This window comes from Schistocerca gregaria, chromosome 2, assembly GCF_023897955.1.
Source record: "Schistocerca gregaria isolate iqSchGreg1 chromosome 2, iqSchGreg1.2, whole genome shotgun sequence".
NCBI lineage: Eukaryota > Metazoa > Arthropoda > Insecta > Orthoptera > Acrididae > Schistocerca > Schistocerca gregaria.
Genome location: NC_064921.1, coordinates 271,265,483 through 271,409,661, shown reverse-complemented (window position 1 = coordinate 271,409,661; position 144,179 = coordinate 271,265,483). Strand labels below are relative to the sequence as shown.

At 40.6% G+C, this 144,179-nt stretch overlaps 1 protein-coding gene across 4 annotated transcripts; it reads right to left on the bottom strand.

Moving 5' to 3' along the window:
• Window positions 1-30,973: 30,973 nt before the first annotated feature.
• LOC126336122 (NADP-dependent malic enzyme-like) lies at window positions 30,974-141,588 on the bottom strand. Of its 4 annotated transcripts, none has more exons than XM_049999607.1 (11): window positions 141,012-141,588; window positions 112,913-113,071; window positions 106,590-106,771; window positions 106,332-106,512; window positions 96,586-96,714; window positions 92,847-93,029; window positions 76,769-76,994; window positions 74,297-74,439; window positions 54,834-55,004; window positions 33,256-33,379; window positions 30,974-33,113 (listed from the first exon to the last, which is right to left on the bottom strand). In XM_049999607.1, the coding sequence occupies exons 1-11, from the start codon at window positions 141,513-141,515 to the stop codon at window positions 32,980-32,982; spliced, it is 2,136 nt and encodes a 711-aa protein (XP_049855564.1). In that variant the 5' UTR covers window positions 141,516-141,588; the 3' UTR covers window positions 30,974-32,979. The 4 variants fall into 4 exon arrangements, with proteins under 4 accessions (XP_049855564.1, XP_049855565.1, XP_049855566.1 ...); XM_049999608.1 differs by lacking the exon at window positions 141,012-141,588 and adding an exon at window positions 124,323-124,545; XM_049999609.1 differs by lacking the exon at window positions 141,012-141,588 and adding an exon at window positions 124,294-124,313.
• Between the last annotated feature and the right edge of the window lie 2,591 nt (window positions 141,589-144,179).

The following is a 144,179-nucleotide window of genomic DNA, read 5'->3' as shown; positions in this document are numbered from 1 at the left end:
AGGAATCGCACACCATTTGGCTCCTTTCACTTGTTACATGTTTGCCAAGGACTGAAGTCAGAGAACGTTTCATGAGTTCTTTAGTAATTTTTCGACTTTTTATTGCCTCCACATGAATGTTTCGTGAGCAAGTCGTTTCAAGTTTCTTTGAAATATTTATTCCGAAAGTGCCTTTTACCTCTTGAAAACAGATGTACAAATTGTTCGCTGGCCTGCCTGTCATTGATAAAGCCACGTCATTTGTGTAGCTGTGGGTAGAACTATGAGAAGACTGTAACACACTAACTGTAGTCTTCTTTCCTCTCAGAGACATAGTTAAGGATGAAGACATTTCACACTGGAATTGACTCTGGTCACTGTTCCAAACTTTTCCTTTCTCCATGCCCTAAACACGTTCAGTTGCTTCACAAACTGTTGTACCTTTTGACGTGTACTATCGTCTTCTACGTCCTTACGCGTGACAAATGTAGTGATATGCCTAAATGAAATGTCGTGTTCAGCCTTAACATCGTCGATAAAAGAAAGCGACGCTTTGAAATTGTCCAACCTAGCCATTTTGCACACTTCTAGAGCCTACATTTGCAAATGCCAATTGTGGACTCTAGATCCATACCACCTCGCTCTACCAAATTGTGATACTGTATGTTATGTTATAGTTTGTAATTGCAACAGTCCATTTCCTCTGAAACAATCACCTGCTCGCCTTTGGCTAGATACATAATTTAAAATTAATCTGCAATTTTACTGACTTTCAATGCGCTTGTTGCGCCTCATCAGTTTGCTATAGGAATTGAAATCATGATTGTAATAGTCTTCATAAATATTCTCTAGTACGCTATCATCAGTATCTCCCAATACACTGAGCCTCGACTGTTTCGGTGGAGATAGTTCGTACTCACTTTGTCTGGATTGTTCCTTTTGCTCTGGAGGATTAATTATCTTCGTGATATCACTGTACACAGTTTACACAGCATCCCGCATGGGAACACTCCAAAATGCGAGTAGTACTGCAGCTATACCATTCTCCCATGTTAGTGCACCTCCAACATGCCACCGTCTGATGGCGCTGGCACCCAAGTGTGGAGTTTTGCATGGAACAGAGACAGACCATTGTTGTTTTAATGTTAGAGTGTTAGTGTAAGCATTGTTTCACACGGTTCCGAGCGTTCGAAAGGAAGGAAGGAAGAAACACTGGGTTTAACGTCCCTTCGACATCGAAGTTGTAACCTCCCCACTATATGTTTCTGTATGAAATTCAGCTCAAATTTACCTCCCACTCTCCAGAGACTCTCCGTATTACCAAAACTATGTCCACATAAATTGTTCTCAAACTTAAACTCGTATGCTAACCTTTGACTAAGCAGAACCTAATTCGAATTGAACTGTAACTGGTCGGAATACAACTTGTCTTTATATTAAATGCGCAACTCAAGTAATACAGGCAATAATGAAAATTTCCACTTACCTCCCGTCTTGACAACATTGTTGCAGATTTCTCGAAAGCACAACAGCGAGCAGGCAGAGACTAAGCTATGGTTCAAATAGTTCAAATGGCTCTGAGCACTGTGGGACTCAACTGCTGTGGTCATTAGTCCCCTAGAACTTAGAACTATTTAAACCTAACTAACCTAAGGACATCACACACATCCATGCCCAAGGCAGTATTCGAACCTGCGACCGTAGCAGTCGCACGGTTCCGGACTGCGCGCCTAGAACCAGACTAAGCTATATTTCTCTTTCTAAATAAGTAAACTGTTGCATACCACATGCTGCAATGTGGTAATGCGTAATGATGAACCTCCTTTAAACAGCGTAATGGGAAAAGTAACTATTCTCATGAAATGATATCCCATACAATGATTTTAAGCTGATGTATGTATTCAAAAACACAGAGTAATACTTCACAAGGTCTTCACACATAATATTGGTCTGAACAATATTTTTTTGATTAACAAAGAGAACAATGATTTGTAAAGCGTACAATGTTAACAGAGTTTCTGTCATAACCGGATAGATTAATCAGTTGATATCTTAATATATAACTCAGGGAAGTGGTGTGATCTTTCCCGCAGCTCTGAGCATATTAACTAGCTGGCAATAATTACTCTAAAACAATTAGCTGCGCAGAGCTGCAGTCTTATCTCAGACTTATCGTCAGAAATAAAAACATTATTCATAATTTATATTCTTTTCGCTTTCCAGTTGTTGTTGTTGTTGTTGTGGTCTCCAGTCTCGAGACTGGTTTGATGCAGCTCTACATGCTACTCTATCCTGTACAAGCCTCTTCATCTCCCAGTAAATACCGCAACCTACGTCCTTCTGAATCTGCTTAGTGTATTCATCTCTTGGTCTCCCTCTACGATTTTTACCCTCCACGCTGCCCTTCAATACTAAATTGGTGATCCCTTGATGCCTCAGAACATGTCCTACCAACCGATCCCTTCTTCTGGTCAAGTTGTGTCACAAACTTCTCTTCTCCCCAATCCTATTCGATACTTCCTCATTAGTTATGTGATCTACCCATCTAATCTTCAGCATTCTTCTGTAGCACCACATTTCGAAAGCTTCTATTCTCTTCTTGTTCAAACTATTTATCGTCCATGTTACACTTGCACACATGGCTAAACTCCATACAAATACTTTCAGAAACGCCTTCCTGACAATTAAATCTATACTCGATGTTAACAAATTTCTCTCCTTCAGAAACGCTTTCCTTGCCATTGCCATTCTACATTTTATATCCTCTCTACTTCGACTATCATCATTTATTTTGCTCCACAAATAGCAAAACTCCTTAACTACTTTAAATGTCTGATTTCTTAATCTAATTCCTTCAGCGTCACCCGACTTAATTCGAATACATTCCATTATCCTCGTTTCGCTTTTGTTGATGTTCATCTTATATCCTCCTTTCAAGACACTATACATTCCGTTCAACTGCTCTTCCAAGTCCTTTGCTATCTCTGACAGAATTACAATGTCATCGGCGAACCTCAAAGTTTTTATTTCTTCTCCATGGATTTCAATACCTACTCCGAATTTTTCTTTTGTTTCCTTCACTGCTTGCTCAATATACAGATTGAATAACATCTGGGATAGGCTGCAGCATTGCCTCACTCCCTTCCCAACCACTGCTTCCGTTTCATGCCCCTCGATTCTTATCACTGCCATCTGTTTTCTGTACAAATTGTAAATAGCCTTTCGCTCCCTGTATTTTACGCCTGCCACCTTCAGAATTTGAAAGAGATTATTCCAGGCAACATTGTCAAAAGCTTTCTCTAAGTCTACAAATGCTACAAACGTAGGTTTGCCCTTCCTTAATCTAGCTTCTAAGATGAGTCGTAGGGTCAGTGTTGCCTCACGTGTTCCAATATTTCTACGGAATCCATTAAACTAATAGTTCGGTAATTTTCACATCTGTCAACACCTGCTTTCTTTGGGATTGGAATTATTATATTCTTCTTGAAGTCTGAGAGTATTTCGCCTGTTTCATACATCTTGCTCACCAGATGGTAGAGTTTTGTCAGAACTGGCTCTCCCAAGGCCGTCAATAGTTCCAAGGGAATGTTGTCTACTCCGGAGGCCTTGTTTCGATTCAGGTCTTTCAGTGCTCTGTCAAACTCTTCACGCAGTATCGTATCTCTCATTTCATGTTCATCTACATTCTCTTCCATTTCCATAATATTTTCCTCACGTTCATCGCCCTTGTATAGACCTTCTATATACTCCTTCCACCTTTCTGCTTTCCCTTCTTTGCTTAGAACTGGGTTTCCATCTGAGCTCTTGATGTTCATGAAAGTGGTTCTCTTATCTCCAAAGGACTCTTTAATTTTCCTGTAGGCAGTATCTATCTTACCCCTAGTGAGATAAGCCTCTACATCCTTACATTTGTCCTCTAGTCATCCCTGCTTAGCCATTTTGCATTTCCTGTCGATCTCATTTTTGAGACGTTTGTATTCCTTTTTGCCTGCTTCATTTACTGCGTTTTTATATTTTCTCCTTTCATCAGTTAATTTCAGTATCTCTTCTGCTACCCAAGGATTTCTACTGGCCCTCGTCTTTTTACCTACTTGATCCTCTGCTGCCTTCACTACTTCATCCCTCAAAGTTACCCATCCTTCTTCTACCGTATTTCTTTCCCCCATTCCTGTCAATTGTTCCCTTATGCTCTCCCTGAAACTCTGTACAACACCTAGTTCTTTCAGTCTGTCCATGTCCCATCTCCTTAAATTCCCACCTTTTTGCAGTTTCTTCAGTTTTAATCTACAGGTCATAACCAATAGATTGTGGTCAGTCCACATCTGCCCCTGGAAATGTCTTACAATTTAAAACCTTGTTCCTAAATCTCTGTCTTACCAGTATATAATATATCTGAAACCTGTCAGTATCTCCAGGCTTCTTCCATGTATACAGCCTTCTTTTATGATTCTTGAACCAAGTGTTAGCTATGATTAAGTTGTACTATGTGCAAAATTCTACCAGGCGGCTTCCTCTTTTATTACTTAGCCCCAATTCATATTTATCTTCTACGTTTCCTTCTCTCCCTTTTCCTACTACCGAATTCCAGTCACGCATGACTATCAAATTTTCCTCACCCTTCACTATCTGAATAATTTCTTTTATTTCATCATATATTTCTTCAATTTCTTGGTCATCTGCAGTGTTAGTTGGCATATAAACTTGTACTACTGTAGTAGTCATGGGCTTTGTATCTATCTTGGCCATAATAATGCGTTCACTGTGCTGTTTGTAGTAGCTTACCCGCATTCCTATTTTCCTATTTATTATTAAACCTACTCCTGCCTTAGCCCTATCTGATTTTGTGTTTATAAACCTGTAGTCACCTGACCAGAAATCTTATTCCTCCTGCCACCGAACTTCACTGATTCCCACTATATCTAAATTTAACCTATCCAATTCCCTTTTTAAATTTTCTAACCTACCTGCCAAATTAAGGGATCTGACATTCCATGCTCCGATCCGTAGAACGCCAGTTTTCTTTCTCTTGATAACGACATCCTCTTGAATAGTCCCCGCCCGGAGGTCCCAATTGGGGACTATTTTACCGCCGGAATATTTTACCCGAGAGGACGCCATCATCATTTAACCTTACGGTAAAGCTGCATGCCCTCGGGAAAAATTACGGCTGTAGTTTCCCCTTGCTTTAAGCCGTTCGCAGTACCAGCACAGCAAGGCCGTTTTGGTTAGTGTTACAAGGCCAGATCAGTCAATCATCCAGACTGTTGCCCCCTGCATCTACTGAATAGGCTGCTGCCCCTCTTCAGGAACCACACGTTTGTCTGGCCTCTCAACAGATACCCCTCCGTTGTGGTGGCACCTACGGTACGGCTATCCGTGTCGCTGAGGCACGCAAGCCTCCCTACCAACGGCAAGGTCCATGGTTCATGGGGGGAAGCGCTTTCCAGTATGTACGTCATGTTCATCCTTACCGTCCTTTGCTACAGATACAATCACAAGCCAACACAGCACTACTGAATACATCGATCATCAACCTCACTTCAACTAAGAACGTACTACATTTAAACTAAGTATGTTTCACACAGCTCATTGGCAAAGATTGTGCCACAACAATACCAGAGAGTGTTTAACAGCAACATAACTTGCTCTCTTTCTGCCGTGCACATCGATAGCTTACAAAAATCAAGATGACATGTGTACCTTATAAGGTCATCAGAGACGAACAACAAGTTTAGACTGTGTCAAGAATGGCTAAGGAAATCGGCCGTTGTCTATCAAAGAGCCATCCCGGCAGTTACCTGGAGATTTTTAGGGAAATCAAGGAAAATCTACTTCAGGATGGCAGGACGCGAGTTTAAAGCGTCGCCCTGCCGAATACAAGTTAGTGTGCTAATCACTGCGTCATCTCGTTCGTTTCGAGCATTTGAGGTCAAAGGCGTCCATTGTGAGTACTGTGCAGTCCACTGCTGTACAAACGGTACCACCATTCGCGAAATGGAAGCAATCAAGGCGGCTGGGGATATTGGTGCTATTCGGACAGTCCATCAGTATGCTCTCCTGCTGATTCGTAGCAACGTGCAGCCCAGCCCCAACATGTGTTTGTGTGCCTTCCTCCGCCCATTACGGCCAGAAGGGGGCGCTAATGTTCACACGACCTGCGTAATCTGCAGTATGCCGGAATGGCAATCATGCATCCAACAATCCTACACTGCAGACTCCTCTAGCACTTCTAGCCACCAGAATTGCTGCCTCACTTGTCCGCGAGTCGTATTGCAGTATGTAGTGGTTGTATCTGCGGAGTGTTCCACAATTTCTTTGACACAATTTTGGTGGTTGTACATAGGGCCGGATCTAAATATTATTGGCCCCTACGGGTAACCAACGTACCTTGTTATGTAGCAGATCTAGGCGCGGATTTTATCTACAGTTGTGCTCTTTCACCCGGGGGTCACGAAATGTCAGTAGCACTCCACGTGCGGGCCACGGTATTTTTTGAAAGAGCCACACTCAAGTGAGCAAGGAGCCTTGTGGCTAAGTATTTGACAAAGTATTTGTCGTCGTTGTCATTCCAAACACGCTGTTCAGTCATAAACCACCTCCCAAAACCACCTCCACATAATAATGTCATATTTTAGATGGATAGTGCAATGGCTGTAGAAAGTCAGATGCTGGATTAGGAATAATCTGCGAGATTTAATTATAAAAAAATAACAGAATAAGCAGAACAACATCAAATAAATGAAACGTAACAGTCGATAAAGGTGCGTACACTCTTTTGCAATTCTTATCTAAAAAAAATTGTTTTCAAACTCTTCACGGCTTTTCTCCCCAATGTACCACTTATTTATTAAAATGGTTTTACACATATCTGATAAAATACATTGTAATAATTCTTCTTATTTAAAATTTCTTCGTAATACTTCCTTTATTTCAAAATACTTAGAAATACCGAAACATCTTATTACTTACATTAAAAAGATTAAAAGGCAATTGAACTTTAAAATGAATTTCTAATATGTTAGTAAGATGAGATCGATGTTCAGTTGTCTTCAATAGTAGAAGCAGTAATATTGGATCTTACAACAATTGTTTTGGTGCTTTTCTGTTGTATGCTAGCGCCCACTTGAACTCTATAGTTTTTTTGCTTGTCCTCATATATATGACGATTAATTGCAAATTCTTAAGGGGTGCCCGAATCTGCCCGCAAAAATATCTCAGAGAAATGAGGTAATGTACACACCCTGCTACATCTTGAAGATTTCAAAAAACTGTCAGATTTAAGTTACGAGATGTAGGATTATAAGTAACATAACAGCACTATTTTCACCATAACAACTTTTGCTTTCGTAGCACGAAGAAATTATATCACTTCTGAACTGTAAATATTGCGTACAGATTGTAAGTGAAAAGAAAGTTGCAGAAAAACCAGTGGCTAGACTACAAACATTTCGTGATTCTCACCAAAAGAAGTATATACTTTTGTATACAACTCGTGGCAACGCTACTGTGTTGCCGCAACTCTACAGACTGCTTCAGCATCTCCAGCACCATTCTGCTCTTTTTACTTGAACACTGGCGACAGCAGCTACCAGGGCTCTTATTTAATCTTATGAAATGTATGGAGGTACTGCATGAAGGTAGGAGTACAGGATGCGGTTGCAGAACACTTTCTCTTCACACATTTACGCTGTCCGTCCAAAAAGCACTAAGATGGATTTTGTTTCTGGCGTATAAGCGACGTCAGCACTGTAACTGCGAAGGCAGCTAGAACAAACAACTGTAAACAAGAGATGTACGAGGGGCATTGAGTAAGCTATGCAACACGTATTTTTCTCGGGCAATTTCCGTTAGAGAATGTGGAGTTTGTAGTGGGACATCGTGGAGTATTCCTGCTTTAGCCCCTACAGTTTCATAAAGTTCTGATAGGTGGCATCGCAGATACTCATAGGCGCTTTCAGAATGTCTACGAAGACCTAACAGCGAACAAAATTACGGTGAGATGTTGGGCAAGATGTCTGTCATCATCGCAACAAGGAACAACGTCGCGCAAACTTGTCCGATATCGCGCGTGCCGACTGGCTGCACACAGCTGTGACTCCTGCAGTGCTGAAACGTATGGCACTCTCATTCGAGGTGATCGACGGATCACAAGCAAAGACTTTGTTGCACAACAGAACGTCTCTGTTGGTAGTGCTGACACACTCGTCCACCAGCTGGGGTACACAAAGGCATGTGCTCACCGCATTCCTCTCAGCCATAAAGACAACGAAGGACCATCTGTGAGGAATTGGTTGCGCGTTACGAAGCTGATCGCTGACAATATTTTGTCGAACTTCGTTACAGTCGATGAAACGTGGTTTCGCCACTTCGATCCGGAAGCAAAAGAGCAATCCTTGGAGTGGCGCCACACCACTTCTCCTCGAAGAAAAAGTTCAAAGCCACACCCTCATCTCGTAAATTCATGTTAATGGTCTTCTGGGACTCTGAAGAGGTTATTCTGCTTGATGACCTCCCTCACGGTGCAACCACGAACTCTGAAATGTTCTGCGCTACCCTGAGAAAACTGAACTTCTACTTTTCCATGACAACGCAGTGCTTCACATAAGTCTGCGCACCCGAGAGAAGCCACAAAACTTCATTGTTCATCCTCGTCCACCATACAGCCTGGGTCGCGCACCTTCCGACCTCCATCTCCTTGGCCCAATGGAGGATGCACCCCACGGGAAGTAGTTTGTGGCTGATGGGGAGGTTGTTGGTGCAACTAGACATCGGCTCTGAAGTCGATCAGTTGAGTGGTATCACCGGGCAAATATGCCCTCCCAGTAAGGTAGGGTAAGGTCGTTGCATTGAACCGAGATTGTGCTGAAATATAGGTTTTCGTAGTCAAAAGTGATGTGCCGTCCGAACACGACACAGCCAGGGAAAAAGCACCACAGGCACACAGATGTGAGCTGGTGCCAGCGCCACAGAGACTCACCACTTGAGCGACTTCCACGAGTGTCACGGGCGGCGTTGAGGATGAAGATATCGACTTCGGCCCGGCCGAGTACAATCCGCCAATGACCGGACGACAACGGATAGAACCTTCTCGGAAGATAGAAGAGCAGCTCTCTCCCACTTGGTTATAGATCATCGTCCAGGGCCGACCTAGACAGGGAGCGTCGTTCAGTGGACAGACAATTGTTGTAATTTGCGTCTGCTATGTACTGTGAAGTTTACCAACGGTTATTTGCACTTAGCCATTGAAAGTCTTTTTTGTGTCATATTACATGCAGTGTTGCAGACTTAGTCAACAAGTCACAAAGGTAAGTAAACCCTTTTAACTCATTTGTGTGGCTTTGTTACTAATTTGTAGGAGTGTTGTAGAATTTCGTCCTCCTATCCTGTTACCTGGACCTGGGACATAGGTGTGCGAGGGTAGCAGGGGGAAATTGTCTTGGCGGTGTTCTGCACAAAGCACAAACTCGTCTCCACAGCATTAGCGACGAGGCCTTTAAAAAACTGGCGACGAGGGTTTACAAAAAAAAAGAAAAAAGAGAGACAGAGTGGGGAGTAATATAGTGTATTTGAATCTTGAATAAAACCAACCTGCTTTCAGAAAAGGATTTTGTTGCATTACCTATTGAACGCCCCTCGTATAAAGAGCGATCAAAAAGTTTCCGTTTGAGAGCATTGCTACGGTGTAAATGCAGCGTAGCACGACTCCGATGTGATACATAAGCACGGTGATGTAGGCAAGGGATTTATATGGTATTCGTAACTTCCCGACGTGCGTGTGTTAAATGCGGAAACGTGAACTATTGCGACTTTGTTACCAGATGCCTCCAAACACGACCAACATGCTGTTTTTTCTTCTCTTGCCTGCCGAGGGACAAACACCACTAGGCATCTATCAGAGAACGAAGAACATGTTTGAGCAGCATGTCTGTCGAAAACCACCGTTGTGGAATATTGTCAAGTTCCGTGCTGGTTGCGATTAAACACAAGACGCGTATCGATCTGGGAGGCCAGCCTCATCCATTATGGAAAAAACCGGGTGGGTAGTTGGTGATGCAATTACGGGGGACCAGTGCGTAACCATTGGTGCGTTAGCAAAGAATCCCGACATCAACTTCGGTAGCGTGCAGCAGATTATCCGGCAGGAGTTAGGCTACCGTGAGGTCTGCAGCCAGTGCAGAACAACATGGAAACCGGATGGTTGTTTACCTGAATCGCCTGATGTGATTCAATGTTCAAGGTAACACGTTCCTTGAGTGCATTGTTGCAGGCGACGAAAACTAGCGCCTTCACTGAGAACCAGAGTCGGCAGCGTCAAGTACCCCGAGGAAATGTGATAAGACCGTTGCTGTTTACAATGTATAGAATGCGTGGAAACTCTTTAAGGCTGTTCGCAGATGTTGTCCATCGTCCCCTCGTCCCAAGAAGTTTAAGAGCCCACCATTGGCTGGAAAGGTGACGCTCTCCTTGTTCTTTGATTATCGTGGCTGCTAATTTAAAGGGACCTGGTGTCTCCATCACTGGGGAACGATACTGCGCACCACTGGAGAAATTACGGGGTGCAACTAAGGCGAAATGTCCGGGGAAACTGAGACAGTTGGTACTGCTGCTTCATGATAACGCACGTCCCCATATCGCAGTTGTCGTAACGCAGAAGTTACGCCAACCCAGTGGGAGACACTCGTGCACGCACCCTATAGTTCTAACTTCTCCAATGCGATTACCATGCATTTGGTCCCTAAAGAAAAAAAAAGTCTTGAAGGGTCGACGATTCCTATCGCATGAGGACGAGCAGTAGGCAGTTATGGACTTCCTCATGCAGCAAGACAAGGTGTTATACCAAACGGGTATCTTCAAATTGGTGCGTCGGTGGGATGATTGTCTCAGTACCCGCGGCGATTTTGCCTAATTGGATACCGATTCTGAACTGTATGGAATCTTTTTGATCGCCCATTATACATTCGGCAATTCATTTGTTTGAAGGTAGTTTAAGCAGTACACGTGGACCCGTAATATGCCACAAATTGCAATGGTGCAACATCTCTAAATAAATTGTTCACAACATTCTCCAGGATGGTTTTGAGAAGAGAAGAGTGTGTGCAAGGTCTGTCCCTCATCAACTCAGGAACAAAAAACAACAACGCGTGGACTCCTGCCGCGACTTGATTGAAATGGTGGATAAAATCAACGTAGGTGATGAGACTTGGTGCTGCCAACACGATTCTACCATAAAGCAACAAACTACAGAAATTCACATCAATATTCAATGCTTTGACGTCATAATCGACATTGAAGCCATTGTGATGCACGAGCTGAATAACACACCACCCAAAAGAAGACTTTTCTGACGGTGTCACGTGGTTGTCTGACAGTTCTGTGCGGTGTACTCAAGATGGGCGAGAGCATATAGAAAACCAGGGCTGGATGAGATACCTGTAACATTCTACAATGATTATGCGAAAGAACTTGCTCCCCTTCTAGCAGCAGTTCATCGTAGGTCGCTGGAGCAACGAAGGGTACCTAGTGAATGGAAAACAGTTCAGGTCATTCCCTTCTTCAAGAATGGTAGTAGGGTAGAAGTACTTAATTATAGGCGTGTCTCATTGACTTCATCTGATGCTAATGTATTATGATGTTTTTAGAACGAAAATCTCCTCTATAAAAATCAACATGGATTCCACAGACAGAGGTCTTACGAAATGCAGCTTGCTCTTTTCCTCCATGTGATTCACAGCTGTAGACATCGGCGCTCATGTTGATTCCGTGTCCCTCGACTGCAAGAAGGCATTTGACAGTCTCTTGCACTGTCGCTTAGTGAAGAATAATACGAAGTTACCGAGTATCAGACCCAATTTGCGACTGGGTTCAAAACTTTCTTGCAGATAGGATTCAACATGTCACTCTCAACGGAACAAAATCGATAGATATATAGGTAATTTCGGGAGTACCCCGAGGAAATGTGATAAGACCGTTGCTGTTTACAATGTATAGAATGCGTGGAAACTCTTTAAGGCTGTTCGCAGATGCTGCGGTGGTCTACAATTAGGTAGCTAGGCCAGAAGACAGAATGACCTACAGAGAGGAATGGCAGCTGGACCTGAAAGTGAATAAATATAACATATTGCGCATATATAGGAAAAGAAATTCACTACTGTACAACTACTGTACATTATTCATGATAAATTGTTGGAAATAGTAACTACCGTAAAATGTGTAGGAGTATCTATCTGGAATTACATTAAGTGGAATGACCACAAAAAAACAAATACTAGGAAAAGCAAATGCCAGACTGAGATTCATAGGAAGAATCTTGTGGAAATGAAAGAGTAATTCATCCACTAAAGGAGTGGCTTACAAGGCGTTTGCTCGTCCGATTCTTGAGTATTGTTCAGCAGCCTCCTACGCGCATCAGGTAGGGCTGATAAGGAGATAGAGAATATCCAACGAAGAGCGGCGTGTTTCGTCGCGAGCTCGTTTAATCCGTGCGAGAGTGTTACGGAGATGCTCGACAAGTTCCAATGGCAGACGCTACAAGAGACGCGTTGTGCATCACTGAGAGGTTTACTACTGAAATTTCAAGAGAGTACTTTCCGGGAAGAGTCGGACAGCATACTGCCATACATTCGTCTCACGAAATGGCCAAAAGGAGAAAATGCGATAAACTAGAGCTAATACAGAGGTTTACCCACAATTATTTTTCGCCGGCGCCACTCACGAATGGAACAGGGAAAAGGGGATCGGTTAGTGGTGTCAAGAGTACCCTCTGCCATACACCCTCAGTGGCTTGTGGACTATTGACGTATATATCTTTTAATTTGTCTCTATTTTTTATTCATACAGTCTCAAAAATTTTCCACTTCACATATGTTATGATATTTTATTTTACGTATGTGTTGCAATCACCTCCGTCCACGGCAGATGGAACTTTATCCTTTGTCATAGCGGTGGGTCAGTACAGGTGATCCAACCAGGGTACTATTGACGGCAGAATGTACTGTAAAGTAATGTTTTCGTTAAGCGTCTCTGTAGAGTGCTCTACAACTTATTGTTTTTTATTCCTGGTCTTACGAGAATGCTTTCTTAATGTATAAATTAGAAGTCAAAACCGCTAACAACTTAAACTGAAAGAAAGTTAGTTCTGTTATCACTTGTCAGTGTTGAGCTAAAGCTCCTCCCCCCTCCTCCTTCTCCCCCTTCTCACTCCCTCTCCCAAATTTCAGGGCCCAACACGGCTACGGCAGAACTGGTCCTCGTTGAACACATTATTCGCGCTGATACCTGTTTCTATGTAGTTCACTAAAGGAATGACGACCAGCATGTACGTTCCGTGAAACCTGTCCGAACAAGGTTACAGTTAGGGGTGTGTGATGGTAATCGATATTTACAAAATATCCAAGTTGGGAATTTATACATGTTTATTTCAATGTCGATAACTACGGTGACAACATCGATTTTAGGAACAAAACATTTACATTCGATGTCCCGAACACGGAGTACCATACTTGTTACCACAGACCAGGGTTTGGAAACTTATATTCTGTTGTCCACTGGAGTTCCTCGGGAAGTGAGGAAGTGCTCCCCGAAAACATATTAATGTCATTGCGTTTCTTTTCTATTCTCGACATTTTGATGATACTAATTTAATGGATGTAAATGTCTAAAACCACCGCTTTTGGCGCCACAAAAGTCGTGTGCGCGTGATTACCAGTAACATTAGGCGCTTCTTCCAGATTATAGTCTTAATGAAAGTACACTGCTCAGAAGAGTTAGGAGAACATGACTGCCATACTCCAGTGAGCAATAATTGAAAACTGGCAATGTTACCAAATAATACATTGAGCTTTTACAAGTTAAGTACACAACTAAAAATCATTACATCCTTGTTCATTCACATAACAAGAAATGAAATGTCCAACATTTGTTGAAAACAAGATGGAAACAATGACTCATCCCTTCATGCTGGGTGCTTTTCATTGGGTGTTTAGAGCTTCGATTACATATATGCGAGCCTTGAGCCTTTATCACCGCGTGACACCTACATGGCATGCTCCGTATGAGAGTGTAGGGGTTACCCTGTGGCTACCATTCCCATTTTTCAGTGACAGCCCTTGAGAGTCCTTGGAGAGTCTTGGAGGAATAGGGTGACCACGACACTTCTGCGAAACATGTTCCACACGTCCTCGATGTGGTTTGGGTCGGTAGTGATGGCTGGACAATCCATTATTTCAATGTCCTGACTTCGCAAGACATCGCTTGTGACGCCCTCCACATGAGTCTTGGCATTATCGTGCATGAGAAGGAATTCCGTGCCGCCACCGTATGCATCAGCACCACAATGTCCAACGAAACCTATTCAGTGTACTGCCTGGTGGTAAGGCGACCATGTACAACGAAAAGATCCGTATGGCTATCAACATGGATTCCTCCTCCACAAACATACGTCGGCCGAATCTATCTATTTCCTGTGCAATATTTAGCAGGTATCGCTCACCACGGCATCTCCACACATGAACCGAACCATCACTTTGCGCAGAGGAAATCTGGACTCGTCTGTGAATAACACGGTTCGACAGTGGCCAGCTGACTTAGGAACGGCAGAATTGAAGGTGGGGCGCGAGATGTTGTCGTGACAAGTGGGGTACTCGGACGGGACGTCTGGGTCATAAATTCCTTTCTCGTAACTTGTTGCCTTAAAGTCTGATCAGAGACAGAGGCACCAGCGGACCTTCGAAGATCGTCTTGCAGCGTTCTGGCGGTACCTGTAGGACACCGCAACGCAGAGATGGCCAGGTATCGGTATTAATGTGAGGCTGTAATGAGTTTGCGACCTTGTCCAACTCGTCTGAGTGACACCCTGTTGCTTGTCCACAATCTATGGATGACAGATGGAGAGACATAGGCATCTGCAGCAACACGAAGGCAAGTCCATCCTTCTTGGATCAAACGAAGTGCCCTTGCAATCTGCAATACGTTAAGATGCCCCGTTTCATGTGCTTGGTTGAATACAACGTCAAAACAATGACAACTGCCAACTGTGTATCTCACTAGAGAACACTGGAACACCAGTACTCACTTCGATCTGTGGGGTCATCTGACACTGTAATGCATATCACAGCCGATATGCGACTAATGACTTTAATTATTGCATGCACAGAAAGGGGAGGTTTGAGGCTGTGCAACAAGATCAGCGGCATTGCCTGTATCTACACAGATACAGCAAACCAGATGTTGATTCACGTCATCCCCTAATTCTCTTGAGAAGTGTAGCTTATACTGTGCTGCCGCCATTAACTTGGTCCCTTCTTTTTATTAATAACGGTCAATAGGTGTTGGAAGTCATCACTGTTGCAACCCTTGCGTTCTAACAGTGTGGTTCCCCGCAGCGTGCCTCTTTAATAGGTGTTCAAAATGCTATCCGTCTTCTACTGGTTGAGTAATTGAGTTACAGCAGGCAACAGCCTCCATATAATTCATTTCAGAATCATTACTACAAAAACGTACATTTCAACAAGAACGTCTTTGTAATGCACTTTGACGAAATCCACCTGACCTGTACGACGCGACTGTGCTATTGGCACGGAATTAAAATGACGGCAAGTCGTTTCATGGTTTCACTACACCTCCAACCTATTCAACAATTGCGATCGTTTGGTCCTGTTTCCTCTGTTGCTAGAATTCTACATAGTAAAATGTTAGTTATCATGGAAGCACAATACTGTTGCCAGTACTGCTGATACAGTCTTCACAAATCTGATTAAAATAAATCAGTAACAGACTTGCTAACTGTTCAGCATACGGACGTCTAAATTCTGAAGTAAACTAATCTGTAGGAATAATACGTAATTCACAAGTAAGAACGTGTTTTTTTTATCGATTAAAATTAATAAATCGCTGTATTTGCCTCGCTAAACTGAGCTTCGATGCGCTTTGTAATCGGTACATGGGAAAGGAGTGGGCTGTTGTACTCATCTGAAATGAAATAAACTAACGTTAAGGTGACAGTAATGATTTTTCTTCCATGTTTTATTTCTCTTTCATACATGGAGTATAATGGGTGACAGACATGTATGTTCGCTACGCACATGTCGTAACGAATCGGTGGTACACATTGCACTGTCGAATGTTTCCGACTGCTGGACTGTTGCCAACTTCAGCGGTCTAACAGATGTGGCACTATCGTGATAAAGCTGTGCTTTCTGTGTCAACCGAGAAACAGATAACGTGACGTGTGTGTTTGAACATTAACGTTAAAGCGATGGCCTTTCACGAAATTTGTTAGTTCCACTTGTAATTTATACCGCACTTGGTGAGGCGGATGCGCGCCAGAATGGCCACCGCTGAAAGACAAATATAGCAAAATTCCCCTCTCACGTCCGTACACCACACAGCAGCAGTGTTCTACCTCTGCCTCCCTTGGGACCGAACCTCAACTTAACATTGACAAGTTATAGGCTGATACACTTTCGGAAATATATTTAAAGAGTAAAAAAACTTCTCATCTAAAAAGTAACCATGGATTCATTGTTAAAGAGAGGAATTTTGAGAGAAGGAAGTTCTGATAATTCGACCGGTACATGTACTACTGAAGAAGAAAAGACTACCAAACCGGAATTTCTTCGAAAGGTAATATTAAAGAACACGTGTCCCGCAGAAATAGACCTACAGGGAAGTAGGATGACAGCTATTTAAAATTTGGATTCATGTGTACTGGCAAGTCAGATGCTCCTGTTGCGGTGTGTGTTTTATGTCCTCCAAAACTCTAAGTTCTTTGCTCCAACCAAATTTCATAGGCGCTTAGAAAGAATGCATGTTGATCAAAAAGACAAAAGATATTCACTTTTCTTAAAAACAGAGCAGGACTCATTAGAACAGTCTAAACAAAAAATAATTACTTTTGCAAAAGCTGAAAATTAAAATATTCCGAAGCATCTTACCGTATTGTACTTCATGCTGACTTATGGAGCCATGTGTAAAAGACTTAACGTCAGGCGTTATTAATGAGCCAACTGTCAAAAAAAGGAGATGTGATACAATTATTTAATAATAGTGTTCCATGACACATCAAAGATCTCTCTGCTCCCATTGAGGAGTTATCTTATTGACTTCGGTTTTGTCTTGCGTACGCACTGCAAATGGATGAATCTACAGGTGTGACAGGTCCAGCTGTACTACTAGTATTTGTTCACTATACATTTGAGAAAAGTATTAAAGGAGATGTGCACATGTGTGCATATTTACATGAAAAAACGACAGTAGAAGACATATTAGACATATTCAGTTGTATTAATGACTTCATTATAAAATTTTAGACCGGGTGGGAGAAGTGTACTGATATTAGCACAAATGATGCTGCAGCCAATGTAGGAAAGTCGAGGGAGCTGTGTCACTTACACCGTAGCTACAAGAGCCACCAGCAGTCATTGTACAGGATGTACATAAAGTTCGAGAACACTTTCAATTACACTACTAGTCACTAAAATCACTACACCAAGAAAAAATGCAGATGATAAACGGGTATTCATTGGACAAAGATATTATACTAGAACTGACATTTGATTACATTTTCACGCAATTTGGGTGCATAGATCTTGAGAAATCAGTACCCAGAACAACCACCTCTGGCCGTAATAACGGCCTTGATACGCCTCGGCATTGAGTCAGAGCTTGGATGGAGTGTACAGGTACAGCTGCCCATGCAGCTTTAACACGATACCACAGTTCATAAAGAGTAGTGACTGGCGTATTGTGACGAGCCAGTTGCTCGGCCACCATTGACCAGACGTTTTCAATTGGTGAGAGGTCGGAGAATGTGCTGGCCAGTGCAGCAGTCGAACATTTTCTGTATCCAGAAAGGCCCGTACAGGACCTGCATCATGCGGTCGTGCATTATCCTACTGAAATGTAGGGTTTTGCAAGGATCGAATGAAGGGTAGAGCCACGGGTCGTAACACATCTGAAATGTAACGTCCACTGTTCAAAGTGCCGTCAATGCGAACAAGAGGTGACAGAGGCATGTAACCAATGGCACCCCATACCATCACGTCGGGTGATACGGTAGTATGGCGATAACGAATATACGCTTCCAATGTGCGTTCCCCGTGATGTCTCCAAACACGGATGCAATCATCATGATGCTGTAAACAGAACCTACATTCATCCGAAAAAATGAAATTTTGCCATTCGTGCACCCAGCTTCGTCGTTGAGCACAACATTGCAGGCGCTCCTGTCTGTGATGCAGCGTCAAGGGTAACCGCAGCCATGGTCTCCGAGCTGATAGTCCATGCCGCTGCAATCGTCGTCGAACTGTTCGTGCAGATGGTTGTTGTCTTGCAAACGTCCCCGTCTGTTGACTCAGAGATCGAGACGTGGCTGCACGATCCGTTATAGCTATGCGGATAAGATGCCTGTCATCTCGACTGCTGGTGATACGAGGCCGTTGGGATCCCCCCAAGTTACTGAACGGGCGCTGAAGACCTTGCTGTCGTGTGATCAAAACCCCTCTACTACTACTACTACTACTACTACCCCAGCACGGCGTTCCGTATTACTCTCATGAACCCACTGATTCCATATTCTGCTAACAATCATTGGATCTCTACCAACGGGAGCAGCAATGTCGCGATACGATAAACCGCAATCATGATAGGCTACAATCCGACCTTTATCAAAGTCGGAAGCGTGATGATATGCATTTCTCCTCCTTACACGAGGCATCACAACAAAGTTTCACCAGGTAACTCCTGTCAACTGCTGTTTGTGTACGAGAAATCGGTTGGAAACTTTCCTCATGTCAGCACGTTGTGTAGGTGTCGCCACCGGTGCCAGTCTTGTGTGAATACTCTGAAAAGCTAATCATTTGCATAACACAGCATCTTCTGCCTGTCGGTTAAATTTCGCAACTGTAGCACGTCATCTTCGTGGTGTAGCAATTTTAATGGCAAGTGTATTTATTGCACTAGAACCAAACATTGTACAGATATCATACATATGTCATTTTGAAGAAAAACCTAGAAAGTTGTTGTTTTTTTTTTTTTTTTTCATGTATACCGCCACAGCGTAGTTTGGTAATTTGCCGATAGTCAGCGCCAGTCGCAAACATGGCGAGTTCAGGTACGGAGCGAGCTTTCTGTGTATTGGAGTCTGCTGTCCGCTGTTTCATGTAATGGCCTCCCCGATCACCATATCACACTCACTCCGTGTGACTTTTTTTCTGTGGGGACACATTAAAGATCTGGTGTATGTACCGCCTCTACCACTTGATGTAGCAGAGGTCCGGGAGACAATACGAGAAGCGACCGCTTCAGTCGACGATGCCATGCTGGGACGGGTGTGGCAAGAATTCCATTACCGTACTGATGTCTGCCGGGTCACTCATGGTTCGTATATCGAATGATTGTAAAAATAATAATAATAACTGAAAGTGTTCAAGTGTTCCCAGACTTTATGTACATTCTGTAGTTATGGAGGTAAGTTCTAGCAAGAAAAAATGCCTGCTGATTTTAAATATGTTATGCAATAAGCTGTCAAAATGATGAACTATATAAAATCTCGACCACTGCAGTCCAGATTCTTCAAAATTTTGTCTGATGCAATGGGTAGTGAAGACAACACACTTGCACTACATACAGAGGTGAGATCCAGAGGAAAAGCAGTATTGCAATTTTATGAACTTCGTAATAAATTATTGGCTTTATATAATGCGAAAAAACAATTCAGCTGCAAAATGTTATTGAATTTTTAAGAAACCCTTTATGATTGATGAAATCCGCGTATCTTGCAGACTTTTTTACAAAGTTAAATAAAATTAACTTGTTGTTGCAAGGAAAGAGTGCTACAGTTTTTAATGTGAGAAACAAAATTTCACCTCTTGAGAGAAAATTGAAATTTCTGACTGCTTCCGTTCAAGAAAACGATTTCAGTTGCTTTCCCTTTTTACATGAATGTTTTTACAAAAAACAATTTTAAAGTAGCTGAAGAAGTTTCTAAGCAATTTATTGAACACTTGTATGACTTCATAAAATATTTTCCAAAGATTTTTTTATATAGACGATACTCTTGTTGTTTGGCTTCATGGCAGTGAAAGTTTTGTGCAAATTTTAAGATCATCTGAATTCAGTCCGCCTGAATATTTGTTTCACAGTGGAGGTGGGAAAGGATGCCTACCTTCCCTTCCTTCCAGAAGGAAGACTGATGGTACATTGGGACATGACGTTTATAGGAACTGACTTGTTTCTGCAGGCTGATAGCTGTCACCGTCCCGCTCAGCGTGAAGGGTTACTTCGTACCTTGGTTCACAGAGCCCATGTCGTCTCAGAGCCTGAGAATTTGACAACTGACGTAGCCCATCTTGAGGTCACCTTACGTCAGAACGGTTCATCGAAGTCTACGGTCTTTACTGTCTGTTTGCCACAGGCAGGGAGCATTTCGAACAAGACTGATCGTATTTTACAGAAATACGATGTGAAATGTGTTTTCCGACCACAATCTATTTGGCAGATCAGGTTCCTTTTCCGTTCCGTAAAGGATGATCTTGGATTGAGTAAGGTGGGTTCTACCGTATTTCTTGGGGTTTTGGCATGTTATGTATTGATCAGGCTCTCAGAACTGTTGAGGACAGGTGTACTGAACGTAAGTGGTACTCAAGCTTAAAATAGACGAGAAAATCCGCCCTTGCAGAACATTGTCTTGGCACAAGTCATCCTACGGAATATAACAACCCGGAGATCCTGGAATGTACTTCCAGCTTTTGGGATAGCGTTATTAAGGCATCAGTTGAAATTAAATTATCAAGTAACCTTTTATCAGATATGGTGGTTTTTGTTTAAATTCTGCATGGAATCCTGCTCTTTCACTTGTCAAAAAACAGAGGGACAAAGTTAATGCTACCTCATCCTCTGATTTTTAGCATCACTATCGATAATTTCTGATAATCATCATCTTTGGTTCGTGATGGCGCTAGTGTTTACAGTGTGTGTGTGTGTGTGTGTGTGTGTGTGTGTGTGTGTGTGTGTTTTATCTTCCAGGAGTTTCTCTGGAAAATGGGTTTTTAAATTCCCTTGCACAGCACTTTCTTTCTGCAGTTTCCCTTGAAAATGGAAGGGTGTGGTCCTGTCGAAGTATCGGCGGTTGTCGGTTTGTGATCGCGCTAGTGTTTTCAGTGTGTGTGTGTGTGTGTGTGTGTGTGTGTGTGTGTGTGTGTGTGTGTGTGTGTGTGTCTGTGTGTGTGTGTGTGTGTTTTATCTTTCAGGAGTTTCTCTGGAAACTGGGTTTTTAAATTCCCTTGGACAGTACTTATTCCTGCGTTTTTCCCTTGAAAATGGCAGGGTGTGCTCCTGTCGAAGTGTCGGCGGTTGTCGACGACGTCACTCGGCTGCATTCCCGTAAGTTATTTGAACAACTTATGAGAACTCCTTCAGTTCTCCACGTTCATCGACCTTGGGACATTCGCGTACTTCGCAGCTGAAGATTCGTTGTGGCTGCATGTTACTGGGAGGACGATTCCGTTTATGGGGATGCATCGTTCGTCCAGCTGCTGCAGCTTTCTTCCCACTTTGTGACATAGTGTGCTGCTGCGTCTTGATGTTGATAGGAGACCATCGGTTTGGTGTTGTTCTTAAACAGTTAGCTAGCGTGGTCGTGGACATCCACCGCAGTTTTTTAAAGGTGATCTGACGGAACAATTTTACTTAATATGGCTCATGGTGTGTTATAAAATATGATTTGATGGATTTGTGAATATGTAATGATGCCCATATGGAAAGGGAGATGGAATCAACGCCACGTGAAACCATAATATTATTTGATGTTGAGTATTTAACTATTGTTCTGAACACGAAATGTAAATGGTCTGAGGTTTTCCAAAGATAATTTAAATAACTGTTTCGCAATGCGTAGCATTGAAACTGTGGCAACCATCAGGCCTGAGGACAGCCGCAAGGCAGCAGGCCCTCTGGCCTCTTCAAATACTTATTAAGGGCTTATCTTGAATTTCTGAAATCGAAAGTTGAATATACGCAAATTAATGTCATTTCGCTACCGCATTACACTGTCATTCGTGGAAGCTAATCAGATGCTATGTACCGGCAAATACATGGTTGGGAATAGGAAGTATATAGATTGTAGTTCTATTCGTTTCACGTACGAGACGAGCGGAAACTTTTGGGTACTAAAGAGGCCAACCGTTCCAATAGCGACGAACGGTCAGAAGGCAGGGGGAAAACGGTCACTGGGAATGGCGTACAGAGCCTCGACCCTAGCTGGCGGCTTTCTCTTTTGATATTGGGTATCAGGGGTCAGAGTGACAGACACTCGCTATTTTTACATTGGCTGGGAGCAGTTTTCTCCCGAAAGCCTCATGTTTTGGGCGGAAGCGCGCCAGTTCTGTGCTACAGCTGTGTTATTATTTGTGATGTTTCGGGGAAATGGCCGCCGAGGTCACCGGGATAGCCAACAGGTCTATGGCACAAGTAGCAACCTAACTATCTCATTCCGTTGGCCTGTCACCAGAAAGCTTCCCGTGCAGTCTCCTGACGGAGGCTCTGATAGGCTGCTCGATTGTTAAGTCAGCACACATTTGCAGTCGCCATCGGGAATTGATGGGAAGGATTAGCGCCTAGGTTGACGAAATATGGTAGTGGAAGTCTAGACGAATTTGTTGTATGGCCATAATTGCGAGATCCTTGTTTATTGGCGACGACTGGCCGAATTCAGTCACATCGGAGTAATTGCTCTCTGGGGGCAGGGTGGAAGCTAATTTGGGGTTGTTGATTCCCGGGCGCCGCAGGAGTCAGTAGAGTAGTTTGCCACCCTTTGCTGCAGAGTAATTTCATTTGCAGAATCGCTTGTCCAGCCATCCGGACAAACATTTATTTGTTTATTTATTTATTTATTCGCGCTTCGTTCGGTCTACAAGATGGAGCCCGTTGCATGCAGCGACCAGTGCAATAGCCATACTTTCGGTAATATACGCAGGATTTCAGTCGATTTTTCAGCCACCAATAATTCGAATGGACGTTTTTCGGCCGTGACAGCAGTAGAATCACTTTAACCCCTTAGGTGACATCATGGTACTGCATCAGATTACCCATTTATTTATCAATATAATACATTTCAGCTGTTCTCTTTGCTCCCCCTTTTCATAGTAGAGAAGCACACTAAATTCCATTTGTACTAGGTTCTTGCCAACAATTCTGTGGAGTGGGGAATTCTTACATGTTTGGGTTACTTTAACATACAAGGTTGTTCCTCCTACAAATTCATAATTAGTTTTGTGTTCCATTTAAAGAAAATATATGTAAGTGTAAATTTTTAGGACGGAGTTTATCTGTTAAATAGTCACAATCACCAGGAACCTCCCCATCATCATTTTTGGAGGGAAACATTGAATTTAATTTAAGGAATAGATTACATTAGAGGCTAGACACCCCACATTAGATTTATATCAGGGCCATTATTATATCGCTTTACGCACCCAGAATCAACATAGAATCAACATAAACCCACTTGGGTGTGATTTGCAAGATATTGTGATTCTGTCTCCGAACTTGCATATCAGTTAAGGGTACCACGATTGGAAATAACAGATAGTTTCCATATTACAGAACCTTGCATTAGGATTCTTACCCTACAGATCATACTGATACAATTTAGTTTCTTTTTCTCAACTCATAAGTTACCTGATACTCTTTTCAGATCCGCGGGAGTTTTAAGCTGGCGGCACTTATGTGCTAATCCTTATCTTTTATTTAGCGAGTTACATTCCATGGTGACTCACAGTTTTGTCGTTTCTGATTGTCATAAGTCAGCAATGCGAACAGCGACATTAACTTCTATAATATTTCTTTTTGAGTCTGTGTTCTTTTTGGAGGGAAAATTTTCCTTGATTATTGTCTCGAGAAAGCATGGTAATTATTAGATCCGTTCTTGCTTGAAATAGTGTCGGTGTTATAATGTCATTTAGTTCTGAATGCTGAAAGGAGTAAAGTGGGGTTTTTAAGGAACGCAAATCGTACAAATTCTAATAACATGCTGGAGCAACTTGACGACAGGGATGGCGACCTCTCAGGGGACGAGATGGTGTTCGAGAATACGGAGCAGTCAGGTCCAGATGCCACTGTTTTTCATCGCTGTGAGACTGATCATCAACGGGAAAAACGCTCCACTCAGGATAATGTGAATTCCGTTGAGTCACACCTTAGGGAACCTGTTTAAGTCACTGTAACATCCTGGAACCCGTTCCAAACAGACAGCATTCAGGTCAGACAGTCTGTGCCAGCATGCCGTAATAGCGCGAGATGTATTCCCTGTTGCCAGTATGGCTTATGAGCTACCGTGGGATGCTGTTTTAGCTCTTCCTAGAGAGATGGGAAGAGAAAGATAGGAAACAGATAACAGAATGGAGGAAACAGAAAGAAGAGGAAAGAGAATGCTGAAGAATTTCGTAAGGAAATTCTCAATAGGAATGGGCAGAGAAGAGAAGGGAGGAGGCTGAAAAACGCGAAATGAAACTTTTAAAGACCTTTCGAAGTGAATTTCCACTGAAATGAGTGAACTCGGGGAGTAGATGTTGAAAACAGCAAATACGTGAGCAGAAGTAAACAAACTGCAATTGGCACTGAAACAGACACACTTTTAGCTAAATCATAAGAGGGAGGAACCAAGAAGGTATCTGTCACAACACCCGGGAGATCTCTGCATTCGAATCACACAACAAATCAGAACACGAAGACCTTAACCAGTCGACAAAGAGAAGGTGAGGTCGTGGTCAAGCAAATCTTGAATAAAGACATAAAAATAGATGATCGAGTAGCTCACTTTGAGCAAGTGTTCAAATTAGGCACTATAAGAAAAGATGTAGAGGAGGTTTTACGATTATGCGGGTCACCAATGGTTCAGCCCTTATGATGTGTTCATGTTTGAGTGAATGCCCACACAATTCGAACAGAGACACGATCAATGTGCACTCAAAGATCCATTCCGGACAGACACTAGAAGCAACACTGGACACCCTTAGTGGTAATTCGGATCTGTACGATGACCGCTGTAGACACCACGTAGGACCTGTTCAGATATCAGATCAGTGAGATATTCAAGCGTGGAAGGAACACCCATGTTTGATCACAAAACACTTCTTATCCATCCAGAAATTTCAGGACTTCAAAGATTTGACTGGGACAATTTAGCAAGTCACTCCTCTCTTCAAGTTCACTGAAAGCGAAGCTGGAATTTGTTTGTACTTAGAAGGAGGATGTCCCTGTGGAAAAAATAAGTCACTGCAGAACACTGCATGTTCTTCAACAAATTTATAGAAGCTTTTCCCGCCACATACTGTTCGCAAGAAATGCAAGGCCGCATTAAGCAAGACATAATGATGTGACCAGATCTAGAAGCATCCAGATACAAAACCCCTCTCAAAATGTTCGACACGCTGCTTCGAAAAAATCAGTTCTAAGACTTCCGATGTAGCACGTCTGAGATAATTTGGTTTTGTTACAGCAATCTCCCCACCCACTACCAGCAAGTTTTGGTTGGAAGATATGGTGACAACACTGAATCATTTAATTGTTTGCAGTCCGAATAGGAACTTGTGTTTCACAAACAAGATGGAAGAGAAAGAAGAAGGGCAAATTAAGGGGATACTGAGCAATCCCGCAAGAATAACAAAAGGAGCAATGAGTAAAATAAACCACAAGCTTTGTGATATTAAAGAGTAGCAGAGCTGGATCATAGGAATCAAGAGGACCAGGGCTATGGAGCTGAGAATGCCCATAGGTATGATAGAAACTGGCACCAACTATAGCCAGCAGGGAGACAACCAATGGGGCAGACAGAACTGTAATAATAACAGCGACAGAATAGAACTTAATGGTCTGAACCCATCAAAACGACTACACCAGCGAAGTCAGAATCACAACTGAAGCCAGATATCAAACCATTTCTAGAACAGGAACTTTCCCATTTGTTATTTTTATTTTTTTGCTAGTATCGGGTTTGATCTTCTAATTTTTGTGAATTTTTTTTATGGATTACTGTTTATAGCGTAGGGTCCATATTACTCCCTAGAATATTTGTTTTTTGTTGGTTTTTTTGTGTTTCTGTTGGCCTCATTTTGTTGTTTTGTGTAAATTACAGCTGTGTGTCAGACACCATCACTGGATATATTCGTGCATATGTTCTCAAAGTCATTGTTCTCTGTTGTGGGCAAATATGTCGACGTGTCACAATGACCCTGCACACTTGTCGCGAGGATGGGCACTCTGGCCACTTAAGCACACAACAAATATTCCCAGGATGGACTTAATGCACTCACAGCTCTCATTTACATAAAACAAAAAAATATGAGGTCAAGAAAACACACAAATCAACAAAAAAGAGAACAAAAAGTAAACAAATACGCTAATTTGTTTTCTCTCTACACACATCAAACTTGTTTACAGTTTCTGCCATGTGGATGGAAGTGGTAACCAATATTCATTCTGTCCTGGTTTTTTTTTTTTTTTTCCACAGTTTATTTGGGAGATTTGTTGCAACTATGTCCACAGGTCCTGCCCTCACAGAAAGGAAGTGAAGAATAAAACAGAAAGAGGTATGAGCCTGACAAACAAAAATTAAGAAAAAAAAAGAATGGGAATTGTTCATAGTCTACCATATATGATGCGACTCACCAAACAAGATCGCTGGCAGGTCGATAGACACACAAACATACACGCAAAATTCAAGCTTTCGCAACCAACAGTTGGACTCACAGTGAAGAAGAACTCCAGAATTTCCTCTCCAACCTCAACTCCTTTGGTTCCATCAGATTCACCTGGTTCTACTCCAAACCCCACGCCACTTTCTTTGACGTTGACCTCCATCTGTCCAATGGCCAGCTTCACAAGTCCGTCCACATCAAACCCACCAACAAGCAACAGTACCTCCATTATGACAGATGCCACCCATTCCACATCAAACGGTATTTCCCTACAGCCTAGGTCTTCGTGGCAAACGAATCTGCTCCAGTCCGGAATCCCTGAACCATTACACCAACAACCTGAAAACAGCTTTCGCATCTCGCAACTACCCTCCTGACCTGGTACAGAAGCAAATAACCAGAGCCACTTCCTCATCCCCTCAAACCCAGAACCTCACACAGAAGAACCACAAAAGTGCCCCCCTTGTGACAGGATACTTTCCGGGACTGGATCAGACTCTGAATGTGGCTCTCCAGCAGGGATACGACTTTCTCAAATCCTGCCCTGAAATGAGATCCATCCTTCATGAAATCCTCCCCACTCCAACAAGAGTGTCTTTCCGCCATCCACCTAACCTTCGTAACCTCTTAGTTCATCCCTATGAAATCCCCAAACAACCTTCCCTATCCTCTGGCTCCTACCCTTGTAACCGCCACCGGTGTAAAACCTGTGACACGCACCCTCCCACCACCACCTACTCCAGTCCTGTAACCTGGAAGGTGACCACAATCAAAGGCAGAGCCACGTGTGAAACCACCCACTTGATTTACCAACTCACCTGCCTACACTGTGAAGCTTTCTATGTGGGAATGAGCAGCAACAAACAGTCCATTTGCATGAATGGACACAGACAGACAGTGTTTGTTGGTAATGAGGATCACCCTGTGGCTAAACATGCCTTGGTGCATGGCCAGCACATCTTGGCACAGTGTTATACCATCTGGGTTATCTGGATACTTCCCACTAACACCAACCTGTCAGAACTCTGGAGATGGGAACTTACCCTTCAGTATATCCTCTCTTCTTGTTATCTGCCAGGCCTCAACCTCCGCTAATTTCAAGTTGCCGCTGCTCATACCTGACCTGTCTTTCAACAACATCTTTGCCTCTGTACTTCCGCTTCGACTGACATCTCTGCCCAAACTCTTTGCCGTTACAAATGTCTGCTTGTGTGTGTGTATATGCGGATGGGTGTGTGTGTGTGTGTGTGTGTGTGTGTGTGTGTGTGTGTGTGTGTGTGTGTGTGTGTGTGTGTGTGTGTGTGTGTACCTGCCCTTTTTTCCCCTTAAGGTAAATCTTTCCACTCCCGGGATTGGAATGACTCCTTACCCTCTCCCTTAAAACCCATATCCTTTTGTCTTTCCCTCTCCTTCCCTCTTTCCTGAAGAAGCAACCGTTGGTTGTGAAAGCTTGAATTTTGTGCGTATGTTTGTGTTTGTTTGTGTATCTATCGACCTGCCTTCACTGAGTGCCCAAGGTGAGATAGTCTCTGGCCACAACAACTTTCACTGTTGGCGAGAAGAACAAATAATTTTACAGATAATTTAAGTTACAATACTTATTTATCAGTTGTACTAGGATAATTACAAAAGCTTATTCAATGTAATTAAATGTGGTGTCAATTTTTTTATGTGTGGTAATTTGTCAGGTTAGTTTTAGAAGTAGGTGGTGATTGGTAACATTGGATTTCTGATTTCGTTGGGCCTAGTGATAAGCATTACAATAAGTTAGTTCTAATAGGGGTCCCCCGACCATTTACTTTTAAGTCTTTACTAGCACAAGTTGGGATTGCTACACTAGGTATGACACACCATACGATTAATCTGCATGTCATAGTGATTGTTAGATACTTGTGGTGCAGAAATTAGGCTATTCATGTCTCATCTCAATCAGTGTATTTCTTTTCGCATCTCACATGAGTAAGAAATACTAAGGTCCATAGTATGTGTGGTTCTTTGCTTTCACACACTTGTAAATTCAATATTTGTAACTATGTAACAACATTTTAACATATTTGTAAGGGCTGTCGACAAAGCTTCAAAAACATTGCATCACTGTTGGACCATGATCCACAGTGGAACTTCAGAAGTGCACAGCATGGTCTGGTACCCAACCAGTTTGCAGAGGTCTGGTCTGGATGGCAAGAACGGTGTGGAATGGTTGACTGATGTGCAGCCCAAGGGCAGAGACATTCACTGATTGGCCAAGGTGAGATAGTCTCTAGCCACAACAATTTTCACTGTTGGCGAGAAGCTGTGACACATGCATGTACTTTCAAAAGAATGTGCATGCAGCACTGCTATGTCATCTGCGGAGGGAACCTCAGACTTGTGTGTGTGTGTGTGTGTGTGTGTGAGAGAGAGAGAGAGAGAGAGAGAGAGAGAGAGAGAGAGAGAGAGAGAGAGAGAGAGAGAGAGAGAGAGAGAGAGAGAGAGAGAGAGAGACCACTATCAGAGGCTGTCATGGGCCCCAAGCTATTTAAGGTTAGCCAAGTTACTCTTAGTCTCTGTTCTCTATGTGTATTGCTACAGCTCTTTGTGCGTGTTATTGGTTCCTGCTGAATGTTACTTAAATACGGAGTTCAGGTTGTTAATGCTTCTATGGAATAAAGTTTTGTCGAGCCTACTGGTTGTGTTGTATGTACACCTAATTACAACGTCTTTTACAGAGAAGCAAGGTGGAGACCAGAAATATAATTTTATACACCTTACAGTTTAGTGTGAAAGAGGTATATAACATTTATTTAATACTTTTTCCTCAAAGCACGCTCTTTCTCAGCTTTTGTTCAGACCAGTGAGAAAATTGGGTAATGCATTGTTAGACAGTGGGAGACAGATCAACTAATTACAGTTCTTACAAGAATATCACATAAGGTTCAGTATGAAATATCTTCAGGATGCTTTACTTCTATGTAAAGAAATAAGAAATGAGAGAATGTGATCAGCATTTGGTCATTCACTGTCCAACATCTCGTCACCTATCTCTCTTATATAAGGTGTGAAACAAAAATCTAAAAGCTTAATGAATATTAGTTGATGAGGAAAATTCAGACAGGTGATGGAATTGAAATGACAGACACAGCTATGTATGAGATATTCGAATAATTATTCAAGCAATTTAGCATACAGAGTTTAACTTAGCTTATAGAGCCACAGGAATAAGAAGGGAAACAATTCTCAGACAGTAGATAACACATCTTCATTTCTTTCAATTAGAGGCATTCACAAGGCAGAGACAAAGATCAAACAGTAATCTTAGTCAGTAAAAATGAAACAAAATTCTTTTCTCTCCAGCAATGGAAAAAAGTTAACAAAAATCGATCATTGTAATTATGAATTGACATAAATCTCTGTTTATTCCAATGGCAATCTTTTGCAGTGTATCATGATTCACACCAGCAGAAGGTATGAGTCATATCTTTATCTGGTTGTTTCTTCATGACCAATTAATCTTCAGTGTGTCATGGCCCAAAGGCATCAAGATTGCTGTTGCTCATTGCAGTTCTTTCAATAGCTCAGGCAAAAGTGGGGTATAGATTCATTGTCTACATCTAAGATTTTATTTACTTATGGGTTTACAAGAAACTGTCATCTGAACTTTTCATCAGCTGCTTGTATAGACTAATGAAAATCATCATGCGTTTGTGAAAAGATGGTGTGAGAACACTTTCTCAATTGATGTATTGGAAGCAGGCTTTCTCAAAAACACTACAGATCTGTTTCATGCATGTCAGCACATACTAAAACAAATGGGTCAGTTTCAAAGAGTGTGTGATTGTTTACACTGAATGGCAGGAGAGTGCATTGCCACAGATGGACATCAGATGGAGCACCTTGTATGAATAAGTGTTCAGATCTCTAAAAGTTATGTTTCTAAACCCATGATTATCTGTCCTGTTTTCTCTTGTTGTGTTAAGCACTACCACTTATCAAAATATTCAACTTTTTTTTAACACTGTGTGAAAACATAGTACAGCATCTCACAAGTTGATTAGTCCCCATTTCAATAAGAGCACATGCCCATCTTCTGTCCTCCCAGGTGACACTTCACCTACACACTTCACCTACACACTTCACCTACACACACACACACACACACACACACACACACACACACACACACACACACACACACACATATACACACACATATACACACACACACACACACACACACACACACACACACACACACACACACACACACGAAAAAAAACTGTGAGAAATCTTGGTGTAGTTGGACAATTACGTCAGCCAGAGAGAAGTTGATCCATGCTGAATTTTATTTTTCTCTTGATATTAAAGTACAAGGCAAAAAAACTGAGTAGCATGCTTTTACTTCAACCTGGACTCTACAAAGTTCAACAAATTTTAATAGACTTTGCAACTTTTCATTACTAAATAAAAAACTGTTTTTGACACAGTAATACTGGTCTTGTTACAAAAACTTTTGTACCAATTGCTGAAATGAGAATAATTTGTTTGATAACAATAATTCCTTAATCATTTCAGAACTGGAATATCTTTTGAAAATACTGATGAAGTTGAACATAACACATACGATAATCATAGTGCTCAAATTTGTCTACCTGAAAGGTATTTAAAATTTTAATGTAACATTTAACTTGACTAGAAGAAGGGATCGGTTGGTAGGACATGTTTTGAGGCATCAGGGGATCACAAATTTAGCATTGGAGGGCAGCATGGAGGGTAAAAATCGTAGAGGGAGACCGAGAGATGAGTACACTAAGCAGATTCAGAAGGATGTAGGTTGCAGTAGGTACTGGGAGATGAAGCAGCTTGCACAGGATAGAGTAGCATGGAGAGCTGCATCAAACCAGTCTCAGGACTGAAGACAACAACAACATGTAACATTTGCAGCACTTGAAAACTTAAGGCCTGAAATCTGATTATTATTGTACAAAAAATTATCAGGCAGAATTGCTAGCTAGTACTTACCTTCAGGACCTGAAATATCAGCAATGCTGTTAGACACATATAAAAATACATGATCCAAACGTAGTGAAGTTCCAAAAGTTATGTTAGTATTGTGTATTAGTTAGCAGTGCTGATATTTCACTTCTTGAAGCTAGTAGTCGCTAGCAATTTTAATTTTGTATTATTACTTTATCATTTTCTGAAGCAAATTTCATTGTGATATGGTTAATATGGTGTGTATTTTACAACAAAGTTAAGTTTTTATGATACTTACAAATATATTTTATTTAGGTAGCTGTTCAGTTATGTGTAAAAACAGAATAAATAAAATTTGCATTGGAATTAAAAATAAAATCATAGAAGAGTTGTGTAATTTTTCATGCAAGTCGTTTTGTGTTATTTCCTGTCTTTGTACTGCAGAATAGTGTTGTTGCAGCTCTGAGAAAATAAAGAACGGTTCTGTTTCTTTTTCTTCTGTTCATTGCATTATTTCTAATTTGCATGAAATATGATACAATTTATTTATATATTCATTCACACTTTATAGAGAATTATTAATGAGTATAATAACATTGTGATAAGAAATAGATATAACTGTAAGACATAAAACTTACTCTTCATTCCATGACAGAACTACTTTTACTATTTTTCATTACTTTTTCTTAGTTGTTTGACAGTGGATATATTTGTTTATTTGAATTCAGAGTGTTCAGTAGTGATGATCAATATTTCAGTTATCCACAGCAATTTGGAGGAAGTGAAGCTGATGAAAATTCAAAGCATGGGAATTCTGTCCTCAAAACTACTAAAAGCTGATATTTAAAGACAGAAATCAAGTGGATAAAATTCCCATGCACCATGTTGGAAACTGGGTGGTGCAATTTTAGGCTGAAAACTTTCTATTATTACTATTACTGTTACTATTATTATTATTATTATTATTCCTTGCTCTGACTCTGATCAGGTACATAACACATTTAAATGATGGGGTTTCTGTATGAAAAGGAATGAAGGTAGTTTAGAGATTAACATCTTATCAATATCATCATCATTACAGACTGTTGTTTTTAACAGAGACAGTTTCACCAAGAACACTCTGTTTAATTACTTTGTTAATACTGAAAAATGTATACCAGTAATCTGTTTCTATTTCCTATAAAATACTGAAAATGGAGAAAAAGTGCTAAAATCATAAACAGAGGAATTATCTGCTCTCTTTATTTCAGCCCTTTTCTATCCATCACATGCTATCTGTCCATAATAGTGGATTCAATACAGTTTCATTACAGGTGTGTTTTAAAGATTTGAATATATTTGAAACACTCTAATTATGTTATTGACCATTCATTATTTCAGTTTTTGGCCATGCATATGTAGTTGGTATTGAAGATGTATAATTGAAATCATAGATCTGTGCTTTGATGAAGTTCTCCAAGTTTTCAGGCTGTGGAAAAGTTGATGCAACTCCTGAAATAAAAATAAAGGAACATAAAAATATGCATTCCTCATTTCATAAATATAAATCAAAGCAATATTTTGGTCATTGCCTCAACAATATTAAAAACTTTGAGCAAAATCTTTTTTAAAAAATGACATAATATGTTCTCACCTGTTTTGTATCCAAACTTTGCAACTTCCACAGCAATTCTAAATGAACACTCACGGATGCTATGCAAGGGTGGATAAAGGCTACCTCTCTCTAAATCAGAATCATTGACAAAGTTGGCCAGTGCCTGTAAATAACAATTTTTTGTTGGTAGATAAATCAGAAAATATAGATACACAGTCAGAAATGATTGAAAATAATATGTATTGCTCTTTGCATGAGGCATTATCAAAAGTAAAGGCCTCTGCTTATATTTACATGTTGGCAATTCAAAACAGAATTGCATGAATGCAACACTACTGATTGTTTACAGAGCAACAGAAATCACTGTTTTATTTCAGAAATCATATGACTATAGGAGTAAGCAAACAACAAAATTGTTTCTACTGCTAACTGCAAAGTACAGGGCGATTATAATTAAAGTTAAACTTTCAAACAACTGTAGAAATGACACCACTGGTCAGAATGATGTCAAATTGCAACAGGATATTACCAGAGAAGAAGGAAAACGTATGGCAGGAGAAAAATAAATAGTCACAAAATGTACCAATAGATGGCACTCTAAGCACCATAATTTAATAGTGCTCCACGACAAATGAATCATACAACAAAGCCGATGGTATATGTTTGATGCTAAACAAACTGTACACTCAGTGTGCATGAGTGTACAGATGTGATACTGTTAGTTACATAAGCCCATCCACCAAGGCAAGGTCATATCACATCATATGGGAAAAATTGGTGTTAATTGTCTTGAGACCAAAATCTGCCTAAAAAGCATCAGGTGTGTCAGTTTTTGATTGTCCTGAGGCCAAAAACCACATAACAAAGGATCTATCACATCAATTTTTAATTGTCCTCAGGCCAAAAACCACTTAAAAAGTATCAATCACATCAGTTTTCAACTGTCCTGAGGCCAAAAACTGCAAAGAAAACATCAATGAAAATCAAATCAGATTATTAATTTCTATGTGACTGGCACAAACCATGTTCAATATGCTATCCACTAGTTTGTAAAACAAGTTGAAATCAAGAAACAGCATGTCCCACAATTGATCGAAGTGTTTTTGGGCTCATGTTCAGAATGTATTGCACAATGTGGGCCTTCAATGCAGCTAAGTTTGCAGTTGGAACACTGAATGCAACATCTTTCAGATAGCCCCACGGTCTGAAGTCACATGCATTAAGATCGGGTGATAAGGACAGCTAGGTTGTAGGGAAATGGCGGCTGATAATTCTAGCATTTCCAAATTCTTAACTGAATTTGCAATGTGCAGATGTTCGCCATCTTGCATAAAAATTATCCTATCCACAGATCCATGCTGTTGGAGAGCTGGAATGATGTGGTTGTGCAAAAGGCACTCATAGTGCTTACCAGTGATGATACAGGTAACAGGACCAGAAGCACCTATGTCTTCAAAAAATATAGCCCTAAGATAAATTATGCCATAAACCTGAACCTCACAGTGACCTTTTCAGGATGAAATGGTACTAGTTGATTTTCGTGTGTATTTTCCATTGCTTATATTCAACAATTCTGTGTATTGACATATCTTGTTGGATGGAAGTGGGCTTCATCTGCCCACAAAGTCTTCCATGACCAATCATTGTCCACTTTCATGTGAACAAGAAACTCTAAAGCAAAAGTCTCTTTTGCTGGCAAGTCAACAAGAAGCAACATGTGTACATGGGTAATTTTGAATGGATAGCAAAGAAGGATGTGTCATAGGATTTTATGCACTGTGCTCATGGGTATGTCCAATGTTCAGGCAATTCTCTATGCAATACATGCTCACACACCACCACTCGTCTCCTCCTGCATTGCTGTGGCCACTGCTTCCACTTACATCAAATCAATTTGTTTCCTCCCTCTACCAGGTTGCACACCAAAAGAACCTGTCTTTTCGAATTTCTGAATCATTTTCTCCAGACTCATGGCAGTCATCAGACCAACACCTATTTTTAAACCCTTCAGTGTTCGGAACTTCTGCAGAGCAATGTGTACACAGTCATCATACTTGTAATACAGCTTTACAAGCAGAGCATTGAGACAGTCATGGCAAATGTAGCAGACATGAATGGAGGAAAAGACATACACTCAGTGTGTTTAAACCAACTTCAATTGGTCGTGTGCATGACAGGTGTCTTCATTTAAGTATTTTGACACATACAGAACCGTCTATTGATCAATTTTCACACTATTTTTTTCTGCTGCCACACATTTTCCCACTTCTCCAATAACATTCCCCTGCAGTTTGATGTCATTCTCACCAGTGGTGTTATTCCTACAGCATTTTGAAAGTTTGGTTATAACCACCCTATATATGCTATCATTAATGCTTTTCCTTTTTTGTGCAAAAAGGTCTACAGCTATTCAGTTTCATCAAAAATTGTGACTAATTTATAGCTCTACAGTAATGAATAAAGGAAATGTTAGACAATGATGAGAGGACTTCAGAAGTAGCCATACAAGTGAGAGTAATACAGAATGCAGTTGCAGGTCAAGTATCCACAGTGACAAAATTATGAAATATGTGGACCAGAACCAATTTTCTGATTGGTGATGAACTTTCCACAGTTCATCATTGCACAAAATAAATGTTGATGGTATATCTTTACTTATGTTGAAATGGAATCTGGGTAAACATAAAACTCTCAAAAAATTGTGGCATGCCATAAAAATTTATGTGCAGCAAATTCTTGTCCAGGAAAACTATTCTCCATGACAATGTATGGGTGAGAGACAATACTTCTGTTGGGAAGTTTCACTATCCTGCCTACAGTCCCCACCTCGTACCCAGTGATTAATAGCAGTGTTCTTTCATTTGAAATGAAACAAAGGCTTGGTGGACAATGGTTTGAAAATGACAAAGAACTCAAGACTGCCACTGTCGACTGGTTGAGTTTCTAGGCAGAGGCCTTCTGCACAGAGGGCTTGTAGAAGCTAGTGTAAGTTAAAAAAAAAAGTGATTATGTAGAAAAGTGAAGTAGGTTTATAGGAAACCAAAACCAAAAATAAATAATTTCGCTGATAAACCTATATTCTTCATGACCAAAGCTGCTTTTTCAGTTACATCTCATACAACAATCAATACTTTGGTCATGAACTTTATGAAGTACAATGGAATTTCCATGTGCCAAAGTGACACATCATTGCCATTACTGTTCCACAGCACTGGCCTCTAAATCATAGGATCTCTATTACAAAAAGCAGCTCTTAGTCACAGACAAGAAAACAGCCATGCAGTTCTTGTGTCACATTATGCTTCATATCATACAAAATTTCTGTACTGCAACCAACAAACACTTGTCGCAAGGTGACTGTCAAAACACAACCACTTGATTTACTTATACAACTTCCACACATACAGAATAAACCACTAGTAAATCATTGGAAAATGAAGTCAGTGGTCTACTGAAAATTCAATACATTGATAACCTGAGAGGAACCCACAGTCACGTGACTGAGATGTGCTAGGTTTTCCATGAAATGACTGTCACGAATTTCTCACTGACATTCACTTAATACTAACTCATCAGTTGAATATACTTGCATGATACACATTATGTATTCCAAAAAGTACTGATGAATGGAAATTCATTATTGTCCCAATATGACTTTTACACTCCCAGTATGCCAACACCTCTGGCTCCAATGAGACCATGAACAGTACAATGACATTCTTTTGATTGCCAACTGATTATATTTTATTAATAATCAACCTTCAACTTGTATCTTCCTTTTAAAACCCATACTGGATAGAATCATTGTGAACAGTACCTATAAGCTTATGTTTTAATCTCAAGGTTGGTCTACCAGTGGGTACAGTTGTTTTGTCCATCTCCACCCACACATTTATGAACCTATAATATATTAATGTGCAGTGGTGATGAAGGTTGTCCTCTTCAAGTATCCTGTCTTAGTGTTGTGATCCAATGAGGTGAAACCTTGTCTCACAATATATAGGTAATGTATGTGTTTTCCTTGAATGTTTTAGACCATGCCTCATTGTTTTCGCATTCACCCAACATGAACCTAAGTGTATATTTATAGAACATGCATTCCAAGTTTCTCATTTTCCAGATGCCACAACCAGCCAATAACATAACAAAGTGGGAATATAAAGTGAAATACAGTTTCATAACACCTGCCCCAGGGAAAGAACCACAATGTTTTTTTCTGGTCAGTATTGTTTTGTGTACAAGTTTTTGATGCTGTGCAATGCAAATTAACTATTTTAATTCCTGACCACTAAATTATTATGCACTATTAAAAGTAAATTAAATATATTGGACACCAACAGTAATATTAATAATATATATTAATGTATCTTAAAATGGAGAACTGTTTATTGCAAAGATTCTTCATACACACCATTCACAGTAAGATAAATTATTTGAGTTGTAACTTTCTGTGACAGTAAAAAGGCCACCAGTGTTGTTTTCAAGCCTGGTAAAATATATGAGATGTGTGAGAAAAGTAATGAGACTGGTTTATTATTTATCAAAGTTTTTATTTTTGTCCCATTCAAAGTAGTTCCCTTTGGTAGCAATACACAGGCAGAGTCATTGTTCCCAGTCTTGGTAGCAATCTGAACTCTTCACATTAGCACACTTTTTGCCCTACTTTCCTATTCATAATGAATCCTTCTCCTGTATATACCATTTTCTGCTGCTGTTAATATTACCCTGCACTCATCTGACCACAAAAGGTTGTCTTCTTTCCATTTCACTTTATTGACTCCTACTATATCTAGACTGAGCCTCTGCATTTCCCTTACCACATTTTCTAGCTTCCTTATCATGTTCAAGATTCTGACATTCCACACTTCAAGTCATAGAACATTATCCTTTCATTGATTATTCAATCTTTTTCTCATGGTCATCTCCCCACTGGCAGTCCCTTTCTGGAGATAGCTACAAGACTCTTAATAACTGATGTTGGACTAGTGAGAAGTTTAGCCCTGTCTCATGGGTCAGTGCAAGTCTGGTGAACCTTATTTACAATGACTGGATAGTTTAGCAATACAGAGAATTAAATCAGATCCACCAATAAGCATTTCTCATTAATGCAGTATAGCAATACAGAGAATTTAATCAGATCCACCAATAAGCATTTCTCATTAATGCAGTAAATCACATAATTTCTCCTTTGTGGTGCACATCAACTGATTGTACCATGAGTCTGATTTTGCACCATGGTATCAGACCTTCAAGGAATGGACAAAATGAACATTTCAAGCTGTATTAGAAAGTTACTTCAAAATCAAAGAAAACTTCATCACATATTTAAGTTTAATCAAAGTTTTGTTGACAAATAAGACCAAAAGGAGCTAAAGTAGAACCATGGATGAAAAGTTCTATGAATTCAAAAGTAATTTCTACCTAAAGTACTGACAAAAAGATTCTAAGACATTTTGGTCTTATATTAAGTCAAAAAATAGCTCAAAATTAGCAGATTCACGTGCTGAAGTTGACACTGTGGCCTTGACTTCAGGAAGGCATTTGATGCAGTTCAATACTGCCACACAATGAAGAAAAGATGTGCATACAGGCATACAGAACATCATACCAGCTTTGTGACTGGATTGAAGAGCTCCAAGCAAATAGAACACTATACATCCTTCTTAAATGGGAGAAATCTTAAGTCATAATGTATCTTTTGCAGTATTCTACAGAAGTGTTACAGAACCACTTCTATTCTAAATTCACTGATGAGCCAAAATATTACGACCTCCTGCTCAACAGTGTATTGGTCCACCTTTGGTATCCCATACAATGGTGATTCTGCATCCGCTGGATCTGACAAGACTGAAAGGTTTCCAGAGGCATATGGAACCAGATCCCTGCACACAGTCCACAGTGGTTTATGAGTGCGGGGTCTGTATCTGATTGCATCCCAAATGTGTTACAACTGGTTTAGATCAAGTGAATTTTGCGGACAGGATATCATTGTGAGTTCCCTTTCATGCTTTTCAAACCACTGTAGTACAATTCAGGTATTGTGACATGGACTGTTACCCCACTGGAAGATGCCATCACAGTCACAGAAGTATGACGCATGGTCCACATTAACAGTATTATGAGAAGGATGGTTGCTACTCACCAAATAGCAGAGATACTGAGTTGCAGGTAGGCACAACAAAAAGACTGTCAGAAAGTGAGCTTTCAGTCAATAAGGCCTTCATCATAAATAGACAATAGGTGTATACACACACACACACACACACACACACACACACACACACACACACACACACACACACACACACACACACACACACACAAATGCAACTTACATACACATGAACACAGTCTCTGGCTGATGGGACCAGACTGTGGTCATGTGTGTGGGAGTTGCATTTGTGTGTGTGTGTGTGTGTGTGTGTGTGTGTGTTGTCTGTTTCTGAAGAAGCCCTTGTTAGCCTTAAGCTCAGTTTCTGAGAGCCTTTTCATTGAGCCTATCTGCGACTCAGCATCTCCACTATATGGTAAGTAGCAACTATCCTTTTCATAATATTGTTACATTCCATCCTTGATTTTCTATGGTCCACATTAATAATCACATAGCCCACAGATGTCACAGGGCATTTGATTACTACCATAGATTGTGCAGAAGACCATGTGAATGTTTGTCATAGCATAATACTGCCCACACCAGCCTGCATCCTTGGTGTGGTGCAGCTTTCAAGCAGCCATTCATCTATATGGCAGTGTACCCTGACATGACCATTGACCTGGTGTAACAAGAAACATGAGTAATGTGACCAGGTGTCACATTTCTTTGTCCAATCTTGATGACCGTGTACCCACTTCAATTGTAATTGATGATGTCATTGAGTCATTAAAGAGATACATAGGGGTCATCTGCTGCAGAGCGTATAGCCACAATGTATGCTGAACAGTGTGCTCCAAACATTTGTGCCTGCCCCAGCATTATACTCTGTCATCAGATCTGCCACAGACCATTACCTATCCAGGTTTAGACCTGACTTCCACATTGTGATGAGGCATAGAATTCCAATGCTTTGTTGCTTACTTGTGGTTTCAGCATCCTTCAACCAGTTTCCATAGATACTCATGACAACATTACAGTCTTACATGAACAGCTGACCAGCTTTACCATTTCCAAGATGTTTGTTCCCAGACACTGGGCTGTAATAATTTGTCATTGCCAAAGTCACTTATGTCACTGAATTTCCCCATTAGTGGCCTGTATCATAGGTGTAATCATTTCCCAGTCATCTCTGCTCCAGTTATGTATACTTTCCTTACTGTGTGACATGCCCATGATATCGCCAGGTGCCATTCAATCTCATGGTGGGTAGCTCAACAGTGTATTTCTTACAGTGACAGCTCTGGATTTTAGCTTTTTAGAATTACTCAGAATATTGATTGAAACCTGTCGACAGTATACCAATTAAGTCTCAATTATGTCTTTTATCACATGTTAAACCTCAGTGTTCCAATAAAATAAAAAAATCAATTTCAATTTTCGCACAAACTTGACATTTATCATCACAATAAGCAATGAATACAAAAAGAATGTGACAAAAAGTAACAATCAGTTATTTTAAGAAAGTAGTTTCCATTTTAAATATAATTTTAAAATTTTCCACAGCATTAAGCTTTACTACCATAGTAAGGAATGATTACAAGAAGAAATTGGCAAAAAGTGAACAATCAGTTGTTTTAGGTGGTGATGTCATTTTGGAACCACTGAGTTCCTGCTGTTTTCAACCACCCACCATTTCATTAGATATATTTCAAACAACTTCCATATTTTTCCTAGACACAATCCCAAATCACAAAACTTCCATGAACTCATACCTAAAAAAATTATAGTTCTAAATAATGACCAAAAATGGGCTTACAATTTAGTAAATCAAAAGAATATACTGCTCCAGTGGTTTTACTCAAAAACCACTCATAAAAGCAGCTGCGCAAATTCAAATTTATGTTACAATAACTTTAGATTTACTCAGTTTCACTGTCAATGATCTCCTCAGTATGATCACTACATAAGAAAACTCAGTGTTATAATCTTCCTACAATCACATAGCACAATCTCCACACTGACTGTTGCGCCGAATGCTATAATGCACTACATTCACAAAAGTATCTCACTGTACCACTAGATGTCTCTGTCTTGCAACAGCATCAATGGTTTCATGTGAAATGTGAAAGGCACTGGTGCTTAAAAAGAAAAATTAATAAAATGATGGTTCAGACAGAAACCACAGGTGTTCATAGGTTAATATATATCCCGACTCATTCCACATCCTTGAGCACTCTGCTCCTTAATAGGACATACGGAAAATGATAAGTGAATGAATTCATCTGCATCTATACAGGGAGTCACCTAACATAACCGCTGGATATATTTCGTAAACCACATCAAATACTGATGAACCGATTCCACAGACTGAATGAGAGGAGAGGGGCTAGTGTAATTGTTTAATACAAACCATACAAAAATGCATGGAAGTATGTTTTTTAACACAAATGTACATTTTTTAAATTGAACCATGTTATTTTTGTTAGCACATCTGAACATATAAACAAATACGTAATCAGTGCCGTTTGTTGCATTGTAAAATGTTAATTACATCTGGAGATATTGTAACCTAAAGTTGACGCTTGAAACCTCTGACGTTCAGTTGCGTGTTGTAACAAATGTGGGCCACGGTCGGCGAGCAGTGTCATGCGGATACTGCATCGTCACTGCTTTCACCCGTTTCATGTGTCGCTACATCATCAATTACATGGTGATGACTTTAATCATCGAGTACAATTCTGTCAATGGGCATTAACAGAGAATGCGTTGCAGTTCTACCTGTTTACCAATGATGCAGGATTCAGAAACCATGGGGCAGTGAGTCTACGGAACATGCATTACTGGTCCGTGGACAATCCTCACTGGCTCAGACAGGTAGAGCGACAGCGACCGTGGACTGTAAATGTATGGTGCGGAATCATTAGCAACCACCTCATTGGTCCTCACTTCATTGCAGGGGCCCAAACAGCTGCAACATACATCACATTTCTTCAGGATGATCTGCCAACATTGCTTGAAAATGTCGCACTTGAAATGCGTCGACGTATGCGGTATCAGCATGATGGTGCACCTGCACAATCCGCATTCCCTTGACAGGATGTTCAATGGGCGTTTCATAGGACATGGAGGACGCCAGCCTGTTCTCCTGGTCTTACACCTCTGGACTTCTTTCTGTGGGATACGTTAAAGGAGAATGTGCACCGTGATGTGCCTACAACCCCAGAGGATATGAAACAACGTATTGTGGCAGTCTGTGGCGACATTACACCAAATGTACTGTGGCGTGTACAACATTCATTACGCCAGAGATTGCAATTGTGTGCAGCAAATGATGGCCACCACATTAAATATCTATTGGCCTGACATGTCGGGACACACTCAATTCCACTCTGTAATGGAAAACGGAAACCATGTGTGTACATGTACCTCACCCCTCATGGTAATGTACATGTGCATCAGTGAAAAAGACCAATAAAAGGTGTTAGCATTTGGACGTAATGTGCTGTTCCAGTCTCTTGTGTACCTAAGGTCAATCACCGTTCCCTTTGGATCCCTACGTAATTCGGTGCTCTCTGATACACGCGATCAAACAGCGGAGGAGTGGTACTCAAGCGTCAACTTTAGGTTACAATATCTCTGGATGTAGTTAACATTTTACAGTGTAACAAATGGCACTGATTATGTATGTGTTTATATGTTCAGATGTGCTAACAAAACTAATGGGGTTCCATTTAAAAAAACGTAGGTTTGTGTTAAGAAACATACTTCCGTCCATTTTTTTATGGTTTGTATTAACCAATTACACTAGCCCCTCTCCTCAGGTTAGGACTGTGGAATCAATTCATCAGTATTTGATGTGGTTTATGAAATAGATCTAGCGGTAATGTTAGGTGACTCACCCTGTATACCTACTCTGGAAGTGACTGCATCATGCACACCACTGATCATGTTGTTATATCATGTTACTACACTGTCTTGTTTTTTACCATACTTTCATTATGCTAGGACTGTATTACAAAGGGTCCTGTGTGTGTAAGACTGCAATTAGCAGAGGGAAGTTATGGCAAGAGAAAATTATTTTTGATGTCATAGAGAGACCATGTGATATAAAACCTACATTTATTGTGTGATTCTTCAGTTTCTCCTGGGGTGTTTGTTGAATGAATAGCCAGTTCATAGCGTCCAACACGCCTGTTGGACACTATGCATTGGCAGTACACAATGGACTTCTCAATCAACATTTCTGGTAGTCACTTTAGGACATTCTGGGACTATCTACTCACAGTATACAGATCAGAATAACTGAATTAGGTAATAGACTTGGTCTCTTAATTTTTTGAATGTTAATTTGGTAGAAGAATCTGTATTTTTCTGCTTCAGTGTTACTTTTTGGGCCACTGTCAAAGTTGTTAACAAACATTGATACTGCATCGCATTCCATACGTTCTTTTATTCATGCTTTCCTGAATGAGAGCCTTCAGGAATGTGCATGGAGTCAAGGTGTACACTATCTGGTCAGAAGTATTTGGCAACCAATTAGCAGACATTCATATGAAGTGAGTGTATCCATTACCTTTATTACAGCTTGAACTATGCTAAGGAAGTTTTCAGTGAGATGCCTGAATGTGGAGAAATGGCAGCTCATTCTTCCTCAAAAGGCAAAAGGTAGTGATACTGGATGCTGCAGTCTGGAGTGAAATTGACATTCTAACTCATCCCAAAGGTAATTCAGTGGGTTCAGTTTGGCACTCTGGCCAGGTCAGTACATTTCAGAAATGTTAGGTTCACAAATCATTGTTTCACAGATGCTGCTTTATGGCATGGTGGAATGTCAAACAGACATCATCTCCAGACTGTTTCTCTGAAGTAGGTACTCAGTGTTGAAAAATGTGTTCCTATCCATCTGCATTTTCTTATGTGCAATAAGGATACCACACCCTAACCACAAAAATCACCCCCATATCCTAACACCACCTCCTTCATACTTCACCATTGACTCTACACATGATGGCAGGTGACACTCTCCAAGCCTTCACCAAACCCAAACCTTCTAACAGACAGCCACAGGGTATAGCACAATACATCACTTCAAATCACTCTTTTCTAGTCATCCACTGTAAGCACTGACTACAGAAAAAGATGGCTTATGAGGAGCTGCTTGACCATTGTATCCCATTTTTTTTAACTCCACATGCGCAGTTCATTGTGCTGGCTGGACCGCTGGTAACACTTCAGAATTATAGTTGTAACTTCGGAATTATAGTTGTAAACTGTTGTAGTTGCGCTGGAAAAGTCCCTGAGCTTCAAGCGCTAATAGAAAGCACAGAAGCGGATATCGTTATAGGTACAGAAAGCTGGCTAAAGCCTGAAATAAGTTCTGCAGAAATTTTTACGAAGTCTCAGACGGTGTTCAGGAAAGATAGATTAGGCAGAATTGGTGGTGGAGTGTTGGTGTCTGTCAGTAGTGGTTTATCTTGTAGTGAAGTCGAAGTAGATACTCTGTGCGAATTGGTGTGGGTGGAGGTTATACTTAACAGCCGAATTAAGTTAATAATTGGCTCCTTCTACCGACCCCCAGACTCCGATGATACAGTTGCGGAACAGTTCAGAGAAAGTTTGAGTCTCGTAACAAATAAATACCCCACTCATACGGTTATAGTTGGTGGGGACTTCAACCTACCCTCGGTATGTTGGCAAAAATACTTGTTCAAAACCGGTGGTAGGCACAAAACGTCTTTCGAGATTGTCCTAAATGCATTCTCCGAAAATTATTTAGAGCAGTTAGTCCACGAACCCACGCGAATTGTAAATGGTTGCGAAAACACACTTGACCTCTTGGCCACAAACAATCCAGAGCTGATAGAGAGCATCATGACTGATACAGGGATTAGTGATCACAAGGTCATTGTAGCTAGGCTCAATACCATATCTTCCAAATCCATCAGAAACAAACGCAAAATAATTTTATTTAAAAAAGCGGATAAAGTACCACTAGAAGCCTTCCTAAAAGACAATTTCCATTCCTTCCGAACTGACTATGCGAATGTAGACGAGATGTGGCTCAAATTCAAAGATATAGTAGCAACAGCAATTGAGATATTCATACCTCATAAATTGGTAAGAGATGGAACGGATCCCCCGTGGTACACAAAAAAGGTCCGAACGCTGTTGCAGAGGCAACGGAAAAAGCATGCGAAGTTCAGAAGAACGCGAAATCCTGAAGATGGGCTAAAATTTACAGACGCGCGAAATTTGGCACGTACTTCGATGCGAGATGCCTTTAATAGGTTCCACAACGAAACATTGTCTCGAAATTTGGTAGAAAATCCGAAGAAATTCTGGTCGTATGTAAAGTACACAAGCGGCAAGACGCAGTCAATACCTTCGCTGCGCAGTGCCGATGGTACTGTTATCGACGACTGCGCCGCTAAAGCGGAGTTATTGAACGCAGTTTTCCGAAATTCCTTCACCAGGGAAGACGAATGGAATATTCCAGAATTTGAAACACGAACATCTGCTAGCATGAGTTTCTTAGAAGTAGATACCTTAGGGGTTGCGAAGCAACTCAAATCGCTTGATACGGGCAAGTCTTCAGGTCCAGATTGTATACCGATTAGGTTCCTTTCAGATTACGCTGATACTATAGCTCCCTACTTAGCACTCATATACAACCGCTCGCTCACCGATAGATCTGTACCTACAGATTGGAAAATTGCGCAGGTCGCACCAGTGTTCAAGAAGGGTAGTAGGAGTAATCCATTTAACTACAGACCTATATCATTGACGTCGGTTTGCAGTAGGGTTTTGGAGCATATACTGTATTCAAACATTATGAATCACCTCGAAGGGAACGATCTATTGACACGTAATCAGCATGGCTTCAGAAAACATCGCTCTTGTGCAACGCAGCTAGCTCTTTATTCGCACGAAGTAATGGCCGCTATCGACAGGGGATCTCAAGTTGATTCCGTATTTCTAGATTTCCGGAAAGCTTTTGACACCGTTCCTCACAAGCGACTTCTAATCAAGCTGCGGAGCTATGGGGTATCGTCTCAGTTGTGCGACTGGATTCGTGATTTCCTGTCAGGAAGGTCGCAGTTCGTAGTAATAGACGGCAAATCATCGAGTAAAACTGAAGTGATATCAGGTGTTCCCCAGGGAAGCGTCCTGGGACCTCTACTGTTCCTGATCTATATAAATGACCTGGGTGACAATCTGAGCAGTTCTCTTAGGTTGTTCGCAGATGATGCTGTAATTTACCGTCTAGTAAGGTCATCCGAAGACCAGTATCAGCTGCAAAGCGATTTAGAAAAGATTGCTGTATGGTGTGTCAGGTGGCAGTTGACGCTAAATAACGAAAAGTGTGAGATGATCCACATGAGTTCCAAAAGAAATCCGTTGGAATTCGATTACTCGATAAATAGTACAATTCTCAAGGCTGTCAATTCAACTAAGTACCTGGGTGTTAAAATTACAAACAACTTCAGTTGGAAGGACCACATAGATAATATTGTCGGGAAGGCGAGCCAAAGGTTGCGTTTCATTGGCAGGACACTTAGAAGATGCAACAAGTCCACTAAAGAGACAGCTTACACTACACTCGTTCGTCCTCTGTTAGAATATTGCTGCGCGGTGTGGGATCCTTACCAGGTGGGATTGACGGAGGACATCGAGAGGGTGCAAAGAAGGGCAGCTCGTTTTGTATTATCGCGTTATAGGGGAGAGAGTGTGGCAGATATGATACACGAGTTGGGATGGAAGTCATTACAGCATAGACGTTTTTCGTCGCGGCGAGACCTTTTTACGAAATTTCAGTCACCAACTTTCTCTTCCGAATGCGAAAATATTTTGTTGAGCCCAACCTACATAGGTAGGAATGATCATCAAAATAAAATAAGAGAAATCAGAGCTCGAACAGAAAGGTTTAGGTGTTCGTTTTTCCCGCTCGCTGTTCGGGAGTGGAATAGTAGAGAGATAGTATGATTGTGGTTCGATGAACCCTCTGCCAAGCACTTAAATGTGAATTGCAGAGTAGTCATGTAGATGTAGATGTAGATGTAGATGAATGCACAAGCACTTTCTTCTGCTGATTTCATGTAATTTATTTATGTCCACCAACTGCCATGCTCGATGGTCCCTGTCTGTCAATACCTGAGGTCTGCTGGTCTTGGTTTAGCTGTGCCTGTTCCTTCACATTTCCATTTCACAGTCACATTATTAACAGTCAACTTGGGCAGCTTTAAAATGGTTGATAGATTTGTTACTCAGGTGACATACAATGACTAGTCCACATTTTAAGTTACTGAGCTTTCATGACTGACCCATTCCGCTGTTACTGTTTCTCTATTGACAATGCGTTAATTTTTTTTTTTTTTTTTTTTTTTTGTATTTTATATGATTTATTAGTCAACAGTGTAAAATATGGCACAGTTTTCCATGTTCATGGTTTTCTGCAGACTTCTATGATTCAGTGTTCGCCTATTATGGTATGTACTGCAATTTTTTGCCTGTATTTATGATACATTAAACTGCTTGTTATTTTATGTTAATGAGCTTTCCAGATTTTGTGGTGGTTAGATAAATGTTGTGTAAAACTTTATATTACCTAATATGAATGTTTTTATAGTGAATGCCCTGAAGCAGGCACAAGCCATTGTAGCTCAATATTCTCATCTGCTTTGGCCCTTTCAGTCCCTACAATAAATGTATCCAACAGAAAAACATTCAAACAAACAAAAATGTGGAGGTGGTAAGCAACATTTATGGTCAATCTAGTTGACCAACAAGGCATAGCAAACCTGATGCCAACCATGTCAGAGGAATGAAGTGTTGCTCACCTGTTTGCAACCTGCAAAGATATGATGTACTGAATTGTGTGTTAGGAAAAATCCAAACTGTTGCACAGAAAGAAAAAGTTTTGTGCTAAATCTGTTAAAATATTTAACACATAAAATTTGGTGAGGAATACCTTTTCAAGTTGATTGTGTGTTTTGCACATTGGTTTGAGTGGTCTCAGCAACAGTGGAGACCCTGTCATACAGTGGTGTCTAAAATAACTTTGTGAGAGTTATGTAACTGGTTAATAGAAAAAATCACAGAGATGCTAATACTGCAAAACATGCTAAGACTCCACAAATTAGAGTGAATCTGGTCAAGACAGTCAAGGTATGTGCATCTTTAGGAGCCATTAAACCATAAGATGTAAAGTTTTATGAACCAAAAGTAATTTATTTCTTATGCGGAGTACAGTTAAGTGTGACAAGGTCAATTTTTGAGGTGCCAGCCAGTCTTGGCGGGGCCAAGAAGTGATGCATTAGAAATGTAAGTTAGTCATTTTGGAGCTAGAGTCCAGAAAAAAGCTAGGAAGGAAACACATCCCAGCAAGCTGGGTGTCAGTCCCAGAGAGATAGCTTGTGCATGGAGCCAATGCCCCTTTGGCAGTGGCCAACAGTCAACACATGATTTCTTTCCCTTGATCCCTATTGGCTACACACAGACCAACAAACCTCCACTGAATCAACAATCGTACTTGACACATAGGCCACATAGACCATACTTAAACAATATGAGGAAATATTTTAATGATAAATTTGAGATGATAATTTGACTGACTGGGCAACCTGTGGAGTAGGGACTCAGTTGAATTATTGAATAATATTATGAAAGAAGTGAGAAAATTTACTACTCATTATAAATAAATAAAATAAAAACAAAGTACTGTGTCAACAATCTAGGTTAGAAATGTGGAAACCAGAGTCAATAAAGCAAAGATAAGAAGCATCACCTATGTTGATAAATAGGGAAACACAACATGTGTAGAAACTGGAAAATGATTGCCATTTATATTGAAAAGTCTTTTCAAAGAAATCTCTGCAAGTAAGCATGCAAATATCCTAAATTTCTTGCACAGTCCAGATATAAGGTTAGAGTGTTTGAGATGACCAGCTTGTGTGAGTGTCAAGAATCAAAACAATCATGAAAACCTGCTAAAATATAGATATTAAGTCAAATAACTATATGAACACAAATTGGTAAGTAGTGCAAAACAGAAAAAGCAAAAATTTTGTTATGCTAAAACTTCTCTTGCAGCTGATCATCAAATAAAGGATAATGGAAAAATCACTTCTGAGGCTGTGCAAGGACAGGTACACAGTGCAAGAGAGAGGAGTAAGTTGTGTGTTTATATTTATTTATTTATTCTGTGAAAACTGATGTAACAGTAGATGATGTGATTTGTGTTGATTTTGATCCAAGGAATAAAATAATGTTAACCACAACTACAGCAAATATGTTATGATTCAGCATTTTTATGGCATGAATATTGGGTTCCTTGACATGCTCCATGCATGTTAATAAACAAACAGCTTTTCGTAAGATTTGGCTGTGTATGATGACAATAGTTTCAGTGTCAAGGCAGCTGACGTAACATACTGAGTTGATCTCAATTTTGTGCTGACTGCTCAGCCGAGTATAAGGAGTGTGAATCATGCACAAGCAAGAAAAAGCCTACAGGAAAGAAATGGATTAGAACACCAGTTACAAGGACTATAAGCGATTTAATGAGCACATACAAAACCAATAGCATCTTCAAATTACAGTGATATTAATAAATTTAATGAAACCTTCTTGAGGTTAATGAGAAAGCTGTACAGAAGATTCCACATTCATTTACAGACTCTAAATATTGTGATGTAAAACAGGTGTTGTACTTTGAATATGTAGAAAGAAAGTGCATCATAATGAGATCATAAGCATTATGACAGCTTACAAGTCTTGTGACTGTCCATATATCTATGGCATATCATGTACTGTCCTGGATAAAATTATTTTTGAAATTTCAAAACTACTAGCCAGAGTAATAAACAAATGCTTTTCATCTGGTGCTGTGTCGAACACTTTAAAATTAGCTTGAGCAGCACCAGTCTACAAACAAGGCAATCCTCCTCAAATGTCAGGCACCAGACATTGTTGATAATTCCTGTATGAAAGTCAGTGATGGAGTCTGTAGTGAAAAATCTGCTTTTCAAATACATTGAGAATAGTGATATATTCCACGGTGCCCATCATTGGTTTTCAGAAGGCAGGCCAGCTGCTGTGGCAGTGTCAGTTTGCTAAAAAGATAAACAGAGCACCTGAGAAGGGACTAATAGCAATAGCACTTTATGACCTTAACAAACCATTTGACTGCATATCACATTTTGTTGATCAATATGAAATGCTATGTATCACTGGTGTTGCTCTTGCAACCTTACTCTCCTACTTTGAAAACAGGTGAGAGGTTATAACCATCAAGGGAGCAACGTTACATGAAGAGAAGTTAGAATATGATATGTTCAGGTACTGATGACTGGACCTCTCCTATTTCTAATATTTGTAAATAATTTTAGCTATAGCAGATAGATCTTATTGTTTAAATGATGTAATCTTGTTACCTACTGGGAAAGTACCTGGTCATGCAATTCATGAAACAGATGTGTTATTCATCATGAACAAAGAGTGGGTCACAGAAAACAAAATGAAAACAAATTAAGATAAAATATGACAGGTACTGTGTAGTCTAAGTGACACTGGATGCCTGAATTATTGTGGTTTCTTGATTATCTGCAAGTTCACTTGGCAAGGATGATTCTGGTTTCATGATAGTAACTAAGTTCTCTTGGCAGTATACATTGCATATGTGCATGGGAGAATTTCACACAGTGTGTGCTTCTTTAGTAAATTAAGAGTTAAGTGTCATTCAAAATTGTGGACTAAAAGTTTGTTCACTTTTCTCTGGCACATAGAAAACCTGCACAGAAAATCAAACAAAATCTGAGATAGTCAAGTGAGAAACATCTCTAAAAATAAACCACTTGATATGGAATCTTCCCTATAATAACAATACAATACCTCTTCAAGTGTACGATGCATGCTATCACAGCCACATTAATTGTGGATTAGTTGGAAGAATTAAGCATGTCCTTCTTCAAAGAATTCAAACTGACTTTTTCTCAAGCAGTAGGGCACTCAAGAAAGTCAGTTAGAATTCTATGAACTAAGAAACTGGAACACTGCAGACCTATCTTCTTCTTGCTAAGAGTAACGACAGTCAGCAATCAATGCATCTGTAACTGCCTCATTTACATCGTAGGGCCATTGCTATTTCTTGTGTACATTAATGATCTCTCATCAGTTACACTGTCAGAAGCAGTGTTCGTTTTGTTTGCAGATGACACAAGTATTGCAATAAATAGTATGTCGAGTGTAGTTCTAGAAAGATCTGCAAATAATATTTTCATTTATATTAATAAATGGTTTAAAGCCAACTCACTGACATTAAACTTCAAAAAGACTCACTATATGCAATTCAGAACCTGTAAGAGGTTTCCACCCAGCATATGCATAAAGTACAAAGAAGAGGAGATAGAAGAGGTTGACAGTCTTAAATTCCTGGGATTACAACTTAATAATAAATTCAGTTGGGAGGAGCACACCACAGAACTGCAGAAACGCCTTAACAAATCTGTATTTGCAATTCGAGTGTTAGCAGACATAGGCGACATAAAAGTGAAAAAGCTTGCATACTTTGCCTACTTTTATTCCATAATGTCATATGGTATAATATTTTGGGTTAACTCTTCAAGTCAAACAAAAGTTTTCAGAGTCCAAAAGCGTGTAATATGTATTATTTGTGGAGTAAACTCATGGACGTCTTGTAGAAACCTCTTCAAAGAACTGGATATACTAACTATTGCCTCTCAGTATATTTACTCCTTAATGAAATTTGTCCTAAATAATATATCTCTTTTTCCAACAAACAGCTCAGTTCATACATACAATACCACGAACAAAAATGATCTGCACAAAGACTTAAAAGCACTTACTTTAGTTCAAAAAGGGGTCCACTACTCAAGGAACACTCATCTTCAATAATTTGCCAGCAAACATAAAAAATTTAGTTACAAATAGAGATCAGTTTAAAAGGAGCCTGAAAGGCTTACTAGTGGCCAACTCTTTCTACTCCATTGACGAATTTTTTAATAGAAACAAATGATGTGTTGTATATATTTATACTATTAGTATTGTTATTTCAGCTTAAAAAAATTTTTAAAAAAATTTAAAAAAGGTGACATGTTCCACATCCACGAGGATCTCCTCAACACGGATCTATGGAACAAAAAACTAATCTAATTTAATCTAACATAGAGAGAGAGAGAGGGAGGAGCAGGGACTTCTTTAGCAGGAGGCATAAAGTTCACTGTTACATTATATGCAAAAATAAAAATACAGACATCCCTAATTGTTGATTATCCAAAACACATAACAACTTCCCATATTATGAAACTTTTTCTTCTGGAATTTGCTGCCATTTACTTCCATAGTTTGAGGAAAGAATCCATTCATCATCTTGCATGAAGCACTGGTGTAAAAAGTTCAAGAAAGGATGAGAATGTGTTGATAACATGGCCCACTTTCATCATCTTAATATCAGAACCACAGTGTAAAACATCAAAGGTATCCATGAATTATTCAAAGGTGATTGGCGCAACTGTTGCTGGAATCTCATAGAAACTTTAAATAAGTTACATTAAGTGTTCAGCCAGTAATTTGGACTTAGCTGTGACTCTGAAAAATGTCAACTTGTTGGGTTTCAAAGTTGCTGAACAGAAAGCAGAATGCTGCAAGAGCTACACTTTCTTGCAAGCTTTCCAGAAAATATGAGGAACAATGTGGTGCTTTTTAATGAAACTCATCAAATTTGAAGAATCTTACACCCAACATTACAGCTTTTAATTGAAGAAAGTCAGTATAGAGTGACAGAGGGGTGATGAAGGGGTGTTGATGGAAGCCAAGATACAGTTTCTTCCCGTTAGGGACATACTCATGGTGTTATGAGAACACTAACAATTCTGCTAATTAATTTCCTGCATAGATGTCAGGCCATTACTGCTGTCTAAGACTGCATCATTCTTTATCAAGTTCTATCTGGCTGCCACTAAAAAAGGAGTAACAGCCACAGCAGACGTTTACTGCTTGTCCAAGACAATGGCATGTATCATTCCCAAAAAAGAACATAACAAACATCAGCAGATATGCATTGGACTGCCATGGAACATCTGCCTTCAGGACTTGTCACCATGTGACATCCATGTGTTTGTGCGCCTCAAGAAACCCTTTGGTGGAGAGTATTTCATGACCAATACTGAGGTGCAACAGTTTATGTGCTGCTGGCTTCAGTTATGTCATCATACTATCCATCAAAAATATATTAAATTTTGTTAGCTGATGGCAAAAGTGTATCACTAATAAAAATAGCAACAGAGTAAATATGAAATAGTCTTGAATAATAAAAACATATTACTGAAGGCTTATTTATAACTGGTCTACCTTAATACACTGCTTGATAAAATTAAGAAGTCATATCAGATCTTATTAAATGTATGACTGAAGCTCAATGAAAGTAAAGCTGAGCAGATTTAATGTACAGGTAAAATAGCTCCTTGACTGATGACGTGATTCACCACAAGTGGAGATTGAGCCTTCAACATAAATGATAAAATTCAAGCAGCAGAGACAGATACTGTATGAACAGAAACTTCTTGATAGGTTAAAACTGTGTGCTGGGGGGAGACTTAAATTCAGGACCTTTACCGTTCACAGGCAAATGAATTACCATCTCAGTTACCCAGACATGACTCATGACACATCCTCACAGCTTTAATTCTGCCAGTACCTCATATCCTACCTTCCAGACTTCACAGAATCCCTCCTGCAGACCTAGCGAAACTGGAAAAAAGGATATTGTGGAGACATGGCTTAGCCACAGCCTGGTGGATGTTTCAAGAATGAAATTTTCACTCTGCAACAGAGTGTGCACTGACATGAAAGTTCCTGGCAGATTAAAGGCCCTGGGTTCGGGTCTCAGTGCAGCATACAGTTTTACTCTGTCAGAAAGTTTCACATCAGTGCACATACCACTGCAGAGTGAAAAATTCATTCTGGATTCTATGAACAAATTAAGAAAAAATTATGTTAACAAGTAAAAAAATCCCTTTAACTAACACAGTAAGAGGCTAGTTAACATGTGAAAACTCACATATGCACTCACATTTGTGGGCAAAAATTTGGCCTATTTAACATGATAGTATAAACTCATAAATATATTAACAATTTCTATGAGAGTGTTAGGGAATTGCCTGAGAATTTAATAAGAGAAATTCATATTTTTCTATGAGCCTCTTCAGTTAAGGATGTGGAGTTAATCTCTAGAGTCATTTTATTTCAATTGTAACAGAGGAGCTTCAGTATTCTTAAAGACAATTTACACATAAAATTCAAGTGAAATTCATTTCATTTTCACTAATTCTGTATAACAAAAAAGTTAAAACATAACATTTGATAAATAATGCAACAATCTGAAAACTTTCTCATTATTTTGAAAAATGCCTTTTACATAAAGAAACTTTTTGGAATGCCATCTATTATATCAAAGTTTATTGTGGTAGATTATAGTGCATTCCACACATGAAGTGGAATACTGTACCTTTGCTGCAACAGTGAACACATCCTCACTGATGATGCGTATACCAGCAGTAATTACACCAAGTGCAATTCCTGGGAAGATATAAGAGTTGTTACCCTGACCAGGGTAAAATGTCTTCCCTTTATATGTTACTGGAGCAAAAGGAGATCCACTAGCAAAAATGGCTTTTCCCTGTTTCACAAAAAATACAAATGAATCAACATTCAAAGTTATTGTCTTTTAAATTAGCTTGTATATTATTAGTAATTTTCTCAGTCTCTGCAAAATAAAATTAAAATAGTTTAAATTTATTAAATTATTTATACACATAGTTTTCTCTTCTCCTACAGTTCAAAATTTCATTCCAGATTTGGAAAATTAATTAACAGCTTCCTCGCCGAAAGTGTTCTATTTCCTCTTGCTGCGATCCTTACAGATTGTTATTGTTTTAAACTTCATTCAGATTTATTTTCTTACTATCATCACCATTAATTCACATAGTCCTATGCTCTGAATGTTCAGGTTCTTATGTTTTTGGATTTTCACAGATGTTTCTCAGATGTTTCCAACTGAATTGTTCATCAGTGAAATTGGCTGATTTTGAAACCCTTATCAATTGTTCTTCAGTTAAATTTGGTGATTTTGTTACCCTTATCTCCCTGATCTTTCATTTGTGCCTATGTTGTTTAGTTCTATCACTTTTAATATACAGTTAGTAAGTTATCAAATGGTTCTGAGCACTATGGGACTTAACATCTGAGGTCATCAGTCCCCTAGAACTTAGAACTACTTAAACCTAACTAACCTAAGAACATCACACACATCCATGCCCGAGGCAGGATTTCAACCTGCGACCCTAGCAGTCACACGGTTCTGGACTGAAGCGCCTAGAACTGCTCAGCCACTGTGGCCAGCAATAAATTATCATGTCACAGTTAATTTCATTCTTGTATTTGTCAAGTAAAAGAAAACTACATTCAGTCCTGTCAGTAGCACACCTGTTACATTTTCTGAATGTCAAAGCTATTAAGAGTTTTGCCAGTTGACTGGTAACTTAAACCAAACTAAATTTTAAAAAAATAGTTCAGTTAATGTGTAAGCATTCATATGTGGTGTTTTTTAAGTAAACTAGCTATTTTATGTAGTGGACCCATAATACCTGATAAAAACATAACAGATGTCTTCAAACTTTGGTACAGTAAATCTAGATTCATACAGAGGTGTCAGCTGTAATGTTCTCATTTGTATCATTTATTCACAGATACACACATATCACTAGTTAGTATCAGGCTACCCATACAAATGTGTACAAATTATGAAACTCTAAAGAGTAAACTTACTCAGAGTTTGTTAATATAAAAACATTATTCAGTGGTGACCATACAGCTCAAAACTATATAACAAAGAATAGTAATGTAGAAAAAGAGTGCAACTGAAGTGATCTTTTCAACCAGAATTTCTTGTATGTATTTGTGTTTGGCTGCACCTACAGTGAAGAAGTTTTGTTTGTCTGAATTCATTTATATATGAATAAGCAACAAAACAAAATTGAATCAATATTACATTTACATACATGTTATGAGTGAATTAGCAGTCTCTCATCATATCTGGACTAAATGAATATCTTGATGTGAGGATTGAAAAGTTCTGTCAGCTACATACAAGTAACAGCATTTGTTATCAAGCTGTATAGCAACGAATGTAATATATTACAAGAAGGACTCAGTACCTGTCAATGTAAAAGATATATCCTTTGAAAAATACCAGCATTGTCAAGCAAATCTTGAGCTACTAACACCAGATGAACAGAAGCTGTATAGTAAAGCTGATAATTTGGCAGGTTTTTTCCAAATAAATAGCTTTCTTACTGATGTACTCAGTAAATTTAAGTGGAATAATATTTAATATAACCATGCAGTATACTGCTACTTCATTGTTAATACAGTCTAGTGTTGTTAAGAAGATGTGTCTGTATTTGATATTTTCATACATTTCAGATTGATGTGTCTTGAATGCTTCACATATGTATTAACAGTGAGTTGTTTGCTAATTTTTATTATTAGCCATGGAAGAGTGTTCATTTTGTGAGCAGGTACATATGATTTTATTGCACAGCCATAGAAGTGTTAATGGACTCAAGGATACGCGGCTGTTCAAACTGCATTTCCAGATGGAAGACAATCTTTGTTGCTGCTTGTTACTACATTCGTGAAACTGGAACCACAGCACCACAAATAGTGGGTCAAAATAGACAGATTTACAGTACACTTGACAAGAAGGATGCGCTCTGCCGTCTGTCAAAGATCCAGGTATAAGCACATGACACAGCCCATAATGCCACATATAGGTTACACCATGAATAGTTCATGTATCTGTATGACCTTCAATGTGTGCATGGCCTGTCTCTTGCCAATCATCATACATTGGAAAATTTCTGCTGATGGGATTTTGCTCACACTGTCAATTTGTTGTTTGTATCTTTTCAGTCTCCTGTACAGACAAGAGAACTTCTGGAAGAAAAGGAATGGCAAATGTTTATCAACCAAACTTTGTGGATGAATGAAAATAAACATGATATAATTCAGCCTAAACACCAGAACTGATTTAAGTATAATGTGTGGACTGTAATTTTAGGTTTAGATCTTCTTCCAGCATCTCTTAAAGGAGTTGTCTACAAGAAATGTATTCAGAAAGCTCTTCCATACTTGCTACATGATAAGTTTCTAAAAATATGAGGAAACAAGAATGATGGGGCTCCAATACATATCACATACACTGCCTGAGATGTAATGGATGATATCTTTGGTGATAGATGGATTTAAGGAAGGCTCAGTTCTGTGGCATGCATGTTCTTCCTATCTCACTTTTTTGGAATATTATATGGTGGCCCTTTGGAGTCAGTTGCTTAATGCAGCAGATATTCGTAATACACAGATACTTCGCCAAAATATCATGGAAGTCTAAGAAACAATTTGACACTATCCAGGGGCATCTGAAAGTAGGTGGCCATCTGTGGTCTGACAAGGCCAAATAGAGCAGGGTAACTGGTGACCCACAGGCCAAATCCAACCCCAGTTGGTTTCAATCTGGCCCATAGAAGAAATTCATGGGAGAGAGGGCATTTTCAGATGCTCGGATGCTCAGATGCTTGGCCCACTCGGTTTGCAGTTCATGGCACAGAACTGCAAAAGTTTTGCTTACTCCTAGCATGAGCAACATCATTTCACTGCCAGGGGATTTGAACAACAAAGAGAAATATGTATTCTTCAAGTCTGAGGGCAAAGTTATGGCTTTTGTTCTCATGTGTATGCAGAGTGTGAGTGAAACAGCTCACTTCTTTGAAGGAGTGTTGTGGGAAATGTGGTGGAAATGTCACATGCAAGTTAAGGGTCTCTCACAGGTTCAATATTATAGTAAATACATTACTAAAATGATCTAAGAGTGAGGTTGGCAATGTAAGAAATATTGACCAACAGTAGTCTCAGTACGAACAATACGTACTAAGTATGTGAGGGTGGCTATCATCAGTCTGACAATTTGCCATTCTGTTGTTCAGATTTATCTAGTTCAACTTCTGTATAAAACAGCTAATCTGAGCTAAATTCAAGTGATTTAGACTTTTAAACCTCTTAAAATGAACAAAGAAATGGTGGCTTACATTATCTACATTGCAGAAACAACCCTTGCCCATGCAACCAGTCATCAAAAGTATTTGTGGATTGATATTTAAAAAGTGCTTACTAATAGTGTTTGAAATTTACTGTGTTAATACCCATAAACACTCAGGTCAGCTGCCTGTGGCCAGAAATGGCAAAGTTTCTCCTAATTGTTTGTCAATTGGGACTCCCTATCTCATTACCATATTTTAATGACAATAATCAATTTTTGACACTATAATGGAATTATATAGATAAAAAAAATCTACCCATCAAGTGGTGGCATGAGAACACACACATAAGAAAAGGTTTTACTTATGCAAGCTTTCAGAGCCAGTGGCTGCTTTTCCCAGCAGTGGCACTTTCTTGTCCAATGCAGCCCCTGACAATCAGTCTTTCCTTCTCATCCCACCTGGTAAGTTTCCCACGACCCAGGATTGTGGGTCAGTTTTCCAAACTCTACCCTTTTTCCTAAACATCTCCAGTCCTTTCCCTTCACCCTCTCTTCCTTCCCCTTTGACCCTCCTGCCAGAAGAAGGAGCCACTGGCTCCAAAAAATTGCATAAGTAAAACCTTTTTTATGTGTGTGTTCTCCTGCCACTGGCTGGTGAGTAGATTTTTTATCTGTTTAATTCCATTATATCATTACCACATTTTGATTTTTATACTCTTTCCTATATTAACATTAATAAATAATTCTTGTCTGTTGCATACATATTATAAAACCTCAGCAGTTGGGATTAAATGTAATTTATCATCAATTAGCTGGAACCAGTGCTTTTATTGGCATTTATATTTCCTTGGTGACATTTCAAGATGCCTGGCATCCCATACTCACATCTTCAGATGTTTATGTTTATTTATGTGTCATGAACATTGTTTCTTTACTAATGGCACTGCAGAAATTTGCAACAGAAGTTTAGAAGACAGCTGCAGTAAGAAGTCATAATTAAAGAAACAATGTTAGGGATGGTTAAATAAAAATGAACATCTGAAGGTGGGGTGAACATAAAAAGAACACACTCTCTAAAATGCATGTTTTGATGCACCATTTTTTGGTACGGCATATCAGGTAAAGGGTACCATTCACATTGGTGCACTGTCTCATAAACATTAATGTAATGACTGCCACAGTTTTGATTGTGCACTAAAAGAGGTGCTGCTGCTGCATCACATGACAAGGGGGTCCATGGGCCTACATAAGGATGTTAATCAGGCCTGCTGGTCGCCTATGGTTTTAGATTCCTGACATAGAGTTTTTTAGGCTAGGTGGTATTTCAAGGTACTCTGTTGAACACTCGCAGACAACATGACTATACCAAAATCTGACCATGTTCAGAGTAAAGACACTTTGCTTGTCAAAATTTTATCAGTAAATTGTTGAAGTATTCATCATAACAAAGTTCCTGAATTTAGCACCCACCAGGAAATTTCCCATGCTCAAATTATTCTCAGGACTGAGAACTGGCTGAAACCTGAATTAGAAAGCTCTGAAATATGTAGCAGTTCGATGCCATAGGAAAGGTAGTCCTCATTGCAGGTGACAAAAATATTGTCTCTATTGAGGTTAAGTTTGTGTGTGACAGTGGAGTTATATTGTAGCATATAACAGGGCTAGGTGAAATAAAGTTAATCATTGGATGTTTTTATTGGCCGCCACATTCCACCATGACAATTTTAGAGTCATTCGGAGAAAGTGAATAATTTCACAAGAAACAAAGCAACTAGCTTAAATAGAATTTGATTTAATCTCCTTCTCAGTTCTGTCCTTAGTTAACATTGCGTTTATCCCACCGTTGAATTCAGAAAGGCTTCTTGTGGAAGGCATTCAACTTCTGTGTCATGGCCCTCTCTCAATGTCAGGAATGGTGTCAAAAACCCTTTACACAGGGTTTTGAATTTTGGGAACAAACATGAGTTACATAGTGCTAAATCTGGTGAGTATAGCAGATGTGGACAGACAGGGACACTTTTTAAGACCAAGAACATATGGATCAAAAGTGTAGTGTGGTACAGTGTGCTCTCATGATGAAAAGGAAGCCATTGGCCCAGTTTTCTAGTCGCTTCCTTCACACATGATTTCACAAATGTTGCAGTATGCCTTTGTAAAATTTGGCATTCACAGCTGTTCCCCTTGGAACAAATTCTGATTGCACTAGTTTTATTTAAAGTTTTAATTTTGGACATGAAATCTGGATCATCTGATTAAAGACAATCCTTCAACTCCACACGAACTGACACATGATTTTCCTTCCGTTCATCTCTCAAAAGTCTGGGAATAAATTTTGCACACTCATCTCATTTGCAAATTATCAGTTAAAATGCTTTGCATTAACGCTGCATGAGATGGTAAGTTCTTAAATAGTTATTAACTTATTTGAAGGAATAATTTTGGCACTTTTTGCTTATTTTCTTCTGTTTTAAAGGTTAATGAATGTCCTGAACATTACTCATCTTCTACCAACTCATCTCCACTTTTAGAGTGCTCATACCATTTGTAAATAGTCTACAGAGTCACAGCATTATTGAAATAATCCAATTTCAACGTTTCATGAGTGTCTTTGGCAATTTTTTGCAACCTGAAACAGAACTTAATGTTCACACATTGTTCAAAATCCATGCTGTGTGACAAACATGTTAAACACAGCCTCACTCTAACGTCTCTGGATGCTGAGTGACAAGTCAGGACATGTTCCAACTTTATGCTGCCATCTCAACAGATCAGGCTATGGGACAAATTTCATCAAATGGTAGTAGAATCACCAGTTGCTGCTAAAAAAGTTTATTCACCATATATTTTGATCAAACCTCATAACGGGGAAATACCCAGATAGTGTAACATTAGTTGGTGACAACTTTAGACTACCAAGTACAGACTGGAAAATCTATGGATTCATTGCAGGGTTCTTAGAGAGACTGTCTTGTCTAGTACTTCTGACCATGTTTCCTGAAAAATGTCTTGAGCAACTAGTTCAACAGCACACACACAATGGAAATATTTTAGAACTTGTAGCTATAAACAGGCCTGACTTTAGCAATGGTGTCAGTATAGAGGGATTAGTCACCACAATGTCATCATAGTGACTTAATATTACTAAAGTTAATAAATCAATCAAGAAGGCTAGGAGAGTAATTTTGCTAGATAGAGCAAATAAGCAGTTGTTAACATACCACTTACACAGTGACTTGACATCATTTAGTTCCAGTATGATAGATGTATAGGATTTATGGTCAGAGTTTAAATGGATTGTAAATCATGCTCTGGAAATATGCAAGCTGAGCAGGTGGATTATGGACAGAAACCCACCATGGTTTAATAATAAAATTTGGAATATGTAGAGGAAGCAAAGACTGTTGCACATTTGACTGGAAAGAGAATGCTCATTGACCAGTCTGATGTGGCAATAGAAGACGGCAAAAGGAGAGCTAAAGTTTTAGATTTTACATTAAGAAATCATTCATACAGGAGAATCGTACAAACATACCACCATTTGACTACTGCACAGATTCCTGTCCAGACAAATCACCAGGTCTGGGTGGAATCACAATTTGGTTTTGCAATGAATACTCTACAGCACTGAACCCTTACTTAGCCTGCATTTATCATGCATCTCTCACCCAGCAAAAAGTCTCAAGTGAGAGGAAAAAGCATAGGCAACTACTGCATATAAAAAGGGTAAAATAAGGAACCCGCAAAATTACAGACCAATATCCTTAATATTGGTTTGCTGCAGAAATTCTTGAATATATTCTCAGTTTGGATATAATAAATTTCCTTGAGACAAGAAAGCTTCTGTTCATGAATCAGTATTTTTCTGGAAAGCATCATTAACACAAAACTCCCCTTGCTCTTTTCTCATGAACTATGGATGAAGGGCAACAGACAGATTCCGCATTCCTAGACTTCCAAAAAGCATTTGACACATTGTTCTATGGTAGACTGTTAATGAAGTATGAGCACATAAAATATGTTCCCCGATATGTAAGTGGCTTAAAGACTTCATAAGTTACAGAACCCAGTACATTGTCCTCGGCAGCAAGTGTTCCTTAGAGACAAGGATACCATCAGGAGTCCCCCACTGAAGTGTGATGACATGGCAGACTGGGTGGGCAGCAGTTTTCAGCTTTTTGTGGATGATGCTGTGATGCACAGGAAGGTGTCTTTGTTGAGTGACTGTAATGGGATACAAGATGACTTAGACATAATTTCTAGTTGGTGTGATGAATAGCAGCTGGCCCCAATTGTAGAAAAATGTTAGTTAATGTAGATGATTAGGAAAAACAAGCCCATAATGTTCACATACAGCTTCCTGACACAGTCAAGTTGATTTAATATCTAAATGTAACATTGCAAAGCCATATGAAATGGAACGAACATGTAAGGACTGTAGCAGGTAAGGCAAATGGTCAACTTCGGTTTATTGGGAGAATTTTAGGAAAGTGTGGTCCATCTGTAATGGAGGCCACACATAGGATGCTAGTGTGACCCTTCTCAAGTACTGCTCAAATGTTTGGGATCTGCACCAGATTGGATTAAAGTAAGACATCAAAGCAATTCAGAGGTAAGCTGCCAAATTTGTTACTGGTAGATTAAAATAACACACAAGTATTATGAAGATGCTTCCGGATCTAAAAGAAACTAAGATGGGAATCCCTGGAGGGAAGGTGATATTCTTTTCATGGAACAATATTGAGTAAAATTTAGAGAGCTTGCATAAGGACCACGAAGATGGGATAAGAGGAAAATAAGGCTCACTTGGAGGCATATAGACAGTTGTTTTTCCTTACTCTATTTCTCAGTGGAATAGGATAGGAAGTGACTAATAGCGGTACTGGCTAACTCTGTCATGAATTGTACAGTGCCTTGTGGAGAGTATGTATGTAGATGTAGAGGTAGATGCAGGAGAAGTTTTAGACATTTGCTATCATATTTTTGACTTGAGAATTGTGAGTAATGCAGTGTTATTAATAATTCAAAAATGAAGACTTGTGGGTTACATGCTTATATGGACTTGTTCTTCTTTTGTTGTTTCATATTACATATCAAAATTCTCAGAAGTATTTCTGTCACACACTGCACAACCATTTATTTGTTCACTTTCTATTTATTTTTTTAATACTGACTGCTGCAATTAAAGTTGAACAAATGTTTGTTGAAAGCTACATATTTGAGTATTTGATATAAAAACTGTAATTCAGAACCAGAACACATGGATATGGTACACTTTCCACTGGTACTCAAAATGTCTGGTACAATAAATTAACCAACAATGGAGCTGAAACTCCTTGGTACACAAAACGGGTCAGAACACTGCTGCAGAAACAATGAAACAAACATGCCAAATTGAAACAGAAGCTGTAAATTTAGTGCAGACTTCAATGCAAGATGCTTATAATAGTTTCCACAGCGAAACTTTGTCTCAAAACCTGGCAAAAAATTCAAAGAAATTATTGTCGTATGTGAAGTATGTTAGTGGATACTATTGAAGACAGTGCTGCCAAAGCAGAGTTACTAAACACAGCCATCTGAAATGCCTTCACGAAAGAAGATGAAATAAATATTCCTGAATTCAAAACAAGAACAGGTGCCAACATGAGTAACTTAGAAGCAAACATCCTCGGAGTAGTGAAGCAACTTAAATCACACAATAAAAGTAAGTCTTCCGGTCCAGACTTTGTACCAATTAGGTTCCTTTCACAGTATGCTGATGCATTAGTTCTATATTTAACAATCGTATACAACCATTTGCTCAATCAAAGATCTGTACCCAAAGATTGGAAGTTGCATAGGTCACACCAATATTCAAGAAAGGTAGTATGATGAACCCACTAAATTACAAGTCCATATCATTAACATCAATATGCATCAGGATTTTAAAGCATATATTGTGTTCAAATATTACAAATTACCTTGAAGAAAATGGTCTTTCAACACACAGTCAACATGGATTTAGAAAACATCGTTCTTGTGACACATAACTAGCTCTTTATTCGTATGAAGTGTTGAGTGCTATTGAGAAGCGATTTCTGATTGATTCCATTTTCTGAATTTCTGGAAGGCTTTTGACATAGTACCACAGAAGCAGCTTGTAGTGAAATTGTGTGCTTGTGTAATATCATCTCAGTTATGTGACTGGATTTGTGATTTCCTATCGGAGAAGTCACAGTTTGTAGTAACTGATGGAAAGTCATCGAGTAAAACAGATGTGTTTCTTGGCATTCCCCAAGGTAGGGTTACAGGACCTTTGCTGTTCCTTATCTATATAAATTATTTGGGAGACAATCTGAGCAGCCGTCTTAGGTTGTTCGCAGATTATGCTGTCATTTATTGGCTAATAAAGACATCAGAAGATCAAAACAAATTGCAAATCAAATTAGAAAAGATATCTGAATGGTGTGAAAATTGGCAATTGACACTAAATAATGAAAAGTGTGAGGTCATGCACATGAGCGCTAAAAGGAATCTGTTAAACTTTGGTTACACAATAAATCAGTCAAATCTAAAGGCAGTAAATTCTGCTAAATACCTAGGAATTACAATTATGAACAACTTAAATTGGAAGGAACACATAGAAAATGTTGTGGGGAAGGCTAACCAAAGACTGCATATTGGCAGCACACTTATCAAATGTAACAAATCTACTAAGGAAACTGCCTACACTACAGTTGTCCATCCTCTTTTAGAATACTGCTGCACAGTGTGGGACTCTTACCAGCTAAGACTGATGGAGTACATCAAAAAAGTTCAAAGAAGGGCAGCATGTTTTGTATTATTGTGAAATATGGAAGAGAGCATCACTGAAATGATTCAGAATTTAGGCTGGACATCATTAAAACAAAGGCATTTCTTGTTGCATTGGAATCTTCTCACGAAATTCCAATCACCAACTTCCTCCTCTGAATGCAAAAATATTTTGTTGACACTGACCCACATAGGGAGAAATGATTATAAGATAAAATAAGGGAAATCAGAGCTCATACGGAAAGATATAGGTGTTCGTTCTTTCTGTGTGCTATACGAGATTGGAATAATACGAAATTGTGAAGGTTGTTCGATGAACCCTCTGCCAGGTACTTAAATATGATTTTCAGAGTATCCATGCAGATGTAGATTTAGATGTAGAAGTCATTGTTGAGAGCTTAGGATCAAATCCAGACTGTCTTTATATCCCCAGTTTCAGAAATTGTTGTGCAGGTATGCCAATGGATTTTGCAGTCATATTTTTTGTGATGCGAATGCTGACATTGCCTTTTCAAGTTTTATAGTATGTCAGTTTCTGGACAGAACTTTTTCATGGTCAATTAAATGTTAACAGATTTTTTTCCAATTCTACAGTAGAACAAAGCTTGTTCCATTTATTCCTGACGCATTTTAGTCCTTACATGAAGCACGGAAGAGTACACTTACATGTCCATGTTTTTCAGGGTTTGCTACAGTCACTCTGTTATGTAACATTGAAAGTAGTCCCAGCAAGCCACCAATGGTCTCACCTGTGTTGTACAGTGATGTAATGGGTGTCTTTGTGGGAACACATGACCCACGTTGTTACTGCTGTTGTCTTCAGTTCAAATATTGGGGTGATGCAACTCATCAAACTAGTCTATCCTATGCAAGCCTCTTCATCTTTGAATAACAGTTCAAACATTTGTCATTGTCAAACTAGTCTACCCTATGCAAGCCTCTTCATCTCTGAATAACTAAGACAAACTGCACTAATTTGGATGTGATTGCTGTGTTCATCCCTTGGTCTTCCTCTACAATTCTGATCATCCCATCACACCTCTCTACAATACCAGACAGACAATTTCTTGGTGAATCAAAATATATCCTCTCAACTGATCTAATCTTTCAATCAAGTTGTGTCATTTTCTTTTCTCCTGAATTTTATTCAGTATCTTCTTATTGGTTACTTGATCTACCCATCTCAAAAGCTTCTATTCAATTCTTGTTGAATGTTCGTTGTACACATTTCACTTCTACACAAAGCTACACTTCAGACAAATATCAGAAAAGATTTCATAATTATTATTTATATTCAGTGTTAACAAATTCCTCTTTTTCAGAAATGCTTTCCTTGCTTTTAGCCAGTCTGCATTTTTCATCCTATCTACTTTGACCATTATCAGTCTATTTTGCTGCCCAAATAGCAAAACTCATCTACTTCTACTTTTATTGTCTCATTTTGTAATTTAGTTCCCTCAGTATCACGTGATTTAATGAAGCTCATTCCATTCTCCTTGTTTTCATGCTCATTTTATAAATCTCTTCACAAGACACTATCCATTCCATCCAACTGCTCTTCCAAGTCCTTTGCTGACTCTAACAGAATTATAGCATCACAAGCAAACCTCAAAGTTTTTAGTTCTTCTCCCTGACTTTAATTCAGTCTCCAAATTTTTCTTTAGTTTCCTTTACTTCTTGCTCAGTATACAGACTGAGTACCTAAAACATTGTCCCACTCTACTAATGCTTCCCTTTCATGTCCTTTGACATGCTGCAGTCTGGCTTCTGTACAAGTTGTATATAATCTTTTGATCTCTACATTTCATCCCTACTACCTTCAGTAGTTCAAAGACTGTTTCTAGTCACCATTGCCTAAAGCTTTCTTTAAGGTTACAAATGCCATAAGCAAAGGTTTGCCTTTCATTACCTATCTTCTGTCATAAGTCCTGGGCTCAGTCCTGCCTTGCATGTTCCTACATTTCTCCCAAATATATCTTCTCCAATGTCAGCTTCTACTAGTTATTTAATTATTCAGTAAATAATTTGTGTTAATTGCAACCATGGCTCATTAAACTGATAGTTAAATAAAGTTCATATGACCTGCCTTCTTTGGAATTGTAATTATTCCATTGTTATCGAAGTGTGAAGGTATCTTGCCCATCTCTTATACTACACACACCAGGTGGAATAGTTTAGTCATGCTGCCTCTCACAAGGATCTCAATAATTCTCGAGGAATTCTGTCTATTCTAGGGGCCTTATTTCCATTTAGCTCAATCACTAGAGTTGCCAAATTATGTGAAATAAAAAAAGAGGGATGACTCAATACTTGGGTGTGTGAATATATGATTATCTAAAAACAAAGATGATGTGACTTACCAAACAAAATCACTGGCAGGTCGATAGACACACAAACAAACACAAACGTACACACAAAATTCAAGCTTTCACAACCAATGGTTGCTTCATCAGGAAAGAGGGAAGGAGAGGGAAAGACGAAAGGATGTGGGTTTTAAGGGAGAGGGTAAGGAGTCATTCCAATCCCGGGAGCAGAAAGGCTTACCTTAGGGGGAAAAAGGACAGGTATAAACTTGCACACACACACACACACACACACATATCCATCCTCACATACAGACATTTGTAAAGGCAAAGGGTTTGGGTAGAGATGTCAGTCGAGGCGGAAGTGCAGAGGCAAAGATGTTGTTGAAAGACAGGTGAGGTATGAGCAGCGGCAACTTGAAATTAGCAGAGGTTGAGACCTGGCGGATAACAAGAAGAGAGGATATACTGAAGGGCAAGTTCCCATCTTCGGAGTTCTGACAGGTTGGTGTTAGTGGGAAGTATCCAGATAACCTGGACAGTGTAACACTGTGCCAAGATGTGCTGGCCGTGCTCCAAGGCATGTTTAGCCACAGGGTGATCCTCATTATCAACAAACACTGTCTGCCTGTGTCCATTCATGCGAATGGACAGTTTGTTGCTGGTCATTCCCACATAGAAAGCTTCACAGTGTAGGCAGGTCAGTTGGTAAATCTCGTGGGTGCTTTCACACGTGGCTCTACCTTTGATCGTGGTCACCTTCCAGGTTACAGGACTGGAGTAGGTGGTGGTGGGAGGGTGCATGGGACAGGTTTTACACCAGGGGCAGTTACAAGGGTACGAGCCAGATGGTAGGGAAGGTGGTTTGTGGATTTCATAGGGATGAACTAAGAGGTTATGAAGGTTAGGTGGACAGCGGAAAGACACTCTTGGTGGAGTGTGGAGGATTTCATGAAGGAAGGATCTCATTTCAGGGCAGGATTTGAGGAAGTCATATCCCTGCTGGAGAGCCACATTCAGAGTCTGATCCAGTCCCAGAAAGTATCCTCTCACATGTGGGGCACTTTTGTGGTTCTTCCGTGGGAGGTTCTGGGTTAGAGGGGTTGAGGAAGTGGCTCTGGTTATTTGCTTCTGTACCATGTCGGGAGGGTAGTTGCAGGATGCGAAAGCTGTTTTCAGGTTGTTGGTGTAATGGTTCAGGGATTTTGGACTGGAGCAAATTCGTTTGCCACGAAGACCTAGGCTGTAGGGAAGGGACGATCAAATTCCACGGTCGTGGAACCCTTGTCCGCCGGAAGAATGACGATGGATCGGTCAGCCTTCAGATCACAGATGGTTTGGGCTTCAGCAGTGGTGATGTTGGGAGTAGGATTAAGGTTTTGTAAAAGGATTGAGAGGCAAGGATGGAAGTCAGAAATTCCTGGAAGGTTTGGAGAGGGTTATTTTGAAGAAGACCAGGTGGGTCCCGCTGTGACGGAGGACTGAACTGTTCCAGGCAGGGTTCAATTTGGATAGTGTCTTGGGGAGTTGGATCATTAGGAGTAGGATTAGGATCATTTTTCTTCGTGGCAAAGTGATATTTCTAGCAGAGAGTACGAGTGTAGGACAGTACCTCCATTACGATATCTGCCACCCATTCCACATCAAACAGTCCCTTCCCTACAGCCTAGCTCTTCATGGCAAACGAATCTGCTCCAGTCTGGAATCCCTGAACCATTACACCAACAACCTGAAAACAGGTTTTGCATCCTGCAACTACCCTCCTGACCTGGTACAGAAGCAAATAACCAGAGCCACTTCCTCATCCCCTCAAACCCAGAACCTCACACGGAAGAACCACAAAAGTGCCCCACTTGTAAGAAGATACTTTCCGGGACTGGATCAGACTCTGAATGTGGCTCTCCAGCAGGGATACGACTTCCTCAAATCCTGCCCTGAAATGAGATCCTTCCTTCACGAAATCCTCCACACTCCACCAAGAGTGTCTTTCCGCCGTCCACCTAACCTTCGTAACCTCTTGGTTCATCCCTATGAAGTCCCCAAACCACCTTCCCTACCATCTGGCTCCTACCCTTGCAACCGCCCCCAGTGTAAAACCTGTCCTATGCACCCTCCCACCACCACCTACTCCAGTCCTGTAACCCGGAAGGTGTACACGATCAAAGGGAGAGCCATGTGTGAAAGCACCCAAGTGATTTACCAACTGACCTGCCTGCACTGTGACGCTTTCTATGTGGGAATGACCAGCAACAAACTGTCCATTCACATGAATGGACACAGGCAGACAGTGTTTGTTGGTAATGAGGATCACCCTGTGGCTAAACATGCCTTGATGCACGGCCAGCACATCTTGGCACAGTGTTACACCGTCTGAGTTATCTGGATACTTCCCACCAACACCAACCTATCCGAACTCCGGAGATGGGAACTCGCCCTTCAGTATATCCTCTCTTCTCGATATCGGCCAGGCCTCAACCTCTGCTAATTTCAAGTTGCCACCACTCATACCTCACCTGTCTTTCAACAACTTCTTTGCCTCTGTACTTCTGCTTCGACTGACATCTCTGCCCTTACTCTTTGCCTTTAAATATGACTGCTTGTGTCTGTGTATGTGCGGATGGATATGTGTGTGTGTGTGTGTGTGTGTGTGTGTGTGTGTGTGTGTGTGTGTGTGTGTGTGCACGCGAGTGTACACCTGTCCTTTTTTTCCCCTAAGGGAAGTCTTTCCGCTCCCGGGATTGGAATGACTCCTTACCCTCTCCCTTAAAACCCACATCCTTTCGTCTTTCCCTCTCCTTCCTGAAGAAGCAACCATTGGTTGCGAAAGCTAGTAATTCTGTGTGTGTGTTTGTGTGTTTTGTTCATTGTGCCTGTCTGACGGTGCTTTCCTGCTTGGTAAGTCTTGGAATCTTTGTTTTTAATATATTTTTCTCACTTATTGAGATATATATGTGATTATCTTTGTCTTGAGATTTAAACTTTTTTCATGGAGGAGTCTTTGACAGATCCTCTTCACCCTCAAATGTTAACTTGAAAAAAATTTTCCAGTAAAGACTACCATATTAAGAAAGCTTGCAAACTATATTTGAATCACACAGGGGATGGTGGAGAAAGTAATGTAAGTTAGTAAAGTTGTCTTTTGCTTGCCTTTGGAACCTCAAGCATTGCCAATATTCATGAAATTCATTAAAAAAAAAAGAAACTGTAACAAAGTCATTTTTCATGAATAAAAGTTTCATGATTACATTTATTTCATAAAATATAGTATCTAAGGGGACTAAAATACAAACAGAGAGTTATTTACTCAGTGTAAAAACTAAACAGAGGAAGAAAATTTGGGCAAAAAAATGAATCTCTTAACAATAGAGTTTCTGATAACCATATATTTCAGTGTTTCAGCACTGTGTGATATCTTCCATCTCCAATTCATCTACTTTTTCTTCTCTCTCTCTCTCTCAATATTGTCTTCAAGTTCACTTCCCTTGTAGAGCCCCTCTATATATTTCTTCCACCTTTCAAATTTCCCTTGTTTGTTTAGTATTGATATGACATCTGAGCTCTTGATGTTCATACAGTTGCTTTTCTTTTCTCCAAAGGTCTCTTAAATCTTCCCATAGGTGGTACCTATCTTTCCCCTTGTTATACGTGCTTCAACAGCCCTGTGTTTGTCTTCTATCCGTTCCTGTATAGCCATTTTGCACTTTTTACCAATCTCATTTTTGAACTACTGCTTTCCATTTGCTTCATTTTTATATTTTCTCTCTTCATCAGTTGAATTAAGTATCTTCTATGTAATACAAGAATTTCCACTAGGTCTTGTCTTTTTATGTATTTGATTGTCTGCTGCCTTCACTATTTCAGCTGTCAAAGGTACCCATTTATCATCAAAACTACCCATTATCTTCTACTGCATTCCCATCCAGTTTCAGCCAAATATTGTCTAATGCTCTCAACAATTCTCAATAATCTTTTGCCTTTTTAACTTATTCATGTCCCATCTCCTCAACTTCCTATCTCTCTATAATTTTGTAAGTCTTAATTTACAGTTTTTGACTAATAAATTATGGCTGGAGTGCACATCTGGCTCTGTAAGAGCTGTACAGTTTAAAATTTGGTTTCAAAACCTTAATCTTACCATCACATAATCAATCTGAAATGTCCCATTGTCATTTGACCATCTTTCATGGTTCTTGAACCAAATACCAGTGATGATTAATTATGTTCTTGACAGAATTCTACAAGATGGCTTCCTCTTTCATTACTTTGCCCCAGTCCGTATTCTCCTACTATTTTGCCATCTTTCCTACTATCAAATTTAGCTTCCCCACCACAATTAAACTTTTGTCTCCCTTAACTACCTGAATAATTTCTTTTATCTCATCATTTATTCTGCAGATCTAGTCTTATATGAACTTTTACTACTATGGTCAGTGTTGATTTGATATCAACAAGGTATACTACAACCAGAATTAAGAAGGTGAGGAAGGAATTGGGTGACCAGGGGCTTTGGGCTGCCTCTGCACTCTGGATTGTTGGATCAGTCAATTTCTATAGCTTGATAACGATATGTAAACAGAAGCAACAGAGAAGAATTTATTGACTATTTTGACACTGTTCTGGCTAGGTTCACATCTTTGTTCAATGTAGAATGTTGCTAAGACCATCACCAAGCAAAAGGAAACTGAATACATTACTACGAAAAGCATGACAGCAAAACAAACCAATGTTACATAGCAACTGTCATGGCGACAGTATTTTTGACACCAGTGATGTAATACCAAAGTATGCCAAACATGAAATTTAGCAGAATTATAGATAACAAGATTTATATAGTGTATAAAGAGTCTGTACTCCAGATTTCATAAGATAGCAAGTGCTCTTTGGTGACCTCCACACCCACGCACCACCTTGGATATGCTTATTGCTTTCATAGAGGAGAGACATAGTGATTACCACAGTATGTCTAATCAAAATTATATGAAAAATGTGGCAGAAATTTTTTATACAGTGCATCTTGATTTAGGGGAAAGGAAAGTGGGAGGGGGGGGGGGGGGGGAGGAGGGAGTTGACCATTTCCTACTCTTGTGGATGCTATAATGTAACACAGCAAGACACCAATAGCAGTGCATGATGCACCCTTTTCTGCTTATCTCTTGATACACTGGAAATTTTACTATGTGAGAATGTATATGGCCATGTTCTAATAATCAGCTTGCGTTCGTTGTTATATGATATGAAGAAGAGTAGCAATCACACTTCAAAGGATAACCATACAAACTTATTAATTTACAAAAACATTTGTTCATAATGTAAAGAAGTGTTAATCACAAGCCTTCAGTATGAGCTGGAACATTATATTTTATATAAAATAATGAAGATTTATAATTGAAGTTACTGCTAGTACAGGCAAGTGGAATATTAATTTATTTTAATGAAAAATTATGTTTTGTAATATTAATTCCTAAAAATATATTTCCTACAGATTTTAACATAGGAATACTCTTTTTTTTTTTTTTTTTGAAACTGTTTATGTAAAATATGTCTATTTTCTGTCAAGCATGCTTACATGCATAAATAATTTTGCACAATTTTTTTCCATTGTAAATTATATAAGATAATAATCATAACAAAAATGTAAGTACCACAAACGGTTACGTTTCTACATAAGGTCTGGTGTCTGGCCAAAGCCAATCAAATTAGTTGCTACAGAGATTTGTTACTGAGTTGTTAATGTTGGTCAGTTAGCAATGTGAGTCAGTTGCATTTAATTGGTATGGATAAATGAAGAAGATAATCAATATATGTTTGATTTTTTATTTAAAAAAGGCAAAATAAGAAAATTGCTAAGGAATTCAACATAATCCAACAAAGCAAAGAAAGCAGGACACCCACAGTGAGCAAATGTGAACAACAATGAAAGCCACCTTTGAACTCCTCAGGATAAGTATCAGTTGTAAAAATAATGTTTCCTGCTCTAAAAATTCTATGATTTGCAAAACCTCTTGTTTGGTAGTTGATGAAAAGTGAATCTATAATTAGAACTTTGAACTCAATTTCATCTTGATCAAGAAGAATGTTTCAATGCCTATGATACATAAAGTAATCTAAGAAAAAGATACTGTTTTATGGGGCGATATTACGAAAAGGGTAGTTGCTTTTCACCATATAGCAGAGATGCTGAGTCACAAATAGACACAACAAAATGTCTGTCAGAAAGGGACCTCTTGGCCAGAAAGGCCTTTGTTGGAAATAGACAACTTATATACATACTCTCATGCAAATGCAACTCACACACACAAGACCACAGTCTTGTGTGTGGGGGGGAGGGGGGGGGGGGCACTGCGAGCTCACATGGGAGTGTGTTGACTATTTCTGATTAAGGCCTTGATGGCCAAGCGCTCAATTTCTGGCAGTCTTTTTCTTGTGCCTATCTGTGACTCAGCATCTCCACTACACAGTGAGTGGTAACTATCCTTTTCATAATATTTTCACATGAAACAGAGCTCACTTGAAGAAATGATCATACACTGAAAGCTGTTCCATGCACAGGAATAATGGGCAAGTCCCATTAAGTAACATATCTCTTTCTGCTTATATTTTTGAGCATCATTCCCATCAAATGTTACACATCACCATCTCTGTATGTTCAATTTCATTACATGGGAGAAATTACTGCAGTATCTTGCAAAAAGGCAGGATCTCTTGCAAATGTAACAGAACATTTCTCTCTCTCAAAATGCTGTAGCCTATTGTTGATATTTTCACATTAATTGAGTCACTTACATCTGTGTTAACATATGCATCCTCAGCTGTACATTCTGCCTTTTCTGTAGGATTGCTCAATGCAAACACAATAGGATGCTCTGTGAATTTTGCTACAGTTTTTAACAGCTTTGGTGTAAAAGCTCCTCTAACAGCTGCAGCACCTGGGAGAGGAAGATGTACATTTTGTTAAAGTAATCAAGATTTTTTAAAAAATGAACATTTAATATTAATGTAGCAGACACTGTGATAAAAACACTATTTCTACAAGTGCTCCCACAAATCTTCAGCAAAACAATTGTCAAGAGTATGTTCATGCTACAGCCAGATTTAAACAAAAAATTAAATATTTGTTTAATTTCAGTCATCCTAAAACAGTTAAAACATATCTCAACAATTATATAAGTAGCTCAAAGTAAATAAAATTACATATGTTGATAAGAAAAAGATGAACACACTTGTCATAAACATATGATTTTGAACAATTAGGTAAAGTGCAGGAGATGATACATGATGATATAAGGAATAAATAATGTTTCATGAACAAATGTCCATAACACACTTTTTCAATAAAGAGGCCTTTTATGCATACCAATCAGCATCCTTCACAATAAATTACAGTGAATGAGACACTTTCTTGTGTTTTAGTGGAAGGGTTTGAAATGTTCACCACAAATCCAGAGGCATGCATGAATATGCTGCACTGTTCAGATATTCCAATATAAATGAAATGGTGTAAACATATTACTTTAGTATCTGCACATCCTATATGACCTCCTCATACATGAAACGTTTCACATGGTCCCACAGGGAGTATTCCATATACGATAACTAAACAGGTCCTGCAACTGGATCACTTTAATTGATTCATCAACTGGATAAGATGTAGTTGAGGTTCCTCTTCTACACTATAATTTGACCATGGGATAGAGCATTGCAATGTAGTGACTACATGATTCTTTAAAATTAGTAAAAGTAGTTTTTCAGCAGTGAGGAAGTGTGTTTTACTGGCATGTAATACAAACAGTCTTATAGATAACATATTTTTGAATATACGATCCACAGAAGTAGAAGTAACAAATACTGATTTGGAATTATCAGACCATAATGCTCTTAGCCTCAAAATTCCTTCAATGCCACTACAAGGAAAAAAAGTGTATTTCATGTATAAAAGAAAATTTTCCACTGAAAAGTGTGTAGAATTTACAAATATCCTAACTAGTGAGTCCTGGGCAGAAGTGCTGTCCCTAACAAATACAAATTATGCATATAACGCTTTTTCTTCTGTTTTCATGGGATATTTCGAAATATGCTTTGTAAAGAAGCTGTCAAGAATCTCATCAGTTCACAATACAAAACCAAGTTCTTGGATCACAGCTGGCATCAAAACTTCTTGTGGAACTCTAAAGATACTAAATTCAAAACTGAAGACATCTACAGATCCACAGTTTATAGAATATGTTAAGAATTACAAGAGGGTATATCGAAAAGTAATTGCCAAGGCAAACTTTGGGAGTAATAACAACTTAATAAAACAGTCTGATAACAAATCAGAAGCAATATGAGTTACTGTGAGGACTGAAACAGGAAAGAGATGTGAAGACCAGGATATCATTCTTAAAAACACTGAAAATGTCAAATTAAAAAACCAGATTTGCCAAATTACATCAACAATTCTTTCATAAATGCAACAACTTCAATAAGCTCAAAATTTACAAACCAAGAAAAACCCGAATTTCTAAAAGCTGCTTGTAGTATGAGCACAGATCCAAAATATGAACAAGAAGTGTTCAAAATAATAAAGAGCTTGAAACATAAAATGTTAGCAGGAGTAAATGAGGTGCCTGTTTATATCATAACAATGACAGCTGCACAAATTGCAAGGCCCTTGGCATACATAGCCAACTTATCATTTAGTGAAGGAGTGTTTCTCGAAAGGATGAAAATGTCAAAAGGGAAACAATTATTTAAGAATGGTGACAAGCATAAGGTAGAAAACTATTGGACAACATCCCTCCTTCCAGCATTTTCAAAAATAATAGAAAAATTAATGAATCACAGAGTCAACAAATACCTAAATGGCCATAAGAAACAAAAAGAGGGTGGGTGACGACTATGAAGAGTAGATAGTAGAACAGAGAGGGTGTAAACTTTTGAGTGAATCGTGTAGGGGCAGTATATTACAATAGACTGAGGCTGGGATAATTATGGGAGTGGAGAATGTGTTGTAAGGATAGGATAAACCTTTGACAGCCATTCATAAGCACAATGATATAGATGAATCTTCATGGACCACTGTTTTGCTCTTTAATTATGCCTCATAAAACAACTCAACCAGTGTCTGCACCAGTTCAAGCACCAGTGCACAGTACAGGAAAAAAACTAAAGCTGTGATCAAGACGAAATTGAACTTCAAAGCAAAATGCAGTATTAAGACTAGTATATATTTAGTAAATAAGTTAAACTATGTAGGAATAAAAATCTGATATTTACCTATGATGACTGTTGGTTTCACTGTTTCAACTATTTCCTCAAGATCTTTGATAGGCTCATGGGTTTTTGCATATACTGACTTTTGAGCTGTAATGCCACCTGAAGGCCTATCTTTGACAATCAGTCCTTTTGAGTCTACCATCCAGATCTTGTCTCTTGCATCTTGCAGGGAGGTTCCCTCTTCCTGCATTGCCCTTACACAAAGTCCAGCAATACCAAGTGAAGCCTATAAAAATATCAAAATACTTTATGCTTCAGCAATCTTCTCATTATGCAAACTTGAGGCAGTGAATAGTGTTTCAGAATATCAATTTTCAATTTATCTCTTTTGTAATTCTGGTTAATATCTCCTCTTACATATAACTTAAGGCGTAATGAAGAGATATATATGTGCAGATTACAGTTTTGACCTTCTTAACTTTTCTAAACATAGACTGACAGTGGTCTCTTGAGCTAGCCTCATACATTTCTAATGATTTTTTTTTTTCAGTATATCACTTACATATGAAGAGTGCCCCCACTTCAGCAGTCCATAAGAGATGTGAGATTAGAACAGTCCAAAACAGAGGAAATTGCATCTCTTAATTTCTATGTAGACATGTTGTCTTTGATATTCTTTTCCCGATTTGACTGACGTGTACTCCCCACATCAATGTGGAATCAATGCAAAGCAAAACAGTTAAAATGACTTATCTTACACATGCTATGGGAACTTCAGATTGGAATATCAGCAACATAAAGAAAAGGACAAATTGCTACTCACCGTAAAGACGACACGTTGAGTTGCAGGCAGGCTCAATGAAAAGACTGTTACACATTAGTTTTCAGCCAAAGTCCTCTTCAGAAAAAGAAACACATGTACACATTTATTCAAGTAAGCAAGCACATCTTGAAAACAGAGGATTGCTATCTCCAGCAGCTCAGACTGGAATGTCAAGAATTCTGGTACAAGCCACCGGAGGTGGTGGTCATTTGAGTGTGAGGTGTGCTCACTTATGTCAATGAATGTATGTACGTTTCCTTATCTGAAGAGGGCTTTGGCTGAAAGCTAATGTGTATGTGTATTTTCATTGTGCTTGTCTGTAGTTCAACATGTCATCATTACAGTGAGTGGCAGTCTATTCTTTTCCTTGTGTTGTTGTTTCCTAAGTAGTTACTTCAGATGTAGCTTGCAGTTTCCATATTAGGAAAGGCTGCGACATTTATCAATTGGAGCAAACCAGACTTTGGGCTACACTAAAGGTCAGTCTGTTATGCAACCAAAATTTTGGGGTGGAGAGAGTGGGTGCAGGGGGGGAGGGGGGGGGGATGAGAGGAATGAGAGAGGGGTGCAATATGGCAGTGTTACACTCTATTTGATAGTTTACATAGTTATCTTCTTTCCATTTCATAATCAACTTCTAAATAACACTAAAAGCTAACTCCAAGGTAAGATCTTTAGGTACCATAAGTATCTGCTTACATCACATTTCTCAATACTTTATTGCAATGACTATTGGAGAAACTTTTAGTGCTATGTTCACTAGTATTACTGCATGGTTAATGTTTTGACTTGTGCTGTGATTGTGATTTTTGGATAAATAAATAAATACTGAATTAGGACCTAATTAGACAGTGACATAGAAATCAGTCTTGCAGTTTGTTCATATACTCCCTGGCGTGTTCACACAAAGGAACAAACTAACTCCTGAGAGGAAGAGAGGGAAGGACAGAGGGAAGGAGATGGAAAGAGATAGATAGAGAGAGAGAGAGAGAGAGAGAGAGAGAGAGAGAGAGAGAGAGAGAGAGAGCTGTTATATGTACATGAATTCTAAGATTACAGAGCATACTTCCATTAAATTAATAAGAAAGTCCCAGAATCTTATATTTAAAAAAGAGAAGCAGAAAGCAGGATGTGAACCAACTAACTTTTGCATTGTAAATCCATGTCTCTATACACTAACTGCCATAAACTTCTATGCAGATGTGTTTTTTTATATTATCCAATTACCTAAGGCTGTTAATGACTGGTAATCCATTGAATTACATTCAGTCAGAACAAATTGTACCAAGAATGATCCAGTTTTTATGCATATTCAATGTGCCAATGCCCTGAAATGGCATACTTTCATGGCACATAAGTTGTAAAATGAAAATGAAGAAATACAAAAATTCTTTAATAGCAAATATGATGTTTTCTATCATTTTCTTACAACAAATCATACCAATAAAGACACAATTTCAAGAGACCATCCACATACTGATGCTTTGAAACAGCATACATTCATCGGACATATGTTATAACATAAATCCCAGAAAACATAGGCTTCAGCTATGATGGAATCCAATATATCTGCCAAAATTCTGCTTGTGATGTAGACATGAGAAAGAGGTGATGTAGGGCCAGTAGGCTGAATGAACTGAATATTCAGGGGGCCTGTAAGAGCTGTATACTGTAGAAACCATGCACTCAACCTCTGCTACATAGAGCTAAGAAGCATTTTGAGGCACAGTGTTAACACTAGTATATAATTATTTGAAAAACATCACTTGATGATGTCAACAGTTCTAAATACATTGACTGTCATTATGTAAATTCATGTGGCAAATATACAAAATGTACCCTGATAATACAAATTATGTAATCCTTTATCAAGAGATTTATTTTAATATATATTTTCAGGTGGCTCCACTTCAGATCCTTTAACTATGAGCTGTCTCTCCATTATTTAGTCCTATCAGAAGATGCTGGGTCGTATCTGGATTACATAGGAGAAGAACCATATCACCACAGCATCTAGTGATTCCAGTGACAACTGTTTTAACCATGCTGTCTCTTGATGGGTGTTAATTATCACCAAGTCATTAATTATCACTGAGTCACCTAAATAGCAGATTGTAGAATGCTAAACATAATTCTGCAATAATGAAAACGAATAATCCAAGAAATGACACCTGAGGTACATCTGTTTCAAAAATTTTCATCAGAGAATGTCTCTTTATGTATTATGCAACCCATACAGTTCAATCTTCTCAAATAATATTTAATAAGGACTACAGTCAAAAGCTTACTTAGCTTGTATAAAAAGTAAGGTCTTATTCTTATTTTCAAAAGCTGTGACTATCTGGTTTACTATTGTTGTGACTCGCCAAACTTTCAAAGTGCCGCCACGCAGTTACGCGGGTCCTCTACATGCGGCGCTGTCTGCCAGCCATGCAGCAGCAGCGCCACCTAAGCAGCCAGCCAGCCAGCCAGCGGCTGCTAGACTCAGACTCAGTTATGATTTGACTGTTAAAGTGTACTCACACCTTACTCTGTTTAATTGATCTCTGACTTTCATGTATATCCTCTGCCTTGAAATATGTTTGTTCAACTTAAAGTTACAACAATTGACAACGAGGTAGTGATTTTTCTTTTCCATTGTTGACCCACATGTTTCCATGGCTACTTTAGAGCAACTATTGCAAGGTCTCATAGAACAGCAAATGCTTCTAACAAATGCAATTTGTGATTTTGATCAAATGCGGGGCATCTCTCGTCATTGTTTCTACCTTCTTTTCCTCCTTACGTCGAGATGGCAGAAGATTGGTCTGATTACGAAAATCATCTTTGACAGCACTTCTTGGCATTTCATGTCACGGATGAACAAACATGTAATTCTCTGTTCCTTTCATGTATTTCACCTCAAATGTATGTTGTTGTCACAATTGGCTCCTTTGAAAGATCCTGCATCTTTGTCCTTTGCTGAAATGTGCTCACTTCTGTCTGTCTATTTTCAAAAGCAAATGCATGTGGTAGCCTCTCATGTTGCCTTTTATCATTGTCAAAAACAACCGAATCAATCCTATCGCACTTGGGCTGCTGAACTTCATGGCCTCAGTAGAAAGTGTTAATTTGTTACCGAAGTTCACAAAGAATCCTACGCCGATTCCATGGTACAGGATGCTATTATCGGATCAGCGCCTGACAAAGAAGTTAGACAATGTGCCCTTCAGTTGGCAGTTCCGACTCTAGATGAAGTCCTATCCATTGCTCAGTCTTCTGAAATTTCTCGCACTGCTGGAGCACAAATAGAGGCATGGGGTGATGTTGGGGAAATACAACCTCTGTGCAATGTTGACGAAGCGTGTGGCGTGTCCCTGCCGGCTGTCATGTGTCATCCGTTTGAAACTCCGACCTCATACATGATGTTCATGAACATGACGCTGATTCTGATTCTGTGTTGTCTGTCAATTGTACTTCTTCCCTTTCAGGGAAGTTATTCCTCACTGTCCAAATACTTGGTCGAGATGTTCGCATTCAGGTGGATACTGGTTCTGCTGCCACTATCATCAATACTCAGACATATGTTCAGTTGGGTTCTACACTCCTGTCACCTGTCACTAGGCAATTACAGACTTACAATAAACAGACGATTTCTCTCTTCGGACAATTTGATGATGAAGTATCTTACAAATCTTTCGTTTGCACTGTTCCCATATTTGTGGTCGACCATAGTAATGCGGAGAATCTTTTTGGTTTTGATGCCTTTCGCGTTTTTGGGTTCTCCATAGGTGACTCTGACAATATCGTCTCTGATGCTATTCAAAATGGCTTTGAGCACTATGGGACTTAACATCTGAGGTCATCAGTCCCCTAGAACTTAGAACTACTTAAACCTAACTAACCTAAGGACATCACACATCCATGCCTCAGGCAGGATTCAAACCTGTGACTGTAGCGGTCACGCGGTTCCAGACTGAAGTGCCTAGAACCGCACAGCCACACCTGATGCTATTCCTTATGCTCAATTGGATTCCTTGTTGACGACATTTTCGTCCCTTTTTTCTCCTGGGTTAGGCCGTGCAAATGACTTTGAAGCTCATATCACGCTCAAAGCCACTGCTCGGCCTAAGTTTCTCGGGCTCGGCCCATTCCTGTGGCCCTTCATGATCAGGTTAAACGGGAGCTGGATCATCTCTGTGCTTCAGGGGTCTTGCTTCCTGTCACTTCCAGTGAGTGGTCCTCTCCTGTTGTCGTTGCTAAGTCAAATGGTGATATTCATGTCTGTGGCGATTTCAAAGCCACTGTAAATGCTCAGTGCCTTATCGACACTTACCCTACGCCTCGACCTGAAGAATTGTTCACTAAACTTGCTGGAGGTCAATATTTTTCTAAACTTGACCTGTCAGAAGCTTATCATTAACTTCCTCTTGACGCTGGTTCCCAGCAGTTTCTGGTCCTTAACACATCTTTCGGCCTCTATCAATACCAACGATTGCCATTTGGGGCTGCCAGCACCCCTGCTCTCTTTCAGCGATTCTTGGAACAATTATTGCTCACTGTCCCTGGGTGTATAAATTACCAGGACGACATTGTTGTCGCTGGCCTCACCACTGGCAAACATCTTCAAAATCTCTGCACACTTTTTCATGTCTTACAAACTGCCGGTCTCGAGTGTAATCTTCAGAAATCAAAATTTTTTCAGGCATCTATCATGTACTTGGGGTTTCAACTCTCTCAAGATGGTATTCGTCTGCTTCAGCAAACTGTCGCTGCGATCGATGCCCTTCCTCGCCCTACATCTGTTAAGGGACTACAGGCCTTCTTGGGGAAAATAGCATACTATCACAAGTTTTTACCATCTGCTGCTTTGGTGGCTGTGCCGTTGCATCGCCTGTTGCATAAAAATGTGCCTTTTCACTGGTTCGTGTCATGCGATGTGACTTTCCAGAAACTGAAGACTATGCTGAAACAGGCCCCATGCCCGGCTACTTATCAACCTGGCTAACATCTTGTTCTTGCCGTGGACACCTCTCAATACGGGATCGGTGCAGTCCTTGCACAACATTTTTCTGAAGGTTCTGAACAACCAATTGCTTATTCCTCCAAAATGCTCACGGATTCCCAACAAAAGTATTCTCGAATTGAAACAGAAGATTTGGCCATTATTTATGCTCTTCATAAGTTTGGTGTTTTTCTCTATGGATCCAAATTTCATCTTGTTACAGATCACAAACCACTTGTTTCCTTGTTTCATCCATCAATGTCACTGTCCGACAAGGCAGCACACCGCCTCCAGCATTGGGCTCTTTACTTATCTTTTTTCAATTATGAGATTCATTTCCGGTGGACAGCTCAACATGTGAATGCTGATTCACTGTCTTGTCTTCCCATGGGTCCTGATCTGGCATTCAATAGGAACAAACTTTTGTGTTTCCACCTGCATGTTGCCAAGCAGTGGGTTGTGGACAGGTTCTCCATCACCGAAGACCAGCTTATGGCTGCTACGGGTTACGACCCTACCCTCTCCTGGGTTTTATGCAGTATTCAGAATGGTTGGCCAGATTGTCCATCCGCTAAGACTTCTGGTCCGTTGTGGAACTACTACACTTTGTGTTACCGCCTCATGGCTAGGTAAAGTGTTATTCTCCTTTCCACTGAAAATGCTTCGCCGCATGTTGTCGTACCTGTGTCTTTGCAAGCTTCGGTCTTGCACCTCCTTCACCAAGGGCACTGGGGTGTCTCTCGCACAAAATCTCTGGCGCACCATCATGTGTACTGGCCTGGCATCGACTCTGAAATCGCACACATGGTCACTGCCTGTGGTCCTTGTGCATCACAGACCGCCACCCCGAAGTCGTCTTTGTCCCCATGGCCTTTGCCTGAGAAGCCTTGGGAGCGTATTCATGCTGACCTCCACGGGACCTTGTTTAGGTACTTATTGGCTTCTCGTTATTGACACCTACTCTAACTTTCCTTTCATTGTCCATTGCACATCGCCTACCACCGTGACAACCACCATTGGTCTAGTTTGCATTTTCTCTTTGGAAGGCCTTCCCTCTACTCTTGTTACTGATAATGGTCCACAATTTGCCTCTTCCGATTTTGCCGATTTTTGTGCCCATCACAGTGTCATGCATGTCACGGCCTCTCTGTACCATCCACAGTCAAACGGTGGGGCTGAATGACTGGTCCGCACATTTAAGGCTCAGATGAGGAAACTCCTGACTTCTTCTGCTGCTGCTGATGTGCTTCTCCAATTTATAGCTTCTTACCGTTTCACCCAAATGAGCGACCACAGCCCAGCTGAGCTCGTAGACGGCCGACAGCCCTGCCCGCTACTTCATCTTCTGCGGCCTTTCACCTCACGGCCACAGGTGCCTTCACTTGGCCGGTTCACCGCCAACGACCTTGTATGGGTACGGGGATATGGCAGGCAGGTAAAATGGAGTCCTGGCTGCATCTTACAACACTGTGGCCGGTGCCTGTATGAAATCCAGATGGACACGGGTGTTGCAGTGAGTCATTTGGACCAGCTTCGGCCTCGCGTGTCAGCAGTGCCTGTTCCGGTTGCTGCTACACCTCCTTTGGCTCTACCTGATGCTTGGTATACTGGAATCTCTCATTACTCACAACGCAGTCCTCTCACCATCATATCAGTGCCAGCACAAGAACTGACGCCACCAGGAGACGTACCCATGCAGGAACCATCTACATGACATCTACATGACTACTCTGCAATTCACATTTAAGTGCTTGGCAGAGGGTTCATCGAACCACAATCATACTATCTCTCTACTATTCCACTCCCGAACAGTGAGCGGGAAAAACGAACACCTAAACCTTTCTGTTCGAGCTCTGATTTCTCTTATTTTATTTTGATGATCATTCCTACCTATGTAGGTTGGGCTCAACAAAATATTTTCGCATTCGGAAGAGAAAGTTGGTGACTGAAATTTCGTAAAAAGGTCTCGCCGCGACGAAAAACGTCTATGCTGTAATGACTTCCATCCCAATTCACGTATCATATCTGCCACACACTCTCCCCTATAACGTGATATTACAAAACGAGCTGCCCTTTTTTGCACCCTTTCGATGTCCTCCGTCAATCCCACCTGGTGTGGATCCCACACCGTGCAGCAATATTCTAACAGAGGACGAACGAGTGTAGTGTAAGCTGTCTCTTTAGTGGACTTGTTGCATCTTCTAAGTGTCCTGCCAATGAAACGCAACCTTTGGCTCGCCTTCCCGACAATATTATCTATGTGGTCCTTCCAACTGAAGTTGTTCGTAATTTTAACACCCAGGTACTTAGTTGAATTGACAGCCTTGAGAATTGTACTATTTATCGAGTAATCGAATTCCAACGGATTTCTTTTGGAACTCATGTGGATCATCTCACACTTTTCGTTATTTAGCGTCAACTGCCACCTGACACACCATACAGCAATCTTTTCTAAATCACTTTGCAACTGATACTGGTCTTCGGATGACCTTACTAGACGGTAAATTACAGCATCATCTGCGAACAGTCTAAGAGAACTGCTCAGATTGTCACCCAGGTCATTTATATAGATCAGGAACAGTAGAGGTCCCAGGACGCTTCCCTGGGGAACACCTGATATCACTTCAGTTTTACTCGATGATTTGCCGTCTATTACTACGAACTGCGAACTTCCTGACAGGAAATCACGAACCCAGTCGCACAACTGAGACGATACCCCATAGCTCCGCAGCTTGATTAGAAGTCGCTTATGAGGAACGGTGTCGAAAGCTTTCCGGAAATCTAGAAATATGGAATCAACTTGAGATCCCCTGTCGATAGCGGCCATTACTTTGTGCGAATAAAGAGCTAGCTGCGTTGCACAAGAGCGATGTTTTCTAAAGCCATGCTTATTACGTGTCAATAGATCGTTCCCTTCGAGGTGATTCATAATGTTTGAATACAGTATATGCTCCAAAACCCTACTGCAAACTGACGTCAATGATATAGGTCTGTAGTTAAATGGATTACTCCTACTACCCTTCTTGAACACTGGTGCGACCTGCGCAATTTTCCAATCTGTAGGTACAGATCTATCATTGAGCGAGCGGTTGTATATGAGTGCTAAGTAGGGAGCTATAGTATCAGCGTAATCTGAAAGGAACCTAATCGGTATACAATCTGGACCTGAAGACTTGCCCGTATCAAGCGATTTGAGTTGCTTCGCAACCCCTAAGGTATCTACTTCTAAGAAACTCATGCTAGCAGATGTTCGTGTTTCAAATTCTGGAATATTCCATTCGTCTTCCCTGGTGAAGGAATTTCGGAAAACTGCGTTCAATAACTCCACTTTAGCGGCACAGTCGTCGATAACAGTACCATCGGCACTGCGCAGCGAAGGTATTGACTGCGTCTTGCCGCTTGTGTACTTTACATAAGACCAGAATTTCTTCGGATTTTCTACCAAATTTCGAGACAATGTTTCGTTGTGGAACCTATTAAAGGCATCTCGCATCGAAGTACGTGCCAAATTCCGCGCGTCTGTAAATTTTAGCCCATCTTCGGGATTTCCCGTTCTTCTGAACTTCGCATGCTTTTTCCGTTGCCTCTGCAATAGCGTTCGGACCTTTTTTGTGTACCACGGGGGATCCGTTCCATCTCTTACCAATTTATGAGGTATGAATATCTCAATTGCTTTTGCTACTATATCTTTGAATTTGAGCCACATCTCCTCTACATTCGCATAGTCAGTTCGGAAGGAATGGAAGTTGTCTTTTAGGAAGGCTTCTAGTGGCACTTTATCCGCTTTTTTAAATAAAATTATTTTGCGTTTGTTTCTGATGGATTTGGAAGAAATGGTATTGAGCCTAGCTACAATTACCTTGTGATCACTAATCCCTCTATCAGTCATGATGCTCTCTATCAGCTCAGGTCAAGTGTGTTTTCGCAACCATTTACAATTCGCGTGGGTTCGTGGACTAACTGCTCGAAATAATTTTCGGAGAAAGCATTTAGGACAATCTCGGAAGACGTTTTCTGCCTACCACCGGTTTTGAACAAGTATTTTTGCCAACATACCGAGGGTAGGTTGAAGTCCCCACCAACTATAACCGTATGAGTGGGGTATTTATTTGTTACGAGACTCAAACTTTCTCTGAACTGTTCCGCAACTGTATCATCGGAGTCTGGGGGTCGGTAGAAGGAGCCAATTATTAACTTAATTCGGCTGTTAAGTATAACCTCCACCCATACCAATTCGCACGGAGTATCTACATCGACTTCACTACAAGATAAACCACTACTGACAGACACAAACACTCCACCACCAATTCTGCCTAATCTATCTTTCCTGAACACCGTCTGAGACTTCGTAAAAATTTCTGCAGAACTTATTTCAGGCTTTAGCCAGCTTTCTGTACCCATAACGATATCAGCTTCTGTGCTTTCTATTAGCGCTTGAAGCTCAGGGACTTTTCCAGCGCAACTACAACAATTTACAACTATAATTCCGACTGTTCCTTGATCCAAGCACGTCCTGTAATTGCCAAGCACCCTTTGACATTGCAGCCCATCCCGCACTTTCCCGAGGCCTTCTAACCTAAAAAACCGCCCAGTCCACGCCACACAGCCTCCGTTACCCGTGTAGCCGCCAGCTGAGTGTAGTGAACTCCTGACCTATTCAGCGGAACCCGAAACCCCACCACCCTATGGCGCAAGTCAAGGAATCTGCAGCCAATACGGTCGCAAAACCGTCTGAGCCTCTGATTCAGACCCTCCACCCGGCTCTGCACCAAAGGTCCGCAGTCGGTTCTGTCAATGATGCTGCAGATGGTGAGCTCTGCCTTCATCTTGTAAGCAAGACCGGCAGCCTTCACCAAATCAGATAGCCGCTGGAATCCAGAGAGAATTTCCTCAGATCCAAAGCGACACACGTCATTAGTGCCGACATGTGCCACCACCTGCAGCTGGCTGCACCCTGTGCTCTTCATGGCATCCGGAAGGACCCTTTCCACATCAGGAATGACTCCTCCCGGAATGCACACGGAGTGCACACTGGATTTCTTCCCCTCCTTAGCCGCCGTATCCCTAAGGGGCCCCATTACGCGCCTAACATTGGAGCTCCCAACTACCAGTAAGCCCACCCTCTGCGATTGCCCGGACCTTGAAGGCTGAGAATGATCCTCTGAAACAGGGCAGGCAGCTGCATCTGGCTCAGCAAGAGACAGTGCCTGAAACCGGTTTGTCAGACGCACCGGGGATGCTTTGTGATCAGCCTCCGGGACGCCTTTCGCTGCCTGCCACGCCTTGGAACGACCTCCCAATCAACCACAGGCGAGGGCTCAGCCCCACTGCGGGCAGCAACCGGGGCAACCACAGCGGCAGACCGATCTGGGGACAGACGGGACGAGGTTGACATCCCCGTGATACCCAAGTCCGGCTCCCCACAGTGGTGCCCATTGGCAACAGCCTCAAGCTGCGCGACCGAAGTCAGCGCCAATTGCAGCTGTGAGCGAAGGGATGCCAAGTCAGCCCTCATCCGAACACAGCAATCGCAGTCCCTGTCCATTCTGATCGATGTTGAACAACAGTTACCGAAACACGAGTCTGTGCCTAGATAATGCAAGCGAAACACGCAAAGAATGTATCAACTAACCTGTACAAATGCCTAACGACTGCGCTACAATCTGCTGAATTTACGATTACAGTAACTAAAACACGAAATTGCACCTCCTATACGAAACTCACACGCAATTTAAATAAGAATCTACGAAGTAAACACTAAAGCGCGATGCTACAACTGTCAAATACTATAATACGCCCAAAATATATGAATTAAACAATGCAAGTACCCAAAAACACGCAAAGAAATTAATTAAGCTATCTAACAAACAAGTAAGCTAGGGTTATACGACTTGCTGCTGCAGCTGCTTATCCAACGGCGGCAGGGAGCACCAGATGACCATCATCTGTTGGAGCAACTCTACTTGCCTCCTTCTCCTACGGACGTGGACACATCGCTCATGTCTCCTGTTATAACAACCGGACTTGCCGCAATGGAAAGATTGGTGCACGGGGCCTCAGCAGATTCAACCCCCAAGTCTCCTGTCATCTCGGCCCGTTATCATCGGGGACACTTTCGTCCATATGGGATGCCTCCTCCTTGAGACTTTACAGCCAGTCAAACAACACCTATGGATGTTAGCATTCTACAGGCCACCTCCAACAAGACCAGTGCAAAAATTTCGGAGGGGGAAAAGTGTTGTAACTCTCCAATCTTTCAAAGTGTCGCCGCACAGTTATGTCCTCTAGATGCGACGCTGTCTGCCAGCCATGCAGCAGCAACGCCACCTAAGCAGCCAGCCAGCCAGCGGCCACTAGACTTGGACTCAGTTATGATTTGACTGTTAAAGTGTACACATGTCTTACTCTGTTTACTTGATCTGTGACTTTCATGTATTGTGTCTTCCTTGAAATATATTTGTTCAACTTGAAGTTACAACAACTATGTTTTAAACTGCTGAAGTTGTAGCCTATTTCTTCCTCATCGGTAACCAATCAGTTTCTTTGGAAGGAAGTTATTTTCTTCAAAATGATTACTTAGCTGATTGTATAGGAGTTTCACAATTTTTTGAAACTATCACTACTACTGAAACTGATCAGTAATTCTGTGGGAGATTTTTGTCTCCTTTTCTGGAAACTGCTATGACTTTGAAGTTTTTAATGATTCAGGGAAATTCCAAACTGTTGACATTTGTTAAAATGGATGTTTAAGCTTCATAGATCAAATAAATTGCCCTTTTGATAATGAAGATGGATGGATAGTAATAACCCAAAGCTTTAGAGTTGAAGAAATTTTTAATTGCTTTTATGATATCAGTGAATGTGATAGTTTTCCCCTGAATATACTTTTTCACTGGTAGCTGCTTACCAATTAGTTCACGTACAGAAGTGCTGACCAAGTTAATCCTGTTTTCAGTTTCTTTCACTGAAGATACAATGAATCTCCTGAGTTGGCAGGTTCAAGTGATACCTCTCATATGTGTAAATGTTCATGCTGCTATGCACTTGTTTGGTACAGTTTCTGTATACCTTTCTTAGCCTTTTTTTATTACTTTATTTTTATATTTTATTTACATGAAGAAGTTTAACTTTATACTGATCAGCCAGAACGTTGTGACAAACTATCTAACAGATGGTATGTCCACCTTTGGCATGGGTAACAACAGTGATGTGTCATTGCATGGGAGAAAATGAGCACATGGCAGATCACTGGAGTGCATTGGCACCACCTCTACAATCGCAAGTCACCTAATTTCCTTAAATTCTGGGGGGAGGGGGGGGATGATGAGCTCTGACACCACATTCAATCACATCCCAGATGCGTTCAATTGGATTCAAATGCCTGCACATCAATTGAAACTTGCCACTGTGTTCTTCCTACCACTCCACCACACTCCTGGCCTTGTGACATGGTGTATTATTTTCTTGTTGAAAAGAGCCACTGCCGACAGGAAAAATGATTATTGCGAAGAGGTGTATATGGTCTGCAACTAGTGTATGATACTCCTTGGCTGTCATGGTGCCTTGCATGAGCTTCATTGGACTCATTGGTGCCCACATGAATGTTTCCCAGAGCATAATGGAGCCGCCACCAGCTTGTCTCAGTACAGATGTCAAGGAGCTATTCCTCTGGAAGATGACAGATTCACACTCTTCCATCAGTGAAAAAGAAGATATCAGAATTCATCAGACCATGCAAAGTCTGCCACTGTGACAATGTTGATTGCTAAAGGTCATGTGCCCATATCAGTTGTAGTTGTTAGTGTTGTGGTGCTAACATTGGCACATGCAAGGGTTGTCAGCTGCACTAAACACTATTAGGAGTGTTTAGTATGTTTATTGTTTTCAGACACACTTGTACCCTGCCCAGCATTAAAGTCTGGTATTAGTTCCACCACAGTTCACTGCCTGTTCTGTTTTACCAGTCTGCCCAGCCTACAATGTCTGACAACTGTAATGAGGGGTGGCTCCCCATCCCCATGGCATCTGGATATGGTTTCATTTTGATTTCACCATGTGTTGAAGACACTCACTATAGCACTCCTCAAACACCCAACAAATCATGCACTTTCCAGAATGCTTGTGCTAAGCCTCTGGACCATCACAATCTGCCCTTGGTCAAACTCAGATAGATCATGCACCTTCCCCTTTCTAGACATGGACAGCATGATCACTGACACTACATGCAACGTGTGTGTGTGTGATTTGCATTCACTTCCCAATGGGTGATGCTGCTATCACCTGGATGGGCTTGTACTGATGGTCTGCAACTAGTACTGATGATCAATGGTGGTGAATAAAACTTTTTATATTTCATATACATCTTGTAATTTTTATCATCCTGTTTAGTGTCTCTTATTATGGTTATTCTTATATATGCTTCACAGTAACAAAATTTTTCCCTAATGCTTTTGAATTCACTGTTATACCAGTTTGGTAAATTTCTTTGAGCTTAACTTTGAAATTAATATTTCTTAAAGGCAAACAAGGGTACCACTTGCTGAATAATTTGCTAAAGAATCCATCACACATAGTTTCAACATTAATTTGTCCAGTCTCCATTTCATACAAAAAAACCTCCATTTTATATAACTTAGCCTATCAGCAAACCAAGTTCACAAACACAAATTTCTCATCACTCATCCAAATCACTACACCTTTTTCATGGAAAGAATTGTTGGTGTGACTTGGCTATCTGCTGTAGAGTATTACGAGCAGTAGTTCATGGCCATAAGAACATCTGTCCACATAGCTAACAGTAAAAATGTCACTAGATAAATTCACATTAATGGTACCAAAGCAGGCTTCTTTACAAGTATCACTTCTGTTCATACAAAAAATTGAGGTACTTTGGAATATTAAAGAACAACCTTGAAACTTTCTTGTCAGATCTATTAAAGTTGCCACAGATAGTGATATTTCCTTTTTTCAAAAAATCTGTTCTCACTGTAAGTTCAAAATTTTTGAAGAATATTTTTACAGCTTGATTCAAAGACCTATAAAGACATAGAACTATCATTTTCTTAGTCTGCCATTATGCAGTTGGACACTCAATATGATTTCTAACAAACTGGCCCACATTAAATTTTGTTCAGTTTCATGCCATCTTTGACAAGAATTACAACTGCATCCTTTTTTCTGTTTTCTGCACATTATGTTAGTGACAACATAGCCATGAGGAAGAAAAATGTCTTTTTCAGATTCAGTTAGCTAATTTTCTGTTATACCAACTACATTTACTTTCTTATCTACAAGGACATAAAAATGTTTGATTGTGGAGTTTCATTTAGCACAGAGCCATTAACATTTATTTTTAAGATATTTAATGCACTAATAAGTGTAAAGGACTGATTGATTGTTTAAAAATTAAGACAAGTGCTTGTAATAAACCGCTTAAGCATGCTCATGTCTTGCTGTACCTGTGTTTTGCACAGACTTGCCATTGATCCATCTGTTTCTATGATTAGAAAACATTACAGCTTTAATTTGATGTCCCATCTCTGGTGCCCTATAGGCAGGCTGTTGAATTCTAGTCTAGCTGCTTGGATGAATTCTAAACTAATTTTTATGCCACTACCAATACATTGAGAATCATTGAATGTAACCTTTTCTGTTACTTCTTGTTAGGCATTCTATGAAATACAACAAAGTATCACTATTTGCTTTTGTCATCATCAAACAATCAAAAATCATATTGTCAAAGCAAAACTGACTTTTCACATTTAATGGATTTTGCTCAGTTAATATACTTGGAAAGTGCAACTGCTATTGCTACAGAAATGATGAATTATCAGCACTTCATAATGCAAATGAAGGTGAAAGAATAGCGCATGAAACAAGGTAAAAAAGTGTACATTCCAAGTAACTACAAAAGAATGAAATCCTGTATAACTGAATCATCCAAACCACCACTGGGCTGTTTACCAATGGTATTGTTGTGTATGGATGAATTACAATGGGAGTAGACTGCAGCAAAATACAGGAATATCTACAGAGGACTGATGGTTGATGCAATGGCTGTCAGCTGTCAGTCACTATCAAAAACATATCTCCACCCTCACATGGTCCTTTCAAGTGAGCAACAATTCATTTCTCGAAGAAAAAATAATCGTTTGTAGTGCTACCAACTTCTGCCACTTGAAGTCTTGACTCAAGAATTGCTTTCAAATGTGAAGAGATACATAAAAAGCAATGGTGACATACACTTGTGCATTTATGTCACAAGTCAACATAAAGTTAGTTATACAGTATTTCCTTCAATGATGATATTTTAGTAAGAAGTTCATAGATACCTGTCCAGCACCCTGAAACAGTATTATGTTGTCAGACAGGCGTGTCTTTGTGATACGGAAAGAGGCAAGTAATCCAGCCACAACGACTGAGGCTGTTCCTTGTATGTCATCATTGAATGTGCAATAACTTTGTCTGTATTTTTCAAGCAAATGAAATGCATTGTAGTTTCCAAAATCTTCAAACTGAAACATTAAAAGAAATATATACTATGTTCATTAGCTGCATCATTACATATAAGCTAAAAAGATTTGCTAAAATTATCTTTTTCTATTACTCAATATTTTATAATTGAAGTTCTTTAATTAGTTATGATAAGGTTCATTAATAAAATAATTTAATGGATAAATTAATGAAATACTGCACCCTTCTGACAGAATGGTTAATAAAGTTAAGATTTTTTAATATTTCTAAATAAGTGTAGCATACAGTAACAGAACTGCTCGATTGTGGTAAGGAAGTTAAATGGGGAACCAAGATATGCGCTGCCATACTAAACAGAGTGGCTCAGAGAGAGGAAACCAGATTCCACACTAACTTAGTCTTAATGGGAAGATAAATTAAATATTTTCCAACTCAAAAAAATCATATGATCCAAAGAAGCAAAGACTAATCCTCTCTCTTTACCAGCACAAAACAGTGGTCTCAATAAAAAAGGAAATGGTAATTCCATTAACATAGAAGACACAAGTAAAGTGCAAATTAAACATTTTGAAATTGGCACCAAACAATGAGCATTATAACTATGTAACAACTGCATCAGCATCTGTAATATTTCATAATTACAGAGAAGATAAAAAGCTATATTCAAATTAAAGTTAGACAAATACCCAAACATATTTGGTAACTAAGTTCATTTCTCTGTCATTTCTTAAAACTATTTAAAATACTATTATGGTATTTGTAAAAGTCCAGCTCAACAATGAGTTACAAGAATGCTACACAACCTAGGTTATTTTTGTCATGGGACACATAGAGAAAGGTTTCCAGCAGAACATGGTTACTGGCATTGCAGCAATAGACCTTTCAGTAATATGTGATACTATAAACTACAAAACTATAATTGTCAACCTACACACATCACGAAAAGTTTTGCATCCCTCAGTTCTGAGAATTCTGAATCCCGTACAGAAAATTTGAATAAAGATCAACATAAACATCATTTCTGCCCTTTTTATTGCTCACGAAAACCTCACATTGCATATTGTACCACCATATAGCAAGACCTTCATAGGTGGTGGCCCAGATTGCTGTACACACCAGTATCTCTAATCCCCGGTAGCACGACCTCTTGCATTGATGCATGCCTGTATTTGTCATGGCATACTATCCCCCAGTTCATCAAGGCATTGTTGGTCCAGATTGTCCCATTCCTCAATGACAATTCAGTGTAGATCCCTCAGAGTGGTTGGTGGGTCACATTGTCCATAAACAGCACTTTTCATTCTACCTCAGACATGTCGATAGGGTTCATGTCTGGAGAACATGTTGGCCACTCTAGTCAAGTGATGTCGTTATCCTGAAGGAAGTCATTCACAAGTGGGGGTGTGAATTGTCATCCATGAAGAGAAATGCCTCGCCAATATGCTGATGAAATGGTTGCACCATCAGTCGGAGGATGGCATTCACATATTGTACAGCCATTATGACACCTTCCACGACCACCAGCAGTGTACATCGGGCCCCCCATAATGCCATACCAAAAAATCAGGGAAACTCCATCTTCCTGCACTCCCTGGACAGTGTGTCTAAGGCATTCAGCCTGGCCAGGTTGTCTCCAAACATGTCTCTAATGATTGTCTGCTTGAAGGCATAAGCAACACTCATTGGTGAAGAGAATGTGATGCCATTCCTGAGTGGCCCATTCGGCATGTTGTTGGGCCCATCTGTACCACACTGCATAGTGTTGTGGTTGCAAATATGGACCTCACCATGGATTTCAGGAGTGGAGCTGTGCATCATGCAGCCTGTTTGACTCGTAACACATGTCCTGTAGCTGCACAAAAAGCATTATTCAACAAGGTGGCATTGCTGTCAGGGTTCCTCTGAGAGATAATCCATAGGTAGCAGTCATCCACTGCAGAAGTAGCCCTTGGGTGACCTGAGCCAGGCATGTCATCGACAGTTCCTGTCTCTCTGTATCTCTTCCATGTCCAAACAACATTGCTTTGGTTCACTCCAAGATTATTTGGACACTTCTCTTGTTGAGAGTCCTTCCTGGCACTATGTAACAATGTAGATGTGATCCAACCATGGTATTGACTGTCTAGGAATGGTTGAACTACAGAGAACACAAGCCTTGTACCTCCTTCCTGGGGGAATGACTGGAACTGATCAGCTGTCAGACCCCCTCCGTCTAATAGGTGCTACTCATGCATGGTTGTTTACATCTTTTGGTGGGTTTAGTGAGATCTCTGAACAGTCAAAGGGACTGTGTCTCTAACACAATATCCACAGTCAGCATGTATCTTCAGGAGTTCTGGGAACTGGGGTGATGCAAAACTTTTTTTGATGTTTGTATATTAATCCTCCCTGGATTACCATTCAGTTTGAATAATTCAGTTCTTGGTTCCTAACAGATCTTCTGTGTCTGGTTTGATGGCAAAAAAGGAAAATGGAAAAACCAGAAGAGTAGTTTAGGTTTTCTGTGATTCCTATAAATCACTTAAGGTGAGTGTCAGGATAGTAACTGTGAAAGAACATCACTGATTTCCTTCCAAATCCTTCTCCATTTCAAGTTTGTCGCTAATTATCTCATCATTGAGAAGGCTATAAACTCTTAATTTCCTTCCTTCCTTACACTTAAGTCTGGGATAAAAAATGTAATGTGTCCGTGGAATTCCAGCTGTTGGAGTTGTCATAGACAGGTCTCTCATCTATCCAGCCTGCTCTATTTGTAATGAATCTGCCTACATGAAGAAAATAGCTATTATCCTTAATTCAATTTATCACATAATAGTTCACTGCATGAAGTTTATGCTATATGAAGCTATACAAAACAATATGCACTTCTGCTTCAACAATGCAATAAGTAGCTCAATTAGTTACAAGCAGCCAGTAGAGAAGACCAATCTAATAAGATTGAGCCAGAAGACTGGGGACTATGTCCTTCCTGAATGGGGTCAGGTTTAAGACATGAAGCATGTTTTGGAAAGCTGGGTTTCCCCTATTAAAGTACACTCTTCAAGATATAAGGAAATTACATAAATATCCCAGTGATATTGTTCAGTATTAGGCTGAAAGTCTGCAAAAAGCAAACGATTTTTAGACATAAAAAGAAAGAAAGAAGAAGCTTTCAAAGTGGTCCAGCACCAGCAGATAAGCAAATTTTATTTTACTCAGTATTTTAATGTTATAAAATACCAGTAAACAATCTAAAGAAAACTGACATTTTAACACTCTTTTTGGAATGCAAATAATTAAAATTTTGTGATTGATTCATAACGAAAAAGATGTTAAAATAACAAAGTAAACAGAATTTTCTGGCTTTGCTTCTTCAGTGATGAAGACATAGAGATGAGAACAAATTTCCCTAAGTCCCTAATCATATATGATGTTTATTTATTTCATTATTACAAAAATTCTGAAATATTTGTGACAAATTATGGACCTACTTCTTATCTGCAAATATGTAGTTCCATTAGTAGGTTTATCTCTAATAAATTTCATAAATGGACATAGTCTGAATTGGTTTTGGTGATTATTTTAGTTTTGGATAGTTAGAGAAAGACATTACATTACCTGTATAAGAGTATTTTGACCATATCTCTTTACCACTGCTTGCATAAATTCTTCAACAAAGTCAGAATACTGGTCTCCTCTTACTCGCTTTTGCCTTAGTCCAATGTAGAGAGGGTCATCAAGCAGTTTCTGTAATAAAAGGCAAAACAAGAATGAAAATATAGATTCAAGTTTGTCATTTGCTTTCCACAAAAATGGGAAAAATATTTTTTGTCTTACACAAAATATTGTTTTATTTGAGTTGTAAATGAAGATAGCTACTATTCTTTATGGCTATGAGCAAACTAAAATGGCAATAATAATTGCTGTATACGTCATTAATAGTTTTATTTGTTTTGTCTGTGATAGGAAACGCAGTAAATGATGACAGTCTGAGAAACATCTGGTACATTGCTTAGCAGCAATTACACAGAACATTATTATGGTGTGCACTGGTGATCAGACATTGGGTCACATTACAAAATTGTATCCTTCCATAAAAATAACTGCTGTTTCCATAAAATCCAGTGACACTAAAATGTTATCTATTTTCTGTGTAATTGGTGGTTTTTATTCTGACATTCTCCTGCAATTAGTTTGTGGCAACGATGAGGTCGACACCAGCATCGATCTGAGTATCGTCTTTGAACTAAACTAAGATTATCTTTGAACAAAACTGCCATGTTAGTTCTGTGTAAGCTTTGCTTGTGTAAAGAGGTGAATAAGTGAACTAAGGCAAAATGGGAGTATTGTTTGGTGTAACTGACCCGAACTTCTCCCTCACTGGTGACCCCGAGTTGTAATGTCTTCTGTTTTCGCCATTTTACTGTGTCCATGGCTTCCGTGTTGGTTATTTTCATGTGTATTACATCAACACAACATTCGAACAATGACTTCGGCCAAACACCTAATGCTGGATTTTGCAATCGACATGTGTTGTGTTCCAGGCAATGTACACCCGCCAGGACTGCAACACAATGCCTCAAACTCAATGATTACACCAATTTTGCTGGACGTTTTTGAGCCTGCAACAAAAAGCAAGGTTAGAAGTGTGCATGACTCCAGTTATCAAACGCCTTTGTTCCCTCCAAATGTGCCCTCCCTCATCGACTGTGCAGTTACCTCTTACGGATCTCCGCGCAGTGTGGGACCAATGCCGATTTCTGCAAATGCTTTGTTGGATAACCTACCACCGCCAGGACAATCATTTGCTATGCCGCAATCCGTGCAGTACTGCGTGGATACCTGCCATGTGGCCAGAACTGCTTTGTTCACAGGTCAACCTCCTCAGCATCCAACCACAGCAGCTCCTGCCTCAGTTCAGCATCAGCACATGCCTTCCTACTTTGATACCTCGGACTGCAACGTGAACAATAGCTTGTTATCTGTGCCTGACCTCCACCTCCATCCCACTGCTATGCCTCAGTGTTTTGTGACATGACATTCACCTTATCTGCACACCGTTTTGAGTGAAGTGACTATGAACAGTGAACATTCACACATTCCATCCTATGTTCAACATCATTTCCCACAATGTGCTTCTGAACAGCCCGCACCTCCACAGCCTCCCTGCAACACAGGTGGCCCTGGCTCTGATCAAATGTCAAGCTTTCTGCAGACTAAAACTTTGAACTTTTTCTCACCTGTTGCCCACGCGCCGGCTCCAGTCAAGCTTCTGCTACCATTCTTGGCACATCTCCGTGCCGCATCCATGTTGGTCTTCCACGATGCATCAATTTGAGCACACCCGCAATATGTTGAGCTTCCAAAACCACAATCAACACATTATGGTGTCTCACCCATGTCGGCCTTCTGCGTCGCGATGGATCACACTCAACCACAACTTGTCACCTTCATGCTGCCATCTGAACAGCCATCGTTGCCACATACCCTCGAGGCACACACTCCTGGAATACTACAGCAACAACAGCTCGATTCAGGTAGTGTCCCAACGAACTCAACTCAACCTGTTCTTCGAACATTCTACAACGCTTACTGACACTGCCACCATTTAATCCCGACAGAGCAACAACCTGGTTCAAAATTGTGGACGATGTGTTCGACCATTACAAGCTCAATGAGTCAACCAGGTTTCTGTTCCTCATCACCCAACTGCACGACTAGGATCACTTGATTGCTGACCTGGTCGACTCTGGGACTCATCTACCTGGTACACTCTAGCCAAAGAGACAGTTCTACGTCGGCTTGCACGCTCAACTGAGGCAGCAATACGGCAAGTGCTCCACATGCAGCAGCTAGGCAACGAAAAACCTTCCCAGCTGTGGAGACGGCTACGTGCCCTGGTTAGCGCTGATCTATTCTCTGACACAGCTCTCCTCACCATCTGGTCAGATAAACTATCTCCTCACATCCGCTTTGTTCTGGTTCAAAGTCCCCCTGAACCTGTCGAGCAACGAATGACGATTGCTGACAAGCTACATGATGCATCACTGCTCCATTTCGCCAGCCACTGCCTACGTGACAAGTCTCAGGTTCAGACTCATTGCCCTGCGGCATGTCGCGGCCGGGGCCATACTGTGCCAACTGTTTTCCTCGCCCCAGGAAGCAGTAAACAAGCAACTGGGACGTCACTGGCTCTTCCTGTGGTCACACCCCCTCCTGCAACCAAACCTCGTCCACCGCCACTGGCAACGAACTTTCTGCAGGAAATGCAGCCACACTATCCATACTGTTACTTCCATACATGGTTTGGTGAGGCCGTACGGAACTGGAGACCACTCTGCTACTACCCAAAAGCCAATCTCAGGTAGGTTTGGGTGCCACTTCCTGCACACAACCTGACAGGCACCCCCCAGCGCTCCATTCTGTCCGGGAACGACCGGATAATTGTGGATGACTTTACATTAAAGACTTTTCGTACGGACACCTTTTCCTAGTGGATACAGGCGCCGATGTTTCACTGCTGCCCACGTCCTTAGCGTCATCAAACATCCGCCCTCATCACACTTCACTGCAAGCCGTGAATTCCACTAAACTACAATGCTCGGGTTCAACTTCCCTCCTCGTCTCACTCTCCACAAACTGCAAACTCGAGTGGACTTTTTTAGTGTGCGAAATTGACAAACCTATACTAGGCATTGACTTCTTGTGACACCACAAACTTTCACCAGACCTGGTGTGAAACACTGTGTTTCACCATCCATCTAAGACTCACTTCCCTTGTGCTCCGTCGAGCAACCCACCCCGTGACACATCAGTCTGGGTTCATCTCATCCTTTCATGCTTGTCTCTGTCGAAGTCATTACTTGAAACCACGCATAAGTGCCTTGTCAATCTTTAACATGTCGCTCGCCTATGCAAGGAAAACTTCGAGCTCTCCCTCCGGCTTCATGAAACACAACTCCAGCTCTCTGATGCGGCAAAGGAATTACAGACACTCAGCAAGGACAAAGCAAGGTAGTAAGTGCGCCGAATCTGCTTGCAATCCCAGCAATCGAGCTTCCGTGTGTTTTCCTCCTGCTACCCCTCGCAACTGTGCTATCAAGACTACCATAAAGTATACTGACAGTTCTGCAGGGACACACCCTCCTACCACAGCAGCGTTTGACACTCGGCCAGACACAAGTGTGCATGCGCAATGAGTGTCACATGTTCCCGAACTGATAGCTCCTACCCCGCCCCTCGTAGACAGCACCTCAAACAATGCAACTTCGGGTCCTGCACGCCGCCATGCGACCGCCACTGACAACACAAACAGTGCACTCATGCCAAACGTTTAGCCTGCGACCGTGCTGCCACAGGCTGTGACCTCGGACAATGGACTCACTAACGCTTCACGAGCTCTACCGAGCTCACCCGACCACGGTGCCACTGCTTCAGGCCGGCGGACATCTCGTGACGTTGACTCCTGGGACACTTCGCCGTCTTGGCTCCCGTCGGACCGGCCGAGTGGCTCCGAACATCACAACCACACCTCGCCTGCCCTGCCCGCCACACATTGTAAACAAACCATCTCCCGTGTCGCCGGCAACATTTCCGTCGTCACTAACGGCACAGTTCAGAAGTTTCACCTCTCAGCAGGCCCCCCTATCTCCAGTAAACCATGTCGACTTTGTCCCAATCGCCTCTCCGATCTTCAGAAGCAGATTTCTGTACTTCTAAGCTCTGGCGTCATTGAACCCTCTGCCAGCAGCTGGTCTACACCCATTCATATGGCACCCAAGAAAGACGGTCCCTGGAGCACGTCCGGAGAGTACCGTTGACTAAACGCATGAACAATTATGGACACCTACCCCGTACCCAACATTGCCGACTTTACCAGTTCCCTCGCAGGTGTGACCACGTTCTCTGTCATTGATTGCAAACGGGCCTACAACCAGTTCCCCATGGCTCCTGAAGACATTGAGAAGACAGCAATCACCACCCCAATCTGGTTATTTCAGTTTCGATTCATGCCCTTCGGTCTGACAAATGCAACCCAGACCTGGAAACGCTTCATCGACGAAATGCTATTTGAACTAAAATTCTGCTTTGCAAATGCTGATGACATTCTTGTGTTCAGCTCCTCCATTGAGAACAACTTTCAACATGTTCAAACTGTTATGAACACTCTTGTGGCAGCAAGCATCGAGACCAACCAGGACAAATTGTTTTCGAGACTCTGCTGACGGCATTTCACCACCCCTGAGAAAGTACAAACAATACTAAACCTACCCAGACCTTTGTCATTCAAAGAGCTCCTGCGCTTTCTGAGGACAGTTAATTATTATTGCCGACATCTACCTCAGGCTGTGGAAATTCATGCTCCACTGATGGACGCCTTGGCAGGCACTAAGACTTCTGGATCTCGGCCCCTTCCATGGACCCCTGCTATGACTACCTCTTTCACTGCCCTCAAAAATCTTCTTGCCAAGGCATGCACCATCACGCATCCTCATCCCGATGCGCAGCTTTTAATCACCACAGACTCGAGTGATACTGCCATCGGCGCTGTCATTAGCCAGAGAGTCGATGGCCAAACTTTGCCTCTGCAATTCTTCTAGCGCAAGCTCACCAAATGCACAACGGAAGTATTCCGCTTTTGACAGGGAGTTGCTCATGGTCTACGATGTGATCAAGGGATGCCCTTCCTATGTTTTAAGAGACCACAAACCCCTGGCTGCGGCCATTACAAACCCGCCAGCTGACCCGCCTCCTCACCGCTTCAGACACATGGACTTCGTATCTCAGTTCACCACTGATGTCAGACACATAAAGGGTGCTGACAATATAGTTGCTGATTTCCTTTCATGAGTCGACGCCGTTCATTTGCTGTTAGATCTCTCTGAACTTCCTAACCTCCAAGCCGCTGATGAGGACATGCAAAACCTGATTTCAGACTCTACCTCTTCACTACACTTCATCCGCACCACCTTCCCTGTCATTTCTGGTGAGATCTGGTGCGACAACAGTACGGGCACGTTACGCCCCCTCATCCCAACCACACTCCATCGAGCAGTCTTCAATGCACTGCATAATTTAGCCCACCCCGTGCTTTGTGTGGAGAAATGTCAACAAGGACTGCCACCAATTGGCACACTTCTGCTTCGGGTGCCAATGCTGCAAAGTACACAAGCACACTTCAACTCCCCCTCGGCGCCTTTTCAATCCCTCCTGGGCGTTTCCAGCATATTAATATTGACATTGTTGACCCCCCCCCCCCCCCCCCCCGTCACCTCTAACGGCGTTCGTTATGTTCTCTCATCTATCGACCAAACAACTCGCTGGGTCAAGGCTGTCCGCCTCCCCAATATCATGGCAGAAACTGTTTCTCGAGCTTTCGTCAAATCATGGGTATCGCATTTCATATGTCCAGTTATCATCACGACTGACCAGGGCAGACAATTTGAGTTGGTCCTGTTCAATGAGATTTGTAACATTTGTGGCATCCGGCGCATCCATACCCGCAAAGTAACGGGCTAGTTGAGTGGTGGCACTGCACTTTCAAGGCGCTCTTCAGTGCCACTACTCGCTATGGATGGAGACCCTTCCCCTTGTGCTACTCGGCATTCGTGCAATCTATAAGGAAGACCTCAAAGGCACAATAGCTGAGTTCGAATACGGTTTGAACAGTGTTCTCCCTAGCGAACTTGTGAGCCCTTCCGCTTCTCTCCCTCAGTCTGACTTACCTTCCTTTGTGGACCATGTCAGACACCACTTCACCAACCTCCACATCCCTCTGCCTGTCAGCCATTCCCACACTAAGGCTTACATCCCGAAATCTCTGAACAATTGCGAGTACGTCATGCCCCGAGATGACACAGTGCGTGCTCCCCTCCAACCTCCATATACCAGCCCGTACTGAGTTCTCCGGTGCTCAGCCAACACCTATGATATCCAGATAAAAGATTCAGCTGTTACAGTCTCTCTCAACAGACTTAAACCTGCTCATGTTGAGCCTTCTTCTACTCCCTTCAACCATGTCACTCATTGCCGTGGCTCAAAATGCTCCAACCACTCTCTCCACATCAGACTTACACACTCGGTCGAGTGACTTCCAGTTCCAATCGTTGAGCTCTTCTCCGACCTCACCTTCTACTTCAGTCTCACACACTCCATCGAGTGATCACATGTTCCCCATGTTGAGCTTACCTACGATCACGCCCTTGCCGCCAGGCCCTTCTCCGGTCCTTTCGACCTCTCCCCCATCGCCTTCCTCGCCCTTTCGATGTTTCTCCCGCCCCCCCCTCTCCCATCTTGAACGTGCCCTCACTTGAGGTGTTTGTGCCTGCCCCCCGGACATAATCCATGACATCTCTATAACACTTCATGATGACACACTGTTCATCATGTGTTTCCCTTCATCCACTGCTCATGACACAACCTCCGCCATTCTCAGCCACCTGGTGAAATGTGTTCTCCTCTCGCCCGACGACAACCTGGACGTGTTTTGTGTGTTTGCCACGCCCACCAGACACATTGTCATCGTCACTCTGTTCCACCCATAAACTGCCGGCCTCCCTGTCGCCACATGACCAGCACACCCAGTACAACGCCCGGCATGCTTCAACATCTTCCAGGTTCGGTGGTCGAACCTTCCTTCATGACATCTACCGACACAGCTCCCCGACGATGCTGTCGAGCTGACCATGGTCCAGCTCCCGTCAACCACCCCTGCCAATGCCATAGTCACCCCCCCCCCCTCTCGGCCTCTCAAGAGTACTTTGAACTGCAGGGGGGTGGGGGGGGGGTCAATGAGGTCGATGCCAGCATTGATCTGAGTATCATCCTTGAACTAAACTAAGTATATCTTTGAACAAAACCACCATGTCAGTTTTGTGTAAGCCTTACTTGTGTAAATAGGTGAATAAATGAACTAAGGCTAAATGGGAGTACTGTTTGGTGTAACCAACCCAAACTTCTCCCTCAAGTTCATTCGATAAGGCCACAATTTTTTACTAACATCAGGGATAACCCAGAACATAATGACTATTGCCCACCACAAAATTGTTTGCTTCCTGGTGGCACTGCGAGTATGTGACATGATAAGAAAAGTATATAAGCAGAGTAGAGACACACAGAGATTGTTCTAGTGATGATACTGATTGCAAATAGCAATATCTAATGACATAATTGACTCTGATAGGAGTAGGTTGTTATGATCTGGCACCAGAGAAGAGCATCCTGGAAATGGTGAAGCTGGTTGACCATTAGCATGCAGCCAACCTGAGCATCTATGGAAAGTTGTAGAAGAACAGTCAAACCGTAATCAGGTGACAGGATGTTGAACACCGTTGACACCCACACCTCATCAGAAGCAGTGCCCAGTCTTTAAAGGTGTAATTCCAATGCAGTAGTTGTAGTGATATAAGCTGCAGGGTTAACGAAGCACCTATCTGATGACACTCCTTTAATGTAACTGAATACAAACTTGTTGAGCAGACAAGATGTCTGCCACTTTTTGGTCTCTGTTGTCATGTAACTACAAATATGGCACTAGAAAGAGTTGCATTCTATTACATTAAAGAAGTGCTATCAGAGAAGTGCATAGCTAATCATGCAGCTTGTGTTGCAACAGTGTTGTATTGGAATCACGTATTAAAGCAGGATTGTTGGTTATCAGTAACAGATCTGATATAGTACAATGCTAGTGAAGGCACAAGTGTTTTGGAACACACAATTCAGCATGCTTGAGGTTCACTTGCAGTCAACCACCACAATTTCCCATGTTGACCTAATGTGATCATAAATTAAGATTGCAGTGGGCCCAGGATCACTGAGATTGGATTGTGGATCAGTGGAAAAGTCTCAGATGAATCATGTTTCTTGTTACAGCAGGTTGAATGTCTTATCCAGCTTTTCCATCATCCAGGTGAATGGCTACTCAAAATATGCACCTTGGCATGGATGCAGGCTGCTGGGGACAGTATTATGCTATAGGGAACAAGAGACAATGTGCCAGTAACCAAAGATGCCTTGACAGCTGTGGACTATGTGAACATGGTTGTGGACACCTGCGCCACTTCATGCTTAATATCATTGTGGTGCCTTTTAGCTGTTCTCAACGGACCAGAATCATGTGGTTTGAGGAGCAAGATGTTGTGGTAATCAAGTTCATGAGGTCTGAAACCAATGGAACACATCCTGGGTGCTATTACGTATCCACCTTCTTACCACAAACAATCAGCCTGTAATTTATGGGAATTGCATAACGTATGATTAGATGCCTGACCTTACACATACCTCTAGAAACCTACCAAGGACTTGTAGAATTCAAGCCATGCAGAATCTCTGCTGTACTGCATTCCAAAGGTGGATCAAAAGCTGTTAACCTGGTTGTCATAATGTTCTGGCCCATCAGTTTATGCCAGGGGCCTCAAATAGATGGAACAAAATACCATTCACAGCAGGATATCACAGCTGGTATTTGCGTCCTTGATGATTTCGGTTATAACAAAAATTGCCAAGGGTGGATTAAATTGTTTGAGTTTCATTAGAAGAGATTCACAACCAGTTACAACACTGTATTTACATAAGAGCAGATGTGCATGGCTCCACTACAGCAAGGCTTGCTGTAATGTTTTCTGCAGTTTCAGTTAAAATTAAAAACCGATTAACTCTGTGTACACTTCACCGAAAAATATCAGTCACAGACTTCCCAAATTTGTTCATTCACACCATGGTGCTTCACAACACCCAGAATAATAGATAATGTATTTGTAAATTGAATGAACTATAGTTAATAAGTAAATGGTTTTAGTTTGAGTCTAGAGTGCACATGAAATAGATATCTGTCAGTAAATGTGGCTTGTAGTTTTACTTGAAGTTGGAAACATATAAATGAAGTCATTGCCTACTTCATGGCTGAACAAATTTTAGCAAATTGCCTTGGAGTTGAGCACATGATCTAATAAAAGTGTATAAGAATCTTTTCTCAAATAATCACTGCCTTTTGATTAGAATTACAAAATGTGCACCCCTATTTGTTTAAGAATGTTAACCAATGAGCAGAATTGTTCACAGCCATTCATTACTTATTCAGTTAGAGACATTTCATTAAACTTCAACGTGACAATATGTGGTTAAATTTCAGTTAAGAGGTAACAGCTGTCCAGCAACAGGGCTGGAAGCTATAAACTGTTAATCTATAGAAATTGTCACTGATGTAAATGAGAAATGCCAAACTTTATGAAATAATTAAGGCACCCAAAAACTAAAATCTGTCAAAATTAAAGAAGTTACATTCAGTATACATTCAAGTTACAGTTACAGTATATTTAACTGTTGTAGTGTTAAAGTTCCTCAGACAGTCTTGATAAATATGTTACCTGTGTATTGGTGCCAACATCCAGCGTTACAGGCAAGCACTGATAGGGTTTAATGCCCGCTAAGGCTGTGTAAAGAGCCAATTTGCCAACAGGGATTCCCATACCATAAGCACCAAGATCACCAAGACCTAAGATCCTTTCTCCATCTGTAACTACTATGGCTCTAACAGATGACTCAGGCCTAAGAAAAAAATATGAAATTAACAATAACTCAAAGAGAGCATATACAAATTTTCCATTAACTGAAATTATACTTACCAGTTTTTGAGTATTTCATACACATGACCTTTGTCATGAATTGTTATAAACAGTCCTCGTGGTCTCATATAAATTAGACCAAAATTCTGACAAGCTAGTCCAACAGTTGGTGTATAGACTATAGGCAATAGGGACTGCACATTCTCAGATAATAAATGATAGAAAAGCTTCTCATTGCTGTCCTGTTGACAAACATAGCCACATTATTTACAAGCAGTACAAAAACATAAGCACTCCATTAGTTCTTCATTAATATGCACGAAATTTATGCAAATATGTGCAGGGATGATATGATGTGATGTGAGTGCTTAATTTTTGACACCTTTCTACCAGTGGTCTTTCACTACACCCAAATAATTCTGTACATTGAGCTTGAGATCACTTTTCAGTTTTAAAAATATGTTTATCCATACTCCTTTGAGAATACAACTTATTTTCACAAAAAATAGCTGAGTCATTTGGTACCACATACAGAAAGGTGATACCAGTAATTTTAACATTAACTGTAATAGTATGAGATGACAGAAGGAGATATCTACTTTCTGCAAGCAATATTACAGTGAAGAGAAACCATTAGCATTCACCAAAAAAAGCTTTGTGTTACAAAATGCCTAGTGGCTAGATAGTGTTTTAATCTCATTTCTCCACCAAAAGAAGTCAGTAACATGCCGCAGGTGCATAGCTTCATTGAAAGAGGTATTGTTAGTAATTTCATCTCTGAACCAGTATTTGCTAATTTTCATCTGAGTTGTGCAAAGACAAATAGCAATGAAGTAATAAATAGGCTTTCTCAGTGATCAGTTGACATTTTGAAAAAATAGGACATCTGCTGGATGTTCGCATCATTCTTGCACAGTATTTCGATGGCGTAACTTGCTGTCTACTTCAGTTGCTACCTGATAATGGTACTTGGGCAGATCAAGTCCAGTATTTATGCCTGTAAGGTGCTGAGCACTCCCTAACTGGTAAGCACTGCATCGGGTATTCCCTCCGAGGTCTGTGCCTGCCAAATGCGGCTTCCAGGGTCCTCTCTGGTCACTGGTGTTTCTACTACTGTCCACGCCTGGCTCAGCCACTCTCTGGGGTAGCAGTCATCATCTGTAGTGTCTGGTGCTCTGTATCCTGCCTGCTTCCTTCGTCTCCACTTCTGTTTCTTGCTGGGCACTTCGTAATTGGTTGTGCCACATTCTGCACTTCGTTTGTGGTGTACGCCCACCAGACCCAGCTCCTGTGCTCTCCTCTGGTCACTTGTGTTCCAAACACTTTCTGCACCTGGTGTGGACATCTTCTGGGATCATGGCCGTCATCTGAGGTCTGTCAAAACTGGTCTGTAATGTCTGGTGTTCTGTCTCATTGCTGTTTACTCGGTTTCCACTTCTGTCTCTTGCTGGGAACTCCGTAATTGGTCCATGCCACATCGACAGTTCCGTTTCTGGTCTGGAATTGCCAGGCATGGCTGCAATCGTCACTTCTGATCATTGGTGTTCCAACCAACATCTGCACCTGACTTCCAGGCCCGTGGTCATCATCTCAGGAGTGTCAGGAAAAATCTGTAGTGTCTGGTGCTCTGTCTTGTGGCTGTTTTCTAGGTCCCCACTCCTGTTTCTTGTGAAATCTCAATGTGTTTTGCTTTGAGTTTTCAGAAGTTCAAGAGCCAGATCCCAGGCCATGCTGAGCTGATATCCATTGTCATGGCTGATGAGATTCTCCATGATGACACTGTCCCAATATCCAGGGGTCTGTGTGACAATCTTGGTGTCTTTGAAGTTCATTGAGTGGCCAAGCTCTAGACAGTGTTCTGCTATGGCTGATTTGGGTTGCCTGTCTGAGTCTGGTGCACCTCTGATGTTTTTTACACCTGACGTCCACAGTCCTGGTGGTCTGGCTGATGTATGACATCCCACACTCACATGGTATGTTGTAAATACCTATAATGACACTTGAATGTGTAAATAACCTTCTGGTCCATAGGTTGTGTGGGGCTGGTTGAATTTCATTCCATTTTCATGGATGATAACGTTACCTTTGAGTTGCAGGTTGCATTGTCTAGGAAAAGGAGAACTTGGCGATTTCCTTTTTTTTTCATTTTGGCATTGAACGAGCCCAGCCATTCTTTCATAAGACACTCACTATCCATGCCTCTTTATTGCTTTGCAATGTGACTGGAAGCTTACAGATTTCTATGTTTTTGAAATAACACTGTTTTGCCACCTTTCAAATCACCAGTGGCTTCTCCATTTCACCTAACATGTTTCCACATACCAGTACAGTGAGTCTTTCCTTGGACGTTTTTCAGTCGGTCCACTTTTTGTCTCGAAATGCTAGTGATTTTGAAGGCAGCATGTGATAAAACAGTCCCATTCCATCGGCACTGAAAATGTCTTTTGGGTCATAATTCACAATTAAGTTAGACAGTAATGTCTTCCATTCTGTTGCTACACTTTCCTGCACATCCTTAGCTTTCCCACACACTTCAATCCACACAATGTTCTGCTAGCTTTGAAACTGATCAGCCAACCTGTGGATGCCTTCAACTCCATAATTCCAAGCTCTTTAGCAACTTTCAGAGCCTCATTCTGCATCATGGGTCCAGATAAAGGTAATGGTTTTGCCCACGCACTTACAAACGATTCCCACACTATTTCATTAATTTCTTTATTTCCGGTCTTCTTCACCTTTCTTTTCATCTGCGCATTCCCTTTCATCAATTTGTCCTGAATCTTATCCTTGTTTCTTAAAGTCTCAGAAAGTTGTGTTTTTCTGCATTTGTAATGTAACATAATTTCAGTTACATTAATCTTTCCGTTAAGTGTTAAAAACACATACAGATTGTTTGGCATCATGTTACTGTCTGTCTTAAAGTGCTACTAGTCAGCTGAAACTGGCAGAAAAAATGAACTTGCCATGTGAAACCACTGTTTAATGGTAACAGTACCCACCTCTTTCAATGCGCACATTGCAGCAGAGTGTTGGTAGATGCGCAACAATGTTCCTGTATGCACCAGCGTGCGTCAATAATGAATGAGAAAAACAAGAAATCTGACAAACAGAGTGCTGACGAATGAACCATTTCTTTTGATGTACTTACCAACAGTGATCATAACTTTCTCACTGTTGCACAGAGCAACGCAGTTTTAGGTCCACACCAGCAGCACCGCATTGCGCTGGACCTCTTTTCTTGCTTTCGTGCTGCTTAATAGAGTTGTTAAAAGTAACGTCCTTGTAGAATCATGAATAACTAATGAACTGTAATACAGTAGTACTGTATATGAACGTTTCCATATTATACAATGAATTATTCAGTATGTTCTAAGATTTGCTCTCCATTTCCACATTGGGCACGTTCCACTTTACATAAAAAATCAGCATATAAAAGTGCATTGAATGCGTTGGGACTGAAATACTTGTATGGTTTGGGCAGAGTTCTGAATTATACATGTGCCAATTTGAGCAAGCTTTACTGTATTATGAAATACTACTCCTGTTGCTCATGCTTTAACATGCTGTTTGACCAAAATTTATCACCTTTAGGATAATTCCTCATGAATATGACAAGTACTCCTTTCTCCATTTCTGCTCTACAAAAGTGAGATGCTAACCTAAATCCTGTGACACAATTAATTGATAACTTAAGACAATAACTGAAAGAATAAAGTGTACTAGTGTCTCTGTCTTCCTGTCTTTCGCTTTACTTCCTTGTGGTTGATACATTTGTATTGTCTTGTATCATATGCGTCTGTAAATGAACAATAATAAATTCAAGTATTTCAGCACTAGCATGTAGGTACTGTTATCATTGTTGTGAATCAACATTTCCCTCAAGTGGTGACTCTGCAGAAAATTGTGGATCACAAGAACTCGCCAACTGCGAATGTACAGTGCCGGTTACACAAAACACCATCCTGCTGGAACAGTGATCAAAATGTCACAATGGAGAACAATTAATCATAGCTCTCATATCCTTCCAACTGATAGGCATTTGCTGGAATTTTGGGTAATATGCAACTCATGAACATTTCAACATTGTGCCTTCCACACTGCATAGAAAAATCATAATTCCAACAGTCACATCTATGGGTCAAAGTGCTGGAGCTCTCACTTTTCAATTTGTACTCACCACTGGTGCTTTGGATGCTCAAACTCTATTTTTACTGTCAGACATTATCTATGGCACACTCGGTATGTGCAAGTATGAACTTCTGAAAGAGCAAGTGCTTTGCTGTGTTTGGAAGTCAAAACATCTACATATTCAACAAGAGTTATATTGGTGACAGATACCTATTAGAATTTTAGTGTCACCTTCAAACATTGGTCGCAAAAGTTGAAGCTTCAGAGCCAACCCTACAACATTTATAATTTAATAAACCGCCATTTGCAGTTAAAGGCACAGTAATTTCTATTAGCATTGATAACTTGTCTTCTCCTTAAATAATCGTGAAAATATGTGGCTTCTCTAATCTGTAATGGCATCACTATGTTAGCTTCACTGGATGAAGCAAGAGGGTACCAGCTTCTGCTAGCAGAACAAATCCATGCAATGCAGCAAGACACGAGTGCTCCCAAGTAGCAGCTCAAAGAAACAATGAACAAAACACTGTTTCACAACTGTTCAAAGACAACACCTGCTGCAGCAAGTGCTGCAGTGCCTACAAACAAACTACAGATTGGTGATGGTAATGAGTGAATTTTTGCTCTCATACAAGGAAGTGCATTTCTCCTTGCTCTTATGAAGAACAACAGTTTAGGTGCAGCTGGTCACTATTCCTATTAGTGCCTAACTGCCAACAACCACAAGACTCATGTTTGTGGTTCTTCACAGCTTTCCAAGGCTCTTGCCAACAAGCATGATCATTTGTCGATCATCAATCATGTAAATATTTGTGAAACACCAGAGCAACACAAAGTTCTAAGAAATTTTGTTCAACAATGTCGCATATGTCACAGACTCTTGTGTTTCCAGAAATTATGTCAAAATACAAATAATTTTTCTAAACAGAATAGTACTGTGCTTTCATAACAATTTTCATGAATCTTTCTTTAAACAGGTAGTTTTTAGTGAATTGTAATTGGTAACTTTCAAAGTGAATTTTTGATAATTGAAAAATTTACAAATTGTGGATGGTGAAAAGAAAAAAACAATGAAAGACCATTGTTAATTACTTCAATTGTGACCTGTTACTGTCTTTTACAGTTTCTTCAAAACTGTATAAGAATATGATGCCAGGCTTTGAGAAATGTCATGGTAACATATTGTGGCTGACAAAAATGATTATGCAGGCTTCCATGGCTGGTGTCATGATGATTAAAATTCTTCTGTGCAAAGTATGGAATGATTTTATATGTAGTCAAGATTTAGGAGGATCCACTTACAGGGTAGTTAACTTTCATGTTGATTCAGGTAAATCTCTGTTTTTCGTTAGGTAGTAAACTGAGATGGATTCCAGCAAATTTTAAGATATGAACCTTTTTCAACAGAACCATAAAATTTTGCACTAAGTATATTTTGCAACACCTTTATTCTCCTGGAAATGGATGGGAAGCAGCCTTTCATGCTGTCAAAAAGAATAATCTGTAGGGTCAGCCAGTAAGTGGGATTGAGTTCCTTCAATTGGTGACAGACACACAAGAGTTGGTATGAACATACATCCATTGTGCTATTCAGTGTAGACCACAGTTCCTTGTTTTTGTAAATCTATTATTATTTATTTTGCTAATATTTGCCATAAGCAGGAAATTAAGTTAATTGAACTCACAATTAATCTAAAACAAAAATATACTTTTTTCTGTAGTATTTATTATTTATATTATGTTCTTGAAAAATAAATATGGAAAGATATTTTCTCTCCAAAATTTTCATATATGTAGCCATGATTTCTGGTGAATGTTGGCCTGCTTGATGTCACTGACATATAAATCACATCTAACTGAGAAAATAAAGAGTTTATATGATACCCTATGCCACACACCATCAGGTGGCTTGCGGAGTATGGATGTAGATGTAGATGTAGATGTAGATGTAGATGTAGACACACACTGCCAGACTACATGATGGAAGACAAGTCCTGAATTTATGTCACAAATATGTACTTGAAAATAATGAGAAATAAAAATGCCCAAGGATCTACCAAGAAATGAACATTGTTTCCTTTATACTGCCAGTTTTGCATTTCTTAAAATCTGCAAAAAAATGGTATGACTTCTGACATATCTAGGTTTATAAATATAGTAAATATATAATACTGCTCAATAGATACAATAAATTACAATACATAATTATAATATAATCAACAGTGAATACGAAAGGTATTATCTAGACTGCTTACCTGAAGTCCCATTAAGTACCTGTACTTGCTCAGGTCATCAGTGCACTGCTCCACATTAAGCATGCACAGAGCCATTTGCTCACCATGGGTTTTGATGCGTGGAGGCAGCAGACCATGGATTCCTAGCAGTTGCCTTTCCATCAATGAAAATGCCATACCCTGTAAATATTTAAAATCATTTAATGATGTTGTTGAGTTAGTCATGTTTAGCTTCTGTGATGTGGTGAATGTATCAGAAAATGCCCTTACAGTGCTAACTGTGATGGAATTTAAAGTATAATTTCAGTTACAAGTTAAAAATCTGGAAGTTTTTGGTTTATATCTACCTTCAAACAAGTCGCCACTGTAACTGAGTACTGTAGGTAACTGTGCTCAAACCCATTATATGATTTGTTTCGTTTCATTTCTTAGATGTTCATAACAAATGCTAAATATATCTGTCCATATAATGGTACACTTTCCGTTTTCTGTACTGTGCTACCATATGAGACCTTTTCACCAGGCATGTTGTGAACTATCAAGTTTTTCTTGTCTATTCAGTTCTATCTATAATGTTTCTATGTTTGGCACTGTCTTTATCCTACAGTGAAAACCAAAGCGTTTTACTGTGCTTACTTAACACTAACATTACATCTGGAATGAACATTACCCCTGCATACACGTAAATGTTAATTTACGTAAGTGCATAGTACAATAAAAGCAATTTTCACACTCAGCATGGAGTTTATGTGTGATTATGGTTGACAGTAATTTATTTTTACTCAGGTTGTTCCATTAAATAGGTTGTGGATTAGCATGATAACACAGTTGTATTACACAGGCATTAATACATGTAAAGTGGAGGCAGGAGAGGGGTTGGGGTGGATGGCTAGTGGCTCAGAGAGTGGTAGCTGGTTTTCCAGCTAGGAACAGTATGCTTCACTCATTCAGATCCACAGTGACATTGAGTGATGAAGGGTTCACTCCTTTGTAGATGATTCTTTGGGTGGGGAGAGAAATCTGTTTGCAGGCTAGGTTTTAAGGGTAGTGCCTGTCTGTGAAAACCTTTATCACACTTTAATCTCCATGTCCACAGGGGAGGGGGGGGGGGGGGACAAATCACTTATTGATGTGCCACTTGTAGTGATGGGCAACACTTTATTAATTCAGTAATCATGGAACATCAGTAATAGGAAGATAAAGAGTCAATGCTTGGTGACAAGAACGAAATAAAGAGTAACTTCTAGACAACAAGAAATAAGTTTACACTGCACCCACAAGTAAGAAGGTTCAGTCAAAGTCTAGGATTGATCATTGAAGTAGAGTTGTCTCACACTGTTTGTACATGTGGAGTCCTATGAGGCATAAGGCTGAATGTGGTACAGTAAGCTGAATTATCCAGGGCTACCATATCAGCTATTACAGAGACCTTTAGCTTGAGCCATTAGAGATGTGGAGGTCAACTTCCAAGAAAGTGGCACATTAGTTTGAGGAGTTCCAGGTGAAGCAGGAGGGAGAGAAGGTGTTGAGATTCTGTAGGAATAAGGATAGGGTGTCTTGGCCTTGAGGCCAGATCATGGGGATATCACCAATGAACCTGATCCAGACTAGGGTTTGGGAGATTTCCTCTAGATGAACCAGAAACTTAGCAAAGGAAGATTTCATGCAGGTCCCATGGCTGTGCCATGGATTTCACATCAGCGGCAAAGTAGTTGGGTGTAGGATTTTATAGGTAAGGGATATATGGAATAAGGTTGTGGCTTTGGAGTCTGAGGGATGTTGGGGGAGGAAGTGTTCAGTAGCAGGAACGCCATGGCTGTGACAGATGTTGGTGAACAGCGAGGTGGCATCAACAGTGACAAGTACATATCCACCTATAAAGGAACAACATCACTGTCACCCAATACCATCCCGCGCTGTAACAGCTCAACCATACCCTTCATTAGGGCTTTGATTATCTACTCTCATGCTGTGAAATGAGCAACATCCTACTCAAGATCCCTCCCACCCCACCTAAAGTGATGTTCTGTCACCCACCCAAACTACACAACGTCCTAGTCCATCCCTATGTTACTTCCACTCCCAACGCCTTGCCACAGTGATCATATCCCTGTAGAAGGACCAGGTGCAAGAAGTGACCAGTCCAACCACCCAGCACTTAATACTTCAGTCCGGTACAAGACTACCCTGTGAAAGCAGCCATGTCCTACTCCAACTCTGCTGCAAACACTGCACAACTTATTGCCAGCTAGTTGTCCACCAGGATGAGTGGGCACCACCACACCACCAAACTGTTGCCAAGATCAAAGTTGATCAGACAGTGGCACAACATGCAGCTGAGCATAACATGCTCAATTTCAATGTCTGGCCCACAACCCAGACCATCTGAATCCTTTCGTCCACCACCAGCTTCCCTGAGCTACAAAACTCGAAGTTATCCTTGCAACATATCCTTTGCTCCCCTAATCATCTTTCTCTCATTCTCTGGTTACCCACTGTCCCCACACCCTCCACCCAAAAGTTTCCATTCTTCTGTCCTATTGCCCCTCTCAGTTCATGTCACCTTCAATGTGTGCCACCCCCCACTGTCTCCGGCGCCCATGCATCACATGCCTAGCTTGTGTATCTGCCACCCCTCCCTCCCATATTTCTAGCTGACAAAGTGGCTGTCTGTCTCCAAGCACTAGCCAGCTGCCCCAACCCCTTTTCCTGCCTTTTGCCTATCTCTCACTGAATGCATCCCATCTGACACAACACAACACCCCCCAGCCTAGTCCACCTACTGAATGGTACTGGCATTCTTCGTTTAGCTGGTACCATGTATTGCCATAGGCAAGCATGTGTGTGTGTGTGTGTGTGTGTGTGTGTGTGTGTGTTTGTGTGTGTGTGTGTGTTGTTTGTATTTGTACTCTAGCTTGAAAATGTGTTACTCTGGAAGCTAGTCTCTTTTGTGTATGGCTGCTTTTCAGTGACTGGTTCCTTTACTCCGAAGTATGTACATTCTACCATAACTTTCCAACTACAGCACATATGTTAAAGATCTACAACTATATACAGATTGTACTAGTACAGTTTAAGTAAGAAACTGAGTTTCACAGTTTTACCAGTCAGAAAAGGAATGTGGCAAAAGTATTTGATGACACTGACCTGATTTAGAATCTACTTGGAGGAAACACTTAAGAGATGGATCAAAACTGGAATACCCACAGAAGATAAAACTTCATGTGCACTCCTTTCACTGATAATCAGGATCTTGTGATTGGGGATAAAAACAACACATGCCAAATGCTGTGATATCTGAAGCAAGAAAATGAAGAATCAGGATTGACAATTAATGGGCAGAAAATTAAATATTTAGCAACAGGAGGAAAATGTAGAAGTCCTAGACACTGTACTGACAAAAATTGAAAGAAGTGATGTTTTCAAACACTTGGGAGTATTGTCATTTCTTAGCATAAGCACAATTCATATAAATTACAAAATAGACTAATGAAAAGAGCAATAAGATGACACTGTTCTCTGGAATGACAGTATAACAAAAAGGATGAAGCAAACTCCTATAAATCCTTTGTTGAGAGTGTTGCTATGTGTGGTGCAAAGGTATAGAATTTGGAAATTTGACACAGAAAGTTAATCTAATGGCACTGGCAAAACACTTTTGGAGAAGAAGTTGTAGCATTTAAATGATGAACCATATTCGGAATAACAGAAAAACTATGGGAGCCGGCAAGATGACACTTCATGCAGTAGAAACAAACCAGCTATTATTGATCAGTTATCAAGAAAGGATGAATGATGACTGGTGGCAAAATGAATTCTGTAAGGAACTCCACAGTAATGTAAATAACTATATGAGCATTACTCTCATGTGCCACTGTTCGAAAATTTTTGAAAACATTTTGAAGAGACAAGTCCAGAGAACAGCAGAAAAGCAGCTGATAAAAGAACAAAGTGATTTCTGGCCAGGACAATCCACAGTACATCTCATATTTGCAGTGAGACAGCTGCAGGTACACCACCATTATTATGCAAGAGTCCTACTTATGGTATTCCTTGATTTAGAGTCAGTGTATGATACTGTGTCCAGAGCTTAAGTTTAGGAATCACTGTGAATAAAAGAGATAGAGAAGGAAACTGTATTGATAAAAGGATTGTACTTAGGAAGAAATGAGTGAGATTAGGAAGAGGGAAAACAGATGGACAAAATAAAAGAAGTGTATTACTTATGCTACTTTTCATAGTGATGATGGATGATATAATGATACAAGTGGCAAGAGAGATTGGAGAGCGGGTGACAGCAAAGTTGTTTGCTGTTGATTTGATGGCGTCGAGGAGTAACAAGGAGGAAGTAGAGAAGCAATCAAATGTTTGGTAAGAAGTTATGCAAGAATATGGCCTAAAATTCAATGCAAAGAGATCTGACCTGATCGCCACAACTAAAAAAGAGACTATATCCATAGCAAACATGAAACTGGGCAGGAAGCAGCTGAAAACATTGGAAAGTTTCAAGTATCTCTGGAATATAATACAGGAAAATGGAAATACTAACCAACAGATAAGTGATCATGCAGGACAACCTGATAACTTTATGAGAAATGTGAGAGGAATGATGTGTAACAAACAAGTCCCTTAGAAAACTAAGAGGGTGATATACCGAATGTTATACACCAGTTCTGTTTTATGCTGCAAAAACATAGGTCTTGAAGGAAAGGGAAAAAAGTAAGGTGTGAGCAACTGGGATTAAGTTTTTGAAAAGTTTGACACATCTGACAAAAACACAGAAGATGAGAAGTGAAAGGGTTATGGAGATTATAAATAAGAAACCCTTTCATACAAGAGAATATTGAGGAAAGAAGATTAAAATGGTGTGGGGACCCTCATTGTGTAAACAAAGTATTCAGAAAACTTTTTTCTGGGCATGTACCATGAAATCTACTTCTTCTTCTTCTTCTTCTTCTTCTTCTTCTTCTTCTTCTTCTTGCGTTATGGCCTCTGTAGGACCACGGGTAGCCCCTTTGTGGACTGCGTTTTCCTCTTCTTCTCCCAGAACCTCATCATTCTTTCTCTTCTCCTCTCCCGCTCTTCTTCCGAGATCTTCAGTTTCCGTTTCTCCTGGTGGCTCTACTGGTGACATTCTAAACTTTTCCTGTATTCCTCTCTGTCATTGATCTCTGGCATATTTGTCGGTGTATATTTGTTCCTCCAATTTTCCTTTCCTTCGACCTTGATCCCCAATTCCAACCAGTCCTTCCGAAGTTCAACAATCCATTCGGTTCCTGTCTCTCCCCTTGTCCTCCCTGTTGTTTCCCACAATCTCTTCGTCATTCTGTCCATACTCATCCTAACTACATGCCCAGAAACCCTTGCCCTTTTGAGCCTGATTTCCCCGGATATTGTTCTCATGCTCCGGTACAATTCTCCCCTAGGTCTTCGCATCCACCTCTTTTGGGACCTAGTATTTTTCTCAGTATTTTCCTCTCTTTTTCTCTAGTTGCTCTGCCCCATTTCTTCCTAGTGTCATCATCTCAGCAGCATATAATAGTGCATTCCTCACTGTTGCCTTGTAGTGGCTTATCTTTGCCTCTGTGGATATATTCTTTTTATTTTATACCTCTCTCATCATGCAGAAGGCTGACCTCATCTTCTTTATCCTCTCTGTTATTCCCTCCTTGCTCCTGTTCCTTCCTGTTATATATTCTCCCAGGTATTTAAATCTGTCCACCATTTCTACAGAGCCTTCCGGTGTTTCCCAGTCTGCAGTGGTGTTTAATGTCTTTGTCTTGTTATAAGCGATTCTCAGTCCCACCATGAAATCTACTTCAGTTTGACACACATATTTGGAAAGTGAGCATGACTACTGTATGCCTGGGAATGGTGACAGGTGATGGCTTGAAGATGATTCTGTGTACTGAAACTGGTAGCCAGAAGGCAAAATAAAAAATTGTGAACAAAGCCTAAAACTTTTTGCCCTCATTGTGTTGGTCAGTTTGCTGTACAACTGACAGTTTGTCAGGAATATGTAGAACAGTAACCTACATGAATATCTATGATCATTAGTATGAAATAGTAAATTAAACTGCCCACTTTCTGCTCTGGTGACTGATTGATTGAAAGGCCTTGACAGTAAAACAACCATGTGGAGTGTATTTGGAGCTCATGAAGTAGCAAGTCAGCTGACAGCCTTATGAGGGCAAGGTGGGAGTTTTGGATAATGTAGTGCCCATCTATTGTTCTAAAAGTGTAACCTGTATGAAGTCAGAAGTGAGTGATCCTCAGTTATCAATACAGTTCTTCAGCTGCTACCAAAAACTGAAAGAGTAACAAGTGTGTTTCCCATGCTTGAGTATGAAGGGCTTAACTGTTTCCTGGTTTTTGTAAGAAGTGCCGAAACTTAATGAGGAACGATTTTCTTGGTGGGTAGTGGTCTTGTAGCAGACTTGCTGAAGTCTTATAGAAAACACAAATTCCATTTTTTCAAGTGTAAACTTCAAGTATGATGATTTTGTGTGTGTCCTCTTGTTTTACTTTAGACTGTGATCCAGTGGTGTTTATAGAGAAGAGGGTAGAAACCAGTTGGTCTGTGTGTGCATGGAGGTAGGTTGAGCTTCTAAAACATAGTTCCCTGACACTATCATACTTAAGGTTATCTTATTGAAAATCACTCTACTAATTTATTGACTTCAGTAGTACACAGATACAGCACACCTCATTGGTAGCCCCCGTTAATTTGGTGAAGTATCTTCATCCCAGAGGCGGTGAATTCAATAAAATGACATCTAGCATCAGTGGGAAGCATTGGCGAACATTTTGTCTCTAACAAAAGTTGTTTCCCATGGCATGATTCATCAAAACGACTTCTAAACATACTATATGTGTGATGTCATAGGGGTCACCAGCATTAAATTATGAGGAGGTGGGCGACTCAATAGACATGTTACTGACAACAAAGAGGTCAAACAGGACATCCCCTTGAAAAGAATTGAAAAAATTAGGGCTTAAAACAGCTTTTATGAGCATTCTGGATTCTTCAGGCCATATGCTGCAATGGCACTTGAAATTTCTAAAGCATGCTATTGTAAGTCTGGTTTAAAACGTATTTTGTAAATAACTGAGGATAAAAAAACTTATATAATATTAACGTTTAAATTTATTGACCGTGTGAGTTTGATTATTATGTATTACGTCCTAAACAAATGGGCAATATTCCTAAGTTCTCTCCAAATATAAATGCCTCATTCATGCAAAATTTTGACTCATGTGGATGAATGAAACAGTAACAGATGAAGACCTCTAAATCTCTAAGTAAGGTACTGTTTCAGTTTAATTGATGAAACCAGTTCAAGAAAGAAAAATAATCAGCCAGAAAATAAAATGTGTTTCGTAGTTTAAGGTACAGATACGTCCTTTTAAGGCACAGAGAATGCTGGAAACATGTTACTTTACAAAGATACCAAAATTCATACTGCGTAGTTTTCTTTCATTGTGTAAAGCACCCAGCCGTGATGTGTAAATTCCTAGTTTATTGCAAGACTTTTTGTGCAGAAGATTCAATGAAAAACAAGGTATAGAATGTTTTATGCTATATTTAGATCAGTTTAAAAAGCAGTTGATAAATTTCTATAAGTTAAGTGTTCTCGCACATTGTAGTGCAGAATTGAGTAAATTGGAATACATTTTGTAATAATTTTTACTTACCATAATTCCTTTGCCTAAATAAAGACAATATTGATAAACTGGCTTACACTCTCTTCATAGCAATTTCTCTTGGCACATGGGCTTAATAGTTTGTTATTATACCAACAACAAACTGTAAGTGACTGTCACGTGGCACTCAGTTGTTTGCTATCTGCCTCTTGGTCACCGCTTTGACAAACATACAGCAAAACCAAGCAGATTTGTGCTTAATTAACTTTTTATAACTGGGACTCACAGTCATGTGAAATTTCTTCAAAGACATTATGTTTACACCAGTGACTGTTAAACTTTTTATTTCCACTGTTGCAATTTTGGCCTTAGGCCATTATCAAGTGCAGATGTTTTGGCTTTAAGCCATGTCTACTTTATACAAGCTGACACTTTTTTATGTAGTTGTCATTTGCTGTTGTATACATTCATAACACGGCATTATGAATGTGTATGACAGCAAATGTCAACGACACAGCATGGTTGGTTGGTTTAAGATGGGGGGGGGGGGGGGGGGGGGGGGAATCAAACTATTTGGTCATCAGTCCCTGATATACAGCGAATTAACTTACAAAAATTAGCAGGGTGTACTGTTCAGAAACCAATAAGTAAAAATGTAAGGCTGGTCAACCCAATATCTATAGAGCAATTCACAGAAAGTTTAAGAAATGTTAATTGTGGAGACATATATAATGAGTCAAATGCCAATGATAAATGCAACATATTTCTTGATAAATTTATATGTCTTTTTGAACACAGTTGCTCCACCCCCAAAAAGATTACTAAATGTAACACCAAACAGTTTTCAAAGAAACCTTGGATTACTACAGGTATTAAAGTGTCTTCAGAAAGAGGAAGAAAATTGTATAAACCAGAAAGAATTAGTAAGGATCCAGAAGTAATTTTACACTATAAAAATGATTGTAACATACTGAGAAAAACTGTCAGAAAATCAAAAAATATGTATATTAGAGGTGTAATTTACAACTTGGGTAGTGAAAACGAACTAGTGTGGAATGTTGTTAGACGAGACAGGGAAAAGTAACACTGGGCCAAGTAGTATTATTATTAAAGAGGATGAGACTATCTTGACCAATAGTACACAAGTAGTTAACGTATTTAACAACCATTTCTTAAGGTAGGTGAAAAAATTGGTGAGAATAGTTGAAAAGAAAAAGCCAAGCAGTACACAGAAGAGTCAGTTTTGAGAAATCATGGTCAGATTAATTTTCATCTAACACTTGTGAAATAACACTAACTCTTGTGAAATAATAAAAATACTTAAATCTTTGAAAAATAAATGTTCTGTTGGAGTAGATAACATCCCTAACAAGATATTAAAACAATATGGAGCAGTTATAGCTGATGTTCTGAGTCACATCTATAATGTATCTCTAACTCAAGGTATTTTTCCAGACAGGTTAAAATATGCCATTGTCAAACCTCTCTACCATAAAAGAGGACACCACAGATATCAATAATTACTGGCCAGTATCCTTGATTACTGTATTTTCAAAAAACATCAAGAAAGTAATGTACTCAAGAGTGGTTAGCCATCTCAACAGTAATGGGATATTTAGTAAATCACAGTTTGAATAGACAGCAATATACATTTTCACTGGCCACATAATAGGTTCCTTAAACAGTAAAATGTTACTAATAGGAATTTTCTATGACTGATCCAAAGCATTTGATTATTGGCTCCACGACATTATGTTACTGAAATTACAATTCTGTGGTATAAATGGAGGAGCATATGAGTGGTTTGAGTCATATCTACAGAACAGGAAGTAAAAAGTCACATTATATGGTTTAACTGATGTAAAGAAATTTGACACTTAATCTAACTGGCGTGAAGTTACATTAGGTGTTCCACAGGGTTCAATCATAAGTCCACTTATGTTCATGATATATGTGAATGAACTCACTTCTTATCTCAAACAAAAAAGCTATACTGACACTGTTTGCTGATGATCCAAGTACCATTGTTAATCTAGTAAAAGAAACTCCTATATTGAGCAAGCAATAAAGGAAACAAAAGAAAAGTTCAGAGTATGTATTAAAACCCATTGAGAAGAAATAAAAACTTTGAGGTTCGCCAATGAGATTGTAATTCTGTCAGAGACAGAAAAGGACTTGGAACAGCAGCTGAATGGAATGGGTAGTGTCTTGAAAGGAGGGTATAAGACGAACATCAACAAAAGCAAAACGAATATAATGGAATGTAGTCGAATTAAGTTGGGTGATGCTGAGGGAATTAGATTAGGAAATGGGACACTTAAAGTAGTAAAGGAGTTTTGCTATTTGGGGAGAAAAATAACTGATGATGCTCGAAGTAGAGAGGATATTAAATGTAGAATGGCAATGGCAAGGAAAGCGTTTTTGAATAAGAGAAATTTGATAACATCAAGTATAGATTTAAGTGTCAGGAAGTCGTTTCTGAAAGTATTTGTATGGAGTGTAGCTAGGTATGGAAGTGAAACGTGGATGATAAATAGTTTAGACAAGAAGAGAATAGAAGCTTTCGAAATGTGGAGCTACAGAGGAATGCTGAAGATCGGATGGGTAGATCACATAACTAATGAGGAGGTATTGAATAAAATTGGGGAGAAGAGGAGATTGTGGCACTACTTGATTATAAGAAGGGATTGGTTGGTAGGAGATGTTCTGAGACATCGAGGGTAAAAATTGTAGAGGGAGACCAAGAGATGTAGACTGCAGTAGGTACTGGGAGCTGAAGAAGCTTGCACAGGATAGAGTAGCATGGAGAACTGCATCAAACCAGTCTTAGGACTGAAGACCACAACAATAACAAAAGAAACTCCAACAGAAAATGATACAAATAATGTCTTTGGAAAAGTTATTGATTGGTTTTCTATGGGCCTGCTCTGAACTTTGAAAAAACACAGTATATCCAATTTTCTACTGCAAGGAGTATAGTTCCTTCAATAAATATAACACATAAACATAAGTCAGTAATTGGAAAATTCGTATTCTGGATCTCCTAAAGCGAATAGGTGCAGCAACTTTTGCAATCAGAATAATTGCTAATTTTGAGGATATAGAAATTAGCAAGCTAACATACTTTGCATACTTTCACTCTCTGATGTCACGTGGAATAATTTTGTGTGGTAACTCAACACAAAAAGTATTCACTGCTTAAAAGAAAGTGATTATAATAACGTGCGGGGCTCATAGTCACACATCTTGTAGGCATATGTTTAAAAGTTTAGGAATTCTTATAACAGCCTCACGGTACATTTACTCAGTAATGAAATTTGTTCTCAATAATATGTACCAGTTTAAAAACAACAGTGACTACCATGCTAATAATAGCAGAAGAAAGAAAGACTTACATTATCCTCTACGTAACATATGTTTGGCACAGAAAGGTGTAAACTACGCTGCTGTAAATTTTTTTGATAAATTGCCAGATGAAATAAAATGTCTGACAGACAGCAGTAAATAGCTGTAAAGATAAATTGAAACCATATCTTGTCAACAACTGCTTCTGCACCGTAGATGAATTCTTGAACAGGATTAAATAAATATGTAGGTATAATATACGTATTTTCTACCATTTAATGGAATGGGCTAGGTAATAAAAATTGTTAAGTTTGAAAAAAAATCGTATGAGCATTTCTTATGCACTTCACACAATCCATATCATAACGGTTACCGTGAGTTTGATCAATGGAACACATAACTAACTAACTTACTAAGGTAACATAATCTACATTGGCCTCACGGTTTTCATCAAGTCACATCTAGGGAAATCGCAGTTTGCTGTTCTGTAGAGTCTGTTATTGACTTGTAAAATATGGTTCTCAAATACTGTACATAAGCAGGACATATCAAACTCGAAACATAAACTCTTAAGGAAAGCACTATATCAAACTTGAAATACATAACTTGACAAAACTAATAGATTTCATGCCTAAAGTGAGCAGTCAGTTTTATCTGAACCTCACGCCAGAGTATGTCCTTATTGAAAGTGAGGATAAAGAGTACCATGAAGTGTTGGGCACGTCATAATTGTGTATGTGGTGGATCTCGTATCTGTTCCTTTCACATTCATTGCAGACTATATAACAGTCAAAAATACACTCTTGCCACTAGCCCATATGCAAAAATTTAAAGATTAACATTAATAATAATAATTCTAAATATTAATTAAAATTTCATAACATAAAGTGGATACATAATTTTTTAACAGGAAAGGTAGGATGTAATGACTTGCCTAAAAACAGAAAAAAAGTATATCAACATACGAGGCAGATTGCTTGACTAGAAATCTGATTTTCACAAAAATCTATTCTTTCCAAAACCTTATCTGTGTGCTTTGGGTCCTTAAGTTTCTCATAATCTCCTGGCCCCCTCCCCCTTCCGGTGAACCCATGTGTGAGAGAGCAAAGAATTAATCCTGGTCCAATAATAAGCGGTGCTGAGAAAGTCTCCATAACAAACCGTAGCATAATTAGTCAAGCGCGCCGCACAGCGCCGAGAATGCATAAATTTTGATTACTGCTACAGACATAAATAATATATTTTTGCGGTTGTTTTTGTTTTGTCCGAGGGCGCAAATACAACTGAGGTCAAAAGCACCCATTGTTTGTGGCTGCAGCAGTGAGTGGATCTCTCCGACGCCAGGACGAGAAGGAACGTTTCAAACGACTTGGAAAATACGTCTACTGCGAGCACTGACAGACAACTCTCAGTGTGGATCAGTGCAAGAATGATCTATTCTTCAGTACCGTCCAGTGTTTGGAGACCTTATGTTACTCATAACAATAGACTTGTAAGGGATTCAGAAACACTTCTAGAATGGTGCCATAACAACGTTTATGGAAAAGTAACACAGATGTTAAAAGAAGTGAAATAACAACCATCTTGAGGTTGAAGCTCTTTTGTCAAAATGGCTCTGAGCACTATGGGACTTAACACCTGTGGTCATCAGTCCCCTAGAACTTAGAACTACATAAACCTAACTAACCTAATGACGTCACACACATCCATGCCCGAGGCAGGATTCGAACCTGCGACCGTAGCAGTTGCGCGGCTCAGGATTGAGCGCCTAGAACCGTGAGACCACCGCGGCCGGCGCTCTTTTGTCTGTGTTTGCTTTAACAATAACATATGTTTTTAGATGGGGTGTGCCTTTAGCAAAACACAGTTTTGTTTTTTGTCCCAGACATGTTTCATTGCAGTTGCAACATCATCACTGGGTTTTTCATTACACTCATGCTCATAAATTAAGGATAATGCTGATACATGGTGAAACAACGCCCTGGTGGCCGGTTTGCGGGGATAAATCACCTCAGGGTATGACCATGCGGTGCATTTGACCTGCGGTCGTTGCACGATTGTGCTGGCAGCAGTCCACATATGCAGAGGTGTGTTGGTGCACGTCGAAGTACAGTGCAGCGAGTAAGTGTGCACACGTTTTCAGACATGCTAATAGTGGCTGTGCGTTGAAAATGGCTCAAAGAACACATATTGATGACGTTATGAGGGGTAGAATACTAGGGAGACTGGAGGCTGGTCAAACACAACAGGTCATAGCACGGGCCCTCGGTGTGCCACAAAGTGTGATCTCAAGATCATGGCAACGATTCCAGCAGACAGGAAACGTGTCCAGGCGCTTCAGTACGTGACGTCCGCTGTGTACAAGGCCACAAGAAGACCGATATCTCACCATCAGTGCCCGCAGACGGCTACGGAGTACTGCAGGCAGCCTTGCTCGGGACCTTACCACAGCCACTGGAACAGTTGTTTCCAGACACACAGTCTACAGAAGACTGAACAGACGTGGTTTATTTGCTTCGGGACCTGCAAGGTGCATTCCACTGACCCCTGTCACAGGAGAGCCCGTAAAGCCTGGTGTCAGGAACACAGTACATGGTCATTGGAACAGTAGTCCCAAGTTTTGTTCACAGACGAGTCCAGGTATAGTCTGAAAAGTGATTCTCGCCGGGTTTTCATCTGGCGTGAACCAGGAACCAGATACCATCTCCTTAATGGCCTTGAAAGGGACCTGTATGGAGGTCATGGTTTGATGGTGTGGGGTGGGATTATGATTGGTGCACGTACGCCCCTGCATGTCTTTGACAGAGGAACTGTTAACAGGTCAGGTGTATCGGCAAATCATTTTGCACCAGTATGCCCTCCTTTTCAGGGGTGCATAGGGTCCCACCTTCCTCCTGATGGATGATAATGCACGACCACACCGAGCTGCCATCATGGAGGAGTACCTTGAAGCAGTAGATATCAGCCGAATGCAGTGGCCTGCCTGTTCTCCAGACCTAAACCCCATCGGGCACGTCTGAGATGCTCTCAGTCGATGTATCGCTGCACGTCTTCAGACGCCTAGGACACTTCAGGAGTTCCGACAGGCACTGGTGTAAGAATGGGAGGCTACACCCCAGCAGCTGCTCGACCACCTAATCCAGAGTATGCCAACCCGTTGTGCGGCCTGTGTACGTGTGCATGGTGATGTCGGGGTAAATGCGCCGGAAAGAGTGGCGTTTTGTAGCACATATGTTTCGGGACGGTTTTATCGACTTATCACCAATACTGTGGACTTACAGATCCGTGTCATGTGTGTTCCCCCTGTGCCTATTCTATTAGCTCCAGTTTTGTGTAGTGCCACGTTGTGTGGCACCGCATTCTGCAATTATCCTTAATTTATGGCTGTTACACATAAGGAATGTTATGCGATTGCAGTCTTTCTCTGCGTATTCCACTGATGAATTATTTTCGGGTTATCAGCCGACTTGTGGTGTCGTATTGTCGCAATGTTTCGATGAGTCTCGCCAGATCGTCGATGATGGGTACGAATCTCATCAAAACATTACGACGAGATTGACACCACCACTCGGCTGATAACTCGAGAAGAATTCATCATAAGGAATGTTATTTACTGTTTAAATATGTGTAAATATTAGTTTCTAAGTCGTAATTGCAGATTTTTGAAGAGCACATGAAATTATGTATTAATATTTTCTTGTCATATGGAGTGGTTTTCTTGCTGCATTACAGACACTGTAAAAAAAGTAATATTTTCTTTAGAACGACAAATGACAGATCAATAGTGTATCGAAACTTTCGTGTGTGAGCGCGAGGCTTGGCGGCATTTTGTTACACGAACAGACTTCTGCACCGACAGATCGCAGCGTGCAGACCGGTCGTCACGTTAGGACGGAGAACGAAATCGGCTGCGTCTTTTAAAAGGTATACATTTAGCTAAGTGTGATGAGTCTACGGTGAAGTTCACCACTGTTTACAGCTCACTAGCAGACACGCATTCAGTGCATGTAGGCGTCCGCAGACGGAGAAAAGGAGGAGGCAGGGGAGAAGGCAAGAAAAGGTACCTGCCCGCCGGCCCGAGTGACCGAGCGGTTCTAGGTGTTACAGTCTGGAACCGCGGGACCGCTACGGTCGCAGGTTCGAATCCTACCTCGGGCATGGATGTGTGCGATGTCCTTAGGCTAGTTAGGTTTAAGTAGTTCTAAGTTCTAGGGGACTGATGACCTCAGCAGTTAAGTCCCATAGTGCTCAGAGCCATTTGAACCATTTTTGGTACCTGCCCCCACCCCCGGATTTGGAGTACAGGCCATAAGAATTCTCATACACTTCTCATACGCCTGTACTTCAATTCTCTCGGCTATAAAACGTTTTATTCTTCCACTTATATAATTTAGTTCTTATTAAATGAAATGTCTAGAAACCGGAGAACACATTTATATCCAAAATTATAATTGTAGAGTCACCTCATTGAAAGTGTCCGCAGCAGAGCCCAAGCCGTCACAAAGGAAAAGGCCGGACACCCCCCATATTATTGTCCACTGTAGTACGACCACGAACAATGGCGGTTCACGCATGTCCACGTTCGGAGGATTCCAGGCGACAGTTGCGGTACACGCATGCGTGTGCTTTCCGCTTGAAGAAAGGGTATATCCGGTAACTTATGTATCTCTGTTACTTATGCGCAATGAATCAAATGGCTCTGATCACTATGGGACTTAACATCTGAGGTCATCAGTCCCCTAGACTTAGAACTACGTACTTAAACCTAACTAACCTAACGACATCACGCGCATCCATGCCCGGAGCAGGATTCGAAACTGCGACCGCGCACCAGCGCGGTTCCGGACAGAAGCGCCTAGAACCGCTCAACCACGGCGGCCGGCCGGAATGAATCATTTACCACTACAACCAGCGATGACAGCTCGCAACAAATGGAATAAAAATTCACTAAGCAGTTCGCTAATATCACATTTGATGCTGACATTAGCTACGCCAGCCAGACCAGAGGAATCATAACACTACTGAACGTCCATTAACCGTCGGAGAATGCGTGGGGTAGGTGCGCAGAAGAAGCGTAAACTCGTCAGCTCTTGTTCGTGACTCCAACTGTAATAGGTGTACGATTGCTGTGACTCACCTCGCTCAGAACTGAATCTGGATCCACGTTTGGTTCAAGGTACTCGACAACGAATTTGAGGTGATGGCTTCGGATCGTGTGGGAGAAAATTAAACAATACGCACTCTTCTACATGACCGTGAAATTGACAATTCGAAATACACTGTGTGGAGCGTACTCGACAGGCGCGCAGTAGCAGTTACACCTCTATCATAAAGAACATGTATAAGCAGCAGGAGGCCATGTGAGTTTGAACATGACGTTTAGTTCTGTCAGTGGATTATATTGTCATTCATGCTTGCACTGAAAGTGTCAATCGACACTTGGGAAAGCTTAAGTTGTTCCTATAAGGTGTGAATTCATTCCGTCCATTAGTTACTTATCTCAGAGTGTAGGGTGATTCAAAAAGAAAGAACAGATTTCAGTTGTTTATTACAGACAAACTATTAAAGACAGAATCAGACTGCAGATGTCACTGGGTAGAGGAAGATTAAAAGTTTTATGTTTGCACTGTAAAATCAGCAGGACGTTGCTCGAGAAACGTTGAAACGGTAGTTCATTTCGTTACGCAACCCATTTATTGAATCGACATCTTCAACAATTCGATTTATCAGTCTTGAAGAGTAGATGCCTTATGTGGGACAAAGACTGTTTTATGCACCCAGAAAGAAAAAAAATCCAAGGGTGTGACGTCTGGTGACCTGGGAGGCCAAAAGCAATGAACAAGATCTTGTTATAAACCTCTTCGAATCCAAAGTTGTAGTGTGGTGATGTTAAGATAATGCCACATCTCATGATGAAAGTCAGGCGAGATGCCATCACGCATAAAAATGAAATCATTTAAATCTTCATGAATTTGAGAAAACAACCAATTTTGCAGCATGGCAGGGTGTGACATTTCAGTCACAGTTTCCTCCGCAAAAAAGGAAGGTCAAAAACTTTGTGTACAGAAACAACACAGAACTCATTAAGTTTCAGTGAGTATCTTTCAAGTTCGACGACGACGCCAGGATTTTGTGAACCCCAAATTCTTATATTATTGTGGTTTACTTTACCCGGTAGATGAAATGTCGATTCGTCCGAAACGATGAGTCGTTTGGAAAAGGTGTCCTGTGCCGTATTCTTGGGAACTGAAATGCATAATTCGTACCTTCTGTTATGGTCGCAGGGGCGCAATTGCTGCAGAAATGCAACTTGTAAGGATTCATAAGCATGCGTCATTTCAGAACACTCCACACCGTTGTTGTAGTTAGTAGATGGTTGTGGACTTCCGAGGGTTTCGCGCGAACACATCTCACAAGGGAAACTCCCCATCGGACCCGCACCCTCCCCAGATTTAGTACTCACCCCTTCAAAAACTGAACACAGATCAAGCATGAAAACAGGAAGAAAGTGTACTGAACCGCGAAAAAAGAAAAAATAGAAACAGTGAACGATCCAGGCTTCACAAGTGCAACATTAAGGGAAGCTTAGCAACGACGGCGTCGTGGTTAAGTGGTCACGGTGCTGGACTTCAGAGTAGGCGAGCCGTTTTCAAAGCTCTTTCTTGCCTTTCTTTTTTTTCATTTATTTATTTATTTATTTATTTATTTATTTATTTTTTGTTCGTTGTATTCAAATTTGTGTCTGTGTCATGGTCTAAGATCCGTTTGCAACAGCGAGGTGTAAGGAAGGGACCTATAATGAAGGTTGGTTCTGCACAACTACGCTATTAGCAGCTGAAAGGAAGTGGCTTTCGAACTGGAACCGCAAACGTATGATGGCAAGGCGACAAGTCAACCGGGTCCCCCACCGGAAAACACGTCTGGTGTGTCATCCGCGGCATTAGCGACAGTACGTGTATCAAATGATAGCACCAAATTTTTACGCTTGGTGAGTGAGTGAAATATGTCTCTTTGTCCGATTTAGGTGTCCGTATGAAAGTAAATATGATCACTCCCAAGGAAATGATGAAAACATGATAGTTTATCACATAAGCTGCAACAAATGAACGCAACATTTTCACAGTCGCACAGTTTCTCTGCGCTCTGTCAAAACATAGGTTGTTAACGTTTATGAAGTTTCGTTCCGTTTTGGAAGTTTTGAATCTTGAGTTACTTTCTTGTGACGCTGTTCACATTGGTTTATTTGTTGTTTTCATTTCTGTGAGACGTCTGTACGGTATCTCGAATGCTCCCATTATTCATCACATTTACTTGCGACGGTAATGTATTCTTACCACATGACTTATATTCTATAACCTAGGTATACTGTGATAACTGCCAATGAAGACTAAAGAAAGAGAACAAACAATTCACTGACTGGACGGACAGTTCTTGAAGGTGTGAAAAAAGATAAATGGCACGAGGAGGTTTATAACCCGGCTCGCCCGCTTTACACTTATGCTCCCCTCAATGGTACACTTGTCAAGCCTGAACCGTTCTCTGTTTCTGTTTTGCTTTTGTCTCATAGTTCAGTACACTTCCTTTTTTCGTGCTTGATCTGTGTTCTGTCTTTGTTGGGCTATCCATTGGGCCATCTTACTACTAAATCTGAGGGGGCTGCGATGGGGCAGTTCTCTTGTCAGATACGCCAACACTTTCATCAGACGTCCGTGGCTCTTCCCTTTGTATATGCAACCAGCTTCAAAGAATTTTTTACGCCAGTCATAAATCTGCTTGTGCAGAAGCATCTTCCTGCAGAATCGATGGCGGAATGCACGTTGCGCTTGAACATGGGACTGACTTCGTGTAAATTCCAACACAAAAAGTAATTTCGCTCTCCATTTACATGCCCAATGTGCTTCTGTCTTCCGTAGTTTGTCTGCAATAAAGAACTGAAATCTGTCGTATTAAATCATCTGGTACATGTTCATTTTTTGATCCTGTGCCGTGTATATTTGACCCTAAGGCTGAATGTAGGTTCAGGTGTATTTCAGAAACGAAGGGCCTAAAAGTTTTCGCTTGTGACCTTAATATAACAGGACTCTGCAAACATCTACGTTAGCGCTGTTCAACAAAGTGCATCGAGTTTTAGCTGTTCAACTCCATTGGCATACGGCTGTTGGGTTAGCAACCTTTCTGTTATCTCAGCTCGTTTCCTTTCCAAAATAACATGCATTTCGTTGCCATCCGGATGCTATAAGCCGCCGAAAACAGGTTATCACGGACTAATCAGACCGGATGTTTATGTGCCCGAATGAGATATTTATTGCCCAAAAATAACGTCGTGATAGTCGTATTGTTGTGATTTCCGTAAACAGCGCTCTCCCGATATCCTGTTTGGGACACGTCGATTGCGAAATCAGATTAGTATGGTGATAACAACAATACTTGATAACATGCAAATCACTGTTGCACAAAAACATGTAGGCCCTACTGTATACGTCGCTTTTGAAAACCAGTCTTTGCAAGATACGTAACGAAACATTCCACTGCAGGATGAGCAGTAGTTTTTGCTCCCATCCGCATAAAATGAATGCACTTTTCAGCAGAAGTAGTTTCTTGTAACCTCTTGCTTACAACAACTGAAAAATATAATTGTCGAAGTAAGTGTTACCTGCTAGAAAAAAACTTTTTGCGGTATCCAGTGCGTTCAGTCTACATTGACAGTTTCTCTGGTAACTGCACAAACAGTGTTTTGGTTTACTGCCCAGAATGGTTCCTTAGAGTTTTGAAACATGATTCCCTTCCGTCAAGAACTTGCTTGTCTTCTGTCTTCCATTATAAGTCTATTTGTAAGAGATTACACATTTGAAGATGTCGCGCTGAATGGGCGATATTACATTTTGCTGGGCGTTCTTTATTAAGATATGACTAAACTATTTCATTGTTTCAAATAACTCAGACTCATCTTGTACACAACGACAGTCCAAATTCCTACGTTTCGAGTGGCTTGCTGCGAGTTATTGTCAAAGACCAATCCAATGCTCCCCAACGTTATTTTGAGGTAGTGCAGCACCTTAGAAGCTTTCTTATTTTTTTAACAATATGATAAGGTGTAGGTGTAACAGGACCTAATGATAAACAACCTGGTTTTAGAAAAGGGCATTAATACACAGACAATGTGTTTGCTGTTAATGAACCAACGGAAAAGCACAAATATTAATGTAGCTTCTCATATTGAAGATTACGGGAAGAGATGGCATAAAGTGAATTCGAAACTACTGATAAAGTCCTTCTAAATTCCCGAAGCTCAATAAAAATAAAAACACAGTGTACAAATACGCGAAAAATCGAAGTGGAGCTGCCAAATACGCTGACGGAAACAACATCGCAACACCAAGAAGGAGTTGTGCGACATAAACGAAAGTTGGTAGGTGTGTTTCTACATCTGAGAGATGATGTCTACTCAAATTTCACGCCACTCACATAAAAGCCACCATCAGGATGCAAATCGGATTTTGCTATAAATACAGGCTATAACAGCCGTGACCTTTAGTTACTTTCGAGACAGGACGTCGTGATTTGATGTTAGTCAAGAATGCCGTTAACATGACACCATCATTGACATCTGAGCTTAAACGAGGTCGTGTAATACGGCTACGAGAAGCTGGATGTTCGTTCTGCGATACTGCAGAGAGACGTGGTGTAAATGTTGCCTCTGTACACGACTGCTGTCAGCGGTGATCACGGGAATGTGTAGTCGCAAGTAAACTGAGCTCCAGACGTCACGTGGCACTACGGAAAGGGTAGACCATCGTATTCGGCGCATGGCTCTGGTGCATCGTACTTATAAGTAGCGACAACGTGAGCAGCACTTAGAACGACAGTGACACAACGAATCTTACAGATCGGTTAGTTCAAGGACAGCTCCGAGCCAAACCTCCTGTAACCCTAAACCACCGCCATTTGCAACTTGAGTGGTATCAAGAGATAGCTCATTGGAGGACATGGTGGAGGTCTGTTGTGTTTTCTGATGAAAGCTGGTTCTGCCTCGGTGCCAGTGACGGCCATGTGTTGGTTAGAAGGGGCCAGTTTCGGGCCTGAAACTAACCTGTCTGCGTGGTAGATACGCTGGAACTATGACCAGGGGTGATATTTAATACTACAGCAGGAGCACTCTTAAGGTGACCCCATGCACCCTGACCGCAAATCTGTAGGTCAGTCTCGTGATTCAACCTGTTGTGCTGCCATTCATGAAGAGCACTCTAGGGAGTGTTTTCCGACAAGATAACACTCGCCCACATTCCGCTCTTGTTACCCAATATGCTCTACAGAGTGTCGACATGTTGGCTTGACTTGCTCTATCACAAGATCTGCATCCAATGCAATATATATGGGACACCATTGGATGACAACTCCAGCTTCATCCATAAACAGCATTAACCATTTTTGTTGTTGATCATCCAAGTGCAACAGGCATGGAAGTCCATTCCACAAAATGACGTATAGCACCTGTACAGTACAGCATGCACGTCTGCAAGCTTGTATTCAACATTTTGGTGGTCTGCAGTTCGATTCCCGACCTCGTGATGATAGGGTGTTGTGTGTACATCATCATCATTTCATCATCATTTACACGTATGTCACCGAAGTGGCGTCAACTAAAAAGGACTTGCAATACGGCGGCCGAACTTCCCCGCATGGGGCCTCCCGGCCAACAATGCCATACGATCATTTCATTTCAGTGTACCAGCATTTCACATTTACAATGACTTATCTCACGCAAACATTAACCTATGATCTTGCAATGTTAATCACTTAAACGTGTTACCTAGACAAATGTATTCCCGAAATTTCATTACGTTACATTAATTATTTTTTGGTGTTGAGATATTTTTCCGTCAGTGTGTAATGACGAATAGCGATGCAGCATTTCGCCTAAATTTCCAAGCTATATCTGTGTGGGGTCTTACACAGACGATAAAAGTTTTTAAATCAAAGAGAGAGAAAAGCACGGCAGAAATGAATATAATACGGAAACTAATGGCTTCTTGACAGGAGAGAAGACAGAAGCTTTCGTAGTAAAAAAAAATTTAAAAAATGGCGAATGGTTATCTCATACTGTTTCTCCGATTACAAAGGCAATGATGGAATAAAGGGAAACGGGCAACAGCAAAATTAAAGCAAATTGCAGCCTCTTTAGTTTTTCGTTTCGATGTTATTATGGTTTCAATCATGATGACGAAACCAGCATTATCGTCTTCATGCATGATGAGTCGTTATAGCAGTCCTTTAGTAACCCTCCTTCGTGGAGAACGACAATACATCTTCGTGTTGTTTGATCTGAGATTATCCAGGATCTGAACTTGGGGGGGGGGGGGGGGGGGGGGGGTGGTGGGGGGACAGGTCATACTAGTCTCAGGAAACAAGGACTTGAGACAACGCACAGCACTTCTTATTAAATAAAACAGTAAACCAGTGAAAAACTGCTTTTAATAAACATTTTAAATACAAGAATGCACTTGTACAATCCGAGAAAACATGCAGCATTTCTTATTAAATAAAACAGTAAACCAGTGAAAAATTGTGAATATCTTCTAGGGGGGGGGGGGACAGCTGCCCCCCCACCCACACCCCTCGCTGGGTACGCCCATGTCTACTGCATACCATCACGTTGACACTCAGGGTTAATGAATTTTTCTGTCGTATCAAACAACGAGATAACATATCATACAGTTGACCATAATCTTACTTCTCATATGGCCGCCAAATTTAGTTACTAACTTTTTTGGTAGGACTTAGATTTCTTTCAATATGGCCGTAAATGCAACGCATAGTTTTAAACGTATTCATCGTAGCCTGCTATCGCGATAAGGAAGTCGACCTTCACGCAATTCAGAACTGTCCGTTACCAGCGGGTGATCAATTGAAACTACCATTCATGACGTGCCTATCGTTAATACCAAACGACATTTATGCCTTACTTTTCAGAAAAATCATATAACAGTCGTGGAACTTCTTAATTATGAGCAGAGGTGATTGCAGACAGTCACACAAAGCAGTCAGCTTATAGGATATCATACTAATCAGTCCTCGTGACAAGCAACTTACAAACAAAAATTATTTACGAGAAAATGAAATAATTCTACTGATAATATGATAGCTGCGCCGGAACTTATTTGGACAAGACGTGATGCACAGTCGACAACATATGCAGAACAAGCTTCTACATTCGGGTTGGCTGTATAACATACTGGTCTCCTACGTACTCATTAGCACTTAATTATAAGAGAATATTCACCCATAGCGTGCTTTGTGAAGCTGCATGTTGTATCACCTGCTGACAGACAATGCAGGTGTTTGTTTTTTTTTTTTTTTTTTTCATTGTGCGTGCCTGTTTGACGATGTTTACTGTCAATGCGGCAAAATTTGAGGGTTATAATGTTATAAATGCAGCTGTAGAAACAAAATTCCTTTATAAAATAGACGTCTTGACGTGCCGCGTACCAGTCACCTAGAATACTAAATGAATATCTTCAAAATGTTAATAGCTAGTAGTACGACCTTGTTCCAATAGCTTATCGCGCGGAGTGCTGTCTTGCGATACAGCGGAACCAGACATTCGCAAATCCGAGTGCTGTAATTAACTGTGGGCAGATTCAAACACAGGTAACTGTCTGTCTCAGAAACACAAACCGAGCTATGTGGTGCAGTGGTTAAGATAATAGATTAAGGTAACAGACCTGGATTCTGGAGGCGTGAGTTTCAAATTCCCATCTACCAGTCCAGATTTAAGTTTAATGTGATTTTCCTAAATTGGTTAAGCCAACTGTGTGGGATGTTCCTTTCAGGAGAAAACGGCTGATTTCATTCCCCATTTTTGTCCTAGCTTAGCTGCAGTCCGTCTCTAACCAAAACTCTATAGTCTTGTTCCGTATTCTTCAGAAAAACAGCACATAAACAGCCAACACGTTATGATCACCTGCTAATAGCGTGCATTTGGAATGCAATGCAGCAGCAGTTCTGAGTGTCATGAATTCGGAAAGTCCACCGCAGGAATGTGGAAATATGTGGCTTTGTAAGTCTCTACACATACCACGAAATTATGGGGCTTTAGTATAGGGCACAGAGCTGGTGTCCGATAGCATCTCAGATGTTTTCCATCAGGTTCAGATCAGACTAATTTGATGGCCAAGACAAGAAATAAGTTCACGATCATGCTCTCCAAACCACCCTAACACAATTCTGGCCTTGTGACATGGACAGTTATCCTGCTGCAACATGCCATCATCAAGGAAGATATTAAGCGCTTAGAGAGCAGGTAGTTCGCAGTTATGTTCATGTAGTCCGCAGCTGTCACAGTGCATTCGGTTACTACTACAGGTCCCGTGGAAGTCCAAGTGAATGTACCCGTATACTAATGCTGTCCCCACAGGACGGAGTCGGTAATGCTGTACTTGCTTCGAGCAGAAGTTCACCTAGAACAGTGGTCGGCAAACCACACCGCTTTTTCGCTTTTTCTGCTCGTGACAATGTCTTCGAAATGGTGCTAAGTCAGGTGCGCGAGATAATTTTTAACGTGCTGAAGTTAGTGCATAATGAAGCGAGTAATTCATTGAAAAAAAAGAAAGAAAGAAGATAATGAAATAACAAGGAAACATTTGCAAAGAGGTTTAATAATATCCATGAGTCGTAAATAAGCGGAGTAGATGATAAGGACAAAGAAATATAAGCCTGTGCAACAACAAATAAATATACTTGTAAATGTGTCTGGTTTTCTTAAATAAATTTCTTCATACTTTGTTAGTGTTTGTGTCTATCTTGAGGCGAGTGAACTAAAGATAATTTCATTTTTTACACCTGGAATAGTATTCCTGACTCATAATCAGCCGAAAAAACTAGTGTCTCGTGTTATTTTCTTATTCAGATCTACGTATTCATGAGAACGGTCATTCTCAACCATGGGCCTCATGACGAGTGTATTGAGAAGTTGTTTTATTGCTGAGAACGTCAAATATTAGCTAAAATTAAAAACAATATAGAAAGCTGACTTACTCAAATTTCCCAAAGAGGTCCAAGATAATTACTCACATTAGTTTGTGCCAGTCACTGTAATGATTTAATTTCATAGATACCTTAAAATCTAACTTTATTCATAAATACCTGTCGTTATTCAACGTGCCTAAAGCACAAATGAGATATAAAAGTTTAAGCGAAGTTCGTTAATTTTAGGGAGCCTTGCAGTATGAAAAAAGTTGTAGTATTGAATATTGACAAAGGTATGGTGAGTTTGTTTGGCATATAGAGAGGATGAATGAAAGGAGGCAGACGAGACAAGTATAAAAGACAAATGTAGATAGGTATGAACTTAGTCCTCAACTTCACTTAATCAGCGCAACGAAAAACTAGCCAGAGTTGCAAATTTCGCTTTTTCTATTTACTCGGTGACTCGGTATGCGCTGTCACTGTTCATGTGCACTCCATCTCAGACCCACGAGCGACTAGGGTAATAAGGATCCACTCAGACAGAGCCCCGCTTGCCTCAGTAAGCCTTATACGACTGAGGTGCGGCAGTTCCCCTAGAGGTCGACCTTTAGTCATCATGAAGTTTCTGTAAAGAGTGCCTAAACAACCATCACCAAATTCACTAAAAAAAATAAAGAGAGAGAAAGAAGAAAGAATTTTAGATAAAAGCGAACTGTTAAAGTACAATTAAACTATTGCGTGGAGCACACAGTAAAGTCGGAGAGTGGCATAAGTTCTGACGTACTACCGCGATTCGAAACAAACCAAATTGCTCACGTTACTGTACATCTATTTGCCATGGTGTAATAGTGCTCTACTAGTTGTGTGTCGGCAAACTAGTAGAAGTGGATGAACCATAAACGAAGGACGCGTTTTTGAGATTCCTCAAGAAATGTAAACGAAGTCAACGACAAGAAATTCTGGAGGGATACTGCAGATTTTTCTACTTTACAAGGATGTTCAGTTAGTGGTTGCCTTCAGATCAGGACCCACTTAAGAGTACAAACGGCCGGATTCGCTCATTGTACTTCTCAAACCATTTCTCCGTTTCATTTTCCAAGAAGCTCTGCAGGACTTCTGCCGTATTTGTCATTCATCGAGATGCAAACATACGTCTGTAGAAAACTGCTTGTTTACTTCTAGCCGGCCGTTGTGGCCGAGCGGTTCTAGGCGCTTCAGTCTGGAACCGCGCAACCGCTACGGTCGCAGGTTCGAATCCTGCCTCGGGCATGGCTGTGTGTGATGTCCTTAGATTAGTTATGTTTAAGTAGTTCGAAGTTCTCGGGGACTGATGACCTCAGATGTTAAGTCCCATAGTGCTCACAGACATTTGAACCATTTGTTTACTTCTACCAAGTTGACCTGTTTCGAAGAAATTCGTCATAGCGTTAGGAAACAGTTCTAGATCCCTAAAAGGAAATGGATTCTTAAACGGTAAATACTTCTTCAGTGTTCGATCAGTCTGGTTCGTCTTGTTTCAGGGCATTAGCAACGTTCTACGCCTTTGAAGGACATTTTTAGTTCTTTACACGTTCTTTTTCCAGCGGTAATTTAATCTTATTAGTTTTTGAATGACTCCATGATGCCTAACAGCTAATTTTTATTTTATTCCTTGCATCAAGGACGCATTAAAAAATTCGTTGCCCTGTGGAGCTAGGATCAAGAAAAATAATTTGCCTTATTAGTATTTGTTTCGAATTTTTTTTGTTCTTACTAATGTATCAATTTTTACAAGGTACAAAAGGGGCTACATTTCTATCAAGGCACAATTCGAGCTTGGGCCTCCTGTTCGCTAGGCAGATGCACTAACTGCTAGGCTATCCAGGCACAGTGGCTTTCCGCAACTGCTCGGAATCTCCTCAATCCTAAGTCTCATTCACAACTCAGCCCACTTGATATTCACTCCGAACTCAGACAGCATTGCAAAGGTTCTCCAACTGTATTGGAATAGCAGTTCAGCATCGAACGAAATGGGGGATCCTGCCTGAAACCCAGGCTTAGGTGAATTAATTGAAAGAGATCATATGGTTCCAGAGACCTTTTCAAGTCTCAAACTTCTATGATGTATATATGCAGATTGAAGCGATGAATGAAAATTTGTACCAAGGTCGGAATTCGAACCCTGGCCTCCTCCTGACTTGGCAGGTGCGCAAACCAATCTGACACCCTGGCACAGTGGATTTGCACAACAGCAGGGATTCAGGGAGAAGTGAGGCGTGCTAGGGTAGTCTGTGCAGTTGTGCCAGGGTGACGTTGTCGGTAGCAAATCTGCCAAGTAAGGAGGAGGCCGGGTTTCGAATTCCGGCCCTGTTACAATTCTTCATTTGTCACTTCAGTCTGCATATACACATCATAGACGTCTTGAGACCTGGAAAGGTCTCTAGAACCATATTGTCCCATTTGAGTTTAGCATAACAGATAACAAACTGAGAGCATACCGAAGAAAAACGAATGAAATGAAGAATAAACAAGAAAAGTTTAGAGTCCCTGTGGTAGCCGAAGAAATTCTGCTGACTTGGAAGCAAAACAACGCACACGGACGACGCAAGGAGGGTATAAGTAGCAGAGGAGCAGGATAGCATAGGCAAACACTGCATTCCTCGCTAAAAAGTGTTTATTAGTATCACACATAGGCATTAATACGAGGGAAAAAAATTTGGGAATGTACATCCGGAGCACAGGAGGATTGAATCGTGGACTGTCTGAGAAAACGGAAAAAAGAGAATCGAAGCATTTGAGATCTTATAGAGAAATGCTGAAAATTAATTGGAGTGATAAAACGAGAATTGTGGATGTTCTCCTCAGAACAGGCGAGGAAAGGAATATGTGGACAACACTGACTAGAATGAGGGGCAGGATGATAGTACATGTCTTAAGGCATCGTGGAATATGTTCCATGTACTAGAGCAATCCGCAGTGGGCAAGACAAAGAATAGAATGTGTCCAACAAAACACTGGAAGACGCTGGCTGTAAGTGCTAATCTGACCTGAAGAAATTGGTACCGGAGAAGGAGGAGTAGTGGGTGGCATAGAGCCAGTCATAAGACTGATGACATCCTGCCCTCCTCATCCAAGCCCCTCATCCCCTTCCCCAAAATGTGTGTTTTGCAGCTATTGCGCTACGCACCTTGTTGAGTTGAGGGCTGCGCAGGTGATCCACGCCCCTGGTGAGCGAAGGGCAGGCAGCTGTTCCCCCATCGCCTGTCGCCCACTGTCCCAACTTGTCCCTCCGGAGGTCGGACACGGCAGTCGCTGCTGGTGGTGCCTTCGCAGTCGGAGCTACCGGTATCTCCTCGGATTCGCCAGGAACTGGCTGCTTCTGTGGAACGATAGCAGTACCTGTTACTGTCTCTTCAGACGGTACTGTCTGCGCCCTGGGCTCTACACCTGGTTTTGACAGTGGGGCCTTTCCTACTGCTGTACCGCCAGTTGCAAAGGTCGCTTCGCCGCCTGCGTTCACTTGACCCGGATCGAGCTCCTGTGTTGTCGTACCCGTCGCCTTCTCGTCTGCATTGTCAGCAGCACCGGTTGTCGACACCGAGCGCGCGCCATGTTCTGCCGTTTCACTTTTCTCGTCCTTTGCCTCAATCGCCATCTTCCCAGTGCCTTCGCTCGCCGATACTGTGTCCATGGTTAACAGATAACTGACGGCGATATTTCGTTAATGCTTTGTGACTCTGGGTGATATAGTAGCACAGATTTCTGTGCGACCCCAGCGTTCTCCGGCTCTGACAGCTGCGCCTCCGTTATAAACAAGCCCGGTCCGGAAACGGCAAAGCGGAAATGCCTCCGCGTCAATCGAAAGGATGGACTCCTGCTTAGATTGAAGGCCGTTACAGATAATAAAGTGTCACTCGCCTGCGCAGCCGAGACCCGGCAGCTCAGTGTCTGCGGGCTGGGGGTTTGCCACCATCTGTAATAAAAAATAAGAAAATAAAAACCTGTGTGGGTTTTTTTTACGATAGAATTTCAGAGACGTCGTATTACTCCCTCACAGAAATAATGACAAGAAAATGACGAAGCAGCGGACAAACAGAGTGAAAAAAGTCACTAAAACCCGCTTTATAGACGAACTTGAGTCGAAGGTATCCGGTTCAAGCCCTGGTAGCAGAAGAAATTTTTATCGCCAGTATTCGGTCCCATTCAAGAGTAGTACTCTATGCGCCGGAGCGGGGTTTTCCCCTCTTTCTTCTCCCTAACCGTCAACAACGACACAAACACAACGCTATAACATCTACATCTACATAGATACACCGCAAACCAACGTATGGTGCGTGGCGGAGGGTACTCCGTACCATTACTTGTCATTTCCTTTTCTGTTCCACTCGCAAACAGAACGAGGGAAAATCGACTGTCTGTATGCCCCCGTATGAGCCTTAATGTCTCGTATCTTATCTCTGTAGTCCTTATACGCAATCTATGCTGCCGGCAGTAGAATCGTTCGGTACTCAGCTTCAAATTCCTGTTCTCTAAACTTTCTCAATAGTGTTTCTCGAAAAGAACGTCGCCTTCCCTCCAGGAATTCACATCTGTGTTCCCGAAGTGTCTCCGTAACACCTGCATGTTGTTCGAACCTACCGGTAACAAATCTTGCAGCCCGCATTTGAGTTGCTTCTATTCTCCCTTAAATCCGACCTTGTACGGATCCAAAACACTCGAGCAGTACTCAAGAATTGGTCCCATCAGTCCTATAATTATGAGGCCGCCTTTGCAGGTGAACCACTACTTCCTGAAATTCTCCCAATAAAACGAAGTCGACCATTCGCCTTCCCTACCACAGTTTTCACATCCTCGTTCCACCTCATATCACTTTGCAACGTTACGCTCAGACTTGACTGCGTCAAGCAGGACACCAGTAATACTGTATCCGAATATTACAGGTTTGATCTTCCTACTTATCCTCACTGACTTACAATTTTCCACATTTATGACTAGCTGCCATTCATCACACCAACTGTAAATGTTGTCTAAGTTGACTTGTATCTTCATACAGTCACTCAACTTCGACTCCTTACCGTACACTACGGCATCGTCAGCAAACAACCGCAGATTGCTGCCCATCCTCTGAGCCAAATAATTTATGTATATAGAGAACCACAGCGGTCCTATCACACTTCCTTGGAGCACTCCTGACGATATCCTTCTTCCCGATGAAAACTCGCCGTCGAGGACAATATACTGGGTCCTATTATTTCAGAAGTCTTCGAACCACTCATATATCTGTGAACTTATTCCATACGCTCGTACCTTCGTTAACAGTCTGCACTGGGCCACCGTGTCAAACGCTTTCCGGAAATCTAGAACTATGGAGTGTGCCTGTTGGCCTTCATCCATAGTTTTCAGTACACCATGTGAGAAAAGGTCAAGCTGAGTGTCGCACGGGCGATGCTTTCTATTACCATGCTGATTCGTGAACATAAGCTTCTCAGTCTCAATAAAGTTTATTACATTCGAACTGAGAATATGTTCAAGGATTCTGCAGCAAACAGAAGTTAGGCATATTGGTCTGTAATTTTCGGATCCGTTCTTTTACCTTTCTTACATACTGGAGTCACCTAAGCTTCTTTCCAGTCGCTTGGGACTTTGCGCCGGGTGAGAGACTTACGATAAATGCAAGCTAGGAAAGCAGCAAATACCGTAGAGCACTCTTTGTAAAATTGAACTTGGATTCCATACGGACCTGACGATTTATTTGCTTTCAAATCTTTCAGTTGTTACTCTACGCCATACGGGAATCTGTCCGATGGTCAAATGACGTTATGTTTTTATGATTCTCCTGTGTGAACGACTTCTTGAACGTCAAATTTAAAACTTCAGCTTTCGTTTTGTTATCTTCAACTGTCACACAAGATTGGTCAACGAGGGTCTGAATGGAAGCGGCTTAGCGATTGTAATATGGCCAGAATTTTCTCTGATTCTCTGCCAGATCTTTTGCTACGGTGTGACGTGGTAGTTGTTGTATGTACTCACAGCAGTCACACTCAGTAGGCATTGGGTGTCCCAGAATAAAGTATACACTTTTTGAAACTGAACATTTCTTTAATTAAAGGAGACAGAAATACAATTTTGCTGGTAATAATTCAGAAGGCAGTGAAAAACATTACACTTTTTTTCGTTTCAGGATTGGAAACAAACATTGCATTATCATTGTATCAACGGAAATGGGTTCTAAAGTGTTAATGAAAAACAGAGAATGTAAATGAGGTGTGACGATATTGGAGGGTTGAATTTGGAACGCTACCGCCGCTAAGGGTAACAATTACAAAATCCAAGATAAGTTTGATGTCGAACGAAC

What these genes read in the sequence shown, in the direction of transcription:
- LOC126336122 (XM_049999607.1), bottom strand. Translation starts at nt 141,515, where the DNA reads ATGGACACAGTATCGGCGAGCGAAGGCACTGGGAAGATGGCGATTGAG. An exon ending in TGTTCACTGTTGCAGCAAAG is followed by an intron (nt 33,380 to 54,833) that starts GTACAGTATTCC and finishes TGTTATTTACAG; the next exon opens with GCACTGGCCAACTTTGTCAA. An exon ending in AAAGTTTGGATACAAAACAG is followed by an intron (nt 33,114 to 33,255) that starts GTGAGAACATAT and finishes TTTTTATTTCAG; the next exon opens with GAGTTGCATCAACTTTTCCA.